Source organism: Coturnix japonica, chromosome 2 (assembly GCF_054131305.1).
Source record: "Coturnix japonica strain WE chromosome 2, WE-NBRP24, whole genome shotgun sequence".
In the NCBI taxonomy this organism is placed as follows: Eukaryota; Metazoa; Chordata; class Aves; order Galliformes; family Phasianidae; genus Coturnix; species Coturnix japonica.
Window position 1 is genome coordinate 40,593,195 of NC_140664.1, and position 135,140 is coordinate 40,728,334.

The following is a 135,140-nucleotide window of genomic DNA, read 5'->3' on the forward strand; positions in this document are numbered from 1 at the left end:
AAAATAGATGGCTGTAATAGCCACAGGGTAGCATACTGGGGGCTAGCAGAGGAGAAATGCTAATTCCCCTTGCCATTTCCTGGCCCAGATGGTCAGGCTTCAGAATGCAATGGTTTGAAATGCTATTATGAGTACAAGCTAATATCGATTCTACAGAGAAGACTTTGGCAAATCTATTACCAGCCCTTTTAAATTGCACCTCACTAACAATTTAGGGTAGCTGTTCATCCAGAGAAAAGAAATACAGCTCTGGGCTTGCTGAACACTTATCTGAGTTGACCTGAGGTGGGAAAAACTTTGTAAAGTCACATTAATGCTATTTCTTGGCAAGAATGAACTGCAGAACAATTCTGCAGAAATCGCTTGCTCAAGCAGCAACCATGTCCCTGTAACCCACTCAGATGTAGCTCACTGATTCAGTGAGAAAATGCTTGTGGCATCTGGAGGTGCCACTGCCACAGCTGTTGGTGGTCCATCCACCACAGACTTGAACCTCAGAATAGAAGGGACTGTGCGCTGCCACTCCAGTTCTCTGCAGCCACTGGAACCTTCTTCCCTGAGGGATCAGATGAACATGTAGCATGGAGTGGTGCCACTGAGGCATGAGGAATGTTCTCTGCGGCTTCTGGTGGACAGCTGGAGGGCAGGGCAGGCAACTGGAGGTACAGATTTTCCATCCACCAGGCAAAACCGGTTCCAGCACAACTATGGTAACTTTGCGAGGCTATGTGATGCTGCCCATGGGCTGCTTTTCTGTTTGCACAAATCAGTGCCATTGGGAAACACTGAAGAAAATAAATCATCTAGAGGAAACAATAAGGTTTGCTGAACCAAAAGGTTTAGATTCATGCCAAGCATTAGTTATCCCACCTTTTTAGACTAGGGAGAACTTGAAGGGAATCAGCAAATGTATCTCTCTTCAAAAGCAGGGATGAGCCAGTCTTCACTGCCATTTAACAGTGTTAACTGTAACTCCTGTAGAAGAGATCAGCTTAAAAGGTATGGCCTTAAACTGTGAAGACCTTTACATTTAGAAGCAAGCAGAATGATCTAAGGCTATCTTTTATTTTGGAATAAGACATTTTTAGTTATTTGGGATTTCATGTTCCTTAATATTACAAAGAGTACACTTACAGCCCTGGGATTATTCTGTCTGGGAAGATGTTTCATTGCAGTACAATCACTTACTGTTTTCAAACGTTGTGTCTGTGGTTTGAATGCCACTCACTCATAAGGCCATTGCTACGTGGCCTGTGTTCTTTTGTGTAGCAAGCTTTGTGTCCATTATCACTGAATTTTTGTAGCACTCATCGTAGTTTCACCAACTCTAGAATGTCCTGAGCTTTTGACTGAACACGTAATTTTCCTGCATAAAGGCTTGTTGCTTTCCATTTATTGCTCTTAGAGTACCTTTTGGAGTACTGGGATTTTTGCTTCCAGAGCCTTGGGAAAAAAGACACATACATAACACAGGGCTGTTTACCTGCAATGGGCAGGTCACTGAGGAGGAACACATCCTTTCATGAGGGTATAGAGCACCTCATTGCAATTGTCATGTTAGCCTACTCAGAATGAATCAGAGAGGAAAGTGCGCAATTAGGAGTAATGTGTGTATATGGATGGCTGGTGCTAGAAAGCCTTGAAGAATGTGTGCTATGGGTTGGAGAATGCTCTCTCATCTTCACATTTTCTTCTCTTTCTTGGTAGGAATTTGTTTTTTGTAAAGATCTGTTTCTCCTTCATTCTTGATCTTAACTCCACATCTGCAATGTAAGGGATCAAAGACATCAGACCACAGTTTTGCTGCCATTCTCATTTTCCCAGCCCCTCCTTCACCGCAGTGCTTCATGACAATGTACTCTGCAAAAGGGCATTGGTTTTTTCTGCTCTGCATAAGACATTGTCACTACTACTTAGTTCCTGCGCTATAGTGCTCGTATACCAGACAACATTTTGAGAGGATATGGATAGTGTGGATAACTTCAAGATCCACAGCAATTCTAATTTATTCCTGTTTTTAGGTTGTACTTTCACCATATGGCCAACCTAACATATGAAGTCACTGACAAAAGGGGTGGAAATGCTATTCTTTCTTCTTATCATTCATCCTTTTCTCATCATCTCTTTTCTCTCCTCTCCTCATCTCTCTGTTCCCGGTTACCGATTATCACTCTTACTTCCTTTACAGTCACTCATCTTATCTCAAACAAAACTGGCTCACTTTGTCCTTCTTTTGCCTTCTGAAGGACTGATGTGCCTTCCTATATGACTTACACATGTATGACAGTCGCCTCAAAGAGAGCAGTGGGAGAGCATGGCTATGAGCGGGAGTGGCGGGGATACTGGGGATTGGGGCAGGACAGTGGCACTATCGTATTACTTTGTCTCAAGCCATACCATCAAACCAGACCCTAATTTTCCCCTTGTGCTTGTCAGAAGTCATGTCATCAGTTTTGTTTTTTACTCAGTTCGAGCATTTCACAGAACAATGGAGTCACTGAATCAGTTGTGTTGGAATGGATTTCTAGGGGCCTACATTCTGCTCAGAGCAGGGTCAAAGGGACCATTAAAGTTTAGGACAAGGTCTTGAAAGGTTGGATTGCTCTAGTGGCCCCAAACATTTTCCAACAGCCTTTGGAAAACACCCACAAACCTTTCTTTTTGGTTGTAAAATTGACCTGCTGACAACCTGAAGAAAATAGAAGTCTCCAGACAGACATGAAGAACCCAAGCAGATTCTGCCTCCCTGCCACCTCATGGAAGATGGCCTCTGTGTAAGTGGCATTCATGTCCTTGGCCTTGTATTCTACTTCTGAATATGCAGGTTTGCAGGACATCTCTCTCACTACACCACTTTGTTCTTTAAGATGTCCCTCGAATGTTGTTTTCCACAGTAACACTTGACAGGCTCAGCTGAGAATAAACACAAATATGTTATTTTCTCATAAATAGATGGGGCAACATCAGGGAAGGGAAATATTAACTCCATTTCATAAAGGAAATCTTTGGTGAATCTTTTTTCCCCCTTCACAATCCCAGAAAGCATGTGTAGCAGTGTAGCAATGAGGGCAACAACCTCCTGAGGCTCAGCCCAGTGCTTCTCCTGCAAAACTATTTCCCTTCAAAGCTGTCATCTGTGAGGATTTTGTTAGCTGCTCACAGCCCTGAGATTTGTTGAGGACTTCTACCTAAGCACATTCTCTTTCTTGAATACCAGAATGCATTTACTTTCCTTGATCTGCTATCACAAAAATTCTTTTGAAATAGAGCTTACTGTTCAATCTTATGTCAGCCTTTGCATTTTTTTCTTCTGCCACGCACAGATCTTGCTTTGCCTGGTATGCCTCCGTGCACTTTATGGAGATTATAGCTACTCTGGTGTGTGCAATCACTGCCTTACCCTCTTCACTTTTAAAACCAACTGTAATTCCACTACAAATTATTCCCACTACAAGATGTTCCAACATCAATACAAAAGATATTTGAAAGGCTGTTGCAGAGCAATCAGATGCCTTAACTTTTTTTTCCCCAACTGCTGAACTCACAGTGCCCAAATACAGAGTTTTCATATGGGTGCAACGATCTTCTAATATTTTGATTGGAACATTTGTTTTGTGCACTCTCTGCAAGTTCAAAGGTGAATGAATTATGTTAATCCCATTCTTCCACACAGCATGAGCTCAGTTTTTCAGCTTTTCAGCTTTTCCGCACTGGAGCCTTTTTTCTCTCATGCTGATGCACACTGAAATATTCTGTCTGGCTTGTTCAGTATTTCCCTTGACTTCCTTGTTGCTTTCACTGCTTGAGTGGATAATTTCACCCACTCACTGTTATTACTCTCACTTACCATTCAAAATCTGTCTTCCTTTGGCTTTCCTCATTTACATTCATTTTTCAACCATTATACAAAGAGACTCTTCTGACCTTTGCTGTTTGTCAAGATTTGTGGGCCTCAGAGTTCTGAGGGGTAAAAACGGGTGGCAGAGCAAGGTGTCTCTGAGGTAATCTCTTTTTACTCATGCAGCCCTTAATGCGGAAAGAATTAAACACTGGGAGGCAATCTATTTGCTCTCAGCTCAAAAAAGCTTTCAGTCAACACTCATCTTCAGGCTCTTGATTTTTCTCAGGAATGCATTTGTACTGAAAAAAAAAAAAAAAAAGAAAAATGGAATAATGAGAGAAATGGATTTGCGTAGAGAGGCCCATGTTCAAGTTGGAAAACAAGATGTGTTTTATCTGAGAGGTGGTAGTTTTACTACCACAAAGGAAGAGCAGCAGCTGGATTCATCAGTATCTGTGGTATTTCCCCATTAATGATTTGAGGGCTGGAGCACCTCTTTGGTGAAAAAAGTCCGAGATAGTTGGGCTCATTTAGGCTTGGAGAAAAGAAGGCTACAAGAGATCTCACTTCATCCTTCCAGTACTTGAAGGGCACTTACAAGCAGGAAGGGGATCAACTTTTTCACATGGCTTGATAGTGATAGGACAAGGTGGAATGGCTTTAAACTAAAATAAGGGAAATCTAGGTTAAATGTTAGGAAGAAATTCTGAGTGGTTGGTGAGGCACTGGCAGAGTCTATGCAGAGAAGCTGTGGTGTCCCATCCCTGGAGGCACTCAAGGCCAGGTTGGATGGGGCCATGGGCAGCTGAGCTGATGGGTGGTAACCCTGCCCTCAACACAGGGTGGGACTGGGGGAGTTTAAAGTCCCCTCCAACCTAAGCCATTCTATGGTTCTAAGACTGTATTTTTGGTGCCTCTAAAGAGCCATTTTTTGAAAACCTCTACAAAGTCAACTCTAAACCTCTGCAATTATCTTTCATTTTCTTGCCCAAAAAGACAGACAGTTTCTCCAGCATTTTGTAGAGAAAGAAACATGGAGTGACTTCACCTTCAGCAGCTTTAAGAAACAATGATGTATGACCCAGAAACAATAATGCAAGTGCATCACCAGTAGAGACAGTGACATGATCCGGCTTTTCAACCTGGCTGCTTTTCCTACTCATCCTTTTTGATGCTAATTTCCCAAATGAACTTTGCAGTGAACATATTAACTCTGTGGTAATATGGCTGCATCTGCATTCCTAATTACCAGAAGGTGTGGCCAAAACATTTCCTGAATCATTGCCTGGTCTCTGTGCTAAGGATGTGTGAAAGGATTTTGGAAGGTCAGACACTTTCTGCATAAACAACATAGAATGCCCTAAAATGCACTAGTTCTACTGCGAGTTTTGAAAGTTTTATTGAGCACTTATGTTAGCAAAATTTACTTGCTTAAAGGCATGTGAAAGGCAAACATAAAGTGGGTTAGAACATGGCCAGATCTAATTCAATTTTGTATTCAAATGACTATCCTCAGGAAATTTATACTTGGTACTTCTAATTTTCAACCTATTTTCCTAGGATAGAGATAGGAAAAAAATATACATTTATATAGAAAATACTTTAAAACATACTCAAGAACTACCATGACACTGGGGTGGAGCAATGTCTACAGACAGGCAGCACAAAGCAGTCAGCACCTGGTTTAGTGCTTTCAAGTAGGCTGAACCCAGCTTCTGTTTAAACAGGCTATTCCATAGGTCATATTTCTCATTTTCTACAACCAGCTTGCCACCTGGTTAATATTGCAGAGATTTATAGTAATTCACAAATGCCAGTTTCAAGTGTCAAAGCTCCTTTAAAAGAAAAATAAAGTTAACCCGGGCAAGATGAATAATACATATTTTATAGCCAAAAAACAAGTTTCTTTTAAGCTTCAGAAGAACTGCTGGCTCCTACAGGCTGTGATTGCACCTATATTTTTTCCTAAGGAACAGAAAGCATTTATACCTCAATATCCAATTCCTTAAGGTGTGCCTGTGCTTATAAATTTAAGTATATTTCACCTTTCTGTTCATTGTGTACTCTGGCAGAAGTTGGGAAAGATGTAAATTCTTGCTTTATGTATGCCAGAGCATCAGCAAGCAGTGTTACCCCATTACTTCCTAAGAAGTAAAAATCCTAACTTAAACAGGAAGAAAGCACTTTTAAATTGCTACCCCAAACATTGCTTGAGTTGCTTTTCACGGGAAAGCAATGACTCACTGCTGCAGTCCCTAATGTCCATGCTGGATAGCATACAGCTTCATACATGAAGTCTGGATTCCGGAATGCAATGTAAATATCATTTTTGGGTTTTAAATAGAAGAAAAGGAGGCAACAACTGCAAATAAAAAAGCACAAGGAGTCTAATGACTGCAATTCAATTATTTCCAATGGATGAAAGGCAGGGATAAACTCTTTCCAAGCCATGCAGTACAACACTACCCATAGACTAAAACCAATATGTTCAGTGATTTGAAAGATATGCAACCCTGTTGTCCTGGGATAACATGACTATGATTCACTGCCTCAAAAGCAATCACAGATCAGCAACTACTTCCTGCCCCCAGCCACTCTATCCCATGTCAGAGTGAAGGTCAAAACAATTTTCAGCAGGCTGGTGAATGCCTGGGGATTTTGTGGTTTGTGTTTGTCAGGAGTATGTGAGCACAAGTGCTGTTCAGTTTGTCATCTAGTTTACAAGTGCACAGAGCTTGTAGCCATAGCTATTATAGGTTAAAAGTACTTAGGGAAAGCTAGGGCGTAGAGATAAGAATGCATCTTCCGCCTTCCCCTAGTTTGCATTGGTAATGTGGAGGTCCCAGAGGCAAAGTGTATCCTGAGTGTCCACAGCAAAGTAGTCTTAAGTGGGAGAATTTTAATGAATTTATTGCCAATAAACAGAAACTTAACAATCACAGAGATTAAAAGAAAAATAAAAAAATAAAAAAATAAAAAAATAAAGGAGGATAAAAGCATTTACATAAATAAAACACCTATTCTCAGTCTCAAATGATGTTATTTATTCCTTGGTGGGACTATGGACAGCACAGAAGGTGGAGATAGGGATGTTAGCATTCCTTTGCTGCTCTCTGATCTTCCTGCTGGGATCTCTCTGAGCATCCCTGCCTCAGTCTGTGTCCTTATGGGTGTGCATTGCTAACTTCCATGCTTTACAGTGCGAGTCTCAGAGGGCATGGAGCACTTACATCCCCATATGTACAATACGGCTCCATTCCACCTTGGGACACATTGCATGCTTTCACACGTCCAGAGCTCCCTGTGCTTGAAGGAGGGACTCGTGCTAAGGAAATCTCTGTTGGTTGAGCTGCATTGCCCTGAAATTCAGCAGAAGAGCAAAAACAACAACAACAACAACAACAAAACTCCCTTCATTTTGAATGAAGTAAACAGAAACTTCGCCAGAATTTCACTGGCCTCCCACTGGACTGCTGATTTTCTTTAGGGAAAGCAAGTAAAAGCTTTCTCATTGGTATTTTGACACTGCTGTGGCAGGACACATAACCATGCACATTCTGTAGCATTAAAGTTAAAAATGTTTCTGATAACTCCTTGGAGTTAAATGCTACTACAGTCACCTCCCTCATGAACAGCAAAAACCTGTAGGAACAATACTATTGCTACCATGTGAAGCGAGGTAAGGAAAGGGAGCAGTAGGAGTGACCAGTCATAAATGAAGAGAAGTTCCAGGAAAAGCTGGCTGCAGAAGCAGTAAGAAGAGGGGAAGAAAGGGAGTACCATTTTATACACAACAAATTCAGCAAAGGCGATAAAGGAAGGAAGCAGGGAGGCCTCCAGACAGCAAACACAACACCCATATTTTCTGCTGCACCATCTGTTTCTTTGCCTAGCCGCTGCCTGGGCTGCAGTGCATTGCTACATACAGCTGCTGCTGCCAAATGCCCAGATAATTTTAGGATACTTGTCTGTGCTTGGGTTTGGGTAAGGAGCTGCTCAGCCTTCATTTGCAGGAGGTGATACATGAGATCACCCACCTGCTGTGCATTTCCTGACAGTGTCCCTGGGGAGGCCATAAGGGCAGCCACGCAGTTGTGGGGTGAGAAAGAAGGGTCATAGAATCGATGAGAAACTATGAAGTTGTCAGGAGCACTGGCTATAGTAAGCAGTTTGTTTTCAGCCTGCAATGGGACTGACCTGCAAAACAAGCCAAGAAATACCTTTGACTGGGAGTCTCCCGCATATTCATCAATATTTGTGTGAAGATGTGAAAGCAATACGGCAAAGCTTGCAAACAATGCAAAATAATATTGTTACAGCAAGACAGAAAATAACTTTCAGGAGAACAGACTGTGCTGTGTGTCTGGAACAAGGCAGCTCCTTTCTCCTGCATAGGGGAACTCTGTACATTGCAGGAAAATAGGGATGTGTACTGTATTTGTAGAGCTTCCACTTGTTTAGTTGTTTATCCACATGTGTTCTGAGGAGGATGGAGGGGGAAACAGAGTTACCTGTATTTTCAGTGAGACTGTCACCTCAGATGTATATTTGTGTGGAGAATAATGAGTTAGACTGTAACCCACCAGTGATTTGGTGTGTGGGCTGCTACCAGTGCTTCTGCAGTTATGGGTTACGAAGGGGCTGAGAAGGAGACATTTAACCTCAAGCTGGTAGTCAAAAAAGCAGCTGGTAATGAAGGAGACTAACAGCAAAACAATGCCTATAGACTGATCAGTTCTAAATTTATGTGTCTGCAGGAACAAAAAAGCCTTTATCATAGTCTCCTTGATGAAAACCATCTATTTATGGAAGGTGGGAATCAAGTTAAATAAACAAGAATCTGTATTAAGAAAGGAAACAAATGCTGCTAAGAAGGTATCATAATGTAAACAGAGAGTGTACCTTCACCTTGAATGCTGTTTGCAATTCTGTGCACAGCAATTCAAAAAAGATAAAACCAGAAAGTCAACGGGTCTAGTGAAGGGCAAGAAAAAAATATCAGAGGAACAGCAAGATGTCTACAGTGTTCACGGTGATTAGAAAGGTGAGTGCTTTAGAGAAAAACAAATAAATTATGACGTAACAGAAATATATCCAACCCTGACTAGAACAGAGAAGGTCAGACAGAAGCACCTGTTTGCTTCCACAATAGAAAAATACAGAGATGTTATGAAGTTATGCAAAGACAGAATCATCCAGGCTGGAAAAGACCTTGAAGATCACCAAGCCAGATAATCAATTATCACTTAGGAGGAAATCTGTTTAAAACTGTTAAAAGAATGCTTTTGGAAGCAGAAATAGGACGCAGCTGTGTATGGACTGCTGTAACCATGACTTAAAAAGGGGATTAGTAGAACTCTAAGGAAGACTTTAGACCAGATCTCCAATGGTTTTTAAGTGACTAACTCCTACTGAAGCTCATACAGTAACTTCAATTAGCAATGTGCTCAATTTTGTGAGGTTCTGAACATTCTGGCTATAATCCAGGAAGACACTTGTTTTGTTCTCAGCAGGTAAGTAGCGTCCCTGATGAGTGCAGTAGAAATTATACTCCTCAAGTTAAGCACACACTTACATTCTTTGCTGAACTGGTGTAAGCATGTTCAGTACTGAGCTTTCCATAAATAAAATACCCACAATTATTTATCCTAGGGGAAGAAAAATTGCTTCTTTGAGGAAACAAATATCCAACAATCCACATACTTTCAACAGCAACAATAGCACTCATATAATGATGCACAAGGGCTGAATCAGACACGAGGAGGAATTGAGCACCAGCTGGAAATACATGCTGGTTGTTTATTCCACTGACAAGAAAGATGTTACGTTAAAAAAAAAAAAAAAAAAAAAAAGGGAAGAAAGAAAGAAAAAATAAAAGAAAAAAATATATTTTAGCTTAAAGCTGCATTTTACTGTCTGACACTCTATTTTGGAAGAAATGAATAGTTGCTTGTCAGTATGCTTTAGTGAAAAAAAGAGAAGCGTTTTTTTAAACAATACACCCACACCTAGAATATTTAGCAAGTGAAATACTTGAATCGAGTACAGTGAATAGATCTGAAGAGATGAAGTTTTGCTACAGCACTGCAAAATGGTGAATGTTGAATTTAGGATTAGTTGCATTGTACGTGTCCCTTTGTGGTGACATTAGCTTCGAAAGTGCCTAACCTCCTTCCACTGCCCTTCAGGCCTTTCTGCCTGCTCCCACGCACAAGTTGCCAGCGCAACTGGATCATTTCATGGACCACATCAGCATTAAAAAGCAGACAAACAAACACACAAAAGCAAGGACAAAAGCCTCATATGCCTTTCTTCTGGTGTTTTCTCTTTGCCCTGGAATGTCTCAAGGGTCTCGGACACAGACTGTTCTGCAAAGAATTGCATTGCCTCCGTCAAGGAGACAGCAAGCTCCTGTGGAGGGGCAGCAACTGGGTCAGGGCAGTGCAGAGAAATTTCCCAAGGCAGTTTTGTCAGCAAAAATAGCATTTAATTGCCCCACAATTCTCTGGAGTCAGTGTTACAGCAAGATCTAATTCCCAAGCTGATATTCATGGCATCTCTTTGTCACTGCATTTTTATACAAGTGTGTATGCACATATAGAAATATAAATATTATGTCTATCTCTTTGTGCATGTCTGCAGTTGCAAAATGTAGTCAGTGTCTTGTTAAGATATCAGATTTGTTTTCTTGAAGAAAAAAAAACAACACACAGCCAAGTGGATCTGTTTGGAGATAGACTTTAAAATGACTGAGAAAATGCAATGCAATGTTTGTAAAGATCTCTACAATAGAGCCATGTCTGCTGCCATGCAAGCATTCCTCTTGTAAATATATGCTCAATTATGGAGAAACTTGGACTGAGAAGCAGATGGCAGGCTACTCTATTAATAAGGACAATTATAGCAATGTTTGTTTCTTTTACCTCTGTGAACTGCAACTGTGTTGTAGTGCAGTGCCAGTGGATCATTTTTAGTGATGAGGAATCTGAAGAAAATCCCAGTCAGGTATTTATTCTTTTTGTGCCAGCTCATTCATATGTGCACCAAATAACTTGCTCTTCCCTGCTTGCTACAGTCTGTAATTATGCAACCATAGAAACATTTAAGTTGGAAGGGACAGTTGGAGGTCACCTAGTCCAACTCTCCTGCAATGAACAGGGACATCTACAGTACATCAGGCTGCTCAGAACCTCATCCAGCCTGATCTTGACTGTCTCCAAGGATGGGGCATCCATCACCTCTCTGGGCAACCTGTTCCAATGCCTCACCACTCTTGTAAAAAATCTTATCTTTGTATGCAGTCTAAGTATGCTCTGTATCTGATGGCTTGACAAAGCTTGTGTTCTCAAGTGCAGAATCAGTGTGTATAGCCTTTCTCCCTGTCCTCAGGATAAATGGCAAAACAACCTGCCCAACAAGGTGAAGTGACTGATGGGCCTAGGAAAAGATTCTGGGTCTCCAAGCTCCAAGCTACCATCCTATGTGCTCATTTTTGCCAGTTACTGCAAAGTCCCATCAGTATTTTTTTCCTCATTGAAACTATTAAATGTTCTTAACTTTATTGTGGGTGGTTTTTTTTTTTGTTTGGTTTGTTTTGGTATTTTTTCTCCTCATTCTAAATCTTCTCAGTATTTTGTTACCTGGGGATCTTCTTTAGCACTCCTCTGTCTAAAAATGATTGAGGTACTTGAATGCAAATTGCTCCCAGACAATTCAGATAGATGGTATTTTGCAAATGAACCTTGCCAAGACCTATGCACGTGTAAGAGAATATTCCTGATGTAGGAACTATAGTTAATGAATCTGGTGATGGCCATAAGATGTTATACTGTATGTCAAAGGTTAATTGTACTCACCTTTTTGCCTTTACCTCAGCAGGTTCTCCTTTCTACCTCTCTCCTGGCCAGTGACACAACTAAGCAGTTTGTTATCCCTTATCAGTCGTTCCAAATGCTGGGTTGCTGAAAGCAGCAACTCGCTTCACTCAGGGGAAAATGTTGACTACACAGAGACAGTGTAGTATTTAGCTTTGATTTTTTACTTCTCCATGCAAATAATAGCAGATTTGGAGGGCCTCCTGTGAACTTGTGTTACAGAAGCTGCCCCAAGATTTCCTGCCTTCAGCTTGCTTTTTGATCTGCTGAATTAAAATTATTTCTGTTGCTTCAGTGCCTCTAACAAGACAGACATTCCACAGACAAAGGAATGAGCAGCTGTTCCCTTGAAATAATTCAAAAAAACAAATAGGTACCCAGCTCTCACTGAAGGGCCAATCTTCAAATGTAATTGCGCACTGATATATGAAAGCAGGGAGTGTACTGTTTTTATCTGTCAATATAATTTATTTTCAACCACAGCTCTACCTGACCATTGTTAGATACACTCATTGCATTCTGCACTGTACAGCAGAAATGGGACAGGGGGAGAATGAATGGATGAATGAAGGTTTACAAAATCACAGAGGCTGTGAATAAGAGGAATCTGGAGCTCTTACTGACATGGGTTTAGTACAGATAAAAGAATTTTTTCTTCTACAAAAGAAATCTTCTATAAAAGATTTTTATACAGTGATAACAACCTTCTGAAATTTGTTGCCAGAGATGTTGTGGTGGCAGATATTTTCAGTGGGTTCAGAAAGAGGTGAGACTAATTCATGGACCACAAATCCATAAGCAGACACTAAGAGAAAAGGTAGGGAGGCACCCTCTGACATCTGGTGTAACAACTGTGGAAGATAAAGAGAGGGGGAGAATGGACTGCAGATAATGGTCAGGCTTGGGTGTGCTCCCTGAGCAACATCTGACATCTCCTCTGCTGCTGTTTGCTTGTTTGATTGCTTGAGGCTTTTTTACACGTTTATAGATGTTTCGTTGACAGATATAAAAGGATGGTTCACATCTCCACATCTCCACCCACCTTATTATTATTATTTTTTTCTACAGGGAGAAAAGAAAGTTTAGGAAGGAGGATTATTTTTGTCTTGAGGATGGAGTTATAGGTGTAGTGTGAAGAACAGAGGAGAGATAAGTCAAGGAAAAGGGATGGATGTTATCCTCAGTCAGGAAGGATGACAGACATGAAATGGAATGTAAAACAGGAAGAAAGGAGTCCATTGGTGCAGGGCTTTGGAAAGGTAAAAGCAGAGTGATCCCTAGTAGACCAAATAGGCTGTGATTAACAGTCCATCAACTGCTGCTGCATTTACTCTTAAGAGAACATTTCCCTTCCCACTCATTGATACAGAGATGAGCCTAACCCAAACCTGACTTTCCCAAAGAAGCTTATCACATACTTGAACAGACTGATACTTAAACAGATATAATGCTCCATTGCCAGAAATCATCTCAGACCAGGACTGTACATAAATGCAAAGAACCCTTAAAAACAATGCAAGTAAATACCATTTTCATCTCTGTACCCCAAGCAATAATTATCTTCAACAAACTCATGAAAACTTTCCCAGTACGGCATAAAGGGACCTAAATCTTTTCAGGACAATGCAAATGTATGCATCTATAATGTCTCCATAAATAAACCCACCCACATCCTTTTCCTTCACACATGCTCTTCTTGAAAGGTGATATCCCTTGCAGCCAATGCTGCCACTGTGAAAATGAATCATCAGTATGTGGAAACATGAACTTTTGCAGATAATCAATAAAGGATAGGAATCTTAAGTTTGGGTATTTTTCACGAAGCATCTCTGACTTCCAAGTAGCAAGCCTCAAGGGAGATCTACAAATCACTTCATATAATGACTTTAGAATTAAAATTTGTAACTCTTCTGGATACTAAAACAGGACATAATGAAGTTATTACATCATTTGTCATTTCAATTTGCCAGCCAACTCACTGTTTCCATAGACATGAATGATTTATTTTTCTGTATAGGCATAAGTTCTGTCAGCTCTCTCCCTGCCAGTATATGTCACTTTCTTTCCCTAGTTGTTTACTAACTCTAACAAATGATAAAATACCTTACATCCCTATTGCTTAACATAGCAGGAGAACATAGCCAGTCTTAACTCTTAGGCACTGAAGATGATCACTGTGGAGATGTTGGAAGTTGGGAATAAAAGGAGTTGATTTCAGATTAATGTAGATTTTCTGACTGTGTATCAACATCAGGACGTACATTTCTATGCCTGGCTTATTTTATGAGAGCAGGAAGATGATTTATTCTGCCAGCTTATTCATCGTCTTTGCAGGAACTGGCAGGTGTATTGAGTCACACACACTTCATAATTGGAAAGAGCAACTCAGTTTGAGGCCGTTACAAATGCCTGTTAACCAGTAACAAGTTTTGGTAACAAATGGTGGCTTATGCTGAAACTGAGAGCAGAAAGAAATTATTACTATTGGGGTAATAGTACCTCAAACTCCTGAGCTAGATTTTGTAGGTGAATTTAGGTTGAAAGACAGGGTTATTCTTATACCACAGAAACAACTTGCACAGTTTCTTAGATCCCTCCAACAGTATTAGTAAAGAATTTGTATTAGGAAAGAAAATTCATTATTAGCAAGGTTACAGATCACTGTTTTTAAGTAAAAGACCTCCCTTGGAAATGTAACAGCCATATTTCACTAAGGTATGTTTCTATAAGACATATCAAGGAAGTAATTAAAACAGACTTTACTTTTGCCAGATCTGTGAAGACAGCTGTTTTGAGAAAGAGAATGACAGAAATGGAGAGGAAGAAAGAGTGGGGAAAAAAACCACAATATACCAAATGACTTCAAATAATTAGCTCTTTATTTTTTCTCATTGTGTTTTATACATTTGCTTTGAGACCAATAGACTTTACTGGACAAATCCAAGCTGCATATTGCACCCAGTAGCCCAGCCCAGCAATGGTCTCACAATCTTGTCTGATATTCCCTCCAGGCACCAGGCAGAGAGAAATTTCTTTTAATGCATCATTCATGAATTCACTGTTGGGATTCTATGGTTGCTACTTCTTCTTTAAGTCTCTGACTTAAAACAAAAAAGATGGATATGTAGTTATCTTTTGTGGACATTGGTCACAGATGTCACATCATAAGCTGTGCTGGTGGCAAAAGAAGACAGTTTCAGAACAGGAAAAGGGAAAGGGAAAGGGAAAAAGAAAGGGAAAGGGAAAGGGAAAAGGAAAGGGAAAGGGAAAGGGAAAGGGAAAGGAAAAGGGAAAGGGAAAGGGAAAGGGAAAGGGAAAGGGAAAGGGAAAGGAAAAGGGAAAGGAAAAGGAAAGGGAAAGGGAAAGAGGCATTTACTGTTGGGATTATGTCTTAAAAGTTTTGTTTGGTCATAGTGTGTGCTGGATTGTGGTTATCCTGACAGAGAAGGTACCTGTATCCACAGCAGAAAAAAACAAGAGAAAGCAAAAAGTGGTCTTTGCCTGGAAAGCTACTGCTTGAGAACTTCTGCACATCAGTTAATCTAACAGTAAATCTAAACATTTTGTCTTACCCAGTTAAGACACAGTAAGATTTCTTCCCCTCAAATCCAATCTATTCTTTGCACCTACTGGACCACTTTTCTCTTCCGGTGTTTCACAGTGGGTTGTAGATCTTTTCCTCCCATTTTTTCCACCATCTGGAATAACCATTCTGTCACTGAGTTGAGACCTCATGGGATATCTATTGTCACTGTCCTGTGCCTCCTTTCTCAACTTAAAAATGAAATTAACAATAAAACCTTAATTCCTGAACTTCTTTCCATTGCCACCATGAACACCAAAATGTTACATCCTTATTTCTAGCCTAGACCAGGTGTGAGATCCATCATAACAATGGATGCTTGCGTTTGTGCTGATAAATGTAGCCTGCAGACATGTTCTCAGATGTTTCTGCTAATGGCATATATAATGCATCACAGTGAATTTTTGAGCTGGGCCTCAGGACAGGTGATGAATCCTGGGCTGAATCAGTTTATAGTAAGGCAAATGTGTGCTCCTATCTGTTGCCCAGAAATTGTTCCCTACAGACGGCTAGTCACATCTTTCACTGTGTTTTCACCTGATTAGGCAGGAATATAGGAAGTCCCTGATGCAGATCCCATTCAATCAAGTGAAACAGAACAGGAATTTGATGGGACCCAAGAGAAAAATCCCATATTCAAATTTCTGACTTCACATTCCTCACAGTTCCCCACAGCTGAAGGGACATCAGCTTTCATCTTACAGTGGGTCTCGATGCCTGTGCTATTTCCCAGTGATCTGTCTCACCATAGCCAACTGCTGTTGCTTATTACACCCTACTTGTGCATAAATTTTAAAGGATTTGGAACTGTAGCAGAACCATCAAACATGCCAAGCTTTTCATACAGTTCCTCAAATCTTTTTAATAATGTCTTCCTCTGCTGTCTTCCTTGAAATATATGATCTTTTCAATATGGTACAATACTGTATAATATAATACATAGTTTGCTCCAAAAGCCAGCTGTAGAGCCTTGGTGTATAGTGCAGCATAACTAAAGAAGTCCTCTGAAATAAACCAAAATGATGAATGTGTCAGGGAGCACAGGCTCAGAGAGATACCCTGCTCATTTCTTGCTCTGCACTGAGGCCAAGGTAGCAATTTCTTCCTGTTAGGGAGCTAATAAGGACAAAAATAATAATATAACTGGTATTATCTTTGTGTTAACATGACCCTTCTGCATTTCTCTCTTGACGAGTACAGATGAAATTTAAAACCAACAACACTAATGTTGCACTACCAAGATACCCAGACAAATATTCAGAAGAACAATTGCATAGGCTTTTTTTTCCTTTTCCTTTTTCCTTTTCCTTTTTCCTTTTCCTTTTCCTTTTCCTTTTCCTTTTCCTTTTCCTTTTCCTTTTCCTTTTCCTTTTCCTTTTCCTTTTCCTTTTCCTTTTCCTTTTTTGTTTTCTTTTCCTTTTCCTTTTCTTTTTCGTTTTCTTTTCCGTTCTTTTTTCTTTTATTTCAGGTCTTTCATTTAGGGAAGGATGGATAAGGAATAATGAAAGACAAGTCCAACCAAAAATCCAGTGGTCATTTTTTCAGATCAAATAGAGGGGTGCCATGTTTGAATATATAATATTTGTGTGCAGCTGAAGATTTTGATGTGTGTTATCTCAGTATTTTTCTAATTAGTCTTCTACTCCATTTTTGTGTGGCTGAGATTCTGCTTAATTATTGGCAGTGTGCAGTATCATGTAGATTCTGGGCTTAATTCTCTTTCTGTAAGTGCACACTCTTATACTTTAGGCAAATTTATGGGTTTGCAGAAAAATAATGAATACAATATTAGAGGTGTGTATGGAGAGAGCTGGAGTTCCTCTGTCAGACATCACACTGATATGCGCCTTAGTTTGTATACAACATGTTTTATTGCTGTCACAATGAGCCAAGGGAGACAATGCTCTGGGCAAATCTGTGCAGAAGAATGCATGTTTATCAATTTGTGACATCTCCACTCATAACGTTAAAAGTGTGAGAATTGTTTTGTCTGACAGTAGAATGGTATCTTCTTCTGTTATGTGGCTGTTTCTTTGCTAGTGACTGCACTGTGTCTTTAAAGGTCTATGTTTCACTCTGTGACTGCCTTGTCCCCGAATGTTACTCCACATGCTGCAAAATGAAGGCATTTAGTCCTTTGCCCTATGTATTACCATCATCTTTTCACTCAGCTCACATTAAATTACTGTGCAAGTCCCTTCCTGTGGGTTCCTGGACCTCACTCTGTGCTGGCATTGCCCCTTGTGGAACAATTTGCATAGCACAAAATATCAGAGAGCATCATTTTAAGTTAGTCTGCTTCCAATGAGGTGTAAATAGCCACTCAAGATGTGAGACACTGAGTATTCTGTTCCTTTTCCGAGTTGATGTAGACCTTCAACAGCTCTTCAGGAAGATAGATTAACATTTTCCAAGAGGGAAACTGAAGGGCAAGAAACACTACAAATATCTCCTTAAGGCTTATACGGGACAAGAGGTAAATGAAGTTCTTCATAAAGCAGCAATTGAACTGAAGCACACACTCTGTACAAGCAAAATCTTTATATGGGAATTTTAGCCCAAGATAGTCTCTCTAATTCGTTATTGCTATTTACCACTTTTAAGATAGAAATGGTCTGGGGCTCTTCAATGCAAACTTTGATGGTTCTCTGAAAGGGTGTGGAAAACTAATTAATTGTTAGGTCTGCTTTTAACTTGTGTCCAGAGGACATAGCAATCCCTTTTAAATCTTGCACAGGACAGGTAGAGAAAGGAATTATTGAGAAGGACTCCATTTCTGTCATCACAGCTTAACTGATTTCCTTTTTCTGGTAGACACCTTCATTGTAATCTTCTGCCCCGTGGCCCTTATACCCTGAATTCTTTGGAATTTTATCTGCAGGACATATCAGTTCAAGGCAATGGACAAGACTGCAGAGCATTATCTCCCTGTAGAAATTTAAGCTTTGTGCTGGATTGACATAACTGTGCTCTTAAAAGTGCCTTGTACCCAAACCGTGTGCAATTCAAATCTCTCAAGCTCCAGTATTTCAGTGCTGAGGGAAGGAGAACAATTTGTGCCCAGTTCAGGAGGGCTGGGGGAGGGACTGTGCCACAAAATACACCAATTTTGCATAGGACAAGCTGTTTTTCACCTGCTTCTTGAGGCACCTGCATAGGCAAATCCTTAGCTGCCATAAATTACCATGATTCCTCTTGCATCTACACAACTATCTCCATTTTCATTATGTGGATCTTTATTTTCAGGTACCGAATGTATTGCATGATTTCCTGTGTGAGGTAATTTGCATTCAGGCGTGCTCCAGCTGCATGGCTTTATAATGTTTATATGCCTGTCATTATAAAATGCTGAGTGAACAATAACAGGGACTAAACAGGAGTCCGTAAGAGGAGAAAAGACGCGGGATGCAGTAAGTGCCTCGCACAGATATTCAATGTGTTAAACTGCTTTATTATTATTTTCAGTTATTTCTTAGCTCGGCGCAGACAGCCTGTCTGCTGTAGCAGAAAAGAAACATTCTCTCCAACAGCTGTAAGAAACTTTAAAAAATAAAGCTATGGCACAGCTGCCTTTCTATTGCTGCAAGGGCTGAGAGAAAGATGCACTTTGAGGCTTAAGCTTTTCATTGCAGAGAAAGTAAAAAGAGGAGCCAAGGACAGTGCAGGAAAACCTCAGCATGTGCAATGAGGTTAACCCTGAAGGAAAAAGGATGTTCACTAAGTCCATAGAAAGGCTCCTCATCACCTCATCTATGTGTTCTACTTTAAAAGTGGAGCAACTGATGAGAAAGAAACTGGGAGGCAAAAGTGCAGCTGCCAAAAAGACCAAGAGAAAGTAGTCCTTGTGATGAGAACAGGAAAAAAGAAGAAAAAAAAAAAAAACCCTAAGAAACAAAGGAAGAGAGAAACAGCACTAGAAAACCTTCTGTTCCTTTGTTCAGACAGTAGCTCAGAGTCTCTCTTGCTGCCAAGGTCTGAGGCCATCAAAGGAGCCCAGCCAAAACCTTTCAGGGACATCAGATGAGTTATCCTGCTGTCTGCTGGGCCTAGCTGGGGTTTTGTGCAGCCATCATTTGAAAGCCACCGACAGTGAGACATGGTGACTTGAGAAGAGTCATCATTTAGTGCTCCAAGTAGTGTTTTAATACTTAGGTTATGCAGTTTAGCAGAGAAAACCATCATTAATGACTCCCATCACACCATCTTTTTTTCTTCACTGACCTGTCCAGCCTTCAGATGGAGGACTATTAGCTGTCAATGAAACTCCTAAGACAAGCAAAGCTGTATTTCAGAGATATATCATCTAGCACTCAGTCTTCATTAAAGAGTGCTAACCTTGAAAAACAGAGCATTAAGGACTCAAGTATAAACTTCCATTCTTTACTATCCAAGTTGCAACATAATTTCCCTCCAATAAGCGAGAAGAAACTGCTGGTGCTATTCAGGGAGCCACTCACAGAGCTCAAATAGCTGGGACCACTTCATCTGAGATAACCAGTCTCAGCCTGGGAATTACTCATATAAGGTGCTCAATAGATACTTATGGACAACAAATTCTGTAAAATATAATCAAGTTTCTAAATTAAAACACGCATATTTCCATAAGAAAATATAAATAAATGCTAAAAATTCATAATGGTTGGAAACCAGTGAATTCTGAATTTGAACTAGTAACATGGAGAATCAGTCTAAATAACTTTAAGAGGGTAAAAGTTTTTAAAGAAAAGTAATGTGGATTCTTTAAATAAACCTTTGGAATGCAGTTCCAGCTGTTCCTAAGGAACATGTTTTTGAGTAAAGTAGGTGCAGCCAGAGTTTGTCAAATTGACCTCAAGCATTAATAGATATTAGAGATAGCTGAGGGACTGCAAATGATGTAGGCATGGTGAGGAACACAATGTGTGCCAGTAAATGGATTACACAGTATAACAGGTCTGTGTCTGAACTTGGAGGTGCATTGATTGAGTTTAGCTCAAGCTAGAACTGGAACTGGAAGGAATATTTTTATGTTGGTACCTCACAGAATATGGAAGAATAGATTCTGTGGACTGGTGTAACCATGCAGCTTTCTGACCCCAGCTAGTGTCCTCACATGGACTGACAGTGCACCCTATGAGCATGTCAACTTGATGGTTGGAGTGGCAAGAGTGCAGCACAGCAGTGCAACAAGAGAGGTTATCATGCCTTGTGTTGCCTGCAGGTTCACTCTTCATCAGCCCATCACACTGATGTCATGAGAAAAAATAATTCACACTCATGCAGTGAGGCTTACTGATTATCTTTTTCTCACCCTTCAGAAATGAGGAACTCTCAACTCTAAATACAGACATGGACAATAATTTTCCTCTTTCAGGGAAGAAAACAGAATGAAAAAAAATATTTTCTGTTCATTACAAAAATCTCTTCAGTGAAAGTCGCGTTTCTAAGTCCCTGTTTGGGATGAACTTTGGTCTTGTTTCATTTTTAGCCACCTCCATCTGTCTCACACTTTTGAGGAGATCAAAGTGAGGGTGCTGTTTCTTACCTGAAACAGGGGCTTTTGCAGTCATTCTTTTCTGAATTTTTTTCCAGTCATTCTTTTCTGAAGAAACGAGATTTGAAAAACAGAAAAAAAAAGAAACTTTAACCCAATCAACTTCAAACACTCTCTGCTTCATAGAGTTTGCAAAGTCTGAAACCTTAACCTCACAACTGCCTTAATTCTAATGAACCAATCAAAGACCTGACACATCCCAGATGTTCTACGGCTTTGGAAATCAGATTCAAATTCCATGGTATCAAGCACATTTTTAAAAATAAATATGAAATGTTGCACAAATGTAGACAATTTAGTCCACTGAATTCTACTCATATCCTGTATAGACAAGTTGTTTTGCTATTCCTATCAGTAATGACTTTTGTAATTGGATATGCTGTGAAATTCAGCTCTTCTTCATAGCTCCATCTATCACCAGTTTCTGTGTTCTCTTTTCAATTCCCAAATTATCTCATATTCATCTGGACTTTGTCAATGCAAAGCTGTTCTTATTACCAGCCTTTGTTGTTTCCTGACTTGATTTCAAGTCAAATCCCTTTCTTGTAAATACGTATCATTAGCATACTTGATTAACTTATTAAACATTGCCGCACAAGCTCATTATGCATTTGTCTGATGTGATTTAACTTCCACTTTTTAGTGAGTTCCTAGCAAAAGAAAGGCTGTGCAATGCAGAGGGAGTGCAGGATATTCCATAACACTCTCTCCCTGTCAAGCGGTTGTTCAAATCCTGTCTCCTGAATAGCAGCTTTAATTATCACTGTCTGACAGTTCTGGAAGAAGAGTACTTGGTTTCTGCCTCATAAAACTAGAAGTTGTTTGTATAAAAGCTTTGTGGCAAAAAGTGTTAAATCACAGAAAAGGTGCTTTCTTCTAATATTGAATAAAGGACCTTATTCTAACAAAGAAAACTGTTATTCCCCTTGGCTTTTCTTATAGCTTCTCTTTTCACTGCACTGTAGAATTTCTGCTGTGAACTTTCTCCTGTCTTCCCCATGCTTATCTTCTACTTATTAACTAATACAACTCTCAGGCTGTTTATGTCACAGTCTGACCCGGGGCAAGTCATTGCATGATCACACATCTTTATTCCAGATGCAGCCCTGCCTGCTGAAGAAGTTACCAGCCCAACCCTGCCTCCTAGCTACTCATCCTTGCCAGAAGCGATCCAGCCTGAGTTGCTCTCCTGAATGCACTTGAAACCACCTTGGTTTGCAGAGATTTGCTCAGAACCCTTCTAATCGAGGACCTCTTCTTAAGGCTGAAATGGACTGGGAGGTTTTGCCACTCGTAGCAGAGGCAGCCCAGAAGAGTGACAGCTTTTGCTGGGAAGGGGATGATTAGCTCCTGCAGGAGCTCCCTCTGTCCTCTTAGTTTTATGGAAATTATACACGTCCACACTCTTTTGGTCAGCATACTTTGCCTCCCTTTTCTGTGCATGTTTTTGTGCATTTCATGCAAAGCACAATTTATCAATGTACTTGAAGTACTCTAAAAATTAAGGATGAAAAGCACAAAGAAAAGTCAAAACATACTTATAAATTGGTATGTCAGATTCTAGTAGAGAAGTGATGACAGGTGGAACTACTTCATTTTAGCCATAGAAATGTAATTACTACATTTTAGCCAATGAACTACGTAAATAGCTGGTTTCCATGCTAAGTGTCTGTGGTATATAGAAACTGCATCTTCAAACGTGCCTTGAGGAAAGCTCCATATGACTGTTGAGCTGTGCATACAGAGTGCACTCCAGGCTGCAGGTCAGGGCAGTCCCTTCCACCTCCACTCTCTGACTAGAGAGTAGACAGGTCATGTTTGCCTTCTAGGCTGATCTATTTGCTTGTCCACGTGAGCTCAGCTGGGCTTGTTGTTATACTAGGGGCAAGAGGAATGATCACCCTTGTTGTTCGTTTTACTGCAGAAAAAACATACATTCTTGCTTTCTGGGAAGTTCATCATTTTATGATACTTGGTCTCCTGTAACAAGAAAAATCCCTAGGGGAACAAAAAATTTATCTATCATCTTCCCCACAATAAGATGTTTCTCTACCATCCCCATGCTTCTCTGCATAGATGGACAGACTGGGTCAGAATGTAATAGTTCATGACCCTCAAGGCTTTCTGTTCATGCCTCATCAGTGAAGCACTCCCAGCAGCACTTGGCCATCCGATGCATCTTACAGACTTGCTGGTACTGGTGCCATATCATGGCATTATTCCTGCCATATCAGTTATTCACTGCCTGCTTTTGTAAACACTTTTCATTATAATAAGGGAATGACCTCCAAGCAGAGTGAAGTAAACCTGTTAAATAAGGTTTCTGACATGGGAATTTGCAAGGGAGTCAAAAGTGCAACTGATTTTCTGAGGAAGACAGTAGAAAATGTATGTGTTTGTTAGTAGGATGGGGAGAAACTGCCTATATTTGTTAAGATATGAAATTGATACCCTCCAGTAGAGAGCCTTGTTTCAAGATTTACTTAGCCCCGCTCTACAAGATCCATAAAGAATCCAATAATTATTTCTGTAAAGAAAGCACTCAGACATTGTTTGATCAAAAACTGAAGTGACACATTAGAAGGTGACACTGTTCCTTTGCTCTCATAGATCAAATAGCTCTAGTGTTCCAGAAAAAAAAAAAAAAAAAAATTCTCTCCTTCAGAAAAATTAGTGAGGAAATGTATATGGTCTGTATTGTGTGGGAAATCAGTTTTGATGATTGCCACTGACCCTGTTAGCTTTAAGCTTGTCAATCTTTGCAGCTGATAGTCTGGGGTTTTGCAGAACTACTTAACTAGTCTTTAAAAAAGCATTGAGTAGTTGTGTGCATTACAGGACAACCTGACTGTGTGAGTGGCAGATTTTCAGTTTGCAATATGTCCTTTGTAAAGAATCACACTTCCCTTTAGAACAAATGAGGGGGGAAAAAAAACCACATTCTTGTGTTCATCAGACTGTTGGAGCTACATGACAACAAGCAGGAAGTCAAGAAACCATGGAAAAGGAGGGCATCATAATCCATAACACTGCATAATTAATCATTTTCTCAAAAACAGCCTTAAAAGCCTTGAAGTGTTTATAAGCTTCCAGTGGTCTATTAATAAAATAGTCAAAATGGAAATTAACTCTTGAAAATACGATGGGAGGTAAAATTAGATTTTCCATGGGATAAAATTAGTCCAAAGGTATGCATCTCTTTGTCTCCTGTTACTTTAGAAATAATCAATGAAAAAAATCTAACTTTTGATTTCAACTGAAGGTACATGCAGTAGTGAATGGGATAGTAATTACCTCTACAGAGCAAGGAAAAAATGTTAGCAAAGGAGTCATATCATCTAAAAATAAAGCTGTTCCAATGCTTTAGCAGATTGGCTAAACAGCACAGTTTCTGAAGGAAGAACTATCGGGAAATTCAAGCATTTCTCTGTGCTTCATGGTATTTTTCCATTGCCAATCACAACTTTTTTTAAAAATAAAACCTAATTGGTTTACAACACACACTCATCATTTCACATGCCAAATACCATCTATTAGAGGAACACTAGGGCAAAAAAGTAATCTGACAGAAGCAAGAAGCATTGCAGTTGCAGATTAAACATCCAAGGTCTAATATAAGGGGCACCACAGGAAGACATTAATGTGGAACCTAATTTTGGAAATGTAATGATAATGATTATTCACCAACAGCTAATAAGAATAATCAGCACTTATATTAGCGTCTTGCCTCCTATATGATCTAGATTCAGAGAATACCACTGACAGGTATATATCTTTTAAAAAATGAGTAAGGATAGCAGGGAGAAAGCAGGTCTGTACCATGTGGTAGGGGAGTATTGGTAGGAGCACTTCATACAGCCTCCCTCTATGTGTGATGAAAAAGACAGGGATATTTATGTGGGTGGGCTGTGAGCTTGGCGAGCTTAGCTAAAGCAGCACAGAGTGTTTTGGGAAAGCTCAGACTAATGTCTGGCTAAAGTGGAAAGAGTTGGGAGCATGTCGTTTTTATGGCTCTGTTCATTTGATTTGTGCTAGGAGAACTTTTTTTTTTTTTTTTCATTTTGTTTTTTGTTAATTTTTCAGCTTTTATTATGCTAACCGAATACTGAAATAGATCCTATTATCGATTTGTTAGGAACATAATAATAATATTGACGTAAATTTAGATTAAATGCTGTAATAATGACGTAAAAACTCTTATTAACCTTCAGAGGAAAAAGCATGTGCATACATGTTGAGCTAGTCTGAAGATTCAGGATGTTAGTCATTTCTAATGCTATTATTTCCTTAGAAGGCTAAAGCTTTTACATATTGATCATAGAATGACTCAGAAATTGGGCTTTCAATGCAGACACAGGATTTTCACAGTGGTTTTGGGATTGATTCTGGTTGACATTAAGCCATTGTGTTTTGACTTTTCAAGCTCTGGTCTCCCATATTGTTCAAGTTGCCTTTAGCTAGCAGTGATGCTCCCATCCCACAGCTCCCATGCTGCGGTCACTTACCCCATTGTGCTGGCAGCAGCTGTTCCTTATAGCTGAGGCCATAAATGTCCACGTGGCCAGAAGGGAGTAACTTTGGGAACCCCAGCAAGTTACAACTAACCTCTCTTGCTCTCTCCCCCTCTCCCAGTTTGGTTTTATCCAGGATCAAATTTTTACTCCATACCACCGCGTGCCTTCGTTAACATTTCAGGAGACACAGACGATCAGGACTGTTCCTTTGGCAGCCACATTCAAGGCCTGTGCAGAGCTGTGGCTCTGCCACATGGCATCTGCTCTTCCCCTGGGAGCTGAGCTAACTGCAGGTGGCACAGGCATGGTGGTGACCTAGTTTACCAGGAACTTGGCCCAGATACAAGCTCAGTTTTCTCTCTAGAGAGAGCCTGGTTTTAATATGAGGCAGGTAAAAATGTAAATGGGGTTGTTTGTCTCAGTGTAACCTTCCTAATAGGTCACAGGTCACAGTTTGGCCCAGAAAGCAGTTTCTCCCCAGGTGCCATCTACATATGCAGATGGTCACCAACCACCTTCTCCTGTCCTCTGAGCTAATGAGGTAGGAGACAGCTGTGGCCCTGTAGAGGTCAGCTGTATGGCAATGCTCAGGCCAGTCATTTGTACTGACAGAGCTCTGCAGTGTGTGCTAACAAAGCTAAACGTTGTATCCTCCATCAGTGGGAGCACACAAGCAGAGCTGGACCATAAATAACACCATCTATCTGGCCAATGTGTGCTTGGAGTGGTGAAACAGATTATGAATCAGCTGGTTTGATAGACATTGACATCATGACACTGGCACAAGCAAACCCTTCCACTACCTGCTGGGTAAATGCTGGGCTCTGAGCTGTCTCATGCCATGAGAATGAGATTGAGTTATTGCATTTGTGAGCATTAATCTTGGGCTCATACCAGTTGTACGAGATCATAACAGAGAGCCTGGAAACTTCCAGCTCATTCTTTATCTTTCTTGGCTATAAAATGTGAATGATTTTTTTGGAATTAATAACAAAACAAAAAAACACACTGCTGTGCTAAGACCTCTGCCAAATTACAGTTCAAAGCATATTTTTATGGCAGGGCTTAAAGTAGGAATGTGAGTAGAATCTTAATTATAGAGTAGTTACAGGACTCACATGATCACTTGCCAATAGCTATCACGCTGTATAGTGAAGTATCACCTTCTTAGTCTCCTTTAGCACCATTCCCTATATTTCGTTTTTCCTTTTGTTTTACAAGATAAATTCTGTATTTTAATTTGATATGTAAACTGCATGCAACCTTATTAACACGCTTACTGTGATATTCTGACTCAGTTTCTTTCATTTTTTTCAGCTAAACTCTGTGGAGAGAAAGGAGATGATCCCAGTTTTATTTACATATATGCAGTAATAGCAGGAAGTTAGTACAATTCTGAAAGCACTCTGCAGGCCAAATTATTTAAATACATCATTCATTTCTTGTCCACGGTTGAAATCAGTACCATGTGAGTGGGTATGAAATTGTTGCAAAATTATATTATGATATAAAATAATGGGGGGGAATTCAACTGCACAATATTGCTGATTTTTGTCCTTTTTCTTGTCATGGTGTACAAGATTATGTGGTTGGGTGAACAGAACACAGTGCATAATGGGAATATATTGGTTAATGGTGTCTCATAGCACATAGGGCAGCCTCACCACAGGCCTAACTGAATATATTAACCACCAGTCTCAGTAGTGTTGTACCCACATGTGCTACCAGCAAATCTGGCCCCACACCTGTAGGCAATGAACAACAGTGTTAGAGCAAATACGAACAAGAATAACTCTACTAATGATCTTGAACTGAGATCACTGGTGACACAGTTCAATTACAACATTAGTTCTTGGTGTCAGAGAGGGGTTAAAATGGAATGTAATGACTCTTTAGCAGACAGATTTGGAGCAATTAGAAGTCTGAAAATGTCTCTCTATGTAACTAAAAATATAATTGCTTTTAAATAGCTAGGCTATGGAATCTTTTTTTTTTCTTTCCTTTCTTTTTCTGCACTGAAAACTGTGAGTTTTACTCCCATTACTCATCTACATGGATTTAATTGACTGAGGTTCTAAACCCCAACCCTCTAGTGAGTACTGATGAGGTTTTAAATTACTCTGAATTGGGAGCACTTTAAAATACAGGCAAGGAAGTGTGCTCAGGCAATATGGCATACTGAGTGAGGTGGTGGGTTTCGATTATTTCAGTTTCACTTCTTTGCATGAAACATCACTAAGGCCACCTTGGAAAGAACAGCCTACTGTTGATCACTGTGTTGTTCCTATGTTCTGATGTCTGCAGATTTTCAGCTGGTCACAAGGAGTGCACAGAACTTGTGTTTATTATCCTTGGCCACAGCAGTAATGACAACTGAGGCCAAAATAGTTTCAGTGGATGATGACCTTGGTGTACCCTTCTGCAAAACACGCAAGTCAGGAAGGAATGGATGAGAATGGGAGAGGGTCAGCTCCGTGAAGAAGTCTGATGCTTCCCAACTGGGTCTTCTCTGTTTTCCTGGCTATCTTCTACAACAGAAATACAAACTAACACAATATACACTACAGCATCACATTGGTATCTACCAATATTGGTATCCTTCTGTTTTCATCTTCTTTAGTTTGGAAGATTTGGATTTCTGGTGCCCTTGGATGGCAAAAATCTAGCTGTTGACTGTTTTGGCACCTGCAGCAGGACTTCCTAAATGTTGAGTATGGTCATCTGTAATGTACTGAAATGAGCAGAAGTGCTAATGGGATACAAAGCAGTCATACTGTGTGGACAGACCTTGCTGTACTTAGCCGCAGGCAGATTTTCAGCCCTTCACCACTATTCTGCAGTTCTCCCTTGCATCGAAGGGGGGTGAAAATTCCCTGGGTTCTACACTAAAGATATTCTGACTAGTGGTGTTTCCATATGACAAGGAGCTGGAGAGCCAGATCTTGCACTTCCCTCCTTCCATACCTCAGATGTGTCAGACTTCAGGAAGAAAGCAAAGCCAGAAAGCAAAATCTCTCAGCTGTTAGTGTGTGATCATCATAACCTGCTGATGCGAAATAGACCCAGAACTTCTCTTGGCATTGACGGAGTTAGGCAGAAAATCAAGGAACTGAGTAAATTCCACTGTGTACCTATAATGAGCTTTTGTGGGCAGAGAGGTTCCTCCTGCAGGGGTTTGGTGAAATGCTGCTGCCCTTCCATGCCCTCCAAAAACTGAATGACATAGTGCAAAGCAACTGGGGCAGCAGCTCATTTGAGGGCAGTGTAAGAGGAGCACAGAATTTTTCATCCTCTCCTCTTCCAGTTCTGTAACTCATTTTTGTTGTGGTGAGCAAACTTCCATGACAGACATGACGACAGAGGGGTACTGACAGCTCTATAATAAACAGCTACCTCCCAGATGTCAGAGACATGAGACAAAATGTATATCAGATTGGCTAAATCATCTCTGCCTGAAATCCGATAGCGCTGACAAGTATCAAGGAATGCCAGTTTCGGTGCTCCTGTGATTTTGTTTCAGACATAAGCAATAGCAGAAACCAAAAATATTTTCAAGCTAAACCTTAAACAATAAGACTCTGACAGTGCTTCAGAGTGCTGACCCCAAATGGGAGGACAGGCTGAATGTTGGCATGAGAGCTAAAGCAAATATACATACATTTCTATCATTTTTATGACACTACCAGATGTTCTGCCTCATCTTCTACAGTGCTAATGTAGGTAATGAGGCTGCCTGAAAACGTCAGGGCACTTGACCTTGAGCAGAATTTTCCTCATTCCTAAGAACAGCAAGGTTGTTTTTGTTAGCTAAGGAGGCAATAAATGTTTATGCCCAATTTAAGCAATTGCAGACAATACCTATTATGTTTGGAGTAGTGGATTTTAACTGCAAAGACGAATTGGAAAAAAAAAAAAGGTATAACTGCCTTTTTATTAAGACGTAAATCCATGGAGGTTTAATTGGAAGGAGACAGGTGAAAGAGAACAGTACTTTGCCTTCTTCCAGAAATTCTCCCACATAACATTCTCAGCAGGGTAGTAAGTGCCAACAAATTCCACTGAGAAAACAAAAGACAGGCTGATTTTATCACAAGCACAGTTTTCACTGGGAATCCTGTGATCTGCAGGTAAGTTATTATTACTGACACTTGCCACTTCTGTGGGTTGATTAATTTTTCCAAGGGTATCAAATACATCTCTGTAGAATCCAGACTGTTTGTTTAAGAAGTAATCAGCGTTAGATGCTTGTTAGTGATTCCTGATAGCTCAATTTTTTTTTTTGTTTCCTGACCACATTTTTAATTTTCACCTATGCAACCCTTACGTCAATTTCCAAGTGATATTATAACACTCCAGAGTTGCAGGAGACAACACAGTCGATTACAGCAAAAGTCTAATAATTAGGAGTTCCTGGATTCAAACTGTGATTAGCCATTAACCTATAATGTGACCTCAGATGTGTCTCTTAATTCTCTCGTCCCTCAGTTTAGCAATCTAATTTGTTTTCAAACAATTACAACACCTAGCTGAAAGATTAAGAGCCTCCCATGTGCCAGCAATCATGTGAACAGGGAATTAGACAACAATGACAAAAAGAAAGCAGAGAAGGTGACAACGGGTGCTCTAATTCTTACCAAAAAAGAAGTGGAAAAGTTCAGCTTTCATATGACTGCCTTGTTGTACTGCCTGCTCCTTTAATACTAAGTACATCTTTTCTTTTCTTTTCTTTTCTTTTCTTTTCTTTTCTTTTCTTTTCTTTTCTTTTCTTTTCTTTTCTTTTCTTTTCTTTTCTTTTCTTTTCTTTTCTTTTCTTTTCTTTTCTTTTCTTTTCTTTTTTTTCCCTAAAATTCATCAGCATCTGCTTCTGGTTTCTTTTTCCTTCTTTGTTCTTTCAGACTACTTGACTAAGTCTGGCACACAGGTTCCTTTCAATATAAATGTAACTTTATGGCTGGAGAAATTTTCCATGCCTGGAAAAATCTGGAATTGCATTCAAATCTTTGCTGACTGCTTCAGCTCCCATATGTGCCTTTTTTTCTTTCCCTTCCCTTCCCTTCCCTTCCCTTCCCTTCCCTTCCCTTCCCTTCCCTTCCCTTCCCTTCCCTTCCCTTCCCTTCCCTTCCCTTCCCTTCCCTTCCCTTCCCTTCCCTTCCCTTCCCTTCCCTTCCCTTCCCTTCCCTTCCCTTCCCTTCCCTTCAATTTCCTTTTCCCCCAACACGTAAAATAATTCAGTATAGTAATTAAAAATGTGGAAGGCATTAGTTTGTAAATAATGTGAGCTTGGTTCTGAAATGCTTTTACACCACCCTAGGTGCAAAGAGAGATGTCTGACACCAGAGTTTTCAAACACACCTTTGTGTGTTCTGATGTGAACACTGAGACCAGTGAGGATGCATCCACCTACAGGTGCTAACAAATGCAGCTGCTCTGCCCATTTTGGACCAGAAGCAGGGACACTGCTGTCACAGCCCATCCAAGTCATGGTTGCTCCAGCCACATCTCCAGACATGTTTTTGACACAGAAAGGGTTGCAGCATGTGAACATTAATGATCATATAGTTGTTGTCTGGGATGTTTTTACACAAAACTCTGGTTTGCACTGTGTGGGCTCAGCGCTATTTGTGCTTTCTACTTCCTTCCCAACACTTCACCACCACAGCAGACCAGTAGCCACAGATCTGCCTTTGCACAGACTTTAATGCCTGTTGCTAGATGGAAATTGGCCTCCAAAGGGAAAACAGAACAAATTCTCAATTAAAACATTTCGTATCTGAATTGATTATATCTTCCCTCTTAATTACGACTCCTCTGTGCTCCCTGCAGCTCAGATCCCTGAAGGAGGACTGTTTGCAGGTCATACATGTATCTCCCTGTGCCTCAATCTGTAGGATGACTCAGTGCCATACTCTTCCACCTTTCTGGCCAATCTGTAATGCTGACATTCCCAGTCCACTGCCTGTCGCTTGTCCTGTGCCTACCAGCTCTCCTGTCTTAGGCTTTGCTGGGTCACTGTGCTGTGCTACCTTCTTTCCTTTCTTGGTTGAAGGGCATCCAACACTCCTACATATGTCTTTTAATTTTTCCAAAACAACCTCATAATCTGCGTGGGTGATAATCTGAGGACAGAGGAGTATTGCTGGCACTAGCATTTAATAACCCCATCATATATTCTGAAAAAGAAGCCTTTGGTCCTGGTTGTACATAATGCTTTCCATTGGTAGGTATCAAAGTGCTTGAAAAGTGAATGCATGTTCATTTTGCAGATGGGAAGAGGGGTGAAGAGTAGAGCCTAGCACAAGGAGGGCATGCTCTCACGGCTTTCAGGAAGCACTGAAATGTAAATAATGAAGAGAAAGGCAGAAGGCTGCATACCTGACCCCTTCACCTCAGCATTATACACTGGGATCTCCCCTGCCTGACATTGCTGACACAGCGTTATCTTCCACGAATTGTCTAGTAATTCAAGATACAACATTTTAATTATTAATAAAAGGAGCTTTGAGACATCATGCCCTATTAGAGAAACCTCTTATGGCGAAGCTCTGCAGATGGGGCAGGATGTCAGCTTAAACGACGTGATTAATATTTATGCTGCTTGATAAGCTCATTTAGACCCCATCCCTCACTGGGTTCCAGCGAACATGTTACATCCTCCACTTGCAGCCCTCCCTTCCCTGCTTCTGCCCCACACTGGCAGCAGTTGTGAGGCTGTCCAGCTCCAAGGTCAGGCTGTGCTACCAGGAGCACATTGCATGCTGCAAAGCACCTACCTCCACCCTGCACCTCTCTGCAGGGGAGAAGAGAAGGGGGAGCTGCTAGTATCTATTTAAGTGCAAAGCAGGATGTAGGGATGCACAGAGCTCAGGCGGTCAATCTTGGATTAGGATAGTGGGTTTAAGTTTTGACAGGGTTTTAGTTGATGCAGAAGGAGAACAATAAGAAACTCAGAGCAGGGAAGCTCCTGAAAAAGATTAAGTGATCCCCGTGAAATAGTTCTGCAAGCTACAACAGCGCAGGAAGCATCACATTTATATGGTCTAAAATTTAAAGGAACAAGATCCCAACACGTCAATCATGATTTCCTTCAAGAAAAGTTCCCCTATCTTTTCCAATCATGCTGAGTTGCCTTATTTTACCTCTCAGTGACATTATCAGCCCAGGGCCTATCAATTCATCAATGTGGGACAATTCACTCATGGCACACTTTAAATGAAATATCCACAAATTGGATTACAGCCCCAAAGCGCTCAGTAATTCATGCCTTCACTGCATAATAACAAGTGTGCTTGCACAGGAAAAGTGGCACTGAATTTAGCATAAAGTCTTGCTTTTCCAATTTTATGTAATGAGAGCAGACAAAAAAACGGTGTTGTGCCTATTCAGCAGGACTAACCTTAAACCTTCCCATCTGTGAGCATGGAAGTGAGCATTAGAGGGCAGCACAGTAACACTTTCCCACCCGCAAAGAAAAGGGTTTTAGGATGCCACCACCTCCAAGGGGACCAGTTCAGACAATTCTGTTAGACCTCCATGTCTTTCACAGAAACCCCATTGAGAGATGTGTTTTTAAGGCCTGGGATACAAGGGATGGAGACAGTGTTGGTCACAGAATCAGGTAAAAGAGTTTTCATATTGTGGCTGCTGATCAAGTTCCTCCCCATTCTATCTCATTAGCCAAGTCATTTTTGTCCATTTGTGGCTTGCTTTCTTTGCCCTCACTTCATAAAGCTTCTAGTGCTGTTTTCTTTTCCGGGGGAGTACAGAGAATCAATGCAGTGCAATGATTAACACACCAGTTGAGTCATGACTGAAGCACATTGTATCTTCCAGACACCCACAAAAAAGTCTGTCTTCAGAAAGGGCAAGTTTAAACATGAAAAGAACTAATGATCTGTAATAATGACAAATCACCCTGTGTGTTATCTAATTTACTAGCACCAGGCACCTTGGCAATTTTTGTGCTCTGAGTAGGAGACTGGATCTTGGTAAATAATCCATAATTACACTACCGTCGGATGAAGATTGATTCAAGGAGGCCATTTTTATCCTGCAAGTTCTGAAGGATTTTTTTTTTCCTTTCTTCTTTTATGACTAAGTCACTTTACTTGTGACAAGATAAATAAGTATACACGGTATCAGAATATACATTAAAATATTACAGAACTCCTCCATTTCCCAGACAATCCAGAAGACTGATCCAATTATAAGAGGATAAGACATCTCTTGCTCCTGACTAGGTGTCATGATGAGCTCAGCTGGAGATCCAGACCACCAAGTGACCTCCAGACTGTCACTCTGCAGGCCAGCAGGCTGGAAACAAAGTTAATGAGGAGGTGATGGATCCAACCTGAGCAGCCAGCATTTCCCTCTCTGCCTAATGCTCTCCCCATTCTCCCTGAGGCACACTGCCTGCTCTCACAGGACCAGTGCTGATCAGAGGCAAACACCAAGCATCCCACACTGTGCTGTACTGGGCTGAGAGTGTCCTGAGGCAATATAGCTCAGGGAGGCTTAGGCGGCATGAGACTCACAAAAAAGGCATGCCCAGCACTAAAAAGAAGCAAGAAAACTCCTTTGCAGCTAATTAGGAGGGTACGGTGTCCTAACTCAATTTTTCAGGCAGATAAGAAGCTTTTTCTACATGGTAAGAAAGGGAAAGCCTGTGAACAGATGCCTGGGGGCTTGTACCACACATTCAAAAAGCAGGAAGAAAAAAAAGGAAGAAGAGAAAAAGTCTGCTTGCATTCTTCCAGCAAGCCAGCTGAAGGAAAGGTTGTGTCATTGAATTAGCTTTTAAAATTGAACAGATCTTCCACAGATGAGTCCAGTGCTTTAATTCTTGTACGCTCAGTTTGACATTCTTTACCCACTCATTCAAACACTACCCGCTCTCACTGAACTGTGCTGCAGGGTACTTGACAAAACAGTGAAAAAACAAAAACATACACAAATAAAACTTGACATGATATGTCTTTCTGTCTATGCAGATCAACAGCCTTGCATTTGTCACAAAATTTCTTCAAAACAACATTCCTTTCCAGTAGATGGTAATTTAGCATTGTCCAGGGAAAACTCTGTTATTTCATGTATTTGTTTGTGCCACAATTGGCTGGAAAATGAGTAAGGAAAAAGAGTCATGTGAATAAACAGATTCTGAAGGAGGAAAAAATGGTACAATGCTTGTGTCTAGATTGCCTCTTGGAGCAAGTTGCAGTTCCTATTTGTCCCACTCATGATTTTCCTGCTTATCATCTTGTATGGAGTTGGGGTATAATTAAATATTTGTAGTGATCGCATATATGTGTATAAACAAAATTTAGCCATACGTGTCTACGTATTACTTATTCATTAAGATCTCTTGCATCTATAGTCAGGTGGTTCATGAGTATCAGCACTATCCATTGGAGAGAGCTTTCTCCGAGAAGTTGTACCCTTCTGTGGTAAAGCCTTTCAAAACATTTACAGATTATGAAAATGAACAAGGATGCCAATTATTACGAGCTGTCGATGCAAGTCGTATTGACAGTTGTATTGACAGTGCAGGAAAGGTATGCACTAATGCAAAGAAATCCAATATGTCCTGAAAATAACTCACTAAGGTACCTGCTATATGCATGCTGAACTATTTACCCATCTCCTTATCTTGTATGTTACTGCAGACCAAAGGAAGTTCGCTGTTTCCATGTACCTACAGTATCTTTCCAGGTAGCTTGGGCCTATCTCAAGTGTTCAGAGAAGCTTTCAGCACTGATTTAATAGTATACTTTCAGCAATGATTTAATAGTGCATATAGCATTGACACTCTGCTTTTCTTTTCAGCAGTCACAAATAATTGTAAAACAATAATTTTTTGGCTATTATTTCCTTTCTTTCTAACCTGAACCAGGTTTGGCAGTGTTTCCCTTGAAGATTCTCTTGCTCTGGTTTTTGGTACTGTGCCCAGTCCACAGAGCTGGAAAAGGCAGCAAAAGAAACTCTTGCATTTCTTCTCCTGATGTGTTGTTGTGCTCCTTGTGGTGTGTCTGGTGATAACATAGCAGTGCTTGGGCTTTGCCTGCGGAGTTGTGCAGAGGAATAAGCAAACGGTGATTTGATGTTATCCTCTTTTTAAGCCTCAGCCGCTTAGTAAGGGCATCTTGTATTCTGCACAGAGTGCCCTAAAAGTTTGGGGCTGATCTTTGGATAATTTCCTTTTCATGTGAGATGTATTTGAAGCACGAGCCATTTGTGGTTTGTGTAGGTTTTCAGACTGGTTTAATTTGTCCTTATTCAGGGCTGTCCAACCCATGGGCTGCAGGCTGCATGTGGCCTGGCACAGCTGGCACAGTGGCCCAGCTGCTGCATCACACCCCCTGCCTGACCCTGGGGGAGCACTCACCACTCAGCAGCAGCTGAACGTTGCTGTGCTATTAACACTGTCTGAGCTGGAAGCAAGGCATGGGAAGGGTGCAGTGCAGTGCCAGCACGTGTTATAGCTAATTGTTGTATGCATTTTTATTCATTGTCTAAACACAATCCTGTGAACAGCAAAAAATGTGCAACCCTGCTTTTTGTTCTGAGAGAGGAATTTGAGAACAGGTTTCAAGAATGCAAATAATAATAATAATAATAAAAAATAATAAAAAAAAATCATTAATATTTTTGTATATTTTTAACTCAGTTTTTAGCCAACACAAATATTTTAACTGAGAGTTTTCAAATGGATTGTATAGTGTTGCAATTGTTCAGTTCAAAAATCTGACCGTGTCTCTTTACTTTTATAAGCCCTCTCCTAGCAGAGCAAAACATTCCTCATTTCATAGTCACGCCTTATTCATGTCATCACTTTGAGGCAGTACGCATGATTGTGAAAAGCTATTTTCAAGGATGAAGCACAGGAAGAGTAAAATTTAATCAGAAATCTCTGATGAACACTTTGAGAACTCACTAAGAATTGCAGCCACTGACATCAAAACAGATATTGATGCATTAGTTTCACAAAAACAGGGTCACATACCCCATTCATTCTGTGTTTTTGATTAAAACAAATTTTGTCACTTGTATACATGAACGATATTTTATATTTTTACATTAACAACATTATATACTTTATGAGGACTGCTCCAAAAGAAATGCTCCCTATTTTATTATACTGGCCTGCAATGTCAGGAGCAGTTGTTGGTAGTATGGCTGTAGGGGTTGAACTCTTCCACCAATATTCCATTCTATGTGGTTGCCATGTGACAGATGACAACAGAAGGGCAGTCTGACAAAATGGTGTCTGACATGGAAGTGCAGATGAAACAGAAGTTTGCCACTAAACTCCTCCATACAGAAAAAAAACGACACTCTTGATGTTTATTGTCACTTTCTGAATATTTATGGAGACCAAACAGTGGATGTGCTGAGGGTGATGTGCTTCAGCAATGGCAACAAGAAATGTGGGTCACTTCTACTTGTGCAGATTTTCATGAGCCTGGCATGCAGCTCATGTTCATCTGGTAAACGCACATAGCTGAATGGTTCTGACTGTGTTGAAAAATAGTGCTTTGTAGCTGAGATTTTGCTATCTCAAATAGTTTTATTGTGCTCTTTGTACCAGCTGTAGTTTTCATGGAAATAAATAGGAGGCATTACTGTCAGAGTGACCTTTGTATATGCAGCCTGAGACAATTCTTGTTCACTCGGGGCAGCCCAGGCAAGCCAAAAGGTTGGAAATGTTGGAAACATGTCCTTACTTATTTTGAAATGTATTTGTTTTTTCTTCCTTACATATCATCCAAGTACAGAGATGTTAAAAATACATTGTCCCTCCATTGCTACTGAATAGCAAATATTAGCAGTTTCATCCCTCTCCTGGTTTTGCTAAAACCACATACAGATATAACATATAGTATGTTTCATGGTTTGTAAAGATATGACATATTTTGGTGATGAAATTCTGGTATACCAAGAACTCCCACTCACATTTTGTCCTACACTAGTGGTACATGTTTGGAATGAAGTGTTAGGATACTAACTAAAGCTAATGCTTTTTCTTCTCTTCAACAAAGCGCATGCACCCCTCATCATTTTGGAGACAAAATCAACGGGTAAAGACCTACCACAGCATACTTTGCGGCAGCAGTGTGCTACATAGCTTTGAGGAAAAGATACACGGCTTCAGTTTGAAGGTGAAGTTTCTCTCCAGAGATTTATTTTTTCTTGAGAGCGTCTGAAAATGTCTTCAGCACAGTATAATCTGTCTCGTTACAAAGGCAAAGAGCACTGCTCAGAAGTGCATTTTATGAACTCCAAGTGAAAAAGCTCCCTCGGATAGGGACAGTATGACAGCTGGCAGACAAGCAGCAGGCTCTGTCAGATCCAAGGAAAGCTGCTCAACTGTTCTTGAGCAGTAAGGCTTTTAATGAGTGGGGCCTCCAATCCCCATGACAATATGTTTAGCATACACACTCCTGCCACCACCTTCCCTTGTTTGAATGATACATTGCAGTGATCAGCTCGATTCGGTGTGAACATTCAGCCCTCTTCTAATCTCTCTCTTGCAGACAATCGTGTTTAATTCCAGGATTCCACAGCCGACTGCTGTGGGTGTGAAGGGTTTGAGTGATCGGAGCGGCAGGGCATGGTTGTGCAGCCCACAGGAGGTGGGGAGAGGTGCGAAGGCAGCTGGGCTGAAGGAGCCACTCTGCAGGAGGGGCAAAGGCAGTCCATCCAAAGAAGACACTTAGAGGACAGGGAGGAGAGGCTGGGAGTGATTAATGAGAAAAAGCCACAGTGGGAAAGACAGAATCCCCTGTGGAAAAAGACCCTTAGGAACACATCCTCCCACAGCGGAACTACAGTGACATTGGAGATAACAGAATAAGAGAGCAAAGGGGGAATTTCCTTTAATGAATCTTAGTTCTTGAGTATGCTTAGATATTTCTATTCAGATCGGTTTTCCACACATCCCTCTTCAGGCAGACTCTTGACCTTGTAACTCCTCCTTGTGACTCCTCCTTGTAACGTGACCTGGGCATTGATATGTTGAGATTCTCTTATTCCCTGGATAGTTGTTGGGAGACAGGAAACAGGAGTGTGATTTGCTTATTTATTTATTTATTTGCAGCTCATTAGGCTACACTCTTCCAGCTCTTTCATTTCTGCTTTCATTTTCTCCGTATCAGCCCTTTTGTCACTCCTCAGCTCCTTCTTCCTATTGAGAAGGATGGCCAATTGCCTGATCAGAGGAAAGCAACTCGAAAAGCAGTTGCTTTGTGGCAGTTACCCACCACAAGCCCCAGCCTTTTCTGAGCATCTGAGCAGAGGCTGTTCCCTTGGGTGTTGTTAGCCCTCTCCTTTTGTCTTCCTTTCAAAGGGTGATGATGCTCCAGACCCCTCTGATTTCTCTTGGTTCAGTGTTTCTATTGATGTTATGATCCCTATCGTCTTCTCATCATTTTATTTAATTCTCTTGTGTGTGATTGTTTTTCTAGGCCCTGTGGCAGCTTTTCAGTGAGGAGCAGGGCTGTTTGTTCCCAACAGACTATCTCTAGCATGTGAGCATGGCCTGAGGAACTTTGATATCGGCTGGAAATACATCAGCATGAGATTCTTGATGTCACAAAACCAGTCTGCACTTTGTCTTATTTTTCAGCTTTCTATTTTTATTCCCTTTGCTAGTTCTCTCCCAACATTTTTTTTTTCTTCAAGTAGATAACGGACTTATCCACAAATACCATTGTGGTGATGAGGGGATGAAAGGAATTTCATCATGTACACACATATATATATACACACACACACATATCTTGCTAGGGACATAGCACACAGAACATACCAGAGCTGCAGATAGGATGCCCTTGGATAGGAAGGTCAAGCTGAAGGAAAGCAGAGGGCATCACTTCAGTCCTTCCATTAGAGAACAAGGCCCTGCATTCACCTTTCTCCACATTTCAGTGAGAACCATCTCTGTGGCCTCAAGAACTTCAGTTACATTTGCCGTGCTTCCAACAAGGAGGTAGTTTTGAGGAAAGAGTTGTTATCATCTTTTACATGCAGATTCATTAATTACCGTGATGTACTAAGTCTGCTCACTTGCTTCATGGTCTGTGCAGGCATTTTCTAATTGCTACCCATAATGCAGTTCTGACCTCAGAGAAGCTAATTTCACAGCTCTTATTTTCATCCTCTTGATTTTTGTTAGGTAGGATTATGTTGATATCATGTAAATTTATAAGAGAAAATGTTTTCTATTCTATAGACATACTGTCTGGACATCCACAGCAGAAACTAGTGCTTCAAATTGTTATGGATGAATACAAATTCAATATATTGTAATTTTAGTATGAAGTATTGTACCTCTTTGATGTTGAAAATATATTACCTTCCTCCAGATATTATTTTGTTGTGCTGTGAAACAAAAATAGATATAGTTCTAAGCTACATATCTCGGGGCCTTTCAAAAATGGCTGCATTTATCCCCCTTAGTGTATCCATCTTTGAGGTAACTATCCAGAGAAATGTGGGAGGCAGGAAGTTTTTTGGAAAGGTGGAATTCTGTCTTTATTTACAGAAAAGTAAAAATAAGCTGGTAAACAAAGTCATGGAATCACAGAACCAGAAAGGATTTAACTCAATTCACCACCACTCTCTGGGCCTGGGCCTACAGCCAGTTCTTCACCTAGCAAAGAGTGTATCAGCCTATCTAGGAGTATACTGTGGGAGACAGTGTCAAAGGCTTTGCTGAAGTCTAGGTAGACTATATCAACAGCCTTTCCCTCATCCACCAGGAAGGTTACTTGATCATTGAAGGAGATCGGCTTGGTCAAGCAGGACCTGCTTTTCTTGAACCCATGCTGACTACTCCGTAAGTGTATAGTGTTCAAGATACAAAAGTCTTTCTATTTTCATGTAACTTATATATGAAAATAACTAGTTTGAAAGTAGACTGCCAGACATAGCTGCATTGCATCACAGCATGCCTTAAGAATGTTCTTCAGGGAATGATTGTCCAGGAAATGCTAAACATGAGCTTACAGTATTATTTGTGCACAGAAGGATATATTGCTCTGGAAGAGAGAAGCAGTTTGGGTGCTGGAATCACCCAAGTACAAGAGGAATGTGGATCTTTCAGAATGGGTCCAGAGGAGTGGCACAGAAATGATCAGGGGGCTGGTGCACCTCTCCTGTGATGAAAAGCTGAGGGAATTGGGCTTGTTCAGCTAAGAGAAGAGAAGACTCAGGAGAGACCTCATTGTGATCTTTCAGTATTTGAAGGGAGCTTATAAGCAGGAGGGGAACTGACTTTTTCCACAGTCTGATAATGATAGGACAAAGGGGAATGGCATAAACTATAAGACAGGAAAGTTAGGTTAGATGTTAGGAAGAAATTCTTTACTCAGAGGGCAGTGAGACACTGGCACAGCTGCCCAGAGAAACTGTGGGTGCCCCATTCCTGGAGGTGCTTGAGACTGGATCGAATGGGGCCCTGAGTAGCCTGGTTGGCAGCAAGGCACATGGTAGGAGGTGGGAACTAGATGACTTTTAAGGTTCTCTCCAACCTAAACCATTCTAAGATTCCATGATCTCCTCACCTGATTTCTGAGACTTTAGGTAAATAGTGCCTGGGACTGTGCTGCAGTTGAGCCAGTGGTGTTCAGTGTAAGAGTACAGGGCAGAATAGTTTATTAGGAAAGGAAAAAAACCACCCACCATCTAGAAATGGCCTGTTGGGCAGAACCATTCATTATTTTAGTAGGGTGCTGGGGCTTGTTTTCAGGCAAGGATGCAGGGAGTTAACTTTTCAGCATTCATACTCTGATCTAGTGGGAATGCTTGGAGAACTAATCATAAATAATCATAATCATATCCTGCCTAGATGGATATGGGTTTAAACATAGATGCAGTTGCCTGTAAATTGTTCCAGAAAGATACTGAAGGCAATGAGGGGATATGTGAAATTAACAGCAGAATGTGCTAATTAAGATCTTCAGATAGGTGCTTAAAACTGGGTTATTATGTAGAATCTTGCTTACTTGACTGTGCTTTCTAAAAACGCAGTTTCCCCGAGTGCTTTTTTAGAAAAAAACAAAAAAACAAAAAAACCAAGCAACCTTAAAAATCCAAACCAGTTCTGTTTTGACCTCTCAGGGACAAACAGGTGTACAGGAGAGATCTGATCTAATGAACTGCAGCTGGAGAACTCTGAACCTACTGTGCAGTTCCCAGTCCTGTTGCCTCGTACGTGTTTTGCAGGGGAAGCATCTGCAAACAGTCTGGAACTGAATAATGTTGAAAAGAAAAAAAAAAAAATCCAATGAATTTTTGAAGATTTTTTTTGTTTGTTTTGGTAAGATATTCTGAGAGAGTCTAAGTTTGTTTGCATGAAACAGTGCTTTCCAAGTTGGTCTTGTGGCTGGTTAAATCTCTTTACATTTTCTACTGAAAAATTCACTGTGTCTACCACAGAGTTTTCTTTTGCACCCAACGACCCCTTGACTAACTCAACAGTTCTTTTAGTAGAAGCCACAAGAAGGTTGGAAGAAAGTGGACATGCAAGAGCTGTAAAAAAAAACATCAGCTGTGGCAAAGGAAAAGGAAAGCTGTGTCTTTGCTCAAAATGATGCCAGGTACTGAGCTATGGGGTTCATCAGCTTCTTCTTTGAAAGTCTTTTCCATAAATGACTTAAGCTGTTCTCATTGTTTCAGAAAATGAAAATCTTCTTAAGATCTGTGAGGATTCTCTGTTCCCACCAAAACCATTAAATGCTTCCAAACTTCCAGATATGCAGCAGCAATCCAGCTCATGAGTAATTACCCAGTACTGCAACAGCTCACGTGTTTGAGATATACAGTTCTGGAAAGCAAATGTTCACATCTCCCCATATGTGGGAGGTCGAGTCTGAGCTTCAAAGGGCAGCCATTCACATTACGGGGAATGGAGCTCCCCAGCTACTTTACTACCACAGCTTTTAGCATAGAAATTCTTTGCAGTGCTCCTAAAATGCAGGCGGATGAATTTACAGCCTTTGCTTTCATAGCAGATGCTTTTTTTTTTTTTTTCTTTTTTTTTTTCTTCTTTGTCAGCTGTGCCCCTAACAACAATTGATGGTTCAGGTTGAATGCATGTTGTTCTGCTATTTTTATGTGTGGTTATTGGGATTGCTTCTTGTTTGTGCGATGGTAGCTGCCTGCCAGCTGGTGGCTGGATTCTACAGGACAATTAGCAATTTTCCCCATCTGGTGAATAGATTTACTCTGCATGTAACTTGCATGTGATAAAGGCTGAGGCTCAGATAGAGATGTTTTGGTCAGAGGCTGTTCTTCACTATCCAGAACAGGACTTTCTCCTGTATGCTTTGCAGGTTTGCAGGGAACTGTTTTTTGGAGAGTGATGGAAGTGCTGTTTAAGTAGTTTCTGATACTCCAGTTAGGCTGGGGTTCTTGCAGTTGTCCTGGAAATGAATCAAAACTACATAAATTGTCCTCCTGATTTGGCGAATAATAAATATAAAGGATTTTTTTTCCTTTTTGTACAAACTTTCTGCATGAGTATTGAGCCATTTTGGTGACCCGCTTTGTTTCCACCTCCTGCACAGCTCCAAATTAACAAATACCCTGTAAAATCTATCACTGCAGGACTGAATTGTTTTAGTCCACTTTGCTATATCTCTTCCTGCCAAATTCCAGCTGATTGTAGAAGTCATGCTGTGCACCCATTTAAATTGAAAAGCTCACAGGCTTGGTTGGGCCATTTCAAAGTTTGTGGAGATTTAGCAGTAATCCTCTTAAAATATTAGGCCATGTGACCTTGCATACCATATTGTCATTGGGAAAAAGATCCCTTTGATTTTTGTTTACATTTATTCAGATGGGAGGAGGCAGGTTGATTCATTACATCTCGCTGCCACCTTTGGCTCCCCATCCCTTCCCATAGGTCTCTCGCGGATGCAGGAATGCTTCAGCAAGTCATGTTTGCATCTTTCTGCAGCTTTGTCTCCCAGTTGTGTTTTTTTTGTTTTTTTTCAGAGGCATGCTTACAAGACGTCAGCTTTGCAAACAAATAAACTGTTTTATTTTTGCATATAAGAGATGCCCTTCCATCTATCTTTACGGAAGAGAGCTTTTTTGCTATAAATGTTTCAAGCAGAAAATTTCAACAATTCATTTACTTGCTTTTACTTTACAACTTTTCAATTAAACAGTGATTTTTAGAGCTGGCAGTATTTCCAGTACATTGTTGTTATGAATTTTGCCTTTAAGTATTTTTCTGTGTTTGCAGAGTTGCAAAAAGAAGTCAGAAGGAGTATACAGAATTAAAATGATGCATCAATTGAGGGTAATGGATTTTAAAAACTAGAGTACATGGATGTCCCTCAGCCCCTGTTTTCATTACTTTGTGTTGTTATTTACACATATGTAAAAATAATATTTTTTTATTTACTAGGGAGTTTGGCTAAAAAGATAGGTTCCCTGAATAGAAAAATGGCATGGAGGGATATCAGACAGAGTGGAGGGGAAATAATAGTTTTCAGAGATATACTGAGAGTTTTTGTGTTTGTCCAAGCACCTGGTATTTTGATGATGAAAGCAAATTACAAGAGTGTGGGTACGTTTGGAAAGATGTAGCTTTAACTGTAATCTATCTAATACCACATTCCCATTTTGGCTGGTGTTTTCCTCCTTTACTTCTCCATCAGTCTGGACAAAGTAAGAGTAAAGCAGAGATGATGTCAGGCCCAGCGCTAAAGATATGCTACTTGCCCATAACATTCATGAGTTTAAAGTCAAAATATGAACCTGTTATACCATTTGCTAGTAACCAAGCTATTCCCATTCCATACCAGTAGACAATACCGATCCAAACTGTCCAGTTGCATTTCCAAATGATAATGACTGCTTATACCACAGTGACATTCCATGTGAATTTCTTAGAGGTTTCATACCTCTTCAAATATGTAAAACTGCCCTCTAAGGGGGAGGAGTTATAAATACCATCACAACCTAAGATTTTTACACTGCTTATAATTCTAAGGAGTACCAACATGCTTAGTATGGTAATGTGAACAATATGATATATATGAAAAAATAAAATAAAATCTGTTTTTGAAATTCCAATGTTTATTTTATGCATTCAATCACATTTTTTCTAGCTAAATCTACATTATACAAAAAAACTTAAAAGGGAATATTTTCATTTCTGGGGCCAGAAGCAGGGAAATGAGGCTAGGTATATACCTTTATCCATTAGCAGGCTTGGCTCAGTTTATGACTGAAAAGGGAGAGGTCATACTTAAAACATGCGGAAGAGTGCAGCTAAAGATTACCTTCTCTCCACTGCAGCTACTCCCAAGTGTGGCTCCCTCCAAGACAGACAATGAATCAGAGGATTCAGCTGTGATTTGTGCAGCCTGGCATACTAATGTAAACTGATAGCAGCTTATAATGAACATCTGCTATCCCCTCCTGTTAAAGAGGGGGTACAGGACATGCTGAACTTTTGATCTGACCCCAACACAGCTGTTCTGGTGCTCATAGTAAGGGCTTAAATCATTAGTGCAGAAGCTCAGGAGCAGAAAAAGCACACAAGGGCTGACCATCACAAGTTCCTTGGATGCCTCTGCATGAATCATAGAATAATTAAGTCTGAAAAAGACCACTAAGGTCACTTAGTCCCACCATCAACTCATCCCCACCACCTCATCACTAACCCATGTCCCAGGTGCTACATCCACATGGTTCTTTGAACACCAGCAGAGATGGCAACTGCAGCACCTCCCTGGGCAGCCTGTGCCACTGCCTCACTGCTCTTTCTGAGGAGAACTTTTTTCCTAGTATCCAACCTGAATCTCCCCTGGTACAACTTAAAGCCATTATCTCTCATCCTATTGCTAGTTACCTGGGAGATGGGGAAAAGAATCAACTGTATTTAGGAGTCTGAGGCCAGAAAGATTAGGATTACTCTTTGGGGGGTGGTGGGGTGGATATGTACACTGAGATACTTGATGCTGTAGATAAGCTGCACCCCTGGAGTGGGCTTGCAATTTGAAAGATGGAGTGAAGCTGAACATCTGTTTAGACTCTGAAGGCTTCAGATGTTCACGGTGAGCTGAGCTCCAAACAATATCATGGGGCTTTGGCCCATCAAAATGGAGGGCAGCCTGTGCCGTGTATGTGTGAGAATGATCGCTCACACTGTTCCTCCCCAAATCGATGGTTTTAATTTGTTAACTTGCAGCTTTTGTACTCTGAGAAGGGTGATATCTATGAGAAGGAAGTCTAATAAAAACTGTCTAGGAAAACTGAGGTTGCAAATTGGCAAGGAGATTTGGGAGCAAATGTGAAAATTGAAGCTGTTTTTAATTCAGTTTAAATAGCTGGATGGCTAGCTAATGGTATTCCTCTAAATGTGTGGTTATGTGCTGCTTAGGTATCTAGCACATATCAAGGTGTTATATCTATAGATGGCTGTTCTGCAATGGTACATAACCTCTGCTGAAAATTAAATGTCATCCAGTGTTTAGTATTTGATACAGTGAAATATGACTTCTGAGACCTGGGTAGAGAAGTGGGGACTAAGTGAATACTTTGAGATCTTGCTGTTGCCACGTGAAGGAGGAAGGCAAAATGCTCACATGTGGGGGGTTGCTGCAGCCTGTTCCTTGTGATGAGAAGACTGGATTAGACAGCTTCTGCACAAATGGATGTGGGGAAGGTTACTTCTATCTCAGAGCAATAGCAGCAGGCAGCCTGTGAGAGAAGCACCAGGTTATGAGCACAGACTTTTTCTGAGGATTCAAGCTGTTGCTTTTTAAGCTTCCCATCCTTCCCCCTTTTTCTTTTCATGATTGTTCTGATGAAATTATCAGCTGCTGCAAGAGTCAGTAGGCAGGGTTTAAGGGTAGGCTATGATACTGCCTAGAAATTTGGAGTGGGCTTTATGTTTAACTTTCTTCTGCCACTATTTCCCCTAACTCCTTCCTCTCTCTTCCTTCTCACATCAACTGATTCTTCTCTCTTTTTCTCTCTGCTCCTGCCCTCAACAGCAAAAAAGGAACAGAAGAGATGGAGCCCTGCTGTTCCTATGCCAGGCTGCATGCACAGCTGCTGGCTGCACACTGACACCATGCCCAAAGATGCTCCACGGGGCTGCAGTGCAGCTGCCTTGGGAGCAGCTGGGGTCTGAATGGAAGATGAGCTGGTAGGTGAGATCACAAGAAACCATGGGCAGAGGAAAGGCGATGGCCATGATGGGCACCTTGGCTTTTTGAGGAAGATTGCTGGTTGCTTATTTGGTTTTGAGGGATGCAATTCTAACTTCATTACTACAGTGAATAAATATATCATATATATTCACTGTAAATATATATAGATTCTTCAATATGAAAAATAAAACATTCAGAATGGAAAAAAGCAGCTGCTTTATCTGGGAGATACGTGAAAACATGCCTGAATGTTAGGAACATGGGAAGTTAAAAGCAGGTGGAAGAATGTAACACTAAATGACAAGTAGGCTCACTAAAGTCTGGAAAGAATCACCTGGGGAGCACTCCAGCAGGAAGGGAGAGGGCAGCATCTCCCCTGCTGCTCAGATAAGGATAAGACCTGATAACAGGGAGGTGCAAAGCCAAGATGCGCTTGCAAGGACCGACAAAGCTCATTAGAGAGGAAAGAGGAACAGTAGAAAGGAAAGAGTTCACAGAAGGATCTAGCGAGGCCAGGAGAGGCTGCTCTGACAACTGAGGGTGAAATAAAAGAGACAGGCAGCTGGAAGAATGCTGAGTCCAACAAAATCTGGAGGAGGTGGTATTTGCTGCTGCTGAACTGGTTGTAGAGGGATGCAGATGAGCTGTCTGCCTTCTTCCAGCCCTTCTAGGATGGATGCCCACCTCTGCATGAGAGGAGCATGCAGTGCAGCCTAGGAGGTGGTGGGAGGAAATAGGTGCAAAGGCGTATTTAGGTGGGTTGCTGTGTTTCTCAGGTGCAGCATCACTTCATCTGCTTCCCATCTTGGAAATGGTGGGAATACAAACTCTTCTCCAATTTAGAGTCAAATTAACTTCTGCTTTTGAAGCATTCAAGTGGCATATTAAAAAGCATGTCAGCAGAGCCCACCAAGAGATAAATTATTTTATTCAGATGGAAGGGATTTGGTTAGTGTACAGTTAAGCAAAGCCTGGAACAACATGGTAGGTGCAGGGAATGAAACAACATATTGCACAGCTGTGCATTGGCACCATCTATTGCACCAAGTGAGGAACTAGGTTTCATCAGAAAAAACAGCATGTGGTCCTATAACTGATGCCAATATTATAAGTAGAAGAAGGACAGAAAATCTTAAGCCTATCATTTCCTAATCTTCGAGCAGTTCACTTTACAACCATAATGTTTTTTGTTTGTTTGTTTGTTTTTTACTGTTATTTTTATTATTTATATATGTATATCCGCATATAGCAGAATATATCTATATCTATCTATCTATCTATCTATCTATCTATCTATCTATCTATCTATCTATCTATCTATATCTGCAAAGCAGAGAAGGCACTTATCATTAAACAGAAATGACAGCGGGATGGGTATCTGCAGCACTGGGCTGAACAGGAATGTCTTGCAGACTGCAATCTAGGCCCTGATTGTTTAATCTAGGATTTAGGCCATCTCTGGGCAGTAATAAAACACCATGTAAGTAGTGTTCATCAGCCTGCAGGTTAGAGAGAAACAGATAAGGGATGCATCTCTCTATTTCCTCTACAATCACTTTGTTTCCCACATAGTCACTTGTACCAAATCAGGTTAATGCACGAGAAAAGGTGCAGAATCTTGCTTGTACCTTATACATAGTACACAAGGCTAGCTGGGAATACAACCACTTCAGCCGCCTCCAGGTGTTTTTGTCCTGCTTTGCAGAACACTTTTTGTGTTAAGCAAAGGTGAAATGTTAACGTGAGGATAGTAGAGAAACAAGTTGACTTTTGGTGCTTAGAAGTAATAATAGATGCTTGCCTCTCTATGAACTTTGTGTCACTGAGGCTTAACCTTTATATGCTTGTGTAGGATAAGAGAGAGATTAGGTTTGCAGGAGTACTGAAGGTTAGAAAAAAGAAAAAGACCTTAAATCCCAGAGCATGGCAGAGAAGCCAGAGGTCTGATTGCATTGTGTCAGATGGCAGTTGTTCTCCTCCTCTTTGAAGCAGCTCCAATACACACAGGATAGTGTAATGCTGTGGTGTTACAGCCTCCTCTATTCTGTGAACAGTTTAAACAATGTTTTCACAGGAGCAGGAGATCCTCAGACAGCAAATTTGAGCCTTCAGCAGTATGCCTGCTTTTCTTAGGCTATTGTTTCAAGTATGCTTGCAAGCAGTGAGTGTGCAATACCTCAGCCAGATGAAGCAGTACCATGTCCTTCTGCTTGGTCCTGATGCTTCACCACAGCCCTTCCTGCAGCCCATGCAAAAGAAGTAGTGTTGTGGGAACTGGAATGAGAAGCCCAGATGGGTAGATCTGCTGCCCTAGCAGTTACCTGGCGGGAATACACGTTTATACTAACAGAAGTCATAGTGCCACAATTGCTTTGTGGGCTATCATGAAATAATACAGACCACCAGGTTTCTGCAGACTGTGGATGGGTCAGTAAAAGTAATGGAGAGAATTTATAAATAAAAATATGGAGTAACTAAGCATGTGCAGGGTGGTAGGTGTGCCCAGGCAAGTGGAATTGCAGGAGCTGGGATGCATGGGCACAGTCTATGCAGATGCCTTTCTGGCACACTCCAGTACAGGGGCACTGGAGCCCTTCTCTCTTCTCAGAGTTAACAGAAGCTTAATTCAGTTCAGATTCCTCCCTCAAAAGTGTACCTTTTATTTTTCCAATGGAGGTACAAGGGACTCAGTCTTTGTGACATGCAGGTACTCGGTTGTTTAAAATATATCTTAAAATCTCCATGCCTACCAGAAGTAGTGTAAGTCCCTTGAAAGGAGGGAGAACATAATGCTGTGCCACATAAACTAGTCTAAAATAGGGCTTCTCTGAGTCCTCTGTTTCTTTTGTTCTCAAATCTATGATCCCAACTTTTCTTGCAAGGTCTGCTTGTAGGGCCATGGCATATGATCTGAAACAAGTGAATATTCCTGTAACATTTATTTTACTTTTGTAGTTATTTCCAACGTTCCCACTCCACCCCTCCCAGATGAGTTCTTTGTGTAGCTGTATGGGGATCAATCCTGGAGCAAAGGAGGGGACAGTAACACAGCTGGGGCAGAGTCAGTATGTGCAGCACTGGGCTTGGGCACAGCTGAAATGGATCAACCTCATTTCTTGAGGAATGGTGCTGTTGTTAAATATTTGGAGCGCTTGGCGTTGCTCCTGACCCTGCAGAAGTCAGCTATTCCTTGTTTGCAGACTATGCCTAAAAAATTGTCCAGCCCAAAGGCAACCTCTGTCAGTGCTGTTGATAAGGAATGAAAAGCTTCCTAGGTCTTGCCTTGTGTCTGCCTTCTGAAGCAGTCCTTCAGTGTTTGGTGTTGCCTGTGTGTGTTGATTTCCATAACAAGCCTGAGCCTTTTGAATTCATCATGTTGGGTGGGAACAGGCTTGTTATGAACATATGACATGCTTGTACTACAGGGACTGGGTAAATTAAAACTATTTCCAAGGAGATTTGGAGAGTAACAGAAGTAAGAGGCAATGAAGAACTAATTGAAGAAACAATACTAAAAAAATAAAATAATAAATCCAAGCCATCCTAATAGATCAGCCAGTATATTTACATCTGCCATTGAGAGATGAAATATTGAATGATACCCGTTTTCACCCTGGCCATAGATTTTAGAAATGAATGCAAGTACAATTATCTTCACCGAAGCGGTGAACATTCAGACAGTTATCAAATCTAAAAGTTGTTTATGAATCGATTTTTGCCTCCTTAAGTTCAGCATGGCATCCTTGCAGCATACCAAACACCGTAACCAGCCTGACAGATTACACAGGGGTTTTGCATCCCAACTCCTGCACGCAGTGCTTGTCCTGGAGAGATGATTGCAGAAATTTGCACTTCTAGTGGGAGGAAGAGACAGCTGCAGTTAATGCACTCTTCTTTCCTCTGAATGTACTTCTAAGGGTGATATTATTTAAGGCTACGCCTTTGTTATTGACAGATAACTCTAGTTATGCTTCTCTGTTTTCACTATTTATTAGTAGCATCAGCTCTGTGGATAATGGGAGTTTGACATTTTCTGCTAGACCAGATCCTATGGTCAGTTCTCAGTTCTAATTCTGGCAAACTCCTAATGTGAAAACCTCAGGGATTTTTCTGCGCACAGGCTTTTAGGATTTTATTAGCTGTAAAATTGTCTATAATGAGGATTTTACTCTGGTCTCTGAAGAAGCAGTGCTGGCTGCTGTCAGGGACAGAATGCAGAGCGGGATGGATTAGGGGAATAATCTCGTAATGCAAATTCTTTATATTTAATCAAGGGAGCATCTCCTCTTCAGTCCCAAATGCATCCTGGCAAAGCAGTCTGGTGACAGTAAGCTCTGGCAAGGCGGAGGTGCTGTGATTTCCCCCAGAGAGCCAGAGCTGAGCTGCCTCCTTCCTCTTGGGAAAGGCTACAGATGGAGGTCTTCTGGGAGCCTGCTCCCAACTTTGTTGAGGATGTACAGGCTGGGGTGCAGGTATTCCCACATTTCTTCCTCACATTTGCTCTTTTGCTCGTGTGGCTTCTGTATGATTTTGACGTAGGCTGGCCCAAGGAATTAAACCTGCTGAAAACTAATCATAGGAACAGAAGAATCTGAGGCATGCATGTACAGAGGGACAGTCACCTCCCTGCTTCTGCTGGTTGCACTGCTTCTGACAGAAGCCAGGATGCCATTGGCCTTCTTGGCCACCTGAGCACATTGCTGGCTCATGTTCAGCCAACTGTTGACCAGCACTCCCAGATCCTTTTCCCTTGCATAGCTTTCCAGCCACTCTGCCCCAAGCCTGTAGTGATGCATGGGGTTGTTGTGACCAGAGTGCAGGACCCGTCACATGATCTTGTTGAAGCACAATCCCTTCTAGGTTAAGTTAAGGGAAACTGAGACAGATAGGAAAACAATTTGCTTGGGACTACAGGTGCCCAGAATGCTGTTACCTTGCAGGTCACCCCAACCCCACCAGCCTCTGTGTCAGGCTTGGGAAAGATCTGTGTGTCTGAGCAGGAGGGAGAACATCCTCAGGGAAGGACACAGCCTGGATAGTAGCAGGAGCACCACTAAGGAGAAACAGCACAGCTGCAGCCTTAGTCAGATATGAGGGCATCATCTGTTGTACAACCTTTTCCTCTGAATTTCTAGCCTGCTAAAAGCTACTACCTAATAAAGCTATACAGAAAGAGGATGGGGGAGACAGGGAATATTTTAAACTGGCCAATATTGTATGCGTGGGAAGGAACCTTTCCTAAAGGTGCCCCCAGTGCCTTGTATTTTGCTGGAGGGACCAAGCGACATCTGCTTTATCAAGATGCAGGAAATGCCATTTCCTGTCTAGGCAGGGGCATGAAGCCAGATACTATGCTGAGCTGTCAGCCAGTCAATTATTTGATTACTGATGTACAGGCAGCTTGCATCTGTGGGTCATCCTCCAGCTAGGCTGCAATGATTGCATATACATCTGAAAGTCAGTCAGTCTCAGGCTTATTTTCAGCTTAAAACCACTACTTATCAGCAAGGAGGGCTGGCCTCATTGCAGTGAATTGTTCCCTGCTCCCATCTTGCTAAAAAACTCAGTGTACGGCAATGAGTTTGCTCCAGTCCTCATTCTGTCTTCTTTTATTCAGTGAAAAAAAACAATTTCTTCTTCTTAGTAAACTGGTTTTTGTTGTTGTTTTGTTTTGTATAGTTAACAAATACTGAAAAAAAATTAGTAAGGTTTTCTGGCAACAATGCTTATTTTACCCCTTGGTTTTGTGAAATACAATTCATCCTGAGAACATTGCTCTGTCTGGTAGCTTGAGGATCCAGCTGCTTGTCACATCAGGCCATGTGGAGGCTGCACGGAGTCCAGCTGTATTGCCAGGATCTGTGCCCTAAGGACTCCGCACAAGCAAGCTTTGATCCCTCCCAGTGACAGGGTTTTTGCTAACAAGCCTCTAGACATTTCAGCTGGTATGTCATCACCCTTGCTCAACTAGAACAGAAGGATGAAACAAAAGTATCTCCAAAGACCTTTAACAACATCAGTAGAAGGGGAGCAAGTAAAACATCCCAGGTGAGACACTTCTGTGAAAAGCGTTAGCATCGGCCGCATGACTCTACAGAAGACAGAGAAGGGTCTTTTTTTTCCCTTTTTTCTTCTCTTCTCAGAGATGAAAGATGGGATGGGAGCTATGGGCTGAGAATTGCAATGAACAAAGCCTTTAACATCCTTTATATAGCAGGATGAGGTCAAACTAAGGCAAAAAGTCTAAAATTCATGGAAGAGAGAATGAACCTGAAAAGCCATAATGTGTTTTGTACTGAGTGAGCCCCTGCAAATTGTACCTTTCAGTGAAGGCCTGATTAGTACAAATTTTCCATACAGTTAACAGGGACTTAGTTACATAGCTCCTCTGCATGGTGGTAGGATTCACACATTTAATTCCCACTGTTACAGAGCTGCAAATATAACCTAATGCTTTCTCCTTTTAAAAGCCAGACAGTATATTCAATAGGCACGTGATTTTTGCAGCCAGCATCTGGGATGAGTGCCTCAAAAAAGCAGTCATCTGATGCTCCTCGGAGAGGACAATAACTGAGGAGTCATCTAATGCCTTGTACTGATGAGACACTCAGGCTAATGAATAGCTTGCAGGTAGTGTTGAAAATATGAGCGAGATACCTGAAATCTGAAGATTTTACAGTCCATGTGTATCACTTCAGCAGCAAATCAGATTACCTGGATTGTCAACAAGGTAGTATGTGATCAGCATTAGCTGAGAAACTTCCAATAGATTGAGTAAATGAAGCAAGGAGGGCAACAGGGCCAGAATCATTGTCTTTAGTTAATAGAAAGCACATTTTGTAGATCATTTTGTTCCTCCAAGTAAAAGTAATCTGAAAGAGAGGGAGCATTAAAATGCAAGGCTTTGTCTAACATGCCCGCTGTGCTCCTCCCACTTCTGCAGAATAATTTTTCAGAAGACAGGCAATTTGATCTGAAAGCCTGATTCTCCATCCAAATGCATGGGAAGTTTTTCTGCTCGGAAGATGAAACTCAATGTAGTCAGTTAATGTGCTGGATAGCTTTCCAGCATGACCCAGCTGAGCAGAAAGTGTTTAACATTTAAGGGCATCTACTCAGCTGTACTTTACAGTGCTTAAAAAGATACATTTCTGCAGGAGGATCTACCTTGATAGTTTTGTAGCTAAAAGCCCAGGAAAGCATTTTCAATAGCATGAAAGTGTTGATCAGATCATTTTGCCAAATGCCATATAGGAAGTACCTTGACCTTTTTTATTATTACCAATAAAGTTTTTCCAGATTATGAGAGTTAGAAAAAAAAATGAGATATTGGGATTTATAGAAACCAAGTAGTAGACTGTTTCTCTCCAAAACATGCTTCTGTAAATACTCCTTTCATTTCTTTTCCAAGATTTTTCTTTCAAAGAGTTAATTAAAAAAATAAAAAAATTAAAAAAAAATTAAAAAAAAAAAGACAAGCATAGTTCATGTTTATTCCTCACCCTTACTAAAATATTTGTATCTCCTTTTTTTACTGCAATTTGCAACTTTAGAATGGAGAAAGCTTCTTCAAGCAGTAAGTCATCCTTGCCATGCAGGACAAAAAGCACACATTTTTATCCTGCCATACACTGGTTTGGATACTACTTTGGTCTTATCATAATTCTGTTTTCCATCCAGAGCATCTTTGTGTTCTCAAGCCGGGTAGTGCTGGCATTACAGTTAAAGCAACTCAGAGAAGTTGGATTACTTGTATCATGTACTTCTTAGCGAATGGCACCTTAAGAAGCATTTTCCTGCCAAAACTCCCAGCTGTCCTCTTGACAGAAACTCTTGTGGCAGTGAGTGCAAATAGCTCAGTAACTGGTTCTAGGGTAAATGTGAAAACTCTCCCCCATGCCAAAGGGAGATTACTCAGGAGCATTTCACAATGTCACTCTCCACAAACATCAAGCTATGCCTGGTGGCAATCAGACTGACACTGCCTCAATATTTCTCTTCTCTTGATAGTACTTAGACTGTTTATCCATGTTTCTTTATTTTCTTTAACAGCAGCATTTGCAGGGTTTGTTTTGGCTAGCTAGGCAGCAGCATGCCCACTAGTGTATTAGCCAGTCCTCCCTGCCTTCACAAATCAGGGATGTAGCTAACTCTACTGTGCTTGTGATACACCCTGATCAGAGCTCTCATCTTTGCCATTTTATTTTTCACTATTACACAGAGGAATACAGGCAAATATCTATCACGTCAGACTCCTGAAGGCATTGTATCATCTCTGACTGTCTGTTCTAACTGTAAAACAGAAGAGCATCGCTGTATACTGCCCTCCAATGTTAGTCAGGTCATTCAACATAACTGACAAGAAACTAGTGCAGGGAAAATCTGAGATATATTGGTCATCCCACTGAGCTGACTAAACTGTTACACAGATAAACAAGAGGATAAAGGTATGCCTGAGGAGCCAGACTTAAGTGTCAAATGACCTTGAATGGGATCCTGATGACATGTCTGATTGTGTATATTTCTTTGGAAGTGCGTCTCACCTCTGGTGTGAACCAGAGTTTACCTTGTAGGAATGTGGTTGGCTTTGTTAGCTCCTTCTGTGTGATCTAGGATGCCATTGACCAGCCTGACACTAGGAGAAGCCTTAACAGAGAAAGTTCCTGACCTTTGTGTCTCTGATATAAGTAAACTGATGCCTTTTACCTCTTGGGTTTTGCCTTGAAGAGACACTTTGAAACTTGCTCAGCAGTAACTGGAGAACTTCTGCCTGTTGTCCTGTTCTTCAAATTGTGTAATCCACAGTAGATTTCCTTCTTTCAACGAATGGAGCATTGCTTGTTAGCACTGGGAATTCTTTTGAAGCTCCTATCTTATGTTCTATTAAATGCTGCTGTGATTCTAATCATGCTTTTGCAAGACTCCGGTCTTTTGCTGAGTTAAATTGACCATCCTGGAGATGAGCATCCCTTGGTAACAGTTATGCTTATAGCCAGTAGCTGAGTCAGCTGAAATAACGATAATTGCAGAGGATTAATATTTAACTAAAAAGTCTGATTTTAGGTGAGCTGGAATTTTTTCTTCTTCCCTCTGAATTATTTTGTATCCACTCTCTCAAAGACTGTTCTTGAGAGAAGACACTTTCTCCCATCCCCTGAGGAATAGACTGTAAGACATGTGGGCTTGATGTGGCAAAAGAGCTCTGAAATGAGTCAGGGGAGATAATTTTACAGAAGAAAGCTGCCTGTCTGTGTTTACTTGTTTATAATAGCAGCATCTTGGCTGGAACATTTACAAATCTAAGCACAGGATCCATACTGTGCTCTGAGTAAGCTGTGTGTGAGTCAGTCATCACAATAATGCCATGTAATTCCTGGCATTTGGATCTGACTGTGGTGCCAGGTTAGAGCTGCTGTGAGGCTTTCTCACCAGGATGCAGTTGTGGATGCCCAGGGCAGCACATTGGCTCATCATGCTGCTCATGCAGTCTGTGCATGGACATGCACAAGGAACAAATATCCTGCATGTGAATTTTGCTATCTGTATGGCCTTTGCAGGGAGCTTTAAAATTAACATTCTAACTTCTGCTTTGAGACTTCTTTCTTCTGCCACAGCTGTGGGAAGGCAGGGTCTCATTTGCACAGAGGTCTCTGCGAGCAGCAGGCATGAACTTTTTAAATGAAAGTACCTGCAGACAAAAAAAAAAAAAAAAAAAAAAAAAGAGAGAGAGATCTGCTTTTATGCTTTTGTGTAATTTAGGCTTTATTCCTCAAAGGCATCTTCACGCTAGTAAGAACAAAACCCTAAACGCAAATGTCTATTTCTGTTCACATCTCTAGAGGGAACTTCCTCTGTGCTCTCCTGGTCCCTGGGTCATGGCAGTGGGAAGAAGCCCTCACCAGAACATTTCTGACCATGTCACCTGGCTGGAAGGGCACGTGGTTGAAGAATCTGTTCAGAAGAGATGCTCTGAAAGAATTTTTTTTTCTTTTTGGTTATAGCTCAGTGTAACTAAACGCTTTAATTCTTCAAGAATTCATTTGCAAACATGACTGCATGAGTAAGAAAATGTGAAAGAAAAACTTCCCTTCCCCTCTCTCTCTTTTTTTTTTTTTTTTTTTTGAGGGAGAGCTGAGTTCTTCATACTCTCCAAGTCAATAAGGATCTGCAATAGTGCTGGAAAGCTCGGATCTCTCTTCCTCCTTACTTTAAGGCAGTTGGCCCTGAATATTTTGTTCTACAAATTGTAGAAACATATTCCTTTAACAGACATTAATTCTGCTGGTGTAAGAGTTCCTCTTCCCAAAAAAGAGTGGGCAGAGATCTCTGAATATAAAGGTCCAACATGACCCAATTTGTGACTGTATCTATGGTGTGCATCTGTAACTACAGCTGAGTCCTGTACAATGAGTAGGTGGTTTCTGGCAATGTAGCAGATCATACTAAAATGAAATAACAAAGATATAAAGATCACAACTGACAGTGTGAGGGTTTCACTGGCAGAAGTGATGTATGTTTTGTCAATTTTGTATCACTCGCGTTCAGTAATTCCAGCAAAATGCATAATTCAAGGATGCTGCAGCACAATGTAGCCAAGTCATAGTGGTTCAGTAGGCCACGATGATTCATTCAAGCTGCTGCAGCTGTCCCTGTGGACACTGCTGGTTGTTTCCAATAACACAGTGATGCTCACCTCAAATACCAGTGATAGCTTTAGACACAGCATCAAGTTAATACATTCATGGGGAGCTGCATGTGAAATAATACTAATGTCAGTTTATAAATGAAATTTGATCCAGAGAAGTTCATACACGCTGCAAATACTGATCACATTACACTTGCCAATAAATTAAACTCTGTTGTTATGGCACAGATGTGGACGCAGATAAGCTACAAAAGCAATTTATTTGCTTCAGCATGTGGGAGCAGTGTGAAGGATATAGCAGCATCTGCACTACAGAATGTGTTCAGCTTTTACTCCGGAGTAGCTAGAGTGACTATTATGCTTGTGCAACAAAAGATGAGGTTAAGACCTGCTGAGAGTCAGAACATGATTTGTGTTTTGGCTGAGAACAAGTGAGAAGGCATAGCTAGCCCAGGTGCATGGTTTGCACCAGAGCTACTGGCAGGGGTGGAGGCTGAATCTACCCCCTCCTCACCCTCATTTAACAGTTAGCAGCCAAGGGAGCACTGTCTCTTTGGATAAAGCTTGCATTTCTCTTGAGCTGTTATAAGGGGGTGAGCTTTTTCTTTTCTCCTTTGTTATATTCTATTGTTCCACAATGCTTATATTGCAGTAGAAGGTACTGTTATTGCCTTCCTTTGCTGTACATTGTGAATATATTTTATTATCTGTATTACATTTTATTATTATTATTACATTATAATAATAATAATATTACAATATTATTATTACATTAATTTCAGCATATGTGTATTTCCTCAGGAGCATGGACATTTTAAGTGATTGCTTCTAGTTGATTGCTGTAGCCAGAAATTTCCTGATTTAAGAAATAATACATTTTATTAATGGCGTGTGTTTTTGGAGTCAAACCTTGCATCTGAAGAAGAGGTGTCAACTATTAAATAACATGGCTTACGTATTCTCAGAGCTAAATGAGAATGTGTAGAGTGGCTATTATGTGGAGTATTTCCTTATTAATTCATACCAGTAGTGATCTTTTGCCTTTGGATGAATAGAAATATGGAGTCAGAGAGAGGTTGAATTTTTGCAGTGTCTAAAGTGAAGAGATATCCTTATACTGTAAACCTTCTATGTGCAATGCAATTTAAAAATACTGCTGGTCCTTCTACAAGAAGATTTCTCTGCCACACTGGCATTCATTCAGGACTGAATGGTAAAAAAACCCTGAAAGCTTGAGATCAGATATAAAATGGTCTACACATAATGTGTAGTCTCTTCTTCTTAGAATAACACCCTTTCATTTACCAATGCCCATATATGTGGAATAACCACTTTGCTTCTGGTAGCAGCTCCTTCATCTTTGAGCTCCCCCTGGACCAGAATACATCAGCTCTGGAAGCACACATCCCAGCTGTGCAGAGCAGGTGTGGGGATCACAGATCTCATCAAAATCCTCTGGGCAAGCTTAAACAACTGGGAAATGCCTAAATGAAATCTAATATCTAATGAGGGTGGAATTACAGTTAGTCTTACAACCCCTTTTCCATTTCCCTGTTAAGAGCCTTTAGGTTTGCACCTTGTAGAAAATGTGTCACTTCAGCACTTCTAGCACTATGCCAACACACGGGTCTAATACAAATTTTAAAACTCATAACTCTGCTTGACAGATCTGTTAGTTAATCTTCCTGAAGTAAGACTTGGCCAAATGTGTCTAATCTACACGTCTCCCAAGCATGACACTATTTAGGCTGTGGGATTTGAAAGGGTGGAGGTCTCAGCAGGGTGGCCAAGGCTGGCTTGTTCCTGAGTGGCCACTCAGGGAATTCTTCTGCAAAACTGTCTTCTGTCAGGACTTTTTTCCTTCTTCTAGACTAATTTTATTTTCACGGGAGCAAGTAGGTATTTCAGAAGAAAAAAACCCCCCCCACACAGACACAAAAAAAAACCCAATAAATCATATAGCCCTGGATAAGCAGTACCCCTATTATGGGACAAGGACCAGTGACTAAAGACTTCAGGATCTGAGTTACTAATTCAAATCAATAGTATAACCCCATGCTGCTGCCTGTATTGTGACTGTGTTCACTCAGTTCTTCCTGTAATACTTCTGTTTTGTGGAGCTAACAAATGGAGACCTGAGACTCAGTCAGACCTTCCATAACTGGAGACTCTCACTGCCATCTGCTTAGACCTCTTTTTTTTTTTTTTTTTATTTCTTTTTTTTTTAATCCTAATTTGTAATTTCTTTCCTTTCTAATCTAGAAAGAAGAGATATTTGAAATCCTAGGCTTTGAGACAGTACAAGCAATTTCTGCTCACTCATTGCAAGATAGAATGGGGCCCTGAGCAGCCTGATCTAGTGTCTCATCTTGCAAATATCAGTCCTGCCCATGACAGGGTGTTGGATCTAGATGATCTTTGAGATCCCTTCTAACCCTAACCATTCCATGTGTTTTAAAACAAACAAACAAACAAAACCACCAACAACTAAAACCAACATTTGTTTCTGCCTTTATTTTTATTTTTGTTCTGCTTTCTGTGAGCATTCAAGGTAAAAGAATTTCACTCTCTACATTTGTAGAAAAACAATTTTTGCAGTTTATTCAAAGGTGTCCTAGGAAACCAAATATTACATTTTGTCCAAGAAGGCTCTGTTGCTCAAGTAGAATATGCACTCATCTGGATAATAGAAGTAACATCATGTGACTAATAAAATCAATGCCTGCTATGTAATGTGGCTCAAATTGGAAATGTTCTCGATCAATCCAGGGATAGGTTTTTTTCTGATAGAAGAATACAGTGGAACTCATCCAACAGCAGATATCATGTCATCGGAAAATGTTATTTTATGTAAAGCAGGATTTTAATAGATTTCATTAGCTTTACACGAAGATAGCGTCTCTGACTTAATGCTATCTTAGCTTTGTCAAAGCAGCATTGGACTGTTTCTCCATATAAAATGTTCCACGTGATTAAACCAATTTCTGCCCTTGGTCCTGTCATACTTGTTATTACAATGTATTCTGAGTATTGAAATGTAGGCTTAACTATCATCAGACATAGCTGGGAAGAGATCTGGCATAATTCTGTACTTACTGCAGAAAGAACTGCTCAGTATTAGCACAGTGGCTTGTCAGCAAAACACTGAGGTTTTGGAATCCTGCAAACATAGAAGGAAACTTAGGGGAAGCAACACTGATAGAGGTTTATATGTGAAAGAGCTCAGGTGCTTCACTGAATTAGGTGAGGGTGATTCACACACAGATTTAGATGCTACCAGATGCAGTTTGACTGAAGAATAGGCATTCCTGGCTTGTGCCAAGGAAGAAAGAAGAAAAACAGTACTCAGCACTCAGCCTGACTCACTGAGAGCCATCCAGAGATAATGCTCCTTCGTGATCTGGCTTTTCCATTTCCACTACCTCTGATGTTAGTAAAATAAACCAGTTTCACCTTGAGTTCTCTGTGTAAGTACTATATATATAATTTTGAGTTTCAAGAAAGTAGCTGGAAGGAAAAATCTCTTTAATAGAAAATAAAACAAGCTGCCTAATCACATTACCACACTGGCTCTGAATTCCACAGAGGCCAGTCTTAGAAGCCCATTAGGAACAAAAATCCCTCCACAAGGAACAGTTAAATTGGCACTTAACATTTCTGAGGAAAGCTTGGACACTGAGGCATACAGTCAGGGGAGGTTAAAACCGGATAATCTTAAAGGTCTCTTCTAACTGAAGCCATTTTATCATGCTGTGCCTGGAAAATAAGGAAACAATAATGAAGCTAAGGTTGTACAGATCCTTTGGTAAAACACAAAGGAAAAATAAGAGTTTTTAAATATTAAAAGTCACCCTAAGCAGGGAATATCGTGGCCAAGATGAGATCTGAGTCTCATGGCAAAGGGGAGAGGTTGGGTATCCTTGGCACTGTGACGGTTCCTGTGCCTCTGCTTTCTTTATGCTTATCACTTGTGCAGATCAGTGTGCTGCTCAACGGGCTGTGGGGCTGCAGTCAGACTGTCCTTAGTGAGCCAGTGAAACATGCTGCTGCTAACTGCACTGGGGAGAGGAAAACGGTATTTACTTAATGCCAGGCTGCAGTAAGTGTTTTTAATACACAGTGTTAAACAGGCAATTAGCGGACAAATGTTTCTATATCTAGAAATATGGTAGTATTCAAGTTAATTCCTAATGGTACAGAACAATCACACTAAGCTTATTAAACTTCATATCCAAAGGCAGTGTATTTACTACAAGGTTTTCATATCTAGTGGTGAAATTCCAAGTAGTTATATCTCTTAATTTGAAGGTAAACACTGATATGTCCATTGCTTGGAAACAGACGGTAGTAAACTGAAAATGAAGAAACAAAATACTGTCTACTAAATGTGTTGCCTATGCATTGCTTTCTATTATCACATACCAGGACAGAGTTTCATTATCGATGAGATTTGGCAGCAGAAATGAAAAATATGGAGGAACACATTTGTTTTACAGAGTGATGTACTACCAGGTCTGTGTATGTAGTACAAAGCCAAGCCAGTGAATTTCTGCACCAAAGTCAACAAATAAGCTGATCGACAGTGTTTACTGATAACAGCCACAATCTCTCTGTTACACCCAGCCAAAGCAATCAAAACTCAGTAAGCATGAAGGGACAGTGTGAGCAAGACCTACAGTTAATGGATGAACAACAGCTACTGCTCAAGATTGGAGAGAGCTTGCACACCAGAATTTGAGTCTCTTTGCTACTTGCTGTAGCAATAGAAGGAGTTTCAGGCAGTATTAGAGATAAACCACAAAATAACTGGTAAAGAGTAAATGTTAGTGCTAGGGCTGTTATGCTGTATTTCAGCTTGTTTTCCTGGCAGTGTTACAGGGGACTGTAATTCCATGAATCCTGAATATGATTCATGCTAGCTGAGCTGACCTTTGAAAACAGGGACTAGCAAACAAATCAGAAAGAGATCCAAGCTCTAACAAATAAGCTGAAAAAGTGAGTGAACAGACCCTGACAGTCTATTAAGAGGTCAGTTTGACAGCCTTATAGATACAAGTGTGAAAATTTTCAGTCTCTTCTGCATACCTGAGAAGCTATGCATATGTAACCAATAATGAAGTGCATTCTTGCCCTTCTGTTTCATCACACACTTGATTCTGTGATGAACATGAATGCTGGCTGCAGTGTATAGTACAGAAGACCATGCATGTGTTTTTGCATGTCTGAGTAGTAGTGAAGCTCCTGGAAAACTTAGAACCCCAGCTGAGACAAAGAACTAGAGAGACAGAAGTAGGAAAAGTATAGGAGGTGTGTAGTGATTTTGTATGATCTTAGATCATTCTACCAACCAAGACTTGGCCAGGACCATGCTTTGAGCAGGTAGTAGGGTTAAATGATCCCTGGAGGTTCCTTCCAGCAGGCATCTCCCTGACTTTGTGCACTCATATGGGAGGAACCTATCTGAGCAGATGTGGCAGTGAGTGCTGTCAGAGCTGGAATGGTCTATCAGCTCACTGTGTAGTAACCTGCCACAGAGACAGATGTCACCATTTTCAGTGACTATCAGAATTTTTTAGACTGGATATGAGGAAAAAGTCTCTTACAATAATGGTAGTGAAGCATTGGAACAGATTGCCCAGAGAGGTGGTGGAAGCCTCATCCCTGGAAACATTCAAAGTCAGGCTGGACAGGGTTCTGAGCAACCTGATCTAGCTGTGGCTGTCCCTGTTCATTGTAGAGCAGTTGGACTAGATGGCCTTTGAAGGTCCCTTCCAACTCAAACAATTCTGTGATCTGTTCATGACAGGTAGATTTACAGACTGGTTTACAAGTTCTGCATCCCACTGCAAGTGTACTTTGTGTGAAGTCTTAGACACCAGAAGTGCCAGGGGAATGATATATGATCTCTTATTCTGACTATTTTCTTTATCAAGGGACCCATGACATGAGTTGAGCACATGACATGTCACTGCCCTGGAGCCCACAGGTCTGTAGCTCCCTGTCACGGTAACAGAATGTTCTTCCAGGCCCCCTCATGATAACCCATGCTATTACTGCGTTTATAACTTTGGATTTTAGTTAAGCTTTCAAAAAATCGGCATATGCAATCTGTGCACTTGTGAAACTGGTTTCACTCTGTAGCTGTATTTGATTGCTGTGTATGAGCCTATAAAGCTTTTTGGAATCTTTCTGAAAGATAAGCTATTTAATAAAAAAATTTGTTTCTTCTTCATTTCTAATAGCAAGGTGAATAAAAAGTGTTGAGAATGGTATGTGACTGGAAGATCTGAGGTTTGCTTAGGGCCATTTCAGTGGTTATTTTGAACTTTTATAGCAAAACAGTATCATTTCCTCTCTTTGCATTCATAAGTTACTAACATGTTTACATTTTCAGCTGAACATTTCCATTCTTGGCTGTGCTGAAAGGTGATATTCTGTTTACTGGATGTAACACTGAACAAAATCCCTCCAACCTTTTGAATTACCTCAGGTTGAAAAGTATAATCCATTATCCAAATATTTCCTCTATGTTTTTCTAGTACTTTAATATTGCACAACAAGCTGAAGATGAAAGCTTGGCTGGCGTATAGAAATTGCTGAAGATTTCTTTGGCTGGAGATGAAGGAAGAAGGCTTTAAAATAAGACCACCTCTGTGTGTGCTCAGTGAGTGTTTTGCTTAGATTGTAACTCCATACAAAGAACCACTTGCAGTCATCCTTATAAAAATTTTCTCCTCCTATGTGGATGAGAGACTGGTATTGAGACCACCATATTCAAACTGGGGTCAGCCATGTAGAACACTTCAAAGATGTAAAGCCAGAATTTTTTAAAACCCTTAAACAAGAAAACAAAATGCACACTGATGAAACAAGACAGTTACGGTTCAACATGAACACAGACATGTGTGGGCGTATGCATAGAAATATTTCCTGCATTTACACATGTACAGGCATATCTTGCTCTATCTCAAAAAGAAAAAAAACAAACAAATAACAAAAACCAACTGAAGTGAGATGTCTGTCTTCAGTGCTTTACCCTTTGTTATTCTTAATGTTCAATTTGCTTTCCATTATTGTGAGATTACACTCGTGAACAAATAAATTGTCACCATGCAAACATTAGTAGTCAAAGTGGGGACCTTACTTATTCCCTGGAAGATGTGAACTTCAATCCAGAGCTGGAGTCATTTAGATACTAACATCTCATTGTGCTTGATGGTTTTTTTGTTTTTTTTTTTTCCTTTAAATGATCATAAAACAAAATAATTGGAGGAAGCTAAACAAGGAAAACTTGTCCCTTTTTCATTTTACCTGCAGTTCAAGATATGCAACGAAATATGGACATTATTATCCAGTAATTCTTTTTTTTTCCCTACTGCTTAAATGTATATTTAATACAGTGTTTTGTCAAAATTAGAGAATCAAGAGATCATCCCATCGATCTCTTTACTCACAGTAGGATCAACTGTGCTTACACCATTAGCTAACAGATGCCAACCTATTAAAGGAGGCAATCTGTTCCTGTGCTTCACTATACTTACCACTAGAAAGTTTTTCCCAAATGTCTATGTTGAATCTCTTGAGTTGCAATTATTGATATTTGTATTTGCTGTTTGATGCAGTTATTAGTATTTGCATATTTTTTCTGCGACTTTTTTGTCCTTTTTGCACAGTGCTTTTTGCCCTTTTTTAAAACTTGTGCCTAGAAATGAATATTTTATTGGAATTTTTTTATGATTACCGAACATAAAATAAAATTGTCATCTTGCAGAATTTACTTTATTTTGTGCTGTTTTATTATCACCATCACCATTATTTGGCAACAGCCTTACGTTTTTTACTCATGTAACACATAACAGGATTTTTTCTTAAGAAAACCCACCTGCCCAGATGTTCACCAACTGTTTTCATGCAGGTGATTATTTCTGCCTAATTTAGGACTTCTACTGTCTCTTTGTAAGGGAAACTGTTGATCACAGCCTGAACCTCTGATTAATCACCTAAGGCAAGCAATGAATCAGCTATGGGAGCACAGGTGAAGGTAATTCACTGTGCTCCTGGAGGGGGTGGAGTTGATTCCACTTCTCCTAGATCCCATTTAAGGGCTGACCAGCACTAAGGTAGCATCTCTTTTTGGAGATTGCTTTTTGTGGTGAGCCTCAACGCTGGCAAGCATCCATCTCAACTGAAAGTCTCAGCACTGGTGAATCTTTTCTTAGGATGCCCTCTGGCTATCCATTTACTTTGTAGTTACAGCTATATATCCTTAATTAAGTTGGCTGTTTGTTTGGTTGGTTTTTTTTTCCTCACTTAGTGTTTCTACTTTGTCAGAATTTCTTCCTATTCACCCTTTCATGTTGGTGTAATCTGTAGATTTAAGAAGGACCATCTTTTCCATCATCTAGGCTATTAATGGCAATATTTCTGTTAACTTTTCTAAAATAAATGATTTATTGGTGTTGAGACACTGACACAGCTACCCAGAGTGGTTGTGAGTGCCCCATGCCTGGAGGCATACAAGGCCAAGTTGGATGGGGCCCTGGGTAGCTGAGTTGCTGGGTGGCAGCTGTGCCTACCACTAAATGATAATTAAGGTCCCTTCTAGCTTAACGTATTCTATGATTCTGTGAACAATATCAAATGCTAGCATATTGAAGATGAATCCTCACAGAGCATATTGGTAATATTATTAATTCACCTGAAATGCAGGTTGTTGGCTTTTGTTTTGTTTTTTTTTCCAGACAGTTTTATACTCAGATCATGTTTGTAATTCATCTCCGTGATCTGCAAAGAGCTTGACAATTCTGAGCCCACATCTCACTCTGCAGGATATCTTATGTGCCCTCCAAACTGAAGTTAACATTTAAAGTTCGCACGTGCTATTGCTATTGTGGTTGAAAAAATTTTCTAAGGCAGGCAGCCTTCACCAACCATTTGTTATGAATTAATGCTTGCAGATTCATCAGAAGAGGAAGTAAATACCTAGTAGCTTTTACCAGACTTAAATGGCAAGCTTTAATCTACGCTGTTAACCCAAGACACTGCAGTAGGAATTTTTCATGCAGTGTATCTATGCCTATGCAAGAAACCCATATGAGAAGTCCCTCCTCTGTAAGAGGTGATTTGTAAGCACTTTTGGGCAGATGGGTGTGATTGGACAAGGGTTGCGGCTGCCTTTAAAACCCTAGGGTTTGTGTAAGGATCGGCACTGCTGTGTGTCTTCTTGCAAAACCTGCCAGATGGAAAGTGTTTTCTCACCATGGCTTTAGAGTTGCAAAGGACACACTGATTTATTTTCTTCCTTTGCTTGTTTAGAAACCAGATAGTAGTTTGGATCTATTTATTTATTTATTTTTTCATAGTACAGCTGTATTAAAGCTTGTGCACCCCCTGAAGGTCAGAAACCTTGGTTGATTCTGGTTCTGGTCTTGCATGTATATGCCATGTGATTAGGCTTAACATAACAATGGGTCACAGAGCAAAATCTGTAAGTCTGCTGGTCTGCCATACAGTAGAGATAGCCCTCTGTGAAACAGACCCATCAGAAATCCACTCTTCCCTTAGATACCAAAGAACATGCACTGAGCTGCTTTGCATCTTTTTTCAGTCCTTAATGCTAGAAGGCTCTGTAACATGCCTGAGGAGAATTGGGATGCAGATCTTCACCCAGCAGCTTCCCAGTCTGGAAGTATTTTTTTTTGCAGTCTGTGGTTGGGTAGGGCTGTTTGCTGCATGGGATATGCCAAGGGAGACAGATGTGTCCTTGCCCTACATCTGTCACTGCTTAGTCTCTAGTTGGGTAGACAGGTACATAGAATTGATTCAGGGCATTTTTGTGCTGCTCTAACCATCTTAGAATAATCTAATGTGGTTCCACTGTCAGGTTATTGCTAATGCAGCCTGACTTTGAGACTATTTACAGTCTGGTTAGCTGCATGTTATCTTTCCTGTCTTCTTTCCTGTAATTCCCAGCAGGAATCTCTTATCTCACTATTGTACAATGAGAATCCTCTAGATTGGCAACAATAAAGTGAATAATGAGTTATTGGCTGTAATTATTCTGCAATTTATCTGAAGTCCTCTGCTACAGTTTATCTGATGTTTATTTATTTATTTTTTTCCTGATCCAACCTTTTGGTCATTGTTTTCCTTGCCTGAGTAAAAACATCCTTAAAAACTTTTTCTTGTCCAGACAAAAACTTCTGTGGAAAAAGAGGGAAGAATCACAGAACAGCTTTCTCTGGCACATTTGTTGCAACTATTTTATAGTCTGCAACATATGTTGAAATAATATGTAAAGTGAACCTGCTAATAATAAGGTCCCCTGCATAAACAAGGTAGGCAGAGCACGTCAACAGGCATGAAACATAAATAAGCAATGCATTGCAGAATATAATCTGGGCAGGCTGACTAAAACTACTGGGGCATATCCCCCAGTTGATGCTGGGTACTACTACTTTGCTGGAAGGAAATAGATCTGGTAGGTATAGCTGTGTGGAGTGAAACGGCTGAACTAAATTACTACCAAAGACACTCATCAAGACCAAAGAAAAGAAGCAGAGCAATGTGGAATGAGGCAATATGTTAACTCTTAAAAATAAATAGCCAGGCTTAAATTATCGCAGGATGTAATGAGACATTTGCTGCTCTGAATGGGAGAATGTCATATTGCAGTGACTTCATTAAAAGGAAGTAACAAATGCACAATAGCCCAGTGGTGCTTCAGGACATCCTAGAATCATCTCAGGCTCTGTAGTTAGATCATCTGATACCTGTCCTGGAATCGAGAACGTCTTAAAATCAGGAAGTAAAAAAATAACACCATACAAATAGGTTCAAGTGCATAGACAACAAAAAGAAAGGGGAGAAAAAAGAAGCCTCTTAATTAATTCAGTACTGGGGGAACATTGTTCTAACTTCCTCACAGAAATTATAAAAAAAATCAGCAACAGCCCAGAACAATCATCAACCTCTTGTTCTATTTTCTGTTCCACAGAGTTTTCTATTTAATTTACAGCCTTGGCCTGAGAGCAGTTTTCCACACTGCCTAAGTGGTGTGTTTACCATCTGTCATTAGTTTATTTTGTTCTATTGGAGAAAAGCACAGACAGGAGCTTCTTCTTTTTGTTTGGCTTGTTTCATCATTTGAATACATGCTACTGTACACTTCTTAGGGGAGAACCACAGGTGCCAGTATTCACGATCATCTGCAGTTCTTTGAGAAACCCATTCAAATAAGCTCCTGAGAATGTTCTCTCTGTTGGAAATCAAACAATTAACTAAGAATTACTGTTGGGTATTTACTGAGGTACATTAATAAAAAGCCTATGGTTTTGTGGGTGGATAGGTAGCTGTGCACACATTAACTGTGGGAAGGTGCAATTGCAGAACTTCATGGGAATTTAGAGAGCAAAAGAAGTCTGGATTTCAGCAATGACCTCGTCTATCCAATATCTTTCATCTATCCAAATACTCCTTGTTCTTTTCGTCTTGGGTTGCTGCTGCCTCAGGACTGTGAATAAAGATATATGGCATGACTGCGGCATCTGAGAGTTTGCATGCCAAAATCACTCCAGCTCTCCAGCTTGCAAATGCTAAAGCAAGAGCTCCCTCAGTGGAGCACTGAGTGATGTTCAACCCAGTTGCCTTGGAGAACTGATGACTGCAAACCTCTAGAGCTTCTCCCTCACACAATATGCCATAAAGTTGAACATGCTTGCTGAGATTTACCACATCGTTTAGGTTGTGCCCCACTTCCATGCTTTGTTTTTGTGAGCTGGCAGGAAATGAAAAATCTGTGTAGGATTCTTACATGTTTCCACAGCTGCCTAGTTACTAACATGACAAACCTTTATAGACTTTTCATAAATACTAATCCTCACCATGACAATACTGCAGTAGCAAGCTTATGTTTGCTCTGCTGTTTCCACAGCTGTCATTTATTCCTCTTTTTAAAGATTTACTGTGGCCTCATGAGGATATAACACAAGCAGTTGCCTCAATGGTGCTACAGGGTGTATTTGCCTGCCTGCCTACCTACCTAACAAAGATGGGAAGAAAACGGTTTGCATCCTCTTTCTGAGGAAGAGAAGCTAAGCTCCACATTAAGCAATGCTGAGCCAGGTAGGCTCCAATCCCATTTTCATATTTACATTTAGTATTTAGCAATATAACCATGTGGCTTATGATTGACTCTGCTGGCAGCACTGTGGAATTCTGCTATTAATGCTTTATGTGACAGGAATTAAAATTAACTGTGGGAGCATTTCTAAGGAAGGAGTGTGTGTGCCAAAAACCACATGAAGGAGGGCCTAATTAGATGGAATGTGCAGTGTGTTAGATTCACCTGGCTTAAGTGAATATGGAATAATCAGGGTCAGAAAAGACTTCTAAGATCATCTAGTCCAACCATCCACCTACCACCAGTATTGTCTCTAAGTATTACATCTACCCTTTCCTTAAACACCCCCAGGGATGGCGACTTCACCACCTCCCAGAGCAGCTTTTTCCAATGCCTTACCACACTTTCTGAGAAGAAATTTTCCCTAATATCTAACCTGAATCTCCCCTGGTGGAACTTGAGGCCGTTCCCTTGTGTCTTATTACTGTTACCTGGAAGAAAAGGCCAGTCCTATCTCAGAAGACATAGAAGAATAGACCTTCCCCATCAGAATATTTACTTTGGCCTTACAATGGCTTTGTGCATTCTCACTTGAAGCTGAAGGTTGTGATTTTTGCCTAGTAACTTTCAAGTTGCTGAAGGACTGTGAGCTCAGACAGACAGCAAAGCAGTTTGAAACTCTTACCTTGGTCACACAAACTGCCCGTTCTGTTATGGTCTAATTCTATGTGGCTTTTGTCATCTCACTTTTCTGTCTGTCCTCAGATGTAGTATTAGTTCTTTTGTTTATTAGCACATGTGTGTGCTAGATCCCACTTGCTCTCCATTCTCAGTGAAGGGTTCAAGGAGCTGAGAGGGAACAGAATTAAGATAGCTGCCTTCAACTGGCCAAAGGTCTATTCCATACCATATAACTTCATGTGGAAGGAGTTTTGAAGGGTGTAGGAGTTTGTCTCTCTTCATTCGCTTGGATGGTTAGCTGGGCATTGGTCAGGGGGTGATGAGCAATTACTTATCCATTTATAATATATATTCATATATGCAGTCATAACTATTATTATTTTCCTTTCCTCTACCTTAGTTTTATCTCAACCCATGAGTTCTACTCTTTCCCTGACTGTCTCCCCCAACTCACTGGGAAGGGAGGAGTGAGCAAATGACTGTGTGGTGCTGCGTCACCTGCCAAGTTAAATCACATCGTGTGATACTCTACACAATCCCCTTTTCAATTCCTTGTCCTCCCAACAAACTTTACTCCCTTGATCCAAGTCACATCACTGTGCAAAATTACACAGTATGTTATGAACTGTTCTTATCCACCCCTGCTGCATTTTCTCCTCCTTGTGCTCTGTCCAAGTACAGTTCCTTGTTATGTTTCTGGGTCAGAAATGGTCTCATAAGTGGTAGCTGAAGCACTGGTGAGGAGGTAAACAACAGCAAGAAGCACTCAACCCTGCTGTAAAGGTTTCCCATGGCAGCTGGTTTCTGAGACCTTGACTTCAAGAAAGCTTCATAGTAGCATGACTTAGCAGTTCCCTTTTCTTTTTTTTTTCCCTTCATCTTTTAGTGATATTTTCATACATGCAATATAATTCTGCCCCAGGAAACTAGATTGTTGAAGTGGCATTTAGATGAAAGTTAGAAAGATATTTTTCCTTACTTTAAAAGAAAGAGCTAGCTCATGGGAAGCCATGTGTGATGTTGTCAGTAATTCTAGTGTGATTCCTCCTTTAAGGGGCCATGAATGTCAAAGCTATTGTTACTTCTTGGTCAGTTTTGAAATTTGAGACAAGAAGAGGATCCTTGCATCTAAATTCCAGAAACTGGTGACTACTCTTGTAAGGGAAACATATTAATTCCCTTTTTCTTTAGTGCTGTGACAGTCTTGATGTATTCGTTTTTTCCCTATCAGATTATACTTTGAAATATAATATGCTGGTGTCAGTATAGTGGACTGTGGATACATTTGAGATTCATTACTGACTTGAGAAAGGAGTTGAGATTGTATATCCTCATTTCTATAAACCAAATTTCAGCTGTTCTGATCACCCACACTAACACCCAAAGGGGTATCTTCAATGGTGCCAAGGAGGTCACAGTTAATTCAAATCAAACCCATCTGGAATGAGGAGCAGGTTCACTGGGAACACCTGCAGGGTGGTGGGTGGGCACAAAGTGTCTGCAGCATCTGTGATTGATAGGAAAAGCAAGAGAAATGCAGTCTGCCTTCAGAATCTGGAAGTCACTGGCAGTGTGGAATTCCTTCTGTCTCAAAAAATATCTGGAAAGCAAATGTTAAAGAGATCTCTTGTGTGTTTAATCCTACCTTGCTCTGTAGGAGTTTCACTTTATAAATTTAGACCAGCTCCTATATATGCTGGCTAAGGATCTTTGTCTTAAATAATTTTCTACCTGTTTACTTCCCTAAATTCATTGCAAACTGGCTTCTGAGAAGCATTGCAACAAAAATCTTGCAAGTTGTTTTTGTACTGCTAATGTGGGAGTGATTTATGTGCATGTAGAGAGAGAGAAGGGACAGAGGAGGCAAAAAGAGCCTTTGACACTCAAGAAGTGATGGCAGGTATGTGATGATTGGTATGGTGCAAGCTGAATCCTAAGGAACACCTGTGACCATCGTAAATTGAGTGGAAGAGCTACGTGTAGGGCAGAGCTGGTTCGTAATTGGAACCCTGGAATGTATTTGTGCTCTCTGCAGCAGGCTATGGAAATATGTGGACTTGGCAAAAGCAGTCAGTAGTGTCAAATAATTATGAAATACTGAAAGCCCCAGGTAAAAAAGCCTCTTCAGAATTGGCAGGCGCCAATGGGTCATTAATTATTTTGTTATTTCCCTCTTTATATGGTGAGTTGTTGTAAATCCCTGGTGGAAAATCCAGTGAAGCAGCCAGGGGAAAGTGCAATCATCAATCCAAGCAATAAGAACAAAAAGAAGAATAGCACTTACAAAATTTCCTACAAACTCCACAGTCCTTTCCAATTCCAATCTGATAAAAAGGATTTAGCTTAGTAGCTTGGCTGGGTGAAGTGCATTTTCTACAAGTCTAGCACAAAGCACAGATACATTTGACTTGGTGGATATGTAAGCTCTAACAATAATGTTCAGTAAATTCAATTCTTTAATCATTGTGGCCATAAGAACCAAATGTTTGTAATGTTCTCAGGATGTGTAGAGAGTAATTACATTGGATTTTAATAAGACTTGCTGTGAATTGTTGACCAGTGATTCACTATGGGGGAAAAATTAATTAAATTTTAATGTGAAAAGTTATTGTTAATTAAAAGTTGCATGAAAAACAGCCATAAAAAGTAGGGAAGGTTGACAGGTTTTGAAATTACTTAAAGTGTATATAAAGCAAGAGAATAAGTTATGCTTTTGGCCCGGGTTTTGCCCTGTAAGATACGTATCCCAAAAGACATATCAATGTGCAAATTCTTTCTATGAAAAAATCTGTCACAGAAGAATGCACGCCCTGTGACAGATAATAATTTGAACCTAGAAATGTAGAAATAGATGTTCTATGAGGCCAGCAAGTGAGTCAGATGCAGGAAGGAGTCTTGCTTTCATATCTTTGAGTGGCTTTGCTTGTGTGGAGCTTACAAAGAATTCTGTCCTATCTGAAAATGAAGTTACTACAGCCTCAAGGTGTACTACAACCCAAGCACCCTGCTACCTATGCCCCTGCTTTCGTCCATACCTCCCATCCCTGGGCAACTTCTGCTTTTTCTCCCCAAAATGGCTTTTTAAAAGGTCTGTTAAAACCCCCCCAGTTATGCAGAAGCTGGAGAAAAAATGGCAGAAAGAAACTTAGATGCAGATCTCATAACTGATGTAAGTATAATGCAAAACCATGAGTATTATATTGCAATCCACAGGACTGCAGCTGAATTGCCACCCTTCTTCACAGTACGTGTGCTGCTGGTGGTTTCCCATGCATTATTTTATTATTTATACATTATTTTTGATATGACCAGAGACTGGAACAAACAGTCCTGAGCCCACTGTATGCTATAAACTGTTTAGTTATGTTTCCTTCCAATTCTGAGAGAGCTGGATGGAGGATGGAATGCTCTTGTAGCAGGATCTGGATAACAAGAGCACCCAATGGAGTAAATAGCGTGGTTTTCTTTTCTTATTGATTTTTAGGATGAGGAAGAATTATGTGCAGAAAGTTGAAATTGAGTGGGAGTTTATAAAACTTGATCCTAGGGCATCTGATTTCCCTATTTATTTTGTTACTACAGAGTCATGGGTGGAGCACCGTAAGTTAAATAATGTAACAGCCCCACTATGGCACTGAAGTCTTTCTTAGACTCTTGAACATAGCACTTTCTTCCATAACAAGCTTCTGAGGTGTCACTGGGATCTCAAGTTGAGATGTCTCATCAGAGCTCTTTTAGAGACTGTCTCTTGTTTACAATCCACAGACTCGAGACTCTTAATCACTTCATCGTACATATCCCATTCAGATCATTATAATGAAATCAGCAGGGTTAAACCATGCATTACAAAGTGCTTTTCCTTAATCATCAGTTTATCCAAGGGGTGACAAGTGAGCTATAACACTGGATAATCCAGTGCCCGTTTTCCTCTCAAGGATTAGGATTTATTTACTTGTAACTGACAAGCATCTACTATATCATTTTGATGGTATTTGTGCAAATGAAATTATAAAATCTTCTTCATTATATGGTAAACTCCTTATATTTTCAGATGATACAGCTGTATATCTGTGTAGCTGGGTTTAAAAAATCTCCATTCTGTGATCTGAAATTTACTGGAATGGAATGCACTATTTGTGGTGTCAATTCTTTACAGTAAAATATTACCCAGCTCTATCAGGAGGTCAGTGGCCAGAAGTGGAGCTGTAATTTCAGATTCATTTTTCCAATCAAAAATAAGCATGAATTTCTTCTCAATGCTCAGTATTTCTTACAAGGCAAGCACGTAATTAAAATTAAGTCATAATTTTAATTTAGCACTGAGAACACAGTACTTGCAGTTCTAAAGGAAACCGTCACGGAGCTTTAAAAGGAACCCTACAGAATCCTTTGTTTCTGGATTGCTGAAAGCAACTGTAAGTGTTAAGTCAATACGTGTGTGTATACATATAAATACGTATATGTATATACATACATATATATACACACACACACATACACACATATATGTATATATATATGTATACACACACACGTATATACATATATGTATTTATAGGTATACACACACGTATATACATATATATATATATGTATGTATGTATGTGTATGTGTGTATATATATATATATATATATATATATATATATATATACAGCCCTACAAAGAGCAGTTTGTTGTCATTCTTCAAAACCACGTGAAAATGTTCCATGTAAGATGTCAATAGTGGGAATTATTCTAGCATATCCAAAGATCAAAAGTTATGTTTGCTACATAGTATTATAAATGTGAGTTATGCAAACTCAGCTTCACAAACAGATTATAACATTAATCAGAAATAATAATTTATTTTATCATTATTCCCTTGCCTAATTCACACCAGTGTGTGACTATTATTAAGAACAGATGAAAAACAAAATTAGCTTGGGAGGCTATCATCCAAATAAAGATAACAGCTATCAACAGCCCAAAATGTAGAGCCTAGCTTTCAGTAGGCTTTGATAGAAAGGAAACATTTGAAGGTAAATTATTTCTAATACTTGTGTAATATTTCCCTCATGTATTATTATTAAAGAAAAATAAAAGCACTCCTACTGGCCTATGGCAACATAGTTGCATCCCTTTCTCCTCAGCAGAGGCTGCTTGCTCATTCACCTGCAGAGTTACTTGTTAGTGTCAAAACACAGCTTCAGAGCACATGGCCACCCAAGTTCTGCCATTTCTTGTCCCCTGCAAACTCAGTGCTGATACAGAGCCAGCAGCACTGGTACCCCAGCTGTGAATGAAGTCTTCTTCCCTGTGGCAATGCAGGTTGCACAGCATCCTCTGATGTGCCCTGTAGTCTTACATAAAGTGCAATGTTTTCCCAAGCACAAAGGCCAAGGCACAAGTATGCAAACTGGAAGTGTTGCAGGTTACCTTGGAAGTTATGGAAGATGCAGAAGGTTATATTTTTTTGGTAATATTTTCAGATTAGCCTTGGAGATTATCATGTTCCTAAATAGTGTAGAATCCTGGAACAAATCCTTTCTCTTTTTGTCTGATTCTGTGCAAATCATTTGTATCTCTTCTTCACTGGTGAGGAACCGTCAGCCATTGCACTCGTTTTTGTCGTAATTCTGCATTTGATTGTATTCATACTTCTTATATTGACAAGTACCTAAACTTCTACAGTCTATTCACCAGTCCCGTGCCTATCATCAATAATTTATTCTCTGAATAACTCCATAAAAATGACAAAGATGATGAATATTTTCTTTCCCTCTCCATTTGAAACAAAATCCATATTAGTTTCATCAACTGGCAATTATTAATGTACCTTACTTAACCAAGAATTGATTTGATTCTGACAAGTTCCTAATGTCTTTAAATTGTGGTAAATAATTATTATCCATATTCAGCAGTTCAGTATACCAACTGATCTCATTTTAATGGAAGACACAGTCGTAAAACTTGCAGAATATTGGGTAAAAGCCTGCAATTGCTGACAAACATTTCTTTTGCTTTATGCTTGTACTGACTGGGTATTAGGGCAGTTACAGCAATAAATGCAGCTAAACAAAACCTGGGGCTTGAAACTGAAGCAAAATCAAACTGTATAGTCTTAGTTTCAGACTCAGATTAATTAAGCATGAAACATGTCTTGTGCCTATTTCTATTTCCTAATAATCTCAACATACTTACACAAGTACCTTCTTTTTAGAAGTGCTAATAAGTTTTATATATCTTAATAATTGAGGTGCTTGAAAGCATAACCTGCCATTAACAAGAGCTTGTCATTAAATTGGTAAATTTTACCTCATGTGTGTATCTGTATTACATATACCTTTGTATATACAATTTAACTTCTTATGTAGATACTTAGTTCAGTCATTTAGGTTTCTTTGTTTAGTACCTTCCCTCCCAAAAACCCATGAAATATAGGGGAAAACACTGATAACAGTTGCATACCTAGGGACCGTGGGGAGGGTAGGCCTTATTTGAAATCTAAAATAAGCAAGGAATAAGTTAAGGAATATGAATTGTTCAGGAAATTCAGCCAGTTTAAAGAAATCATGGCTTTTAATTTCATTATGCTTTTTCCTTTTTGACTGATGTGTTGCTTCTATTTTCTTGAATACCCATTTAGCTGTCCACTATTGTACTTTTAGATAAAGGATATCGAGACTAAATATGTATGATCAAGAATGAACTGCATTTAACTGAGATATGAGTCCTGGGATTGCTAAATCAAATATGACCTTGTCTCTGAGTCTCCCCGAGGTCTTATTGAAAGTCATTTGTCCCTTTCTGTTAGAAAAAGGTTCTGCCTTTCAGTGCTCAATATTCCTAAAAAGTAATGAGGCTTATTGTTAACTGCTGGGCTCATTGGTGTAAGATGAAAAACTTTGGAAGCAGGAAACTCGAACTTGTTAATATTTTTTCTTTGTATGGATAGCATTAAGCTGCCCAAACCTTAGGGAAATAATGGGGATAAAATAAAAAAGGCAACAAACCAACAACACAAATCCTGTTTCAAATTCACAGAAAGCAGGTAGAGAAATGCATAGATTTAGTAATTTATTTATTTAAAATGGCTCTGCAAACACGATTTTCAGCAATCCCGCTGGAGCAAATTGTACTAAAGTGGGCTACAGGTATTGTTTAGGCCCCAGACATAAGCCTCTTCCCAGTTGGACAGCTTATGCAAGCCTGCTGGAAAAATGCTTGTATTCAACAACAAATCTAAATTCACATTGAGTAGTAAACCTTGGAATAGACTGAATTGACGAACAAACAGTCACTTGCAAAGCACATATTGTAGAAATAGCCCATAAAGATACAGGAGTCCACATTAATCATGTGAGCTAGGACAATGGGTGACCTTTTCTAATAAGAAACGAAGCATCTAAAGCAGCCATTAAATTTCACAGTAGTCCTATTTACTGTACGTCTGTGGCATTCATCATTGCATGATGTAAAAGGCCTCAGACTGCTGACATTTGCCAATCATCCTTCACTGATAAGAAAACTGTTCAGAAGCTTTTTCCTCCCCAAATCCTGGCAATGCCAAGGCTGTTACAGCTCCTTTTCAGTTTTATAATGAATGGAGAGCAGCTGTTGAGCAAGCAAGGTTAACAAACCTTGGAAAAGCATTAGTGCTAATTCAGTTTCAGCACTTTACTAAGCATGAAAGTTGGAAATGGCTGTCTGGTATGGGCCCAATTGCTTTTCCAAGAGTTAAATCTACAAAGATATATAGGTCTTGGTTTCAATAAAAATTCTTGCAGATCTAATTCATGAAGGCTTTTCAATAAACAGTGGCTGAGATGTGCTGAGATGCAGTCATTGTTTTAAGCTCTGCAGTTTAGTTTCAAACCCAGGACAGAGATGCTAATTGGAAATGCTGTGGAATAAAAGTACAGTAATTCAGTGTCTGGGGAATGTTGCTCTCTTGTTGGGCTTGTGAATTCTCATTGTCACTTTTGAAAACTTGGATATCTATTACAGCTTATTTCACTGGCACATTTCTTGTAGCTATCCTATTAGGGTTTCCTGCTTTTCAGATTAACCTCAGGTCTTCTCAGCTTCCCAGAAAAATGATATTAAAACAGAAGTTTTGCAGGTCAGTTAACAGCCTTGAAGCCATTTATGTTTTGCTTGTTTTCTTCATTATTTTGCAGTTTCTAAATGGTTGCCTCAGCTTCTGATTAAGAAACCACCCTTTTTATACCAGTGCCTTCCACAGTCACATCTTGCTTCACAGTCAGGAGCTGGTGACAGTCCAGGTTTTTTCTACTTTCTCACCTGGAAAATGCCATGTTTCTTCTCAGTAAGCATACATGTAATACTGTGTCACAGAAGATAACATCCTTTTATAGTGTCTTAAATGTCAAATATGAATGAGCCTCTAATGCGATGATAAATGGGATTTAAGATGAAAAGAGTCTAGTTTGATGCAAAGAAATATGAGCTGTAACTTCTTAAAATGAGACACCGCTCTGATGAAAGATAAAAAACAGCATGCATAGGCTCAGCTGGTAGACTGCTGTTATCCCTTGTTTAGGTTACAATATTGGATTCAGTCTCGGGTTTTCTCAATTCTTGGATTTTTACTATAGTCACTGGAAGGAAAGCTTGCAAAGAAACTCAACTTTGGGTATGAACCAAGCTTCTGTAATCCAAGTTTTGGTTCATTGTGATATGGATTGTTGCAATCCTTTCTCCTTGGATGTAACAAAACAACCTCTGTGAAAGCTTAACTGGTCTATGATGCAGCTGCACAACTTCCAAACCAGGCAGCTAAGAGAGCTATCAATCCAGTTCTCCCTTGCTTTTATTGGCACCCAATGTAGTTTCTACTTAGACCGAAAGAGATTTTCTTCAGTTTTAAATCCTTGAGCAGAATAGGTCCTTGTTAAATCAGCATCTCCTTGTTTGCCTAAGGATTTTGGTGTCAGTGACAAGCAGTCATCCTGAATTTTTACAGATCATTTGGTTGGAAAAGACCTTCAGGATCATCAAGCATTATGAATAATTTGGCTTACCAAGTCTCATCACTAACCTTTGGTACCACTAAAACCCTTAGTGCCGTGACTGTCTCTTAAATACTTCAAGTAACAGAGATTCCACCGCTGCCCTGTGTCATTACTGACAACTGACAACAGGCCAGACCCCATCCAGAAAGGACACCATCTGGAGAGAGGCACAAACATGGATACCATGGAGCTAGCTCTCAACTTTAGTGCTGTGTCACATTGCTTATATACCAGAAATGGCTTCTGGGCAGGCTCATCCTGTACACTCAATAACACAACACCTTGCATGCATGCCCCTTCCCACTCCTAAGTTCTCCCTCACGTATATCATGTCATCACAGGGGATTCAGTAAGTCGCTTCATCACGTTCCCATTCCATGGTTCCACTTCAGCTGCTTCGGCTGTTGTTGTCTAGCAATTGTGCAATTGCTTAGGCACATCCCCTGGTTGACCTTGTTCCCCAATACCCTGGACACCTCATTCCAATGCTATCACTCTTTCCATAAAGAAATTCTTCCTGATATCCAATCTAAACCTCCCCTAGTGCAACCTGAGGCTTTTTCTTTGTGTATTCTCACTTATCATCTAAGAAAAGAGACCAACAGCCTTCACATTGCAGCCTTTCAGATAGCTGTAGAAAGTGATGGGGTCTCCCCTCATCCTCTCCAGTCTAAAGAACTCCAGTTCCCTCAGCATCTCCTCCTAACTCTTGTTTTCTAGTCCTTTTATCAGTTTTGTTGCTCTTCTCTGAACACGTTTGAGCAATTCAGTATTGTTCTTGTAGTGAAACTAAACTCAGATTGAACTCAGTATTCAAGGTGCGGGTTCAGCACATGGAACAAAATAATCAGTTACCTCATCCTGCTGGCCTCACTGTTTCTGACCCAAGCCATGATTCCATTGGCCTTCTTGGCCACCTGGCACACTGCTGGCTCATGTTCATCCAGCTGTTTACCAGCACCAATTCTTTTTCTGCTGGTCAACTTTCCAGCCACTCTTCCTCAAGCCTGTACTGCTGCATGGGGTGGTTATGATCTAAGTGTAGGATCTGTTGCTTAGCCTTACTAAATGTCATTTGATTGGACTTGTTCTATCCATCCAGACTCTCTTTCTGCAAAGCCTTCCCACTCTCAAACAGATTAACCATTTCACAGAACTATATCAAGGAGGATAATTTTTAAAACTGAGGTGATACTTCATAATGCTTTATTGAAAAATAGGAGTAAAGAGATTGTATTCATCAGGCATGACATATTGCTCATGTATTGCTCACTGTATTCCAGTGATGATCTCACACAGCAGTGTATGTTCTGCCATGAAAACTCACTCCTTGGTGGAGGCTTGCTGCAAAAACACATAACTTTATTGTTTTATTTTAAAAATCCAAGCTACCTTTTTAGGAAAATAACCTTTTTTCAGCTCTCCCTATAAGTAAATTCATTAATTAAAATTACTGCTGTAGAACGAGCTCTGATTCATAGAAAATACTTGTGGAATGGTCATTAAAGCACCCAAGTGTGTTCTTTAAGACAGCTGTTAAAGTCATGATTTTGAATGTGTGGACAAAACTGAATTTATCTTTAAAGATTAAAGTTAATACTGTGAATGCAAGGGGCAAGATGTGACATTCATCTCTGTATGTCAGCCCCTCTAACAGATTGCCAACATTTATGGCAATGGCTTTAAGTGAAAATCTTCACCTACTTAACAGTATGTAAGATAGCGTGAAGTAATGTGAGAAGTTCATTGAGCTTGTAAGTTTAGGGTAAGTGTGAAGAGTCTGAGATTTTCTATAAGGAAATATTATGTTTGAAAAAAGAGTACTTAAATTAAGATGTAATAGGAAAGAATATTTTCTTTTAAGCAACTTTATTTTAAAGATACTCATATAGCATGATCTCTTGTTAGCACTTGAAGAAGTTAACCTTAGCCATCAGTCTCACTGTAAAGACACAATTTTTTATCTGACATGCTTGTGAGCATCCTAACCTATAATTCACTGAAATTTGTGAGGCATAAATTTTCACTGGCAGCTCAGTTCATTAAAGATAGTAAAGAATTTGGATCAATTAATACATTCTTTTGACAGACATAGTAATGAAATTGCTACTTCCATTTTATTTGTCCTTTGACGTAAGAGACTAGATCATTCCCAAGCTAGCTTATGGGCCTACTTTTATCACAGAATCATAGAATCATTAGGGCTGGAAAAGACCTCTAAGATTATCTAGTCCAACCATCCACCTACCACCAATGTTGCCCCCTAGGCCATGTCCCTTAGTACTCCCTCTCCATGTTTCTTAAACATCTCCAGGGACAGTGACTCCATCACCTCCCTGGGCAGCCAGTGCCTCACCATTCTTTTGGAGAAGAAATTTTTCCTAATATCCAACCTGAACCTACCCTGGCCATTCCCATCTTGAGGCCATTCCCTCTCATCCTACTGCTAGTTACCTGGAAGAAGAGCCCCACCTTACCACAACCTCCTTTCAGGGTATTGTAGAAGCCAATTAGGTCCCCCCCTGAGCTTCTTCTTAAGACTAATCAATTCCAGTTTCCAATAAGATTTGTGCTTCAGACTCTTCACAGCTTTGTTGCCCTTCTCTGTACATGCTTCAGAACTGCAATGTCTTTTTTGTAGTGAGGGTTCCAAAATTAATACAGTGCTCAAGTTGCAGCTTCACCAGTGCTGAGTACAGAGGGTCGATCACCTCCCTGCTCCTGCTGGTTGCACTATTTCTGATAGAAGCCAGGATGCCATTGGCCTTCTTGGAAGAACTGTGACAGGGATTGCTTCTGCGTGTCCAAGCATTTACTCAGTACTGAGGTACCACTCAGGTGAGTTTCTCAGAATGAAGAAATAGAAAACTTCATTTGGTAGGATTTAAGTTATTTGGTATTGCATCTGGCTTACTGAACCTCCATGCAGTTCTTCTCTCCTGTGTTTTATTGTTATCAGTCATAGCTGGATTTAATAGCAGGACAGATTAGAACTTGTAATAGATGTATTTTTTACAGTTGAGTGATGTTGAATATTTTTATGAATATTTTTAGTAGTGTATTACTTTTATTCTATGGTCTCTTACTAAGTTTTGTGGATAAAGGCCATTAAAATGGCCTTTAAACTCAAATCATAGGGGGCTGGGGAAATGGGAGACCTTGTAAAAAGACTTGTAAACAACTATATTTGCTTCGGTTGAGATGCACTGTGTGTCTATCTGCATTTCCCTTCTTCCTTGAACTTTTGTGCCTCATACGCCAGAGTTTAGTTTTAGAGGCTTTTACCATATAGGTGGGTTTCTGCTATCACAGAATCACAGAATCACACAAACACTATGTTGTTTGTTGTAGGTATAAAGGGCTAAATATCTTGTTTTATCTTGGATTTTTTTTTCTAGCCTGACAAGAATGTAAGGCTTGATGAGGTTTTGAGACGGAAAAAGGATTCATGCTATTTCATAAGCTGATGCCATTGCCAGGAATTAAAAGATTCTAAGTTTTTCTTTTGATATAATTAATTACTCGGGGCTGTTCAGATATTGACATGATGACGCACTGTCTGTGTGCAATAACAGCCATCGTGACAACAACTAAATTTGTGACATATTTTTAACTTCTTCACTTAGGCTGGTAGGCACTCTGAAATGGAAATGATCATATAGAAGTGATCTGTGGTCTACCTCAAAGCTGAAGTTTTAGTAGACTAGAGTGGGAAAACATAATTGTATTGCTGAAGAGTATATGTGGATGACAGAATATAGGGAGGCACAAGTAAAAACAGCATATGGTGGGGCAACAGAACCTTATAAACAGGAGAAAATAGACCTTCATTTCTAAAGTTCGTGAAATGAGATCAAAGATAATGACAAAATATATCACTAATTGTAACAACACCTAAGATCAAAGTTAAAGGCTGCATATCAGGATCTGCTGTGGTGAGACGTGGCTGTGAAAAAAACATACATCAGGTATATTAATAGGGGGCATTATTTCTGACAGAGAGAATATGAAACATGATGCTGTTGTGCCTGACTCTGGCTGAGTTCATCTGAAAAGTTGTACACTGTATTGCTTTCCTACGTGAAGTGTGAAAACTGCAACATGTTCAGAAAATATCTACCACTGTGATCTAGGGGTTAGTTCCTATATGTTCAAGTCCCTACTTTACAAAAGCATAATGTCAGATATAGATGAAACTGAGAAAGTGTATCCGCAGAAGAAAATCATGAGGAGAAAGAAAAGTTAGCAGATAATTCTGGCACAGTTTCCTGGAAGCAAAATTCAGAACAGAAATTAGTAGCAACTGGCTTCTGATAAGAGAAATGAGATCTGGCATCACTGTCCCATTAAGAACAGAGATTAAAAAAACAACAGAACAAAACAAAAACAAAAGCTGGGGAGAGAGAAAACTCTCTCCTAGAGAGAAATCTTCCTAACTTTAAGAGAAGTGTTATGAGATGAAGTATTCTCTTACAGCAGAGAACTGGAATTAACAGCAGATCTAGACATTTTCTGTGTTAAAATTTCCTTGCATTTAGTTAAATTATTTTTGTTCCAAAATAAAATAATCTTTGCCCTCTTACCTCTGCTTTCACAGTAAGAGAGAAGTGTAATCATACTTGAGGTACAGATGCTTTAAGCCCAACAGTCACTGTTTTTCGGAGTTGACCCTGAGGAATTGTTGAAGTTTGCTTAAATATTTGTTTTCAGCAGCAGAAGTCACCCCACTCCTTTCTCCTTTCTGACAGCACATAATATTTTCTGAATAGAACAGGTGAAAGAAAAACAAGTGTGTGTACACACTGTATCTGCTTTTAGACTTCAGGCCAATTCAGACCTTTGTTGTAGTTATGTGTGATTCATTCTTCATGGAAACCAAAAGAGTTATAAATGTTAAAGGGAAATCAAAATAAGCTGTTAAAATACTTATTTACTCTTTGTTTTGCATATTTTATTTCCCCCAGAGTATAAATGAAATGACATTTTGAATGGGACTACATCACGCTGTTCTTTGTCAATGGAAAAGATGTTCTTCATATTTTGTACCATGGCTCAGAAATTCTAATACCTGATACATTATCCCTATTTCACTATGAGGATGTACATTATAAAATGGTTTTAGCTTGATCTTCAGAATAATTCTTCATAGAAACAGAATTAATGAGCTGCCTACCATCTTTATCAGTCATTGTTAATACTTCTCCCACTCAGTTCTTGACATCTCGTCTGGCATTTCAGTATCACAGACATACTTTGCTCTTCATAATACCGCTCGCATATCTCCATGTATATTGTGTATTTCAAATAACACAATAGTTGTGCCTTCCTCCTGAAGGAGCATTTGAATGGATTACAGAAAGTCTCTCAAAGCTACTGGATTCCTGCCAGCATCTTTTAATGATTAAGGGGCCCTGTCTTACTGTCTTCTGGACTTTTGGACACATCTGCATTTTTACATTTTACAGTGAGCAGAGACAGCTGAGTATGCTAGCGGTACTGTATTTGTCAACAAGAAATCTCAACTATGCTGGCACGCTGGCACTAGTAGCAGGATTTTAACAATGGCTCAGTAAGGATGAAATTAAGAAACAGAAAAAGAAATCTTTTTTTCCTGTTTTTGTTAACTAGTTATTTGACTGCAGGTCCATGTGAGGATTTCAACTGAGAGTGAAAGTTAAATATCTTGGTTCTATTTGTCCTGAAAATTTCTTTTTCTTGCCCTTAATGCTTCTTTATTTTGAACTAGTATAAACCTTGAAATAGGAGTCTTTGTACAGATGCAAGCATATCTCTGAAAAGCAAATAAGAACAGAAATAATCATAAATTTTGGTTTGCATAGATGAACATAGGGTAGATATAACTTCCATGTGTATATTCAGAAAGATGTTTTACTTGGATATCAAGAGAAACTGTGACTGTCCCTTCGGAGATTCTGTAATCAAATTACATGAAAAACTGTGGTTTTTTTTAAACACTGGGTCTAAAAAAATACAGTTTAGAGATGTGTGAAACAGATATTGATCCATGGTTTGACATTGGGTTTTTATTGTACATCGTTGTCTGAAAAGAAGGAACTCTCATCTTTCTCTGTGAATACTTGGGCACACCAGGACAAAAGCCTTGATGTATTGCATCCTCAGTGGTTTTATAAACTGAAGAAACCTACAGAAAATAATTGTGGAACCGTTTTGGAAATGCAGGGGAATGGGTAGCTGAGATGGGCTTTTGAGACTGAATTTGATCAAGTATGGGTTTAAATTCTGAGTTGTAGGACAAAGTAAGGAAAAGGGATTGGGAAAAGCTAGAAGCAGGCACTTCTGCTGGAGTATTAGAGCAGCCATTTGGATCCAGCTCATAGTTTTCACCTAGCTTCAGAATGAATAAACAAATATGCCAGACTGGTTGGATAATTTTATGAAGTGTGTGGTGGCCTCTACTGGTGAATCAAAATGTTACACGGACAGTTGCACATTGTCCCAATTCTTAAAATTTGGGGTATGTAGATGATGCTTAACATTATTTAATGTTCAGAGATCAGTCTGTTTGGGGTCCTGTCATGCTTGTTATTTATTCTGTAGGGTAAATGTGGTGGTCCACTAGTTCAAGTCTACAAGACTCCTCAGCTTGATTTGGGTTTCAAATGCCAAAAAGATAGATACCCTTATTCTGAGTGAGGCACAGAAAGATCCTCTGGTTATTTCAGAGCACATTTGATATTCCCATTCATAGCACAGAATGTTGTTATATTTTTATGTATTCTGACAGATCATGAAGATAAAAACTGATTTTGGATAGTTTCCTGATCGCTCCTTTATTGCAAAGAATTTTTGTATTGCTAGTATGAATTCATGTTGTACTTCTTACTTGGGTAACCTTTGTAGGTTTTTGTATTCAGGTAATTCTTACATCATCAATAACAATTTATTATCAATAAAGCAATAGTTAATGGATATTTAAGAGGAGATTGCTGTTTGCACTCAAATTCTCTTAACACTTTATTTACTCTTTCATTGCTAATTAATTTGCTATATCTTCAAAGAGATCTCCTGTAATAGAATGGAAGCTGAGCCATAAAATCTAAATTAAATTACTGGAGATTAGATAAGATGTTGATTTTTTTCCTTCTCTGATAGAACTAACTTTAAATAACTTTTCATATTGTTTCAGAAGAAGAAGACAGATGGCAAATTCTGTGTCTCAAGGAGACAAAGATTTCTGTCACTAGTTACCAGATTAACTAATATAAAATTTAGTTATTGTAATCTTCAGCCATTTCATAGGCTGCTATGTTATCAGTTGCTCAGCTCTTCTGAATGGCTTCCATTTTCTATCTTTATATGACTTCCTTGCTTCCAGTCTCATAAGTCCTGCAACAAGAGGGTTCCTACAATGGCAGTTCTCTTTTCCTGTCTTGACTGTAGAGAAGAATGTGCAGTTGGCAATCTTTTGTCATGATACAGGGAGCTGAAAGGGTAGGTATGCTTATGCAAGCTTCCTTGATTAATTTCTTAGCAGGCAAGGTCAAAACAGCTGCTGAAAAAAATGAAACACACTTCTTGCTACTGGCCAGTGCAATTTGTTAAAGGTAACACAGCAAAGCAATGAGTGTTTTTTTGCTGACAGTGAATTGATTCATCTGAGGATGGGCCAGTCACTGGAGTTAGAGTAAGGGAAGCTGAGTCATCGTATCTGATGGAAGAGCAAGAGAGCATCAGTCTGATTAATCTGGGGAAATCTTACCCTAAGCTGTGCCTCCTGTTTTCACGGTGGTTTTGTCAAATTTGGTGACAGAGTTTGCAAATTCCAGAAACAGGGAACATGTAATGCAGTCCAAATTATGCTACTATTTTTTCTCGTTTTTTCTTTCACGAGCTTTAACCCCTGCCATTTCAAATGGTTTCTGTTGCAACCTGTGCTGTGCTCTAGCATGAGGAATAACTAGTTAGCAATCAAATGATAATTTCACGCAAGAAAAACAAGACAGGCCCGACAGAGTTCAATTTTTCCTAATTTTTGCATTCCTGCATTGCTTTTTCTCCAGAGGACATGACAGAGAACAGTGTTTAGCTTGATTTCCTCTGAACAAAATGAAAGCAAACCTGTCACAGAAGGATAACTCAGAGTAAAACTGGTAAGAATGAAGACGGTCTGATGAGAAGAAGAATCAATCACAACCTGGTCCCAACAGAACAACATTTTAATGCATACTGCATTGTGAATTGTCTCGGGAAAAGTCTTCTAGCCAAAACAGAGACATGCACAAGCAGCTCCTGCTTTCAGAATGTGTGTTTTAATAATCTTGGGTAAAATAATAAGAGTACAAGGTAAGTTAGGCTCCCAGATATTACTGATCATCTGGAAAATCACAATGACTGCATGTTTTTCTTCTCAATCTGCCTTTCAACCTCCACCTCATTCCCTAGGCTGTAACAAATGTGTTACTTTTTCCTTAGCAATGCAGTAGCACTCCTAAAGAAAATTTGTGAAATGAAACTCAAAAGAAATTGGATTACTTAAAGAAGCATTTGATTGTTATTCACTTTCTACACATTCAATTAGTATACTTGAGCGTGATCCCCAATGAAATGAAATAGCCCATCCACTGACCTTAACAGCTGAACAACCACAGCTTCTTCCTGAATTTTCCTACAACTGTTTTGAGACCATCACACTGATATGCCTGAAGCATACTTGTTAACCCTAAACATATACATATGTAGGATTTTCCTTTATTTTCTCCCGCTAGAAGCCATAAACGCCTTTCCCAAAACTGCTGGTGTTGCTTCTGGCTAAACACGGGTCAATGCTGGTATAGTAACACCGGGTGGCAGCAGCGGGTTTTCAGCCAGCAAGTTGAGCTGCAGTGAGACTTGTCAGAAGTAATGAAGACATAGAAATTAATTTTGTTTTGAATTTTTGAGTAAGAGCACTTGGCATGCTATCCAAACCCAGATTTCTTCAGTTTGTCATCTGTTCATGTCTCACAATCCTGGATCCATTCTTTTAACTTGGCCTAACTTTGTAATTGCTCTAAGAATGACAGACTCATCAGGGTTTAGGATACAGAAGCATGCGTTGTCTGTGTATCATCTGCTGAGAATTTGTGATTGTTGGCAGCATTTTGTAGCTGGAGGAGAGCTGGACAGCAATTTGTCTTTAGGGCACATCATGTTTGTTCTGATCTTTGCCCCCTACTTAACATGTCAGAGTTGTGACATGCAAATTACAAGAAACCCTTTTAGAAACATATTTGTAATTACTGGAAACTTGCTGAGCAGATAACTGATCTGGGGAGCAATGTGCCTGCTGATGTTGTCATCTAGCATGAAGTTTTCTTCACCTGACAGGTCTCGTCTGAGTGGACATTATCTGGTTGTTGGAAGCAGAGCAGTGGGCAAAGACAGTTTGTTGAGCTGTTTGCTTCTTTCTAGGGAAGATTAGGATGAAGTCAAGCTTCAAATCCAACATCTTCTTACTTTTTCTGATATATGTCTTGCCTGTTGCTCTAGTTAGTCACAGGTGTGGTTGTTTTTAGCAGTTTAGAGTCTGAAATACACTCATTGTAGGGAGAAAAATGATGAAGAGTTTTGAATGTGCACACTTTAAGTTCCTTCTTATGTCTAGTCCAAACCTCTTCTGGTACAATGCATCTCATCACCGTTCTCAGCCATTAGTGAGATGCCCTCACCACAAACTTAAGATACAAATGGGGCTAAATTTGCTAGGAAGCAAAGCATTAGCAGCACAGCAGAATGACTCGATATACTATATTTGTTTTTCCTTCTCCTCCAGAATAAGCAAAGGTTTTCCAAATATCTTATGCTTCTCCAGTCAATCAGACTTTCATGTTTCAGTGAATTAGCTAAATTGGCTCAACTCAGTACCACATTACTTCTTGCTTGCTTTCACAGCTGATTAATACCTAAAGCCACCAGTCCTCTGAAAACAAAATGTTTTCATTGTAGAAGGCTCCTATCTGCAAACTTCTCTTCCAAATTCAGGACTTTTAATGTGGTCAGACAATAGATTGAAATCCAATTAGGATGTTTTTTTCCATTATTTTTTTTTTCCCTCAAGGCTGGCATTGTATCCATTTGCACTGTAAACCTATTTGCTAAACAGTTAAGGTCTTGAAAAGCTTCCCCTGCTTTGCACAAATTCTACCCATCTTTTCCTTTTATCCCCACAAGTCACTGAAACAGCATTTATGTGGCTCATTATGTGGCACTGCTGATAATCCTACATCCTCAGGGCCCTGAAGCTATGTGTAACTAGATGCAATATGCACAAGGATACTACCAGTGAGATCAGATATCTGTCTACTTGCTTACTTGGTCAATGCTCAAGTGCAAGAACCAGATGCTCTGTAGCCACAGGTCCATGCACCACTGTTTCTAGGGTTAGCATTGCCTGGAGGAGTGGGAGAAAGGTTAGAGCCTCTCTGGAAGAAGAAGGGAGGAGGGGATGTGAAGGGGCAGCTTGAGAGAGGGGGAAAGCCAGGCTTAAATCAGTATAAACTGCTGCAGAATCACCTCTAAACCCCTGTGTACTCACACCACCCTCAACAGCTCATGCAGTCAAAACTGCTGACTGTTTTCAGCACCAAGGAGGCCACATAGATCATCTGTAATGCATGTTTACATGAAAGATATTTATGCAGATGCAAAATGCAGCAGCTCATTAAATAATTTTTCAGCACATGTCACTTGTGGAGCAGAAGAAAATTTGGCTGCTACACAACAGTTTCTACTGAAGTGGCTAGGACATAATACATTGACATTCAGCTGAAGCAATCAGCTTGAGAAATTTTGTATTGAATATATTCTGAACAGTAATTAAGCTTCCTACAGTAAGCAATGCTTGTTAAATTGAGTGTTACTACTGGTTACTTAAAGCAGATAAGGGTACATTGTTTCAAACAGCCTGTCTTATCTTCCCTGAAGAATGAGATTATCTCTGCTGTCTTGTTCTTCCCAGTCTCTCATGAAATACACTCATGTGCATGTCCGTCCATCTGTTTTTCTCATGGCCTTCCATAGCATTACTTGGATCTGAGCAGTAGAGAGCCCATAAGCAGTGATTGTATTTATTTAGGGTCCATTCTGACACTCTTGTTCACATTGAGTGGTATCTCTTGTATTGGAAACTGTGGGGCTGCTCATCTGCCAGGCACTACACAAAGGAGCAAGAGCAGCAGAAGCACTGAAATACAGACACCATTATAAAAGCAAGAGGATAGAGTTCTGCATAATTTACATGGCTAATTTGGTTATTCAGGGAAAGGAAAAGAAAACTTGATGAACAAGTGCTGTATTCTCCAAATCTCATTTTATGTATATAAACAAAACATCTAGGACATACTGTTATAGTCCAGGACCAAAGGATACATGAACACCAAACAAAACTAAATTCACTACTTCCTTTCTAAAGCGTTTACTGCTTTTGTATAATGCTATTTTGTATAACACTGTTAATGTGACTAGAATTTTCTCCATAAATAGAGTTTACATTATGGAACACCTAAAAGCATAAATGACACTGTTCTGATACCATGCAAATATGTATCACTTAGATGTGCATTATTTGCAAGTCCCAAAGGAGCAATTGAGTCAAGTAAGCTAATTCTTCTGAGCAGGATTAGTATATCCCATGAGAAGCCATGTCGCATTACAACTGATCTCCTGTTTTTTCTAAAAATGCAGTCGCTGTGGTTTTGAGGCACAGTATGCAATCCATTTTCTTACATCTCAGCTCTGGGATAGCAGTCGCTAGGGAGAATTTTTAATCCCATGACTTTTATTAAAACACAAGAGCAGAAGCATAAACCGCATTATTGCTGAAGGAAGTTGGTCTGAGAAGCTGTATTCCCACACGCATGAATAAGTGAATTACAAGTTAATCTGTGTGCAGAAGAGTTTTAGTGATCTCTGTCTGCCTTCTATGATTTCAGTTTTCTCTGTAAAAATGAACCAAACAACCCTACAAACACATATTTTTTCTGTTGTCAAATATTTCTCACTTATGGATAAAGACCTCTGGCACACTGGTAACTTTTTTATCATTCTCTAAGTGGATTACCAGTCACTTACAGAATCATATACTCACAGAAAGTTTTGGTTTGGAAGGGACCTTTAAGATCATCCAATTCTAACCTGCCTGCTATAGGCAGGGACACCTCCCTCTAGTCCAGGTTTCTCAAAGCCCTATCCAGCCTGGCCTTGAACTCCTCCAGCCATGGAGCATCCACAACCCCTTTGGGCAGCCTGTTCCAGTGTCCCACCAGCCTCACAGTAAAGAATTTCTTCCAATATCTAATCAAAATCTACCGTCTTCCAGGTTAAAGCCATTTTCCCTCATTCTATATGCCCTTATAAAAAAACCCTCCCAGCTTTCCTGTAGGCACCCTTGAGGTACTGGGAGGCTGATAGAAGGTCTCCCTGGAGCCTTCTTTTCTCCAAGCTGAAGTGCTCCAACTCTCTTAGTCTGTCCTTGTAGGGGAGGTGGTCTGATCATCTTTGTGGCCCTCCCCTGGACCTGCTCCAACAGCTCAATATTCTTCTTATGCTGGTGGCCCCAGAACTGGACACAGTACACCAGATGGGATCTCACAAGAGCTGAGTATAGGGGCAGGATCACCTCCCTTGACGTGCTGGTCTATCTTTTCTTGATGCAACCAAGGATATAACTGTCCTTCTGGGCTGTAAGCACACACTGCCACCTCATGTTGAACCTTTCATCAACTGACCCCACCCAAAACCTTCTCCTCAGGGCTGCTCTTGATCTATTCTCTGCATAGCCTTTATGTGTGCTTGGGATTGCTCCTACCCAGATACAGGACCTTACACTTAGCTTTGTTGAACTTCATGAGTCTGGCATTGGTCCACCTATCAAGCCTGTCCAGCTTCCTCTGGATAGGATCCCTTTCCTTTAGTGTGTCAGCTGTATTGCTCTGCTTGGTGTCATCTGCAAACTTGCTGAGAGTTGCACTCAATCCCACTGCCCATGTCAACCTCAAATATGTAAAATAACACTGGTTCCTGCACTAGTCCCTGAGGAATACCACTTGTAACTGGTCTCCACTTGGGCACCGAGCCACTGACTGTAACTTTCCGAGTGTTACTGTCCAACCAGTTCCTTATCCAGTGAGTGGTCCATCCATCAGACCAATTTTTCTCCGATTTGGCAGCCAGGATGTCATGGAGGACAGGGTCAGTTGCATTGTACAAGTCCACGTAGATGACATCGATTGGTCTTCCTTTATCCACTGATGCTGTAATACCAAAAAAGGCCACCAAGACTGTTAGGCATGACTTGCCCTTGGTGAAGCCTTGTTGGTTACCACCAATCACCTCATCTTTATTTTCCCTGTGCCATACTAGGTTCCCCGGGAGGGTCTGCTCCATGATCTTACCAGGCACAGAGATGACACAGAATGACTGGCTTATAGTTTCCTGGATATTTTTTTTCCCCTTCTTGAAAATGAGGGTTATGTTTCTTCTCTTCCAGTCAGTGGGAAGCTGACTGGAACTGCAACAGGCACAATTTCCAACAAGCTATCAGACTTGCCATGGAAACCTGTGGAAAGCTAGTCAGTGAACAAGAGACATCTCCAAGACAGGTGGAAAAAATCTCCACATTATCTCCTTTATTTACAGCTTGACAGAAGCCACTAAACTGGAGAAGATCTGAAAACTAATCCAAGATTATAAACAGATTAAAGCAGGCACTGTGTAAATCAGAACTCAGTTTGAGTGTTTGTCATCATGCTAAGCTTTTCCAAAATATAAAAGTGACTGGAGGTCAAACTGATATCTTCTTCTGGCAGTTAGCATGATAGCTCTCCAAATCATGCATAATGCTTGGCTGTTCCAGAATCTGCTTGACCAAATGATGAAACATACATGTTCCATCTTTCTTCACTCTTTGTCAATCTTTGATGCTTTGGATACAAAGGTAGATTTGCATATGACACAGGCTTTCTTTTCTTTTTCAAAAGAAAACCCTGAAATGTTTCAGAGACTGGAAGTGCAAATTCCTTGAGGGAGAAATATACTTAATAATGTTTGGTTTTGTGTTTTTAATAGGATTTCCTATTTTGGTGGTCCTCTATGCTTTTCTTCGTTCTTCCAATGCATCATAAAGGATGCATTTCATTCATCCTTTAGAGGCAATGTAATTCTCAGCTGTCTGGTTTCTAGCTCTTGTAAGGCTCATGCTTGTGCCTACTGAACTCGTTCAAGTCAAAGGGTGGTCTCCCAGATCCACAGACAAGCCTGAGATCCTAGTTGAAAACTAATGCAAAGACAACAGTCTTGACTGGTGATGTTGCTTATCAGCAAATTAATTATCTGTAATAGCAGTGACTTAATTTAGGTGAATTAGCATATGTAATCATTTGAATATATGGATTTTATAAGCAAGCTGGAGCTGTAAATGCATAGAAAAGATTACATAAAATGATATATAACTTAGAAATATCAAAAAGCCAAAGAAAGCTGCTGAAGCTGGAGGCCACCTCAGCTCATGAAGTTCTGAATTTATGAATGTGAACAGTTATAAACCAAGGAAAAAAGTCACTCCCCAAATTCCGGTACTCTACAGCCTCATGGTAATTTTATGAGCTGTCTTCTGTTATTAAAAACTGCCCCTCAAACTGAAATTTGTTTCTGCTTAGCTTTCAATAGAACTCAACACACAGCAGACATTCTGAAAGGGTCATAATTAGCTAAATGACTATCAATCTCATAGAGGCAAAACTGTGCTTTTGTCAGTCAGAAAAAAAATAAAGGGAATCCTCAGGGAACACTGGACAGAACTTTAGTAAATGCAAATTAGTATGAGAAAATTCTCTGAAGTATTATTATATGAGATAATGCAGTAATGTCTGTGTCAGAACCCATACAAAGGAAAATATGTTCAGTGTTTTCCATCCAACTTAAGGAAACGACATATTCCAGTGGTTTTGCAGTGAGGTCTCTCCAAATGTTAATTAACACTTAACATGTAAATTAACAACATGAGCCTTGGAATTTCTCCTAGGCTCCCTTACAGCCCTCTGGGTCTGACAGGAATGTTTCAAAAAATGTAAGAATAAAAATATAAAAAAAAACTAACAAAAAAAACCCCACAAAAAACAAAAAGAACACAAAACAACAACAACAAAAAAAACCCACAGAAAATATGATGTGAAAGTATTACATTAAGAGGATAATAATTACTTTGAGTAATACCAACTGTGCTAGACACTTCACAAGATACTTCAAGGAGCAAAGCCTTTGCTCCAAGGAGCTCACAATCTCATGATTGCATATTCAACCCTAATGTTTTATTTATTTCCTTTGTTTTGAGTCTCACTCTGGCTTTAAACATTGTTGGAGGTTTGGGGTCTGAAAAATATAAATATGCATTTGAACGATAACAGTACTTTCAGTCTAAAAGCTTTTATCTCAGACATTTGAAAATAATTGCTCTATAAATAAATATCACAGTGCTAGACAGATACAAGCAATTTAATCTGAGTGATTAATTTGTGGGCTTAGCTAATTAAACTTCACTGGCTAAACTAAGCCTTGCATATATCCAAAAAGAAAGAAAGAAAGAAAAAAAAAAGAAAAAAAAAATATATATATAGAGAGAGAGAATCAGAACAGAATAACAATAATTTTGGGGCCTGTTTTTTCAAGACACTGACTGATATCAGTGGACCACACTGGAAAATCAGGGCCTGAGTGGACTTTCAAGGAAGCCTGCAATGTTAAGGCAGGAAAGCTTATGTTATGCTGATATTTCTTAGTGTTGAATGCAGAAGTGTCCCCTGGGTATTATTAAGCTCAAGACAAAAACAACCACATCTCTGCTGTAGCTTTCATACAGAAGGGAGCAAACATTTTGGTTCAGGGTCTCCTGCCTTTTTGTACTTTGTTGTCTGTAATAGGGATGAGAGCACATGTTACAGCATTAAAACTTTGAACAGGGTTTCAAGTGCAACCTTGCTTACAAGGTCCCTGTTTTGGAAACTTTTCCTTGCATGCCTTGTACAATGAAAGTACTACCACTTGTCACAAAGCAACCAAATGTAACAGAGTGTTGGTGGAGAGGTTCAGCCACTACTGCCATACCGCCAGCATGTGCCTCTAGCGTAGTAGGTCAAAGTAGGAAAATAAGAGGTATTACTTTGGAAGCAGCTATCATAATTTTTCTATGACAGCCCTTTTTATAGTAAGGTTAACTGCCTTATAACTTAACCTAATTTACTTTAGTGCACTTTATGAATCCACAGCTCCCTTTTTTACATGAAACACCTGATTTAGAAGGTGAATTGACCCCCTGCTTAAATAGCATTCCTTTTACGGTGTGTTTAAACAAAGTAGTATGCTATGGCTGAAAAATGAAGGTAGCATTTTTTTTTGTGCATTTGACAGGTAACATACTTGGAGGAAAAGGGAGGAAGAGACTCCATATGAGGGAAAATATTAGGCTTTTAAGAAGTTATTATTCAGAAGCTTGCATAATGATCAGGATATTGAACTTTTAGATGTGTGAAAACTACTTTTCCCATTTTCCCCCATGTATTTGAATGTGTATTTCTTCATATTACATGAGTATTACATTTAACATATATTTTAACTTTATTACCTTTCCCTGTAATTTACAATTTAAAGTATTAAAAAATCCTACAAACGCATAAAATGTTTAAATATAGAAATATGATAATAAGGCCAATAACTGATGTGTTTTATCCAACAGTTTGTCATAGAAGAAACAAAAAGTTCATTGGACTAGAAATTTCAGGACAGCATAAAATCTACTTGTTAACTCAAAAACCAAGCTCTCTAATACTGCATGTTTCAGTCACAGCATGACCCTGATGATTTGGGCTAGATTGTACTCTCAGAAGGTAAATACATAGTTTGTAGAAAAATAGTCATGCTTGTCTGCCTTTCATGAGAAACTGTGCTGGTTCTCAATTCGTTATGTGTTGGTAAAACACACATTCTCAGTGAGATATTCAAAGTGATGTTTATGTATTCTGAGTTGCATTGTCCACAGAAAAGATAATCACTGGATATTGTTGAGTTCAAGGTGCATAGACTGGAATAAATTTCATGGCTTTTCAGAATAAAAAATAAGAATTACAGAGTTCTTGTTTTAAGAATCTCAGCTATGTTGTGTGTGGATTGAACAGTGACAATAGAAAACATTTTAAAACAATAATTTACTTAATTGTTCTTTTCATTGCTATTAATGGCCTAGGTGCTGCATATTATGTCAACAAACATCTAAAACAAATCGTATTTTCTAAATGTATGTTTTTGACAGCTTACACTGTACCCTTATGCTGATTCAATGCTATTTCGTGAAGAAAATGTGATTTTGCTGGAAACAAAACTTGTGTATTGTTAGAAGAGAAACCAATATTTAAACTAGATCATGAGCTCAGCATCAATGAATAAACACTGCATATAATGAGTAGCATGATAATCTGTATGCAGGCTTGGAGCCCTAAGTACGCTTTAAAAAGTACCTACAATATATAGGTTATAACCCTTCAGAACGAGTGTTTAAAGTAACAGAGAGTGATTTCAACACCAACCACTGATTTATAACACCAAAACTGGAAAATGGAATGTGGGTAGGTGAACACAAACAGGTGAATTGTTTGGGTGAACAAACAATACAGAGACTCAGGAACATAAAGATGCTTTTAGCAGAAAAATAATACTTGTTGAAAGGCTATTGTCTAAATGAGTCCCATGGTTTTATGACTTTTTTTGTTGTTGTTTTTTAAATTATTATTTGCATATTCCCCATTGTTTTGTAATTTAGGAGCTGTGGAAGAAATTGTACACGACCAAATGAGAAAAATCTTCCAAAAGCTCATGAGTGCATGTTGACTTAGACTGAAGATAAAGATTGGCATTTTCTGCTTCATTTCAATAAGATACTTTTGGTAATTCCTGCTTTAAAAATAGAACATATTATTAAATGTATTATTGTGAATGTTAAAATAATATAACAGCATATTACATGTAAAAAATTTGAGTATAAAAATTAATGAAACGCTCATCAATATTGAAAATAGGAAAAAAAGCAATTTCATGACCACCTAAATTTTGTTCCATATGAATTTCAAACAATATTCAGAATATGGGTTTTTTTTCAGGATTCTAACATAACTAACTCCTCATACAAATCACGTTTATCCAGCTGTGATACTATTATCTTCAGGTTTATTCTGAGCACTGAAGGAAATGACTTCCCTGATATCATTTTGCTTATTATATTTGATGGTGCCTTAAGGATTATTTTTGGCCTGGTTTTGGTTTGGTTTTCATTTCTCCTTGGAAAACTGTTGAGTACTCAGGACAGTTTCATCTGAACTTATAAGAGATCTAAAGGTAATTTCTGTGCATTTCCTAAATGGAGTAGCTTGGGAGAGAGTAGTAGGTGAGTAGTGATGGAAACAGATGTGTGTTCAAGCTGAATACGGGTGATGGAACAGAGTTGGTGCAGGTGGCTTAATAAAGAAGCTGCCGTTTGCTGTCACTACTCATGTATTGGCAGCCTGGGCTCTACAGCAGAGTGGAGAAGGGTTGGGGAGAAGCTGAGAGTAGCCAGGCACCCTGTGAATTCCCAGCTTGCTGCTTGAGGTCCTACACCTAGAGGCAAAGAGTTGGGGAGCACTATGGGTATGGTATTGTATGGGATGGCATTGGTAGCACAATAAACAGAAGAAATGCATGATAAGGAGGGGATTAGGACAAAATGTCAAAGACCAGCAGGCTTCACTAGCTTTAATACAGCTGTAGATAAACACAGCATATTAGGCAGGAGAACGTCACCAAACATGAACAAAAACGTGACCTGTATGACTGGGATCTTTGAGACATGGACAGAAGTTTGGGGAATAAGGCTGGTTGCATTGGCACCAGCAGTGGGGTAGTGTTGCTGTTCTGCTGTAACATGGTTGGAGGACTTCAAATGTGAATTATCCCTAGGTCAGGGTGGGCAGGACATACTCCTGCATGTGTGCTCCTTTCTCATATGATATAAGCCACCAACCAGAGAGGCCATGAAGCCTCCTTTTGACTCAGGGTGAATACTGAGGCTGAGGATGTAAAGGGAAAAGCTGGTAAGACAGAACCAAGTTTACATCCTTCTCCATGCTGATTACATCATAGCTGTCACTGAAATCTTTTAATGATCTCAAGATTCAGCTTTATTAACTACATCTTCTTAAGCAGCATGATTCATGGTGTTTGCTGGTCTCAGCTGAAAATGCCATGCATATAGGAGCCTTTGCTAGGACTCCTGACTACAGGCTGTCAGCAATCCCATTCTTGTTCTAAGTACTTGATACCAAAGAAATAACTGGATTCATCAAACGAATGTATTTTGAAAGATTAGTCTAGCTAGGAATACCAGAAGTCTGATTTTCTAGCTTTCTAGTGAAGTAAATCCCAGCCTAGTGTGATATGGTTTCTTCCTCTACTCCCAAGAACAATTTATGGTGGACAAAACACAAATAATCTGAAAAATATATCATTTTTGATAGTGAAAATAACTAACTTTCATATTAAACTTCCACTAGGTCTATATTCTTTCATAGGTGAGTTCTCTAGAGCTAAAGGCTTGTTCTGTCTGGCCCAGCACCACACATTTCTCTTTTTCATAGTCATTGATTTGTTCACATAGAAAAACCCCAGTAATTTCCCAACTTCAGGTCTGTGAGCTGCTGGAGGTGCTGATATGTGCATTCTAGCAGTTATGGTTTGGATTAGTTGTTTGAGGAAGAGGGAAAGGAAGAGATAAATTGTTTTTCCTGATGATACTTTTACTGAAGGAAATCCCTAGCATGTCTAGCAATACTGTTCTCCTGCAGGGATCTTTCCTTGCACTGCTTTCATCAGTAGAACTTGTACACCAATAAAGCTTGAATCGTCAAATATTAAATGGTTAACTTTCTTTAAGGAAGGGCATTTTTAGTTGGTGGAAGGGGAAAAGATTTGATTTCAGTGTCATCAGTCTCAGATTGAATCTTCTACATTATATACTACAAACTTCATTTTTATCCAGAGTACAAGAAAATATATTTCCACTGGTCTGAAATCTGAGATTATTTTTTTTAAGCCATCCTTTTCCTAGGTACATATGTGCACATCTCCTGAAATGAATGTCAGTGCATCTCCAGTGGCATCACAGGATATTTGAAAGCACGATCCCTATGGAGAAGTTTGCTTTCTTACTTGTTATTTTTTTTCTGGCAACAAGTCTATGCTGTGTAGCTTATTGAAACTTAGAAGAGCAGAAAGGTATTTCAAATCCCAAGCACTCAATGAATGAGATGTGAAATGAATTTCATGTGGATCAGCCCCCTGGAGGCTTGTCACAATAGATAAGGCGAAGTGGATAGATGCTGCATTAGTTCATGTGTGCTTCTGAGTAGCAGAGCTAATAACTGAATCATAATTTCACTTCAGGACACAAGGCTACTATATACTGTCCTCCTTTGATCTCTTCACCCTTTGCCACAAACTAGAAAATACCACAATAAAACTTCCTACATACAAGTGGGAAGAAAAACAGTAATATCTTATAAAGAAAATATTTCACAGACTTTTATTATTAACCCTTTAAAAAGAAAGATGCCAGACAAACTTTTTATTTCTAGATCTTCTAGATATCCAAGGCAAAAGAAAAAAAAGGTGACTGACTTTTCTGCTTTACAAATACTTTAACTCTTGTTGAAAGGATAATATGGAGACACCTGAGCAGATACTGCAGTGGAAGATCATACTTTGATCTGACCTTGCTGACTCATTTACTTTTTCTCTGTGAGATTAATTACATAATGAATGGAATAGTACTGAAGTGTTGCTTTTCACCAGCTCTCAGTAGCTGGGTACTTCAGAAGCTGTGTGGGAGAAAGAAGGATGTGATTTATTATTTGAGAGTGCTGTTCTCGAATCTGAGTGTAGAAAGATGACTTAGCATGGTTACTCTTTGCAGTTGTGCCTCTGTTGCCTCTTCCTTGTTCTCCACATCATCAAGAGGGAATTACCACTATTAGGAACAGAAAGTAGCTCTGTGCTTGACCAGAATGTTTGTTTTAATATGGGGAAATGTCAGTTGCTCTTCCTTACGCCTTTTTTCAGTACCTATACCCAAATAATATATACTTGACAATATATATCCTACATCCAAATCACACAGGTTCACTGTAATCCCAGAAAACACTTGGGAGCAGATCTATGCAATAGATCCATCCCATGCATACTCAGATTCATTTGGCTGCTAATGCTGTCCCTATGAAAGTCACATCACATTCATCTTCCCCAAGGCATGCTTACACATGCAATTCTGGATTTTATGAAAAAAACCTCAAACTTGTATTTTTGTCTTCTGATGCACTCACATGCAATAATTTCTTATTTATTTTCTAAACGTCCCAGGTATTATGGAATAAATCATTTTATAACTCTGTTATTTTTAATTATTATTATTGTTGTTGTTGTTATTTTGATTGTGATTTACTTCTGTATCACGTGGAAAAGCCTGGCACAAAGTATACTGGCAGCAGTTTTAGATTGTGGGGTATTTCATAGTTCAGTATCATGGCTGAGCAAACAAAGTAGATACAGTGAATGTGTTATTATTGCCTCTAAACTCCCAACAAGTGACAACTAAGGAAATCACTATCTTTGCAGTCAGAGATAAAATTACTTTGCAAGCCACCATCAATTCTGACTGGCTTCCTGCTCTGGTTGAGTAAGTAAGGGAGAGACAACAGGAAAGCTTATCATCTCAATGAATCTTTTATTTAATAAAAAAATCTGCAACTACTGTGTTCTGAATTCATCTGAATCTATGTATCACAATGTAGATACAAATAAAATTACTTTCCAACCATTTGCATTCATACAAGTTAATAGACTTGTACTTGAACCTTTTATGTGAATGCTTCTTGAAAGGGGTAAAGTGTGTTCTTCGACTCTGAATAAAAGCACAATGAAAGATGATTAATACAGATTTTTAGGTAAAAGAATATAATATATAAATGAAAATCCTCCTTGCTCTTAAGGGAAATGAGGTCTGAAATGTTTTTGAAATCCAGTTCTGAAATCAGAATGCTACACTAAGTCATGATTTGAGAGATGAACAAATTGCTTAATGTCATCAACCTGTTTTACTGATAAGATGGTGATATTATATAAGCTATTGCTCAGACTTTTTCTTTGGTATTACAATGTTCTCATTAGCATAGGCTGAGAATTCCCTTTCCAGTAGAAATCCTCAAATCTATTTTAGTTCATGTTCTGCTGATAATTTCTCTCTTCTCTTCTCTTCTCTTCTCTTCTCTTCTCTTCTCTTCTCTTCTCTTCTCTTCTCTTCTCTTCTCTTCTCTTCTCTTCTCTTCTCTTCTCTTCTCTTCTCTTCTCTTCTCTTCTCTTCTCTTCTCTTCTCTTCTCTTCTCTTCTCTTCTCTTCTCTTCTCTTCTCTTCTCTTCTCTTCTCTTCTCTTCTCTTCTCTTCTCCACCACCCCTCCCTTCCCCTCACCTCACCTCCTTTCTTCTTTCTTCTTTCTTCTTTCTTCTTTCTTCTTTCTTCTTTCTTCTTTCTTCTTTCTTCTTTCTTCTTTCTTCTTTCTTCTTTCTTCTTTCTTCTTTCTTCTTTCTTCTTTCTTCTTTCTTCTTTCTTCTTTCCTCTTTTTTCTTTCTTCGTCCTTCTTTCTTCGTCCTTCTTTCTTCTCTTTTCTTCTCTTTCCTTTTTTTTTTCTTTTTTCTCTTTTCTTTTTTTTTTTTCTTCTTTTTTTTTTTCTTTTTCTTTCCCCTCTCCCTCTCTGGGTTTTGTTAAAGAAGTTTTCTCTGCTACTAGCTCCATTTTTGACTTTGTTCCCCTTTGAGATTTTTTATCAGTTATTTTCACCAAGGCACAGAATAGACTTGCCAGATTTTCCAGTCTTTGTTTCCCAGGCTATATGAGTTTTCTAGCACAAAAACACAATCCAGGCTCCCTTACCTATTTCCCATATAACTTAATAACTTTCATGGACAATTTGTCAGGGTAATTAACTGTTGTGTGGGGAATTCACACACATCTCAGTTGACAAACAGAGTTTCTGGAGTCATCCATCTTAAAAACACATGAAAAAGTAGCAAGAGACCTTACCAGGGACAGTTATAGGAAAGGCTTTTGTTTGTGGCTATACAAATAGGATTTTTCAATATATGAAGTTTCCTATAAAGTTACTTCTTTTTATGTCTTTAATAATTATTTAGGCTCTCAAAAGTGTATGAAGTCTGGTGTCTGGAGGCATTTCTTGCTTTTTTTTCCCCTGTAGTCCAGCAGAGATGGTCCATGCCAGGCAGAGCCACAGGAAACCTCCATTAATCCCACGGGTGTTTGGGCTCCCCTAACTAGGGCTGTGAGTAACAGAGGAACTGAAAGGCTGAAGAATAGCATTACTACTGTAACTCCAACAAGGAGCAGTCCCACACAGTGGATAGCTCCAGGCTACTGATAGCCCATCATCCTCCAGCAGAACTGAACACTATGTTGAGGATTTGGTCCCATGTTTTTAAAATGTAACTTAATCTTTTTTCCATTGTCAGTGACCCCTGTTTCATCGGCCACATTTATATGTTTATTCATTTTTCCCAGAGCAAAAATAAACTTCAGTTTAATATTTGCATTTACTCATCAAGTAGTTGCATTACAATTAGCCCACCACTGACAGTTATCAGACTGTCATCTGTTTGGAGCAACCTTGTAATTAGCTACTAACTAATGCATACACACAGGAGCAGGCCTTTGGAAACTCTTGGAAATGAAACATTTCTTTCTTTAAGAGAATTTTCCTCTCTTTCCCTACTTAAAAATTAAGAGATATGTATATTTTGAGGAAGTAAATAGGACAAGTTATTACTGTGTTGAGGCTGATCTCTCCTGATGACCTGGTGATGTTCAACACTTCTGAAGATCCCATTATCCATTTCTCAGTATCCATCCTTATTTTTCTCACATTGGTAAGGACACAATTCTTGTGATTTATGAGTTACAATCACAGTGTGTTGCTGCTAGCAAAAGACACATATGATACATGCAAATCTGCAGTAACTCTTGTGCCTAACAGCTTGGAAAATCGCCATTCGCTTGTCAGTTTCCTCATGGACAGTAGTGGAAAGCCTTATCAACCACACTTTGTTCTCTAATGTAACTAATCTTGTTCTATTGCAGCGTTCTCAGATATGTAAAGCTCAATTCGAATTGTGTCTTTCATTGTTGTTGTTTTCATTGTTGTTCCTTGTTGGTTATTTGTTTTGCTTTCAGTGCCAACAGATGTCACCTCTGTCCTCTTTTTCCAACTCCACAATACCATCTAAGGCTATTCGGGCATCATTTGTGGCAAGAGAATGATCATAAATAACCATAGAGGTACAAAACGTTTTACCTTGCCAAGAGCAAGCTAGGAAGGTCTGAACTTTAAATCAGGTAAGTGGTGGTAGTATAGAGCATGCATGCTGTGCAGGATGTCCTGAGGGCTGTAAGACCAATTCAGCTTTGCTCAGCCGTGTCAACAGCAGCTGTCTAAAGATGCTGACATGGCTCAGCTTGATAGGTTGAAGAAACGCAGCTGCTTTGATAAGGTTAAAGGGGGAATCTTGGTAAGAACAGAAAACAAAACAGAACACTGCTTAGAAAATTGACTGCACACTGTAGCAATCTGTTAATGACTGACAGCACAACCACATCAAATTACCTTTCCTCCAGGGAGGGAAAAAAAAATAAAAATAGGTAACAAGTCTTGCGTTAAAAAATAGTTGGATGGTCTCTACAACCCTGCTCTATTTAATGTCAGGAAATGGCATCAACAAAACCAATTATTTCGCTGTTCTCTGTGTAACCCAGCCCATCAGGGTTGTGGGACTGAGCACTTCAGATGAAGTGACTGACCAAAATGCAGGATTGTATCGTGAACTTAAATATTTCTACTGGATCAGATCTCAGCAAGTAGATGCAACAAAATACACCTTGTTACAAAAGAGTTGGGAGAGCTTTAGGATAACAAATGAAGCTTATTTAAGTCAGTGCAAGAATCTTTACATTAAGACCTTCAATAAATTGGTTTCAAATGCTTTACTGTATGTACACAGTTCAAGACTTCAATGTTTTAATAACTTTATCAGTTCTTCAATCTATTGACTCTTTTTTCCTGTAACTTAAATGAAACCTAGTTATACTCTGAATAGCTTATTTCTGCAATATTGATCTTGAAATGAATTTTCTAATTTACTGCCTCAACCAAATTAAAAACACCAACATTTTTCGTAAGTAATCTTCCTTCATGCAATCCAACACATACATAACAGACTGGCATATTACCAGTGCAGTACTTATCGGGAGCTAAGCCTGTCCAGTATGTTTTATTGCTTTCTGTATTCACTAAATCTGATGTTTTTTGCTTGGTTTCGTGGTCTGTAAAGAATCACAAGTAAAGAAATCATTAAGTATTTGATACCTGATACAGGCCCGGCTGATCTTGACACCTGATTATGACTTTTCTTTTGACAGATTTGGTACATGGAGAAACGATAACCCAAAGTATGTTGCTGAGACTTATTGATTAAGTGGGAAACAAAATTACATATCTACTTAGTTGATAAATCAAAGTGCTTAGGGGTGGGACCAGGAGAAAGAAGTATGGAGATGTGCCAGGAAGACCTCAAGATAGATAAGAAGTCATTTTTTGTGAGCTGCAGGTAAGGTCAATCACATGTAACTCAGCTTGCTGTAACTAGCACAGAACTGTGGGCAATGGGAAAACTTCTAGAGAGAAAAGTGTTGAAAACCTGTGCTTTTAGTACTAGACCTGATAAAATTCCACAGGGAAAAAAAAATTCTACTGTCATATATCCTGAGATACACGCTAACTTACTTCAAAGAGGTCTATGGTAAGAAAATCACTGCAAATTTAGCAATCCCAAATAAGTGAAAATACAGATGATTAAGTTAAAAAAATTTAAAATGTGCGGCTAAACTATGGACTGGAATTATAAGGTTTGGGATCATGCAGTGCTATATGTAATTTATTATTATTTTTTTAGAGAAAATCAGTTCCCTAACATTTTAGTTATAACTTTCAGATATGAGAATTTCATGTAGTGCTATTATCCTGATCTATCAGACTAAATTCAGAAGTAATAGTGTATACCCCTTGAACTTTCAGGACAAAAGAGGAGACAAAACAGACAAAAAGTTGAAGGGCTTGTTTGGTGGGGCTTTGTTATTTTTTTGTTCCTGAGAAAACACTGCTTCTTGCCTTCTTTTACTTCTTCACAGTTCTGGGGGGAAATGCAAAGATTAGATCTTCTACTCAATTCTGATAAACCTTAAATTTAGCATTTTTTTTCTACTTGAAATTCTGAAGCAAAACAGGTGGCTTTATATTCCAAATATACAGAAGAACCATAAACTATAGCTAACTAAGAATTAAATTTGTTAGAGCAAGTATGGGGGAGTATGGCCCAGAAAGAAACAAATCTTGTTTTGTTGCCTCCACTCTAGAAGTTAGAATGGTTCATACATTATACAAAGGGATTGTTTCTCTGAAATGTATTCACTATTTAAAAACCTGCTGATGGCCAGAGTACCATGCCAGCCTTCAGGAAGCAGGATGAGCATCTAGAAACAGGCACCCTGATAATTTGAATGACAACTTTGTCACTGCTTGAAGTAGAGAAAGAGGAAAGCATACACCACTGTTTATGGGTCTATGGTCATTTCAGGGAGCATCTTCTATAGGAAACCTTGGCTGAAATGCCACATCTCATTTTGTAGGATAATATTCTTGGCAGCAGGAGAGTTACAAGACAGGACAGAATGATGTGACCTTGGCTGCTGAGGTTCTTTAGCTAGTTTTCTAGCATTTTCTTTTAATGCAGTAACTTCTGAGGTTACGCTGAAATGCCCTAAAGATCAGCCAGTCTTCTCACCCAAGAAAATGCTCCAGGGACATGCATCATGTTTGTGTTATTTGGTCTCCAATTTCTTTACACAGGAAAAAATAAAGAAAGTTATTGTTAGTTCAATTTTCAACTTCTTATTTTATTCATGTGAACTAAATTAATGTCACTTCAGCACAATATTAAAACAAAATGTTTGTATAGTGATGTCATTGCATTATTTTTCTCTGCATGCAGTGTACAATCTCATGTTGACTTCTTTAAGTGTTAACCATTAATAATAATAATACTGTAATTATGACTAAACGTGAACACTTGAGAGTGCTTCAGTATAGAACTTTTATACTGGACAGTGCTAACTAACACCACTGGATTCCACTGAAACAATGCCACTTTGTGAATAGACTTGGTTAAGCAACTTCACTTCTTTGCATGTGTTTTCCTTCCTGCAAAATTCAGGTAGTGTTGTTTGTCTCTTTTGTGATACAAAGTGCTACACTGGAGCTAGATAATATTTTTACAGTAGCAAAGATGTGGAATTTGAACACCTCAATGATACAAGGTGAAAGCAGAATTTAAAATAGAAAAACTAATATCGAAGTATGTATAGCAATTAAATTAATTAACAAAAATATAACATGAAAAACTGTTGTCTGTTTTAGTACCAAAATCAGTGTCAGAGACTGTGTAGGACTGATCTGTGTGATATGTTTTCACATTATATACTGTGAATTTTACCTAGGGTCCTGGTGATAAGTAATGGGAATTCCTATTCCTGTTTCTGAAAAAAAAGCTCACTCTAGAATTAATTCTAATTTTCTTGTCTTAATATTTGTGTGATTCTGTAGAAGCTTAATGCATATACAGATATAAAAATTTTAAAAGGCTTTTTAATTTTAACTTTGCTTTCAAAATCTTCTAGATAATCTTGCTTTATTTGCACAATCCTATGCATTTGTATGTCTTGTGTACCAGTTCTCATCACCATAGAACTGAGATATCCGAGCACTTCTGTGAATTTCAATAGTGCAGCTGTACTGTACTGAAAATTTGTTCTATTTTGCAGGACCCTGGTTTTAACTTCCACTTAGGGATCCAAGTGAAGAGATTTTTGTATCTCTTGGTTTTTAAATCTACCACCCTTCTTCTCAAAGTAAGGATTATTTCATTTTTAATGTATCTGTTTCTATTATCCTATTGTTTGGGTATGTAACCAAATCAGTGGTGTGCTGTCAGAGGTAAGCCCGAGATATTTCATTTGACATCATTGTACCTTGTCTAGATCCTACCTCTCCTCCCAGGCTATGTCACTGTTTTGAGCAGATGATTTTAAGAGTGTCTTAAGCTTTCTAATGCAACAATTGTTTTTCTCTTTTATTCAGATGATGCAGCATACCTCCAAAGGCTGTGAAACTGCCATTTAAACAGGCATCAGCTACGTATGCACCCCCAGGCACCAAAGGGCTTTATGAACGCTCTGGTTGTTGTATGTCAGATAATATATCCAGGAGGAAAACAACATGAAAAGATCGCTTAAATGATCAAAACAGAAACGATGAATAATGACACGACACTGAAGAATTTCTGAGCACTGAACCAGTAACAAAGCACACGTCTCAATTTTCCTCAAACAGAGCCTGTCAGAAAAACAAAGCAAATCAAAAACAAGTAGCACAGACAAGTTTTCTGTCTCACAGTTTTGGTCTTTTGCCTGCTGCTTTGAAGAGTTGAGTTGCATAATAGCTTGTATGAACTGTTAGCATTTTAATTATTTAAAAGGTCATCAATGTGTGGGAATGCTACGTTAAAGCTAGAGGATATTTTTGAAATCAAACAGAAAAGACAGGAACAAGATACAGGCAAACCTGTAAATGATAGCTAAAGTGGAGATATACACTTTACAGAGAAGCCTTCATGAATACCACTGCTCTTCACTCATTCCCTTGCCTCTGATATTGAAAAACTATCTTATGAATAATCATGTTACAAGTCCTAGCATTCCTATCTTCTTGTTTAACAAAATATCCCTTGTTTTAATTTTACTGTTAATCTACTGAGCTATTCATTAAATATCCAGTTACTTTTGATAATTTTAGAAACTGTACGATGAAGAGGAATGATAATCAACAATTTTAAATTTTGTGCTACTTTTAAATGGAAATTAGGAGTTGATTATAAAAACAAAATATTTTATGCTTCTAAGAAAAAATGCAACAAATAAAACACTCTTGTTTTTGAGTTGAAGTGGGCTGGAATAAGTACTGAAACAAGCTTCAACATCTGTAGAACTGCCATAGACTATGGTACTCCTCTGTGACTAGGCTGCCTTCAATAATGATTTAATGATAAAGTTAGTGCTGTCTGATACTCTGAAATACTTAAAGACTTCAGAGAGACAGAAGAATGCACAGGGCTTGAAAAAGCTTGCTAAAGACAGTGAAAGCAGAGAAGAATTAGAAACTCCTTTAAAACATGAAATTGAAGTGTGGCATTACAGCAATAGTTTCAGAGTACTGGTAAAATCAGTGTGTGCATCTGTGGGACTCCATCTCTTTCCTTTCTTAGCAATCCTTGGACACTGGAATTTAAAGTTTATTTGGGATATCCTTATGATGCAAACACCATTTTACTGGAATAGTAAAACGTAATGTATGCAATTAACTGTATATTCCTAAAGTTTTGGTATCCCTGTGTTTTGTACTGTACAAGAGAGATATAATTAACCAATCGTTGGGTTGAAAAGGACCTCAGAGTGTATCTAGTTCTAACCCCATCCGGGCAAGGTTGCTAACCGCTAGATCAAGCACTAGATTAAGATCAGCCTCTGGCTAAATCCATTCCTGGAGCTCTTTCAGAAGTCTGGGCGTTTGGAATCATTTCTTTGGGTCTAGCTCACTGAACTGACACAATAAAGCTTCTCTCTATTTTCTTTCAAGGATAGACTCTTGAAAGGGGCAACGACTAGCGGTATGATGGATAGTGGAGCAATATTTCCTGTAAGATCTAATGTAATAGTAGTGAGGATGCATATATAGACTTGAAATGCTCATAATTTAAACACAGAGAGATAGGGTGAATGACAAGGGGGATGGAAAAGCAGGAAGAAGGTCATCAGCTAGAGAAAATTCTGGCTTCTGTGCAGCTGGCTTTTCAGAGCTGATCATTGCTCTGACAGATCTCAGCTGCTTCACGTGTAAGAGTGAATATACAGAGTAAATTTTCAGAATGAGCACTCTAGCTACCATAGATTTCACATTGACATTGTCAATTGACATTACCATAGTTTGACTTCATATTCTTCAGATGAGCTGCGGTTAATTTAGAATAAGATAGAATAGGGTAAATAAATGGTTGCAAGTGGTATCAAACTCAAAAACGACAGCATAAAGAGGCAACTGAGAATGGGATTCTGTTGCAATTCAAGCACTCCTCTGTGCTTCTCTCTTCAAATGCAAGCACATTTAAAGCATTATTTTGCCACTAATTTCATTGAAGAAAATTAATAATGCCTGCTCAGGGAAGAAAACCAATTCACCATCCTTTTAAGTCAGAGTACTATGTGCAGGTAGCTTAGTAGTTTTACACTTTGGCTTTTTTCTGAATAATATATTACAGTGACTCCCTAGGACTTTCTTATGCAGATCATTGCTCTGTAGAGCTGATGGCTACTGAAGAACCTTTGCAATGGGCCTGGACACAGATCTTACCAAGTGATTCTATGATTCTAAAAGTCTTTGTGGGTAAGACTTGAATACTCCATCTGTCAGATCCTAGAAAATACCTAAGGTGGAAGTTTCACTGGAGGTAAAAATCTGCTTTTGGGCATAGATTTGAAGAGCAGGTTGGTGGAAGTTTTGCACGCCAAAAAGGAGGCATGTGATAAACAGAGAGTGAGGGATGGCTGTGAATATTACAAGAGTGGTAAGGGGCTGAAATTTGGGAGAGAATACAGACAGATAGATAAACAAAGGAAAAAAGGTTTGATTGTTACATAGTTCTGAGTTGATAATGTATTGAGCATTCACATCTAACACTTAAAAAATGTGTTTTGCCATTTACAAAAAGAAAGTAAAAAACCTGCATATAAGGCCAGAGGGGTTTTGCTCTTTCATTCTTGCTGTTTCTCAATAAATAGTCCATTGAGAACGACATGAAAAATACAGAGGTATTCATCTTCTTGCAACTCATGTGTGTTTTAATCTTTCCAATCACATAATATTGTACCTAGGACCTCTTGATTTTTTTCTACGGTGAAACTGTCTTTATCACAATGAAATTTAGTTATAGCCATGAACTTGTTCCATTTCCCCTGCAAACCAATCTTACGTAGTTCAACAAGGTCAGTGTGGTCATCTTTTCCAGGATGTAAGAGAAAGCTGGCTGTGCACAGATTATCTGCTGTCAAAATGAAGACCATGCCCCTACATAAAGATTGCAGAACAGTTGCTTTATTCAGCTCACCTGTAGTCTCAAGCCTCTCAACAGTGACAACATGGGAGCACACCACAGCTTCCACCCAGCTATGCTCTTTGAAAATAATAGGATGAGGAAAACACTGCACACCTGGGACATTTCCTGACATGGGAACAATGTGTGGTCAGTGCATATCACACCCACAGGACAGGCATAACAGTGAGTGAGTGCACCCTGCATTGTAGTGGCATCCCTTGTGATTGTGGAAGATTTCAGACTTCTATTGATGCAACTTTGCTATTTAAAGATAAATGTGTACTCAGTGTCTGCATTTCTTGTCCTTCCAGAGGAATCTCATGGCAGGAACATGATCTTATTTTCCTGCATCAACTGTTCAAACTCTCAGAATTCTCTTTTTTACCCATGACTAGTGCCCTGAGCTTGCATAGAGATGTACTTAAATCATAGAATCATAGAATATCCCAAGTTGGAAGAGACTTATAAGGATCACTGAGTCCAACTCCTGGCTCCACACAAGACTAAAATCAGACCATCTGACTGAGAACATTTTCCAAACACACCTTGAACTCTGGCAGCTTGGGGTCGTGCCCACCATGTTTGGGTGAAGAACTTTTTACTAAGCCCCCACCCTGACTCTCCCCTGATACAGCTCCATGCCATTCCCTTGCGTACTGTCACTGCCACCAGAGAGCAGAGCTCAGCACTGCCCCTCCATTCCCTGTGAGGCCCCCATCAGTACACCCCTCACCCTCTTCTGCTCTGGGATGAACAAACAGAGGGACCTCAGTTGCTCCTTGTATGTCTTCTCCTCAGACTCTTCACCATCTTTGTAGCTCTACATATGCACATATCCCATGCCCACCAGTGCCTTTCTTTCCTGGAAGCTGTATCATCTATCTCTGCTAAGCTGAGCACACAGCTCTGTCTCCACCCTACTATTACCCAGGCAGTAATCCCTGATGGCACTTTGTCTCCTGCATCTCACAGCCCATGTGACTCAGAGAATAGAGAAAATAAAGGACATGCCTCCCTATATATACTCATAACAACAGGATCTATAGCAGAAATAGCCACTAAAATAGGAAGACTTTCCCATTTGCAACCTACCAGAACAAAACAATGTTTAGCTCCCTTCACTAATGCACAGAATTGCAATAAACATATCTGCTAGAAAAATATCCTCTTCACTAGCCTTGCTTTCTGGAAGAAATAAGAACACTTTCACTGAAAAGGCTGCCAGGTCAAGAACAGTTATTTGTTTCTTGAAGTATCTGTCAAAACCAGAGTTCCTGCTGAGGTATACACAGCCAGTATTTCTGGAGAGAGAGATCAATTATTATTTAGGAGATTTCAGAAGTGGAGTATGTTGCAGTAAAAGGGGATGCTGAAGGATTAAATGGTATTGAATGATTGTACATATGTTATAATTTTGCAAGAAATAGAAAGTAGGTATGCTCACCAAAGAACATGTCTTGTAGACCTTCTAATTGACAAAGACATTTAGGAAAAACTATGAAGAGAGAAAATGAATGACTGCTCCACCTATGCATTGCTACCAAACTGAATTATTTAAATCAGAATCCTTCTTGATGCAGTGACTGCTGGTAGCAGCCGTTTGCTGCTCAGCTTGCTGAAGTTCTTTAGAGGGCTCAGAGGTTCAGAAGTGCCTCCAGACCTGGCACCTGGAGTAACACCACTGAGAGGCTGTGCAGCCACAGCGCAACTTAGAGCCAGCAGCTAGAGATGCAGCAGTTGCTGCTGTGTCACCTGGCATTCAAAGCAAAGCATATTGCAGTCCTGCTCTGGATACTGTGTATGAACTAACATTACTGGTATACTAAAAGAAACATTTGATCTCAGAGTACAGCTTTGGTTTCCAAGTTTGCCATGACAGGCAAAATTAGGGATCTTTGATTTTTATTTTTCTTTCTAAGCAACGCTTTTTTCATATTGTCTCAGTACATTCCAGGTTTGGAAGGTCTGAGAGCTAAAAAGCTATCTTTAACCCTATTCTACATAAAATAAACAAGGGGCTTGCTTAAGAATGGGAAATTCATGGAAGAAATTGAAATTTACAGGATTCCAAAAGAGCTGACCTAGCACAGAGCCAATTTTTCTCCACCTCGATATCTTAACAGCCCTGAGAAAAAGGACTTGGGGGTAACAGTGGATGAGAGGCTGGATATGAGCCAGAAATGTTCCCACACAGCCCAGGATGCCAACTGTATCCTAGGCTGCATGAAAAGAAGAATGGCCAGCAGGTCAAGAGAGGTGATCCTGCCCTTCTATTTTATGCTGGTGAGACCTCACCTGGAGTACTCCATTGAGATATGAACCTTTTGGAGCGTGTCAAGAAGAGGGCCACCAATGATCTAAGGGATGGAACATCTCCCTGTGAGGACAGGCTGAGAGAGCCAGGTTGTTCAGCCTGAAGAAAAGGCACTGGGGGTTTAAAACTAAGAAATGGTAAATTTAGATAGATAGGATATAAAGAAGTTTTTACAATAAAGATGGTGAGGTACTGGGACAGGTTGCACTATAGTGGTGGATGCCCCGTCCCTAGAGATACTCACGGTCAGGCTGGACTGGGCTCTGAGCAACCTGATTGAGCCATGGGTGTCCCTGTTCATTGCAAGGGAGTTGGATATGATGACCTTAAATGGTCCCTTCCAACTGACATGATTCTACAGGTCTACAAACCCACATTTTTATGCAAGAAGAATTAAGTACATCAGTAAAAAATGGGGGTGTCGTAAGCTTTGTGAGTTCTCATCACTGGGACACCAGAGCTCTTCTCTTGGCTTAGCTTTTGAACTGCTTTTGAGCAGGGCTGGAAAGCTCTGGTTTCTTATCATGGGATGGTACATTTGTCCCAGACTGTTATTAATCTTGTGGTTCAAACAGTACAGTACATCTAGAAAAGCAATTTTCTGCATTCTACTTTTGATGTATGAAAATTTGGATGCTAGAGAGGAGAAATGAAGACCACAAGTGTGTATACAATTGTGGGCCAAAACCACCACCTCTTGTTCTCTGCTGTCTTATGGGTCAGCCCCTTGTTTGTCTTGGCACATGGCTGCTTGTAAATTCAATAATAAAGTATGGTACACAGAGGTCTATAATTCTGTTTTGTACTATTTTTCACCTTTCCCCTTGGTCACAATAATTTTCTTTGACTAACAGAGTAGGCAATGACTCATACCCTGCAAATGAATAATACACTGTGCTGTCAGCATTTTGGTATGTCTGACAGAGAAAAAAGTCATCTTTTCTTTACCCTTTGCAAGTAAAGGAGCCTAAATAGTTTTATATCCACACACATGTGGTATCTCCAGAGTAGGAGAAAAAGAAATATAAGCAGTTTGCTGCTTTCCCCCCAAGGCACTTTAATTTAATTTTCCTTATTTTTCAACTTCTCTTCAAGAATTCTCTCTTCTTATTTACTAGACTCCAGGATGCATCACATATATCTCTGTGAATGATTTGAGCCAGTAAGAGAAATTAAATTTAAACATGGAAAACCAACCTTTGGGTGATACCTACCAAATGTGTTTACCTGATGCCTCCTGTGTGTTGCAAAGGGGTGTCTGATGGATTCTTCCTTTACAGGGACTGCTGCTAGTCACAACAGGAGGGTGCATATTATTTCTTATTAGGAATTTCACATAAAATCAGAGATTTAAGAAATCCCTTTATCACAAACCTTCACAGAGGTTAATAACCACCTAGCTGGTGGTTTGTTTTTGTTTATAGCTCAATTTGAAGTGTTTCCATTCAGCATTTTTATTTTGCCAAATTCAAGAGTAAGAAACATTTCATCACAGTTTTTCCAGCCAATTCCATTCCCTAGTGATGTGTTTCTGCTCTTTCAGGAGCAATATTAGGTGAGCATCGAAATTCATTGCACAGGATGACACCATTGATAAGCATGGTAATTTGTGTGAAGGAGGTGATCTGAGGATGCTTTGAGCCTGAAAACCCTAACTGCCTCATCCATTCTAGTGTTGTAGAACTAAATTATGGGCACACTCTCTATCATTTCTAAAAACAGCATTCCTAATGGGTTGATGTCCTAGACATTTCTGTCTGTAAGCATTGCTGACATGGACAGTCAGAAGTAGTTTGTAACAGCAGAGGATTTGGGTCCTGTCCTCAGTCCATAAACCTTTGGTTATCTGCCACTTGTCAGTAGAGTTCAATTAATTTAGTCTGCTCTTAGTAAAGTGTCTATGGCTTTTTCTCATTTTTCACCGGTAGTTTGAGTGCCTAGTACAGAAGAATAACACTTTCATCTCTGTCTTGTAACTTCATAGCTGCTCATTTTAGAAAAGACTGGGGAAAGTTAAGCTAACCATGGTGCCAGATTTGAGAGCTGTAGATTGGCTCAGATGTTATTTTTGCACGATGAGATCCATCTCATACCACTCTTAAAAGATATCTTCAAGCATGAAAATTTGCTGCAACAGTGTTTAGCCTGTAGCCAGAATAGGCTTACACTTTCACAGTCCTAATTTAATTTTGCACTAACATGCTTATCCTTTTCTTACTTTCTCAATAAATTCCTAGCTGCTTTAAGTATGCAAATTTCTCTTTACTGATGGACACACGACAGAACTGCCATGGAGATTAATAACTTTTAACTATGGAGGTGGCCTGGGTAAAGTAAGAATCTGCCTGAATTTTTGCTCAAGTAATTTTACTCCAAATATTTAATCCTAATCTTACCTTCAGGCAGACTATTGCTGGACTCTGGTTCCTTTGATACCCATGTTTTACGCTCAGTCTTGAACAATATCATGAATCACTTCTGCACTGCCATTTTACTTCCCCAACTCTGAATCCATTTGTACCCTTATGTCTCTCTGTCTGATCCATAACTCTCTCCTTTAAGTTTCCATATAATTGACAGCCTTCTCTTTGATCTCAGGTATGTACCTCATTTTATTGGTGGTGGTGGTTTAGGATTTAAGAAAGATCTAAATCTGCTGGCTCAGCTCAGATGAGCTATTATGTTGACATCTGTCCTGAAATGTTTAACTGTACTATGGGCATTTTTAGTGTTCCATAAATATTTACCTATGTGAGGAAATAAATTATTGAGCTTATTGATAGAATCACTGCTAAGGTTGCCAGTCAAATACTTTAGATGACTGTATGACTATCCAGGAGAATTCTGTAGAAACACTATGTCACTGTTGTCAATTGCCGCATGATGTGTGCAATATATAAACTGCATTTCCCAAGTCCCCTGCCCTGCTCAATGAATGGCTGGACTACACTGAGGCAATTAGGCAGGACCATCTACTGAAAATAATTAGTACCTGTAAGATGCCTGCTGATGTATGGCAGATGGTGGTATTTTGTGAGAGAGGCTCAGACTACAATTATGTAGCTTTCAGTGCTCTCTTGCAAGACGAGAGTCTACTGGGGACTCTGATGTGGTGCAAATCATGCCAAACTTTCCACAACTGTCTGAAAAGTGGAACCCTAACTCTTCATGCAGTCAGTGAAGAGGGGTAGTGATTGACAGCTCTAAAGCCAGATGTCTGAAAGTATGAATTATTCTCGGTATGTATTTCTCACTTCCTGGGTGCACAAATTTAGCCTCTGAGATTATTCTTGGCCCCAACTAACTTTTGAGAGTTATTATCAGAATGCATAATGTGCTACGTAATGCTAAATCCTGTGAATAATCAGACTTCAGCATTTCAAACGTAATTCAAAATCAGCAGAGACAATTCCACATCAGAACAGTTCTACACCCATCTCCTTACCTTTCCTGGAGGGCTACAGAGATAAAAGAATTGCTACTCACATGTGGCAGATACCAGTTCCACAGAAAACTTTATGCTGAAGTACCCATGCCTCTAATCAGAAGAACTAGGTAGCATGCAGTAAATGAATAATAGCACCATGTACTGAATGATACAAAATAAAGAAGGAATATTGATTATTTGCTATAAAGGAAGCCATGTGGTAAGGGTGTGCAGTGGTGATGGAGTTCATGAGCTAAGAAGACCGTGGACAGAGACATTCTGAAGGCTTGAAGGGATGCAGGCAGGAAAGAAGGCTGTACATCCAGGGAAGTGATTATCCTCCTCACTCAACACTCATTAGACTACCCTTAGAGTACAGTGTCCATTTCTGGGCCCCCAAGACATTTATAAACTATAATGAATTTGGTAGGTCAGCAGGAGAGTTGAGGCTTGAGCACTTGCCCTATGAGAAGCTGCTAAGGGATCACGAGGAGGCTTCCAGCAGGCCAGTGCCAGCCTGTGCACATAAGAGTGGAAAGACAAGAGCCAATGGGAATATGCTGAAACAGGAGAGGTTTAGACTGAATCTATGGAAAAAGTTTTCATAAAGAGGGGAACCAGGCAGTGGAACAGGTTACTCAGAGAGTCTGTTCTTTGTGTTGAACCACAGAACTTCTAAGGTCCTGCCCAGTCTGAATTATCCTATTGTTTGTGACATTATGTAAAGGATGCCGGAGAACAACGCAGCATTGAATAGCATGTACATGAGTATGTAAGTAAATAAAACAAATCTCACTGACATACCAAAATACTGAAGAGATCCTCAAATACTGAGCACCATTGATTCTCTTCTCTGAGCAAGGTCTGGGTCCTACACAAAGATACAACTTATAATGAGTATTACTGAAAGAACAGAATTTTGGTTTCACAGGCAATCTGAATTTCAATACTTACTGACTTTGAGGATCTTGACTTTTCAGCTTTAATGTCCCTTTAATATAATTCTCCTGTAGTACTCTATAAACAGCTACACAAGAGGTTTCACATTGAAAATATGTTTAGAAGCTTGTTTTGTTATTGTACAAAAGGTTGGTCTCCTTGACAGATTGTAATACCAATACAGCTTGCTTTCTTACCTCTTAATCATGCATGAAGCATAAACAGGGTGAAGGGTGTTTCATTTCAAAGTCTCTGAATGGAAAATGTTGCTGGCTGCTGACCTGGCCAAGTACATTAGGATGTTATGCAGCCTTGTTGGTTCAAGTGGCAGGCATATAAGTTCCAGGAGATAAATGTCCATGTTCTTGTATCCTCATGTTGGTCTCTGCCAGTTGGACCTGTGTCAGGCTGCTTTTTGATACTATCATCAACAGATCAATGAATCTGTATTCATACTCACATCAATCATATTTTCTACTATGAGCTAAGCCCCAAAATCTCTGTCTATCCAAAACTCTCACTAACTCTCATCCAAAGATCTCTGGACTGCAGTATTCGATAAAACTGAAACTGTTAAAAACAGGGATCATTGCATTAAAACATAAAATACTGTTCTGTCATTAAACAGATATGATCTTAAATACACCAGTAATCCCTATCTAAATAAATATATACCAGCATGTTATATACCTCATCTATTACTTCTACACAGTCTGGTAACAGTGGTCATCCAGACCACCGTTCATGCATGGAAACAGCACAATGCACTCTTCCGACTATGATAGATGTACAGCACAGGTGTGATTGTTGTAGTTGATAAAACTACTTTTTCATACAGAGGTTATTTGTTATTTTCAAATAGGGATTTTTTGTGTCTATATACACAAATATGTAGAATTTAAAGGAAGAAAATTTTAACTTTCAAAAGGGAAGTTTGAAGAAGAATATGCACCTTGTTTTCAAGTGCACAACACACTCTTGCCCTACAAGATAGGTCTGCTAAACTGGAACTACTGCATCTTTGCTGTCATTTCACGTACTGCTTATTCGTCTGCTATCAAAGAACAAGAACAACAACGACAGGAGCAAGGTTTGCAGAGTTGATTACTACAAATTATCTTCATCTTAGGTGGCAGAGTGTCCTACTTATAAAAAAAATAAGTGCACCACAAAAAATTTGCATCATGTCCTTTCATCTATCTTCTTTCTTTATGGCACCAGAGATCCACCTATCACAATAAAATATCTTTCTTTTTTTTTAATAAGATTTCTAATAATGAATGCATTAGTCTTTAGCCATCATCTGCTACCAATAGTTTGGGGCATGAACATCATCAGGGAATCAACTTGTGCTTGGAGGACCTAAAGCAGCTGAGTGTGTTCGAGGTCACTTAAACATAGGATATTCTGTTTAAAATGATATCTAAAAATAGTATAAAGAAAGGCTTTGCTATTTATTTGTTTTTATTTCATTTCTAAGATTTCTGAAGTCATAGTGTCATGAAATTGTAGTAGGTTCATCTTATCCAATCACTGAGTTGAATACCTAAGACCTAGTAGTTCATGGCAGGAGACTCCCAACACTAGAGAGGGTTGGTGCACTAGTTATTCAGTATCAGTAATAACCATTCACTCTCACTTTAGTCTACTACATTTTCAAATCTGATCAATGCTTCTGACAGCTGTAACCAGTGGTTAAAGAGGCTGTTGTGGTATGACCATACAGTTCACTCGTTTTAGACATACATGCATGTTGCAGCGACTACCATCTTAACTGTTAGAAAGAAGTGAAGAAGACATTTCCAGTCCTTAAAATATAAGTCTTGTCAGCTTGATGACATCTGGGAGATGGAAAATGTACTAGTCATAAAATCCAGAAACTAGGAAGAGAAAGACTTAATATACAACAGATAACATACGGTCACTTAATTAGTCTTGTTTAAAATGAGGAAATTTAATTGTATGGACAATTTATTATAAAAAAACACCAATGTGGTAGCTGAATTCCAAATTTCTAGAATTAAACATTTTAACTGATTTGTTCTGAACAAAAAACACACTATTTGTTTGGTTTTCTCACTTGTATAGTTGTTTTACTGCTTATCTCTATTGAATAGCGTATCTCAATACCTAAAGAGCCTACCTGTATGTAAAACTGAAAACTACAACTGAGTGTATAAGCAGCTTGGAATGGAAATATATGTATTTCTTCTAGTTCAAATGCCAACTGGAACCCAAAAAGAAGCCTTTTATACATGACAGGTGCACGCATTCAAATTTTATGCCTTAGTTCTCACTCTTTCAACAATTTGGCATCTCTTCTGTAGATACAACATATCCAAGCTATCAAATATCGCAGGGCACTGAAATGCCATCTCGTAGTTTCCAGTGCTGAAAATACTCTCTTGAGGTACATGTATATCCTGTAAAGAAGTTGTTTGCCTCTACATGACTTCAGCTGACAAATCCAATTTAGTTGAAAGGTGAGACTATACAAAGCTATTTCTTCTGTTTATTCTTTTAATGATTTTTAAATTTACTAGGACTGTTAAGAAATTTACAGAACTCTAATATACATAGCACAGTCTTCTGTAATGAACAAGAATGCTTATATTAAAGTATTAGATCTAAAAGAGCTTTCTGAGCTTCACAGTGATCACTTATTCTACTGCTAGTTTATCTAGATATTTGTGTGTCATGAGGGATTCATGTCTCAGGAAAAAAGGAAAAACACTTCTGATGACAGCAGACAGTTTTTCTTCATTTCTTTCAATGGGAAATCTTGGTTGAATCCCAGGCTGTGCAATACTCCCAGCACCATCCTAGAGCTCTTGGACAGGTCAGACTGCAGCAGGAATCATTTGAGTTGGAAAGGATCTTTAAAGGACATCTAGTCCAACCCCCCTGCAGTGAGCAGGGACACATCAGGTTGCCCAAAGCCCCATCCAGTCTGACCTTGAATGTCTCCAGGGACAGGGCACCCACCACCTCTCTGGGCAACCTGTCTCAAAGCCTCACCACTCTTACTGTAAGAAAACTTCTTATATCCTATCTAAATCTCTCCTCCTTTAGTTTGAAGCCATTTCCCCTTATCCTATCACAACAGACCTTGTTGAAGTGTCTGTCCCTTTCTTTCCTGTAGCTCCCCCTTAGATACTGAAAGGCTGCTATCATGTCTACCCAAAATATCTCTCTGGCTCTCTCCCTGATTGTCTCTGGTTCATTGAATGGCAAAGATAGGGATGGAGTGGGGATGACCAATGAAAACAGGAGTGGAACTGTGTAAGGGATGCTCCATTTTGTAATCCCCACTAGACAAAGCTGTAGCAACATTTGTAGCCTACTAATTGTGTGGCTTATTTAGGTGAACTGGTGGAACATGAAAGCCTCATGTTTGCCTGTTTCACTTCACAGTTCTCTGAGACGGCATGCTGTGCAGAGCTGCATGCAGGTTTTTTATTCCTTAGGGTTATTGCTTCATGTTCTCTGCACGCTCAGGTGAATGGCTGTATTTCAGTGCATTAGTCACATTTTCTAACTCTGCTATTTTCTCTTTTTCAGACAGAAATGTGGACTATTAGATCAATCTAGATCATATTTATATCACACTAGAGTCTTGCTGTAGGTGTTAAATTCTGCTTGCTCCATCTAGCACAGCTCACATACACTGCCCCAGAAGAAATGAGTCTTAAATATATTGTGGTTTTTTCATTACTAGTCAGAAAAAGGAAGGATTTTTATGATTGACAGAGTCAAATTCAGAAGTTCTGTGAAAATGTGTCAGACTCTAAACGTGATACCTGAATACATCTGGGCCAGAAATATGAAATTCACTCTTATTATTATACATCATGAATGGAACTTGCAGATTTCAGCTCCTTCACTATTTCAGGCCTTTTTAAAAAAACTTTAAAAGAAAAGAGGAAAAAAAAAAAAGTTAAGGTCTTCTTAAGCTAAGTAAAATGCTACTGAGTTTATTGGAGAATTTGCTGGGCAAAATCCACTGCTGCACAAGAGGTCAAGCCAGATTAATGCAATGGTTCTTTTTGGCTCCAAAATCAATAACTCTTAGGAATTATTGCAAAGGCTTGTTGTATTACTGCCAGTTCCTCAGAAGAAAAAAAATCTATTTTCACTGTCCTTACACTCACCCTGGCCACTTTGAAATTATACTCTCATTGGCAGAATTAATGTAAGTGCATTTGCCAATTTAATTGAAGTAGCATTTTTTTTCATGCTTAGAAAATACAGTTCTTTTAGTAACTGATCTTTTACAAGTAAATAAAGTGTAATTATGTAGTCTTCTTTTCCTTATATTACACAACCCATTTAAGCTTCTGCTCTACAGATGTTTAAGTCTATACAGATGCTTGAGAGCAGACAGAGATCATATTTACTGCATACCTGCAGCTAGCAGGGACCAAAGTCACTAAATCTACAAAATGTGGTAAGATATCACACAGATTTTCTAGCTGGTGTCCAGTGTTGCACAGATGCTATGCAATGAAATTGCAAAGTTACTTAGTCCTGCCTGTGAAGGCATAAATCAGCCAAGTGAGAGTAATCCGCAGATGCAGATAGTCTTGCTTTCAGATTCAAGCTGTGTCTGCAGCTTGTCTGTGTGCCTCAGTGTTGTAGTTTCCTGCAATTTCAATTTGGAGGCCAGTCTTTCTTTTAAATATGTCAACTGTTTGAAGTGTAGATTTATAAAAGAAAGCAACCAAAGTAAAAGAAAATGCATGCTTTAAAATGCCCAGTTTTACCTGTGTTAAAAGTGAGTCCATGTACAATGAACTGTAAAAATAAGGCAAGCAATGACAAGGTCTCAGCTGATATTTTCAATGTGAAATAAAACCCAGCAGAATCTCATATGGCTGTCAGAAACAGCCCAAACATTATACACATGGCTGTTGCAGCTAAGAACCTGGAACCAAAGTATGCTGAAGTGCTAAATGGGCTTTTGACATAACTGGCCTCTTTCAGGGCAGAGAGAGTGATTTTTTTCATTCCACTGCATTTCTTTGGTTCCATTATTTAATTCAAACCTGGAAAGCCAGATAAGAATTGAAAATGCAGAGAGGCTGATGTTCCTCCTCAGATTTCTCAAAAACTGGGAGGAGAAGAAAAGGAGCCCTGCTCTGTCTCCTGAATACTTGGCCAAATTGTGACCACAAAGAACTACTGCCCTCCAATTCACCAGTAAATATGATTTCCCTTATTTAAAAAGTCAGATAGTTTGAAATGTGAAAATATATTTATTTCCCCACTGGGGAGGGAAAAAAATGTTCTAAGTACATTTCAGGTATTTTTTCTTCCTTCCTGTGACTTTTAATTGGGTTCAAGTTGTTCTCCATATAAAGCTTGGTTCAAGTCATAAATAAGAAAGGAACTAGCATCTGGTAAATAAGAAATGAAGTGTTTTCACAGCTTGTAACATGATAGAAAATACTGGAGAGAAAGCATAAGAGTAAATACTAAGCAGCTTTATTGTTTCAGTCGGGAGGGATTCGGCTTGTGATCTGCAGGGTTTGTGCAGACTGCCAAGACAGCTCCTCTGGCTCACGGCCCATCACTCACTGCTGCCTTTCCTGGTGATTTCTCAAGAGAAACCTGCGAGACAGATGAAATAAGTGTTCTTTTGGCAGATGCCTCATTCAAGCTGCCCTCTCCTAAGGTTGCTGCCCCTGGGTGGGTGTGCGACTAGGTGTGTCACAGGGTAGGGACTGAATGGGCTTGGGAAAAGCTGGCAGCTGGAGGTGCATGCATTGTACAACATATGAAGTTCACGGTCCAACAGAACACAGGTCTCAGGAGCCCCAGGGAACCTTTAATCAACATACTAGCAGATAACTATGTGAATGCTCATCTATTCCCTCATGTTTAGGTCAGCAAACCACACATTTCTAAGTAGAGTACAAAATAATGTAGAATAATTGATTTCCTTCAGGGTTTTTTGTTTCTCTCTGTCTTTCTCTTTCTTTCTCTGTGTGAAAAGGTTCATTAGGAGGTTGTATTACTTTTAGCATATTTTAATGAAAATTTAGATTCTTGCAGCAGAGGTGCCAGCCATGAGGTAGAATGAGACATGTTGATTAAAAGGACTCGGGAAAAGGAAAAAAAGAATATTGCTTTTTCAGAGGTGCAAATTGCAAGTCAGATCACAGCAAAAAGCTGCTTGTCTGCACTGTTTATTTCATAAGCTCCAAGCATGAAAGTTCACTGTGTAAAACTGGCATATTACTTTGGACTTTGCAGCTTTTATTCATTTCAAGCTGTTTCTCCTCACTATTATAAAGGTTTTCTAGACAACGAGAGCATAGCAATAGTAAGACTACACTGAACACTCTTCTTATGCAACAGACAGTACAGTATTTCCATAGAAAAAGACAGTCTTCCAATGTTTAACAGATCCAAAATGGGCTTTACTCTGTACAAGGCTTTCGAGAATGTCTTGAAAAAACCTTTGCTTGGGGATGTGTTTTTTAGAAAATGTTTGATCTATAAGAACAAATATATAACACTGATTATATTGAAATGTATTTTCTCATATTTGTATGCGAGTTTCCCTTACAATGTATGCAAAGGGTCATTTTTGTAAGTTGGTAAAGCTTGTTTAAGAATCGTGGTTTTATATTCTCAAATTTTCTTAGGCATACAAATTGTAGTATTTAATTAGGCTTTTTTGATGAAGGAAGATGAACATCTCACTGTTTGGTAGAAGAAGCTAGTTAATGGTAAGGCAGAATAGTGATTTACAACTGTAGACGTTTTCTATTCCCTAATAAACTAGAGACAAGCGAGAGAAATTGATGGAAAATATTAAGCATTCATTGAGTATTCATGACTAGATTTTTCTAAACTGTTGAACACATCTTATAGATTTTCAATATTTTGTAGAGAAAGTAGTTTAGTTATATGGTTCTGTCATTAAAACAATCCTCATAATATAATCAAGAAAAATAACACCTGATAACTTCGGAGCAACAAAATATGTGCAAATTCCTCACTGATTTCCTCAGTTGTTGTGAGAGGATTAGAAAGGGAGATTTCAGAGCCTGTGCCATTCTGCTTTTGGCTTCCTGGAGTGTTTGTCTGAAGTACTTATTTTCCTGATCTAACACCTCCATCTTGGAGAAAGAGGAAGCATGTCTCTTTGTTATTAGAAAACATAACCTGTCCCAGCACCATCTAGGGCAGTGGTCTCCACAATGGGGTGTGTATACAGCTCAGGAGGTATGGAAGACAACCCACTGGGGTGAAGTAATAACATATTTCTTTTAAAAGTATGTGAATATTTCTAAATAAAATATTTTAAAATAGCATTTATTTCATCTGTCCCATCACTTTTATTATTATTATTTGTTTATATGTGATACTGTACATAATGTATTAGTTCAGCAGTAAGTGTAAGTAAATGTTTGTAATTTATTAACAAATCTACACATATTAAGGTACATGGTCAAACATTTGTTAATGTGTTGTGGTTTAACCTGTGAGGCAGCTAATCACTACAGTCATTTGTTCACTCCCTTCCCTCACTGGAATGGAGGAGAGAACCAAAAACAAACAAACAAACAAACAAATAAATAAATAAAGAGAAAACAAGTAGAACTTGTGGGTTGAGATAAAAGCAATTTTCTAAGACAGAAAAGAAAAAGTATAATAATAATGATGATAATAATATAATGTATATTTATGAAACAAGTAATGAAATAGCTCACCACCTGCTGACCAAGGTGCTGCCCAGCCAGACCCTGAACAGTGGCTGTCCCCCTTGACTGACTCTTCTCAGTTTTATAGTTTTTTTTCACATGATGTCATATGGTATGGAATATCCCTTTGGCCAGTTTAGGTCAGCTGTCCTAATTCTGCTCCCTCACATCTCCCTGTGCCCCATCACTCCCCACCCCCTTCACTGGTAGGACAGTATGAGAAGATGAAAAATCCTGCATGGTACTGTTCAGAAACAACTGAAACACTGATGTGTTTATCAATATTGTTTTTCTCCCGGAGACAAAATGGAGCATCATAAAAGACACTAAGAAGAAAAAAAAACAACTGTCTCATCTGAAACCAGGACATAATGATATATGACCAAAAATGTTTGGAGACTGCTCGTCTATGTCCATGTGCCCTGCAGTCCTACTAAGCTTGCCAGTATCTCATACCTTTTCTCCTGTATGTAGTCGAAAACAGCAAAGATTTACCTCACAGTACTCCTTCCAGGTCAGGAAGTCTTCTTGGGACTTCCCCTGAAGTCTTCCCCTGACCAAAGGGTCATTGCTTTCCCTAGCACATACTAACTTTCACAACCCAACATTTGGAGCAGGGTCTGAACCACTTAGAGGAGGATATAACTGTACTGTTGATAGCTACAGAACTGCCTGTTCCAGGCTGGTAAATACAGAGTGCGGTGCTCCGCTTCAGCTGTTGAAGGGTTGTCAACTTACAGTTGAATCACCAAAGTAGTGTGTATTCTGCCTCACTAATTGTACTGCTCCATATTAATATCCAAACTATTTGGTGAGTTTTGTGGACATGGCTGAGGTTTTATATTTCAGTGTAAATAGGTTTTGTATTTGTTTGTTTTCTTTAATTGAAAAGACATATTGTATTCCTTTGTTGAGTAGGGTATCGTTATCTGAAAAGGATGCAAAACAATATAAAATAGACAGAAAGAGATAAAGACATGATCCGAAATTTCAGCTGAGGGTATAAGAAGATGTGACTCCCAGAAATAATCTGACAGAAGCAGTACTGCTGTGTACAAATCCATAAGTATAAAACACAGAAAAGGACTTGGGAGCAGGGATAATGCCAACATGTAAAAAAAGGAAAAGTAAAGTGACTTGATACATCTAAGCAATTTCTGTATGTTTAGGAAGACAGATATTTAGGTTTTTTATTTCTAATTTCAGACAAATATGAATGTTTGTATTTCCTGCCTTATGTTTTTGCTCTGCTGTTATTTTGTTTTTCTTGATCATCATTCAGTAGCACTGTAAAAATTACACCACTCATCTGTCATTATTTTGACCTCATTTTATCTATAGTATCCTGAATTGTTTTTATGCCTAATTTAACACTTATTTAATTGGCATCTCTTAATATATAATTTCAACTGCTCATTGTAAACACAGAAAAGGTGTCAAGTGAGTCATTGATTGCATCAGCGGATGACTTGATGTTGCCATTTTTAAGAAAAAACACCGATTAAAAATAATATTTAAAAAAAAAATGAGCATCACAGAATCACAGAATTATAGGGGTTGGAAGGGACTTCACAGAGATCATTGAGTCCAACCCCCCTTCCAAAGCAGGTTCCCTAAACAGACCCAGTTCACTCAGCCTTTCTTCATAGGGGAGATGCTCCAGGCCCTTCACCATCTTTGCGGCCCTCTGCTGGACTCTTTCCAAGAGATCCCTGTCTTTTTTTGTACTGGGGAGCCCAGAATTGGACACTGTACTCCAGATGAGGCCTCACCAGGGCAGAGTAGAGGGGGAGGATCACCTCCCTCAACCTGCTGGCCATGCTCTTTTTAATGCACCCCAGAAAAATAATCCATATTCAATACTTCAAAATTTGAGTATAAAACCTGAACTTAAATGAAGGGATTTGTGATCAGGTAAGTAACAAGCAATAGAAGGGGCTTCAGCACGGAAAATTTTGCCTGGCTATTTCTAACCAAATAATAGAATAACAAGGACAATCACTGTCCAAGGCATTTAGATCAACAAAGCCATCACTGGGCACGTATAACATCACTTGAATTAAACACAATGCTGCAAATGGAAAACCCTAAAGAGAAGCATTAGCAGATCTTTTTTTCTTTGCCTCAGCAAAGTCCTTTAAAGTGACCAGTATTGCTTATCTGAGTACAAAATGGTAAGCATGCAGTTCTTACGAACTCGTGGCTATACCAAAGCTGAGAACAGGTAAGAGGAATTACCACACTGCTCTGCAGCTCAGATCTGTAACAGATGATGGGATGAGGGTTTTACTCCAGAAGATGCAGGATAAAACCCTGCTTTGCAGAGCAGAGGGAACAATTTGTCATAAGTGGTGAGAGGCAATGCTAGGATGGATCATGGATAACTAACAAAACCCACCTGTTATGCAGATGGAGTTAAAGCAGGAGCAAACTTCTCATATGCCTCCATATGAGCACATGTGTCAGTTTCTAGTACTCACTGGGGAAGGAAAAGAGGGCAGCTGCAGGAGAACACTACCATCAATCTCATAATCCATCTGTTTTTGTAGGGTTTTATCTATTAGAAGATTAAGTTTACGATGGCTATAAAACCCCACCCAGAGCTAAAAGGCAGAGCATGTGTGTTAGGCTGGAAGTCATTTGTGGAAATGTACCTCTTATATACAAATGGTTACACAGAATTGAAATTATCTTTCCAGCTGCATCTGCTTTTTGTGGCAAGAATGTGCAATTTTTATAGATAGCAATAGTGTGACCTTGTTAGAAGAGAAAATGGGTATTGTGCAAGTAGGATATGTCATAAATAGTCATTACTTCCAGCACTTACAGAAAAAAAAAACATCAATATTGAGAAGGATATGAACAACTTCAAAAATTAAACTTCGAGGATGAAGGCCTTGGAATGCCATAAATAACAGCTCTCCTAAAAGCTCTGTGATGGAATAATTCTCTCAAATGTGTCACCCAGTCATCTGGACATGCTGCTAAGTATCAAATACAGCAATTACAGATCTTTCTCTCTCAAATCAAGATCATTCCCTTTATGATTTCCCCTTAGCTATATCGCAACGTAATCATTTGGCTTATATTAAAATTTCTTGCTGAATATTGTTTTATCACACTGCAGTTCTTTACAGTCATGTGGTCAGATTTAATCTTCTTTGCAAAATAGTTCTAGCAGGATAAAAAAAAAAAAACAAACAACACTTTTTAAAACAAGCTTGCAAGATTGTTTTCATTTGTTTCTGAGAATTTCATTTGCTATATATTTAGTAAAAATAAGGTGTAATAATTTAACTTACCTGGGAGAGAAAGATACTTTAAATAAAAGACATAATATCATTTTGAATTCAGCACACTCCTGAAAACATAAACTAAAGAAAACACATTTCCTGAAGTTCCTTGAATTGTCAGTTCCTCTCATTCATAGGAAAAAAAAAAAAAAAAAAGATCAATATGGAAGATAGCAACATCATAACTAAGAAGAAGCAAGAAAAGATTTTTACAAATAGTTGATTCTGCAGTCTGGATCAATTTTCCAATTGCAGATAGGAACAAGCAATAGCTTTCCCGTATATTTTATTTTCCATAGTTACATTTGTTTGTGAGCAAGCAATTCCTTTTTTTTATCTTCAAAGTCTTCATGAAAGTTGTATCTTGATATCTTGCATCTGCTTTGTTGTGTCACCAACTACTCCCCTTGCAAAAGGGAGTTCCAACATAGCAGCTCATTGTCCAGTGGAATTAGCAGCTAATACTTTAACACTACCATTTGTGCTAAAGCAAAATCCGTATCGATATACTAAACATGACAAGTGCATTCTCACAAGCTGTGACCCACAATGCTCTTTATATTTTCATATACTTCTTTTGTATAATTTTGACCAATGCAGGGCCAGTCTGGGGTCAGAAAACAGTAATGGTCAGGGACTGTCCTGAGGACATCAAATGGTCCACAACAATGTCGTGGATGATAACTATTAGGGCACAAACTATGCAGTGACACTGCCTGTGAGGCTAGAAAACAGGTCCCAGAGCTTTTTATTTACTACCACATGCTGCTGAGTTTTCATGACCTAGCTGTTTATCAGTATGTTCATTATTATTAATTAGCTAGAAGATTTCCATCACTAGAAGTTATGTGAGACAGCAAGTATTGAAATGCAGGCTCAAAATTACGTTGCTGACAAAGATGTACTTTGACATGGCTTGGCTAGTTGAGATGCCCAAGTTTTTATGTAATGTACATATATGCACAAGAGTGTGAGAGAGTAATAATTACTTATAAAACATTGTTATTGTTTTGGGATGTGGTTTAAGAGAATATGAGATATTATTAAAACATTCTATTCTTCTATGATTCTATGGTTGTTGCTGCAACTTAGCTTGGTGACACTGCCATAGCCCACATCAGCTGTTCCTATCACAAACAATGTTTATTTCATTGGAGTCCTCCAGATGTACACCACAAAACGCATGTATGCTGTTGACAGGATCCTCTCTCCTCCACTGAGGTGGAGGTGAGGAGAAGGAAGCATGGCCTTCAGTCCCTTCTCTGGTGTAGCAAAGCTGCCGCTAGCCATCCACATTCCCTCCTCCCTGTTTCCGCAGAGGCTGCATGCCAAACGCCTGCAAATCGAGAAACATTTGTTCTGCACTATAAAAAACAGTGGCTAACAGCTGCACATGTTGTCTCCAGTGTTGTAAACCTGTCATCAGTGCTGTATTGTTTACATATGGCTACAAGGCCTTGTAGCCCAGCATCCCTGTGCAATGCAGCGGCGGTGGAGGCATTTGTGACAGCTGTGTCAGCTGGAAGCAGCACAGCCAGCTTATTTGTTTCAGCAGAAGCCTTGGTAACCCCCAAACCAAAGACACAAATCAGATTCTTTCATTTTTTTAATGAGCTCACTGTTAATAATAGATCCACTGCAGTGCAGATGCTGAAATGGAAATAACTAACATTTCCCTAACAAAGCACATAATTCTATAAGATATAATGGATTTCAGCTGAAATAGTTGTATCCAGCCAGGCAGCACTTAGAATTCATGACCAAGTGTCCAAAATGAAATCAAAATCTGGGAAACATGCAAAGGTGCTAATTTTCCACATCAGTGGAATTTATCAAGTTCCTACTGATTAATATGAAAAGGTATTTGGTTGCTCAATTGTTAGAGCCTTGTTTTCCTTGCACAGACATCTGAAAGACGTTGATTTAGATATTACAAGAATTTCTAGATTGGCACAGTGCTTTTAACAGAGTAACTCAATTTTTTTTCTGAATTGTAAGTGGCAGTTATCATATAGGTGAAGTTTCATTTTCCCTTAATGACAATATTCCTATGTAGATAAGCAGCTACAACTTATATATATAAATACATATTTATATGTACTTATGAAGGCTTTTCTTAGAATATTATAAGTTAATTCATTGTTTCTTCCAACGTCTTCTGTTATATTAAAAATATTTATTGACTTTTCTTGTTCAAAAGGAGTCGTTTACCCAGGATTCTTCGCATAGTATGATTTGAAGTAGTTTGGCCAGAGATAAGAGAAAACTATGAAAATAAGCCTTCACCTCAGAACACGTGCCATCCCACAGAACTCATAGGATGTCCCCAGATCATTAAAATCGAGGTTAACTGCTTACCTCCACAGCATAGGTTACTCCATTTACTCATTAGGTGTAAAGGAGAGAAGCATAAGCACATGCTCTCCAAGTCTGCAAGTGCACATTTGTAGCTAAATAAAATCTCCAGTCCTTTCATGATGGAGCAGGCAGAGTCCTGACACAGGGTGGAATAATTTCAAACTGAGATTAGCTACTCTCACTAGTTTCTGCACTGGTGTGGCCTCTCTTTTTAGGCCTCTTTAGGGGACAACCTGTATAGAAACTATGCAACAGTCTGAAGTCATCAACAAAAGCTGGTGCTAGCAAAGAACAGATCAGTGTTTTGGTACCCACGTGGGTTTTGAGAGCTCTGTATGGTGATAATGCTTTGCAGACATAATTATTTTCTTTTGGTTTCTGGAACAGATTTGGTCAACAGGCACTGTCCTGCTCCATTGTGTGGTGTTGATAGCCTCTCTGAGCCTTTGGAGTAGTTAAGGCCTGATCTTGGAATGTGCTAAGCACCTTTATGAAATATGGATATTCCATACTTCTGATGTTTGCTGCTCCTTGCAGCTTCGGTCTCTTATACTTTAATTCTCCAACCATTAATAATGTTACCCTTTAACATTACTAACTCTTCAGTTAGTTAGTAATGGATACTTAACCACAATCACAATTGTTTTGTTTTGCTGGTTTCTGCCAATTTGATCTTTGAAAGTCATGTTTTATCACAGCCAAGAAAACTCTTAACAGAAAAAAAAACAGACTGAAATGCTGTGATGCTGAGATCTTCACTGCATGGCATGACTGGAGAGTCTGCAGCCATAGTTTATTATGTGATGTTACTTTATCTGAAAACGATGGGGTGTGAGTCAGTTGTTCTACTGTAAGGACACACTCAGGAAGATGACAAGTGTCTGCTGAGCACAGAAGTGGTGGGCATCCACCCCTCCACAACAGTGGACACCACACCAGTGAACGTTCATATCCGGTGGATAGAGTCTCATTCTTCTGATGCCCCAAATGCCAGGCAAAATGTCAGCCCTCATGGTCATCCTGACAGCACATTCCTCATTTCTAACCACAGCCACTTCTGGGGCTGCTTTCATTAGCACTCCCTGGACTGATGGGTGGTCACCACACTGCTAACAACTCTTTAGTCTTTATTCTACATAAAAGGACATCGATTCTTTTTTTACTAAAATGTTTTATTTACAAGTTTTGTCTTTGAACAAGGATTGAAAGCACCAGTCTGTACTATATTTTAATATTACATATTATAGATTATACTAAGTTAGATAGATTTGAAAAATTACCTCTAAATGTCTTGTCATTATTAATCATTAACCAGAATTCTCCGGCCCCCCCAAGATGATCAAAGAAGTGGGCTGTGTTGTTAGACACTGGTAAAGGTTATGATATCCTCATTCAGTAACTTTAACTTTCTTAACACCAATGACAAAAGCAAGTAGTAAAAATCTAATGTTTTTAGAATATTTTAATTTCAGCCCCCTATTTGTATTCATTGGCTTCCTTTACAGTTTCACATGTTATCTGATAGTATTTGGCATTTTAAAAGGCAGGACAACTTTATGAAGTAAGGGAAGTAACTAACAAAATAGAAAAATAGCATAATGTTCCAGTGGATTAATATGCATTAGCATTTCTTAGAACTAGCTTTACTGACCAGCTAACAGAAAAGGAATTAATCTTATTTATTGTTATATCATTTATGTCTAGGAATGTGTACATTAGTCTTTATGTGATTAATATACATTAGTACCATAGCATCCTTTTTATATCCTTAGTAAGTATCTGTAGCTTGATGTGAGGCTATAGCACTACTTAAAGCAGTTATAATCTATCATTTATTGGCTTAGTCTAAGTTTGGAGCTTTTTTGGCAAGAAATACTGTGGCTTTATTATTTGGTCATACTGCAGCTGTTCCACATGGAAAGCCTAAAAATTCTCATGGACAGATTTTATTGTAAGAGCATGAAAGCAGTAGTAACAAAAACAATAGCTGTGAAAAGAGATTTGGTTTAATTGAAATTTTGGGTACCCTCAAAGTAGCATTAGTCAGTCTTGTCCAGAAAGAACATATAGACAGAAACGTTTATAACTAGAGTTCAAATTTTGGCAGTGTTAGTAAAATTGAGATTCAGATAACTAGGAGGGCTTATTCAGGCATCTGTGTTTCTATTTAAAGCATAAGAACACAATGAGGTAATTACATGAATGGCCTTAATTGAACTCAGACTTCATGGTACTTTCAAACAGAAACCGAGCAATGGTGAAGGAAGGATAAAACTGAAGGTATTCTAATGCAGATGTGGATAAGCTGGTAAAGCAGGAGTAGCTGATTCTGACTTCTGCACGTTTTGATATTTTCAGATGGTAGAGATGAACGGTAAAGTTATCTTTAATTTCTTTAATTTAAATACATCATGGCAAAACTGGGACTTTCTAACACCTAAGTGCTGCTGGAAGTGAGCCAACAAGCAGAAACATGTTGAAATATCATAGCAATTCAATTGCCCTTGGTTGAGTGTTAAAGTGATACTGAAGTCTTTAGTATCAAGAGATTAGATTACAATGGTAGTCACTAAAAGAAATCTTGACAATCATGTACCTTTTTGGTGAGGAACCAAAAGAAGGTGTACTGGTATTGAAGTACCATTATGTTGTTGTCACTCAGGTTCAAACTACAGCTGTGCCTGATCATTTTTTTTACAATAATGCAGCTGCTAAGCACAGTGGTACAAAGCTCTGTGTAAATCAGATTTCTGCCTTCTACATGTACAGTAGCATAAGAAACACATCTCTCCATCCTGAAGCAGTTTGTTACAAGAGGAATCATAATACCTATGGGAAAAGATATGTTGCCTTAATCATAGAATCATAGAATCACAAGGTTGGAAAGGACCTGTAGGATCATCTAGTTCAACAGTCCTCCCTTTACCATACCTACAGAAAACCCCTAAACCATATCTCCTAGCTCCCTATCCAGACACTTCTTGAACACTGACAGTGATGGCGACTCCACCACTTCCCTGGGTAGGATATTCCAGTGCCTGACCACTCTCTGAGAAAAATAGTTCCTTCATATGTCCAGCCTAAACCTGTTCTGGTACAACTTGTGGTCATTTCCTCGGGTCCTGCTTGGGATACTTCTGTTTTTGTCCTACTTTTCGTTCTTTTGGTTGATGGTATATAAGATATATTCAAACCTATGGCTTGACAGAATTCCTGTGAGCAACTCGTGGTGAAGTTATTATGTTTTTTGTGTGTCCTGTGGAGAGAAAAAAAAAATAAAGAAAAAAGAGAAGAAAAAAGCATTGACAAAATGTCCTCAATGTACCATTAATTCAGTTTATTATAGCCATAAAATGTATTGACTAAGAGTAGTATTAAGTCTATGTTTTTCAACCCATTTTTCTTACTACAGAAATAATGCTTCATCAAAAGTACATTTTTTCTGCTTCATGCTTCATACTTCCTGCACAGTCATTCTTCTGCTAATATAAGTGAAGAAGTTGTGCTGAAAGCAAAGCCTTCACCCTCTAATTTTTTATACTGAAAAGGCAGTATGATTTAGGTGCTGTTTTTCATTAACTGGAAAAGGATTAAAAAATGTGGAAGTTGGTAGCAAAGGACAAAAGCACAGATTATTCATAAAGCAGTGAAGACTTGAGGTCCTTTAAATTATTTATTTTTAATTATTACAGTTAATAATAATTTAATGTAGCTAGAATAAATGAATTGATTATTATTGATTTTTGTGATGACTTCAGAGCAGAGAACTCTCACTCTGGCTTAACAAATTGACTGATAAACTGACTACATTGTTAAACATTAGCCTGGAAGTAAAAGATATGAAAGCACATGCTTTGTCCTCTGATCAAGCGAGCTGTCAATCAAAGCTGCAGAAACGTAGCTAAGGAGTTTGAGAACTGAGGAAACATAAGTTCAAGACCCAGGAGGGGAAACGTAAGTCCAGACAATATGCCAATTAATTGAATTAAACCAAAAAGATTTAAAAAGGATTTCCCTCAGGAGACAGCATGAAAGAAAAGACAATGGTTAATTCAATAAGGACAAAAGCGTAAATGAGCTAACTATGAAGGGATCAGAATATTTTCAGATGATGGTGTCTGAAGAATCGAGGAACACAAGCTTGTAATTACTGTGAATTTATTATGCCCCAGTTGCACACTGTAATTTGGTCTCCTCTATCCTCTGAATAAATATGCTCATCCTTAAAATCCAGAGTGAAAGAAATAATCCCTTTCTACTTGCCATCAGACTATGAAACTGATCATGATCAGCAAAAATTCAAAGGCTAAAAAACAAAGGCAACTTCACTGAAGTTTTCTGCCCATCGTCTGTATCAGCATTCACAGGCTTCCAGCAATATAAGATGTATTTAGCAATGTTGTGTTTGAGAAGCCCATGAGCAATACAGGTCTTTATGCTTCCCTGCCCATGCACAAATCAGAGATAGATGGAAGAATACAGAAAGTCTCCTCTTCATGCTGGAAAAGCATGAGTGGAAAGCTGTGCACGCAGAGAGGAGTTGTTTTTCATGCCTATTGCTGAGGATTCTGAGATCTCTCCTAGCAAGGAGCTCTTGCTTCCCTAAAAGAGGTGACTTTCAGAGGAGCTTCACAAACTCTCCAAGGGAACATACCTGCCATTAATAAATACTGAAGACTTACAAATGATATTACCTCCAATGCATTGTG

The 135,140-nt window shown here is 39.3% G+C and overlaps 1 long non-coding RNA gene across 1 annotated transcript; it reads left to right on the forward strand.

Annotated features, from left to right (window-relative positions):
• The first annotated feature begins 541 nt into the window (after positions 1–541).
• Positions 542–113,748, forward strand: LOC107310108 (uncharacterized). The gene is made up of 5 exons (XR_001553483.3): positions 542–662; positions 103,307–103,468; positions 104,549–104,736; positions 107,006–107,092; positions 107,322–113,748. It is a non-coding gene; the product is annotated as an uncharacterized LOC107310108 (long non-coding RNA).
• The last annotated feature ends 21,392 nt before the right edge of the window (positions 113,749–135,140 follow it).